Source organism: Eleutherodactylus coqui, chromosome 4 (assembly GCF_035609145.1).
Source record: "Eleutherodactylus coqui strain aEleCoq1 chromosome 4, aEleCoq1.hap1, whole genome shotgun sequence".
Taxonomy (NCBI): domain Eukaryota; kingdom Metazoa; phylum Chordata; class Amphibia; order Anura; family Eleutherodactylidae; genus Eleutherodactylus; species Eleutherodactylus coqui.
In genome coordinates, this window is record NC_089840.1 from 295717122 (window position 1) to 295827646 (window position 110525).

Genomic DNA, 110525 nt, shown 5'->3' on the forward strand with positions numbered 1-110525 from the left:
TCTCTTGTACATATTGTGTATGTGATGTGTGGGAATAAGAATGGATAGAGTAGAGCTGTGTGTAATGTGTGGGAATCGGCATGGATGTAGAAGAGCTGTGTGTGTAATGTGTGGGAATCGGCATGGATGTAGTAGAGCTGTGTGTGTAATGTGTGGGAATCGGCATGGATGTAGTAGAGCTGTGTGTGTGTAATGTGTGGGAATCGGCAAGGATGTAGTAGAGCTGTGTGTAATGTGTGGGAATCGGCATGGATGTAGTAGAGCTGTGTGTAATGTGTGGGAATCGGCATGGATGTAGTAGAGCTGTGTGTAATGTGTGGGAATCGGCATGGATGTAGTAGAGCTGTGTGTAATGTGTGGGAATCGGCATGGATGTAGTAGAGCTGTGTGTAATGTGTGGGAATCGGCATGGATGTAGTAGAGCTGTGTGTGTGTAATGTGTGGGAATCGGCAAGGATGTAGTAGAGCTGTGTGTGTGTAATGTGTGGGAATCGGCAAGGATGTAGTAGAGCTTTGTGTAATGTGTGGGAATCGGGATGTAGTAGAGCTGTGTGTGTGTGTAATGTGTGGGAATCAGCATGGATGTAGTAGAGCTGTGTGTGATTTTGTAAAGATCAGGATGGATGAAGTAGAGCTGTTTGGTAATGTGTGGAAAATTAGGATGCATGTAGGAGAGCGGTTTGTATCATTTGTGGGGATCAGGATGGATGTAGTAGAGCTGTGTGTAATGTGTGAAAATCAGCATAGATGTAGTAGGGCTGTGTGTGAAATGTCTGGTCAAGCAGTAATATAGTAGTTATGTTCTTGTACATAGGGGGTGGTATTATAGTAGTTATATTCTTGTACATAGGGGGCAGTATTATAGTAGTTATATTCTTGTACATAAAGGGGCAGTATTATAGAAGTTATATTCTTGTACATAGGAGCAGTATTATAGTAGTTATATTCTTGTACATAGGAGCAGTATTATAGTAGTTATATTCTTGTACATAGGGAGCAGTATTATAGTAGTTATATTCTTGTACATAGGGGACAGTATTATAGTAGTTATATTCTTGTACATAGGAGCAGTATTATAGAAGTTATATTCTTGTACATAGGAGCAGTATTATAGTAGTTATATTCTTGTACATAGGAGCAGTATTATAGTAGTTATATTCTTGTACATAGGGAGCAGTATTATAGTAGTTATATTCTTGTACATAGGGGACAGTATTATAGTAGTTATATTCTTGTACATAGGAGGCAGTATTATAGTAGTTATATTCTTGTACATAGGGAGCAGTATTATAGTAGTTATATTCTTGTACATTGGGGCAGTATTATAGAAGTTATATTCTTGTACATAGGAGCAGTATTATAGTAGTTATATTCTTGTACATAGGAGCAGTATTATAGTAGTTATATTCTTGTACATAGGGAGCAGTATTATAGTAGTTATATTCTTGTACATAGGGGACAGTATTATAGTAGTTATATTCTTGTACATAGGAGCAGTATTATAGTAGTTATATTCTTGTACATAGGAGCAGTATTATAGTAGTTATATTCTTGTACATAGGGAGCAGTATTATAGTAGTTATATTCTTGTACGTAGGGGGCGGTATTATAGTAGTTATATTCTTGTACATAGGGGGCAGTATTATAGTAGTTATATTCTTGTACGTAGGGGGCGGTATTATAGTAGTTATATTCTTGTACATAGGGGGCAGTATTATAGTAGTTATATTCTTGTACATAACAGGCAGTATTATATTAGTTATATTCTTGTACATAGGGGGCAGTATTATAGAATTTATATTCTTGCATATATGGAGCAGTATTATAGTAGTTATATTCTTGTACATAGGGGGCAGTATTATAGTAGTTATATTCTTGTACGTAGGGGGCGGTATTATAGTAGTTATATTCTTGTACATAGGGGGCAGTATTATAGTAGTTATATTCTTGTACTTAGGGGGCAGTGTTATAGTAGTTATATTCTTGTACATAACGGGCAGTATTATAGTAGTTATATTCTTGTACATAGGGAGCAGCATTATAGCAGTTATATTCTTGTACATAGGGGGCAGTATTATACTAGTTATATTCTTGTACATAGGGGGCAGTATTATAGAAGTTATATTCTTGTATATATGGAGCAGTATTATAGTAGTTATATTCTTGTACATAGGGGGCAGTATTATAGTAGTTATATTCTTGTACATAGGGGGCAGTATTATAGTAGTTATATTCTTGTACTTAGGGGGCAGTGTTATAGTAGTTATATTCTTGTACATAACGGGCAGTATTATAGTAGTTATATTCTTGTACATAGGGAGCAGCATTATAGCAGTTATATTCTTGTACATAGGGGGCAGTATTATACTAGTTATATTCTTGTACATAGGGGGCAGTATTATAGAAGTTATATTCTTGTATATATGGAGCAGTATTATAGTAGTTATATTCTTGTACATAGGGGGCAGTATTATAGTAGTTATATTCTTGTACATAGGGACAGTATTATAGTAGTTATATTCTTGTACACAGGGGGCAGTATTATAGTAGTTATATTCTTGTACATAGGGGCAGTATTATAGTAGTTATATTCTTGTACATAGGAGGCAGTATTATAGTAGTTATATTCTTGTACATAGAGGGCAGTATTATAGTAGTTATATTCTTGTACATAGGGGGCAGTATTATAGTAGTTATATTCTTGTACATAGGAGGCAGTATTATAGTAGTTATATTCTTGTACATAGGGGGCAGTATTATAGTAGTTACATTCTTGTATATAGAGGGCAGTATTATAGTAGTTATATTCTTGTACATAGGGGAGCAGTATTATAGTAGTTATATTCTTGTACATAGGAGGCAGTATTATAGTAGTTATATTCTTGTACATAGGGACAGTATTATAGTAGTTATATTCTTGTACATAGGGGGCAGTATTATAGTAGTTATATTCTTGTACATAGGGAGCAGTATTATAGTAGTTATATTCTTGTATATAGGGGGCAGTATTATAGTAGTTATATTCTTGTACGTGGGGAGCAGTATTATAGTAGTTATATTCTTGTACATAGGAGCAGTATTATAGTAGTTGTATTCTTGTACATAGGGGGCAGTATTATAGTAGTTATATTCTTGTACATAGGGGCAGTATTATAGTAGTTATAGTCTTGTACATAGGAGGCAGTATTATAGTAGTTATATTCTTGCACATACGGAGGCAGTATTATAGTAGTTATATTCTTGCACATAGGAAGCAGTATTATAGTAGTTATATTCTTGTACATAGGGGGCAGTATTATAGTAGTTATATTCTTGTACATAGGGGCAGTATTATAGTAGTTATAGTCTTGTACATAGGAGGCAGTATTATAGTAGTTATATTCTTGCACATAGGGAGCAGTATTATAGTAGTTATATTCTTGTACATAGGGAGCAGTATTATAGTAGTTATATTCTTGTACATAGGGGGGCAGTATTATAGTAGTTATATTCTTGTACATAGGGAGGCAGTATTATAGTAGTTATATTCTTGCACATAGGGAGCAGTATTATAGTAGTTATATTCTTGTACATAGGGAGCAGTATTATAGTAGTTATATTCTTGTACATAGGGGGGCAGTATTATAGTAGTTATATTCTTGTACATAGGGGGCAGTATTATAGTAGTTATAGTCTTGTACATAGGAGCAGTATTAGGCTGGGTTCACACAGGGCAGATTTGCTGCGGTTTTGCCGCGGATTGCCGTTGCGTATCCGCACTGCGGCAAAACCGCTGCGTTTGCAGTCCTTCTGCGGCAAAACCGCAACGGAAAAACCGCGGCAAAACCGCGGCAAATCCGCCCTGTCTGAACCCAGCCTTTTAGTAGTTATAAACCACATTGAATGGCAGTTCACAGATTTGCTGTATTAACTGGACAAATTGGCATGCGGATTGCGCAAGAAAATCCTAATAAGAACTCTAAGGGCTCATGTCCACGGGGAAAAGAAGAATTAAAATCCGCAGCGGATTTTAACTCTTCTCCCGCGCGCGGATCCGCACCCCATAGGGATGCATTGACCACCCGCGGGTAGATAAATACCCGCGGATCGTCAATAAAAGTGATTTTAAAAAAAATGGAGCATGAAAAAATCTGGACCATGCTCCATTTTCATGCGGGTCTCCCGCGGGGACGGCTCCCGCGGGCTTCTATTGAAGCCTATGGAAGCCGTCCGGATCCGCGGGACACAAAAATCACATTTTACTTACCCGCTCCGGTTCTTCTCTTCGGCGCCGCGCTATCCTCTCTCAGCCGCGGCCGCATCATTTTGCTTCGGCCCGGCGCATGCGCGGGACACGTCACCGACGTCATCGTGCACATCCGCCGAGCCGAAGAATGAAGATCCGGCCGCGACGAGAGAAGATGACGTCGCCGCGAAGAGAAGAAACGGAGCGGATGGGAGGTGAGTTTATTGTCATTTATTGTTATTTTCAGCGCTCATGTCCGCGGGGCAGGAGGGACCCGCTGCAGATTCTACATGGAGAATCCGTAGCGGGCCCGATTTTCCCCGTGGACATGAGGCCTAAGGCCTCATGTCCACGGGGAAAATAAGAATTAAAATCCGCAGCGGATTTTAACTCTTCACCCGCGCGCGGATCCGCACCCCATAGGGATGCATTGACCACCCGCGGGTAGATAAATACCCGCGGATCGTCAATAAAAGTGATTTTTAAAAAAATGGAGCATGAAAAAATCTGGACCATGCTCCATTTTCATGCGGGTCTCCCGCGGGCTTCTATTGAAGCCTATGGAAGCCGTCCGGATCCGCGGGACACAAAAATCAGAGTTTACTCACACGCTCCGGTTCTTCTCTTCGCGGCGGCGCCATCTTCTCTCCGTCGCGGCCGGATCATTTTGCTTCGGCCCGGCGCATGCGCGGACACGTCACCGACGTCATCATGCACATCCGCCGAGCCGAAGAAAGAAGATCCGGCCGCGACGAGAGAAGATGACGCCGCAGCGAAGAGAAGAAACGGAGCGGATGGGAGGTGAGTTTATTCTGATTTATTCCTATTTTCAGCGCTCATGTCCGCGGGGCAGGAGGGACCCGCTGCAGATTCTACATGTAGAATCCGTAGCGGGCCCGATTTTCCCCGTGGACATGAGGCCTAAAGCTCAGCCTCTAAGTTTTGCTGTGGATTAAACTGTCCAAACAATGGTGGAAACATGAATGTGACAGTTGAAAACCATTGTGAAAACGCCCTAAGAATGGGCCGCGAGTCATGCGCCCATCAGGCTAAATTTGTCAGCCAGACCCTGCCTGACATCCACCCTGATAGGCTTAATATTGTCTCCATTCGTAAAGGACTCCCACAAGGAAGCCGATGTTGGCATATCTGTCTCCCATGGCAAATCTCTTATCTAAGCTGCTTCCTTTATTCTGTGCCGTCTTCTTCTGCGCTCGTTATACCGAGTAGGACAAGACTGCTTATTGAGGATCCTTCTTCATCTTTGTCTTCTAAGTATCTTTTCGCAGATGACAGAACCGCAGCGTTGGGTAAAATAAGGTCTATGGTGAAGAAATTCCATGAAAGTTAATGGAAAGACCATAAGTGTTCTCCCTGCACAAAGTAACACAAGGACACTGGAGGTTGCAGGTCTGACCTCTTGCCGAAACTCAAAGAAACTCTTCAGCTACATTTTGAGATAATGAACCAATTTACTGGTCAGTAAAAAGAAATGACACTTTCTTCCCTGTGCACCATTACTGTCCGGTAACGCACGCCTGGTAATCCTTAGCAGTGGCAGCCTTAGGTAAAAAGATGGCACCCTATTTGGAATTTCTTTACCCCCCTATTCAACCCCCATAATAAGATAACACATGCCTATTGCACTGATAGGCAGTCTGCAAAAAGCAGCAAGATAGCAGCATACCCACACCAGAAAAAATACAGTACCAGAACCAAAACTAAGTACATACATACAGCATCAGAACCAAGCTCAGTACACAGATATACTACTAGAACCAAGCTCATAACATAAATACAACATGCAAAGCAAGCTCAGCACATAAATATAACCCCAAAACCAAGTTTGGTGCGTAGATATAATACTAGAACCAAATCATAACATAAATACAGCACCAGAACCAAGCTTAGTGCATAGATATAATACTAGAATCAAACTCAGTGTTGCAGCAGTTCTGGGATTGCTGCCGTGCTGATAGTCTAATGCAGGTTTTGTAGGAGGTTCTCCATCTTCTGCCTCTGGTTGGTGTGGTATTAGGCGAGACCTGCTCAGTCGCACCTCTGCGTAATTATCAGGGCTATTTAGCCTGGCCTGATGCTGAGCTAAATTGCTGTTGAATCTTCAGTTTAGGGGCTCTTTCACATGGGCGCTGTGACTTTCGGCCGCTAGCATCACGGCCAAAAATCGCATGAACAAGAGGCAGCTGGGACCAAGTCACAGCTGCGTCTCCCGTTTTCTCACCCATTTACATGGCTGGGCTGTGATGTATATACACTGCAGCCCGGAATACCGTCGGCCGAGGGAGCGAGTTCAGGTCTGCTAAACTATCTCCCCCTTCCCTTCCCCTCTGCCAGCAAAGGAAGGGAGCGGGAGCTTAACGGAGCTAATGCGCTAAACTCCCTCCTCCTCTCCGCCCACCTGAACGGATGCATTGGAGTCCAATGCTTCAGATGGTTGCGATTTTTGGCCAGCATTTTCTCGCGGCAAAACAGCCACATTAAAACGCTTGTGTGAAACTGGCCTAGCTGAGACTGTGATCGCAGTCAGAGCCCAGTCCTGGATCTCTAAGTTACCTGCTGGTTCTGAAAGCTAAGTCTGCAATTGCTTTGATTTCTATATTGTTTCTTATGATATTCCCTGTCCCACGTAGGGTTAACCAGTGACTGAGCTATGAGGTCAGGTGCGTCCTTATCAGGACAAATTGCCTGCATTTAGGCAGGTCCCTCCCTGAGTTTATTTAGATAGAGATAAAGCTCCAATGTCTTGTTTACTATTATTTTGACACAGTTTGTGGGCATTTGTGCGAGATCTGCGGATTACGGATCCAGCACGACCGGGGTGGACATGACAGAAAGATTATCTGACTGGGCAGGCCTAAGGGGGCAATCACCCTCCAAGCTACATCTACCTGATTCCCCATCCTAGCAATCCTAGTGCTTAAACAATCACATCTTCAGGTTCCTTTCAGAGACTTAAAAATGGTGTCAAAAAAGGTCAATAAAATGTAGTTAAAAAATAACCATGTATAAAATAGGCGTTTTTCCTTGCACAACCTCTTTTTAAATGGATAAAATACCACATCCCCCCTCCCCCATTTTAAAAATTAGCACATAATAGGCATCTCCGCGTTTGTGACTATTTAAAGAAGAAAACCTCTTTATCTATCGCATATGGTGAACGCTGTACAAATAATTTAAAAAACTAATGCCAGAATTGCTATTTTTCTTTTGTTCGCCTCCCAAAAAATGTAATAAAAATCAATCTAAAAATCACTGGTAATAATAAAAACTACAACTCTTCCCACAAAAAACAAGCCCTCACAGAGCTCTGCTGCCGGAAAAATAAATCTGTTATGGGTTTCAGGGGGATTTTCCATCTCCAAAAGCTGTAATAAAGGTTATACAACACATTCTATGAACCCCAGAGTGGTGATATTAAGAAAATACAAAAAAACAAGCCTTCATGCGGCAGTCAACACTTTATGGTTCTTGTAATACAACAATGAAAGTTGTTTGAGCCTTACAGCACTAAGGGGTTAAAACAAGTAATCCAGTCTTTATGATCTCTTTCTACGGCCTCCGCTTCCTAACCTCATGATTTTAGGTCTAAAATTTAGTTTTTTCTGTATCTTTAGAGTTTTTGATGCTCCATTATTTCTGATACAAAGTTATATGTGATATTAAATACTCTTGCATTGTATAGTTTTTTAGTTTTCACATTAGGTACGTAGATTTTTCTGGCTAACGCTTATTTTTTTGCTCTGTATTGTGGTAAAAAGCTTAAAAAGCTTGTTACCTGCAGCCATCAGCAGAGGGAACCTAGTATCTTACTATATACACATTGTAATACTAAAACAGTATGCAGTCAGCTCCTGAGCTCCCCCTAGTGGCCATAACTTTCACCCAGAACTGGTCTATCTCACTTTCTCAACCTCCAGCAATGAACCAGAGCTACACTGCCATCTTTCACTGTAAGGTTGAAAGCATTTTACCACCAAAGACCTTTATCCTCTGATTGCTAGGATCCTCTGGCCACTTGGACACATAATGATCCCAAAACTGGCGCCCCCTAATAACCCATGTGCATGACCAATACTCCATTCGGTTCTGTGGGACAAATGAAGATCAATGCAGTCGGCAATCTCCCTCCATCCCATTGAAGTGAATAGAGTGATAGTGAAAGCTGCACCATTCCCATGGGGAGAGGAGGAAAGTTGGGGGGGGGGGGGGGCATGAACCACATGATCTCTACAGATCGCTACAAGTAGCAATGGCATTATATACAGCATTATATTCTAACATACGGCAGCACCATGGGCTTCATGTAATGAATGCTCTAAATATGCCTTTAACCCTTTAAAGGCACAGCCCTATTTTTTCCATTTACGATTTCCCCTCCCACTTTCGAAGCTTGTTTTTTGGGGGTTGTGCTGTATTTTCAGTGGTGCCATTCAATGTCCCGCATCATGTAATGAAAAGCTTTTAAGTGTTTCTAAGTGTAATATCTGCACAAATTCCGCATTATGTGAACGTACCGTTACATTAATTTATTACATCAATTACATTAACCCCTTAGTGACAAACCCTGTTTGCGCCTTAATGGACGGCTAATTCTTACATTTTTTTTCATTGCCACATTCCAGGACCCATAACTTGTTTTTGCGGCTCAGGTTGTATTCTTTTATTGCCATCGTTTTGGGTACATATAATGTGTTGTATTTTTTTTTTTAGGGTAATTGGGTGGAAAAAAAGAAATTCCACGACTTGCCTTTGGATTTCATTTTTCGGTGTGCAGAATAAATAATGTGATAGCGTTACTCTCCGGGTCGGCGAGATTCCGGCAAATCAAAGATTATACTTTATGGAGGGTTTTATGTTCTTGCTGTTCTTGTACAGAAAAAAACATTAAAAAAAAAGATCTGCTTTTGTGTCGCCGCATTGTAAGAGCCGGAACATTTTAGATTTCCATCGCCGGAGCTGTAGGGGGGCTTGGTTTTACAGAATGGACTCTCATCTTCATGTATCCAGCTGCTGGGAACATGTAACATTTTGATTACATTTTACTCCATTTTTTTCTAAAGGCAAGATTAACAAAATCTGCTATTCTGGCTCGTTAAAGGGGTTGTCCCGCGGCAGCAAGTGGGTCTATACACTTCTGTATGGCCATATTAATGCACTTTGTAATGTACATTGTGCATTAATTATGAGCCATACAGAAGTTATAAAAAGTTTTATACTTACCTGCTCCGTTGCTGGCGTCCTCGTCTCCATGGTGCCGACTAATTTTCGGCCTCCGATGGCCAAATTAGCCGCACTTGCGCAGTCCGGGTCTTCTGCTGTCTTCTATGGGGCCGCTCGTGCAGAATGCCGGCTCCGTGTAGCTCCGCCCCGTCACGTGCCGATTCCAGCCAATCAGGAGGCTGGAATCGGCAATGGACCGCACAGAAGAGCTACGGTCCACGGAGGGAGCGGACCCCGGCGGCCATCTTCAGCAGGTGAGTATGAAGACGCCGGACCGCCGGGATTCAGGTAAGCGCTGTGCGGGTTGTTTTTTTAACCCCTGCATCGGGGTTGTCTCGCGCCGAACGGGGGTGGGGGTTAAAAAAAAAAAAAAAAGCCCGTTTCGGCGCGGGACAACCCCTTTAAGTTTATCTTCGGCAGCCTTAACCGTGCGGTATAGAAAATACGCTAAATTAATGCTGCAGCCGGGACGATTATGTCAATACCAAATTTATATCAGATATTTTGTTTGGATTGGGTTTTTGAAACTTTTTCACATTTTTTTTAATTAATTTGTCTTTTTTGTTTATTGCTGCATAAAAAGACCCCTAACATCTTTTTTCAACGGTTCAGTAAAAAGGGTTCTTTTTTTTGCGGGACGAGTTGTACTTTTTAATGCTACCATTGATCAATGCAACATTGTGATCATTTTATATTTTGCTTTTTGTAAGGTAAATTAGGCTAGATTAGCTATTTTCACCATGTTTTGTGTACTCTGCAAGGAAAATAATGGACTGGCTTTTTTCTCTGGATTTTTTTCAAATACAGCGATGCCACATGTGTGATTTTCTTATTTATTTATTTTTTAAGACAAAGGTGGGGTGCTGATGTTTTATTTCTCTTTTTTTATAGTTTTATTTTTTATTATTTTTTTCCCACTGGGGTATTTGAATATCACCATATTTTATCATTTTTCTAATACACTACTCTGTTTTAGTATAGTAGTATTAGAAAGCCTATGAAGTTTTGCCAGAGACTGAGCCGCATAGGCTACCATAGCTGGCAGGCACAGAGGCTATATTAAAGCCTCTAAGTGCCATAGCAACCCATCGGGACCCTGTGATCACATTGCGGCCTCTGACACCCACCGTCACCTCCGTTTGCAGAGATGTTGTGAACAATGAAACTAGACTCAGCGAGGGGAACCGGGTTGTCTTCAGTGATGAGTCCAGGTTAGGTTTGGGGGCTGACAACGGCCATGTTTGTGTCTGGAGACCTCGGGGTGAGCGTAACACTGCCCCCTGCTGGTGTGATGGTCTGGGGGGCATCACATACAACAGTCGGTCCCCCCTAGTAGTGGTACGAAAGACAATGACAGCTCAGCGATATGTTCAGTACATCCTGCAGCCACATGTGTTCCTCTCATGGCGGCTTCCAGCAGGATAATGCTCCGCCGCACACCAGAGGGGTCACAGGAAGCCCCCACAACAATGTCACACATCTATTGCAAGAGATGATACAACAGGATACTAGAACCTCTATGATCCCTGTATTACATCTTACACCCAAGCTAGAGGCGGTACAACAGGGTACTAGGCCGCCATGCCCACCCAAATTACATCTTGTATTCAAGCTAAAGGTGGTTCAACAGGGTACTAGAGCCTCCATGTTACTGTAGTGGCCCGGAGTTAGGGCCCCCACAGCACTCTGTTAGCTACCTCATGTGGTGTGTATGTATATCTGTGTGTACTGTCAATTGTAGTAACTTGTGTGTATTGGCCTTGTGTGGATCAACAGAAGTTCAGTATCTGCTGTCTTCGGTGTCTAACCTGGGTATGACTGAGCACAATTCACTCTAACCCACTCTATGTTTTGTCAGTCATCACTCAGCTCCTACTGCGATTGGTCAGGCAGATTTTCCCTTTCACTCAGATTGGTTAGAGGGGTTGGCATAAAAGATAGCTCGGCGGTGGAATGGAGAAAAAAGAGAGAGAGAGGGAGGAGAAGAGGAGAAGAAGGGAAGAAAAGAGGAGGATAGAATGGAGAAGTGAGAGAGAAGATGGAAAAGTGGAAGAGAAAAAAGAGTTAGGAGTCCAAGCTAGCCCAGCCCATGGGAGTGCCTGGCCTAGACTTGGAGTCCATTTATGGATGGAGCCTAGCCATGGAGTCACTCAGAGGGAAGGATGGCAGGGCAGAGAGGGAGTCATCTATGGTCTTCAGCAACCTCGTCCTGAAGGAACAAAGCCAGGAAAGGTTTGCCTGTCAGAGGGTGTAAGGACTGTGGAAGTGGAACCACTGCATCCACCTAGCGGGTAGGTGAAGATCCGATCCAGCACAGCTGACAGCCAACCCCAGCGTGGGAAGTAAGATACCGGATGAACAGCCCCATATATAGATGGAAACTAGGGAAGGTATTCTGCCCTGAACTGATAACGAGGAGAGGGAGACCCCTGCCTACAAGCGGAGCACTCGTCCCGATGAGGATGACCCCACAAACTTCCGCTAGGCGCTGCCTTACCCTGGCGGGCCAGAACACCTATAGGACAAAGATAGAACAACAACGGGGAGTACAGAAGCAAAGGAGGAACAAGCGGACAAGGTTAAACAAAGAATTGGACAACGGAAATAACAGAGTACATGAACGAAGAACACAGAACACAAGCAGAATGCAAGGTAGCAAGGTAACTGCCGAAGCAGCAGCTTGACATGAAGTGAAGGGAACAAACACTCAACAACACTGCAGCAAGGTCTGAAAGGCCCAGGGCAGCTATATAGGGCGGTGATTGGAAAAGGAGCATCAGCTGAACAGGAGGCCTAAAGCTATAAACCCTAGGAGTGCTGGACGAGAGTGTATATAAGCTCAGGGAACAGAGAGAATGGGACAACACCCATGTTTGCTAGACACAGAAGCAGACGATTGTGTCTGAACAGTGCACCTAACAGCGGGTAGGAAAGCAGCCACCACAAATTGTGAGTTTAATCTGTCCCCATACAGTCACAAGTCAGAGTGTCTACAAGAGAGGTTGTCCTGTTCCCTCCATAACTCCACAAATATTCTCCTTGGACCAGCTGCCAGATAACTTAGCCTGGCCACCTCGTTTTCTGTCTCCCACTGAGAATTTGAAAGTAATTGTTTATGATTACCTGTATTGGATTTTGACCTGTTTTCCAAGGTACAAGTGAACTGTGTGCCTCTGGTTTCACTAAAGCGCTTGGAACCCTTTATTTCATCATCGCACAGCACTTAGAGGCACTGGCGTCACATCAGACATACTCTAACTACCGGCTGCCCTGACGAGGGCCCTTTTGGAACTCGCCGACTGCACAAGCTGCCATTTCTAGGCAGAGTAGCAACCATTGTGACAAGGACTGGATTAGCGTGACCATTAAAGCTACTCTCCATTGACTCCAGATCGTTGCAATACCCATATCACATCTTGTATCCAACAAGCTAGAGGTGGTACAACAGGGTACTAGAGTACTGAATGCGGCAGCCAGGCTCATCTTCCTGTCCAGCTGCTACTCGGACGCCTCTGCCCTGTGCCGGTCACTGCACTGACTGCCCGTCAAATACAGAAAACAATTCACACTCACCACCCTCATCCATAAAGCCCTCCACAGCACCGCGCCAAACTACATTGCCTCCCTCATCTCAGTCCACCATCCAGCCCGCACCTTCCGCTCCGCTGACGAAATCAGACTAACTGCCCCTTTAACCTGAACTTCTCATTTCCGTCTCCAAGACTTCTTCAGAGCAGCACCAGTCCTTTTGAATGCGCTACCCAAAACTGTCTGGGCAATCCCCAACACAGAAAAGTTCAGACGTGCTCTAAAAACGTACCTCTTCAGGGAGGCATACCGCATCCCCTAAACCAAACCCCTCTGTACTCCACCTGATAACATGCTCCCTGACCTACTGACTGCAATCCCTGCTAGCCACCATCACCTGCCCCTGCAGTCATACCATTTCAGCCTCACCATTGTCTATGAGTATAGCACGTCTCACTTTCCACCCCGCCATACCGTAGAAATCTCCACCCCGCCATACCGTGGACATCTCCACCCCACCATACCGGGCACACCTCCACCCCACCATACCGGGCACATCTCCACCCCACCATAATGGGCACACCTCCACCCCACCATACCGGGCACATCTCCACCCCGCCATACCGTGGACATCTCCACCCCGCCATACCGTGCACATCTCCAGCCCCTTTACCTTCTGTATCCCCCCACTATCTGTAGTATGTAAGCTTGTTGGAGCAGCACCCTCACCCCTACTGTCTCCATCCATCAATCACTACATGTACCCGTTGTTTTGTATCTGTTCCCCCGTCTTGTAAGCGCTGCGGAATATGTTGGCGCCATATAAATAACGATTATTATTCTACATGTGAGGTTTGCAGCCAATCAACATGAATTCCATTTATCTGCTGGCTAATAAATTGTTTGTGGACTTAAGTGTACGTTCCCATCCGCCGGGATTATGGGGAGAATCAGAAATGAGGTCCTGCAGACTCTGCGGGCTTTTGGCTGAGCTGCGGCTTTATTCTGACATCGTCACCGCGGCATCTGAACAGAATGCACAAATTCTACATTACAAGCAGATAGAAGGTCAGGACAATTGATATTCTCTGCAGCCTCCGCACTGCACTCAGCAAAGTTCTGTATCACAGCCCTGTCCTTGTGAGCCAAGGATACATCGTATACCGTACACAGCGTCCCAGACTGTTACTTGTATCAAGTCCAATGTAACAAAGTCCTTACATTCACTTCATTGTAAGCCGCCCTTCTATATACATGCCCTCATATATATATGTATGTGTGTTCTCTACTGCTCCCCAGGGGCGTACATGAAAAAGAGGTTAACACCCCCTTGGAGAAATCAAAATAGGGATCCCATCTCCCCACACAGGAGTGTTATACCCATCCAAGAACAAGCCTGTTTATCCCTTAACCCTTTAGTGACGCCGCCTATTTTGGTCCTAAGGACATGATAATTTCGGGGGGATTTTCATCTCCACTCCAATAACCATAACGTTTTTCTCCTTCCATTGACACGGCCCATTTTTTGCAGGGTAAGCAGTAGTTTTTATTGGTACATATAATATATTGTAAAATATTCATTCATTTTTTTGGAGGGCGGGGAGAAAAAAAATCATCAATTCTGCCATTGTTTTTTTTCCCAGGGTTAATCATGCAGCATAAATGACACGATACATTTTTTTCTGCAGGTCGCTACAATAACAAAGATGCCATCGCTGCATTCAAAGCCCCACAACTGGTTTTATTTCCCCATCAATGGAGCTCAGTGAGGACTTGTTTTTTGTGTGATGAGTTGTAATTTTTATTGGTACAATTCTGGGGTACGTACGGCTTTTTTCTATCACTTTTACAGCGTTTTTTTTATCTCCCTGTAGGAGACTTGAACATGCGATGCTGCGATTGTAATAATACATTGCAGTACCTCTGTACTGCAATGCATTATCGCTATTGATAGCGATCACAGGCCATCGTCTCTCTGCGATCAGATAGCGGAGGACCGATGACATTACACAGGGAGCGCCCTCCCTCTGTGAACCTTTTACATGTCGTGATCAACATTGATTGCAGCATGTATGGGGTTAATAGCGGGGAACGGTGTTCTCGCCCATCCGAGCTATTGCAGCAGGAGGCTGGCTGTCAATCACAGCCTTCTCTTAGCTTTGGAGCCCATGCCATCCACAGGGTGTAAATCTTGGCCCATTCACAGGAACTGCTTCCCACCGAGTGCATACATTTACTTCCTAGGCCAAGAAGGGGTTAATGGCCTGGCCAAATTTTGCATATCTGTCATGTGTCACTGTAACAGAAGGCTTTACGGATCCAAGTAATCCTGATATTACTTTTTCATCACATTGTACTTTATTTAGGTGGTAAAAGTAGACAATACACTTTACGAATATTTATTAAAAACGCCAAAATTGAGGAAAAGTTTTAAAATTTGTCGTATTTTTTCAACTTCTGTATGACGAATTTCCATTTGTTTACTTTATTTTGGAAGCACATTTGAAAAATTTGTCACATTCCTGAGCAGTTTAGATTTATTCATTTACCATTATATTTTTCACGTATATTTATGGATATACCTGGTAGCGACGCAATACCTGATGTCATAAATGTTGGGGTGCGTTCGCACAGAGCGGATTCGTGTGGATGTTGCCACAGATTTCATGTGGGTCAGCAACAGACTTCGCCCAACATGTAAAAGGGTGAAACCAGCTAGAGATTCAGATCCTATTTCTGCACCAACGTGGGTGGATTTTGGCACAGATTTGGCGCGGATTCGTGTGAATGTCCCCTTACAAATTTAATTTCTTTCTAAAAGAATTCTCAAACATTAACCCTATATTATACAATAAGCTATGCTAAGTAAATAGTATAGGCGATTGTGTTAGGAGGGGTTAATGTGCGGTGTTTTTGCACTCTTCTTCTTTCTCCTTCTATCTCACACTGACAGGAGAGCAGAGGAGAGAGAACGGGAGAGACACTGATGCAGCGCTGACATGACGGGAAAGTTTGTAGTATACAAACTATCCTGGCCTGCACTATGATTGGCTGTCAGTGATGATGTCATTGGGACCAGAACCAATCAGAGTTGTTTACCTGCTGTTGGAGGGCCACGATCCCCAGCGGTGTACCCAACGGAAATTTACGTTGTAGCTGCACACACCCCAGGCAGCAGTGACATAAATTTACCATTGGTGGTCACAAAGAGGTTAAGAGTTAGCTGCCTCCACTGGCACTACTGTGATACCCCATAACAGTAATGCCCATGGGATCATTTGTGGGTCAGGCTGGGGCAACTAAACCCATAGAGGTTGAATCAGTTACCTCTTTAGTGCCTATGTCTTTGCTGTTCTCTATACCTGACCTTACAAATATCCCCGACTCCGATACCCTGCAAGAAAACCCTGTTATGTGCCAAGTACTCCCCCACAGGTGTTGGCAATGGCCACTATGTACTAGATCATAAGAATGGCTGGCCTTAATATGTGAACCTTAAAGTCGTATGGGACGCCAACCTCCAGCTTCTGTGGGTGGCACCAGGCAGATGTAGGCTGGGGGCGATTACACAGGGCCAGATGAACAGCAGCTTGTGGTGCTACATGAATCATCCTTCTCCTTGCTCTGCCTCCTCCCCTCTGGTGTTCTAAGATGCCGCTATCAGCCCTTTGGCACCCCTACAAGCCAATTGCATTGTTTTCTTACTGTATTTATGTTATAAGGTTGGTTCTGGTGATGAATGTATTTATTGAACTTAGTTCTGGTGCTGTGTTTATATTATGAGGTTGGTTCTGGTACCGTATTTATGTATTGAACTTGGTTCTGGGGCTGTATTTATCTACTGAGCTTGGTTTTGGTGCTGCATCTATGTACCGAGGTTGATTTGTGCTGCATTTATGTACTGAGCTTTGTTCTGGTGCCTTATTTATGTTATTAGCTTGGTTCTGGTACTGTATTTATCTACTGAGGTTGCTTTGTGCTGTATTTACGTTATGAAGTTGCTTCTAATGTTGTATTTATGTACTGGATTTGGTTCTAGTGCTGTATCTATGGATTGAACTTGGCCACCATAGTATCACTGTTCACTTAGTAACCAGAAGAGGGCAGCAGGTGGACACTATAGCACTTGGTGACAGAAAAACTAGGGACAAAATAGTGAACCACAGGGAAGTGTAGAAGTGTCTGCTGGTGCACTAAGACCAACGTGGGTGAAACATTTGTCCATGGGGCCAGCTCAGTCAGAGGGGTGAATGCTTGCTGAATGCACCAATAGAAAGTGAACAAACGGTCAGCAGGACTCGGCAGCCATTATACTGGGGAACACGACAGCTGAAACTATTACACAACTATCTGGTAGGTAGGCACTAGACCACTAGGGATATACATTGTGCCAAACCACCAGACCACCAGGGATATTCATTGTACCAAACCACCAGAAAACCAGGGATTTTACATTATGCCAAGTCACTATCTGGTTGGTAGTCACTAAGCCACCAGCCATATATTGTGCCAAGTCACCAGACCACCAGGGATTATGCATTATACCAAATCACTATCTGGTGGGTAGTGACTAAACCACCAGCAATATACATTGTACCAAGCCACCAGACCACCAGGTACCATACATTGTACCAAGCCACAAGACCACCAGGTACCATACATTGTACCAAGTCACCAGAACAGTCAACAGAACAGTTCCATATTGGGCAGTTGGCAGTACATACTGGACGCATGAACCACCTGGGGCTATAAACACTCTCCCCAGGCCACCATGAATGTATATTGACCTAATGGACCAGCACAAAGTGGACTGTAACACATGGTCAGCAGGGAGTGGATGTAATCCCAATGGACATTTCAAGCCATCTCAGGGGGGCAACTTGGAGCTTATATTCTGTCAAGGGGTCGACAGAAAATAACTTCTACCCCACAATATCTAATTGGGTCATAAGTAACAAAACCGTGTCCCATGGGGTTGGGAACTGAGCTACATGGCAGTTAGGTTTCTCACCAGAAAACCAGGGAGTCGGTATTATAAAGGTTAGGAGTCATCTTTCATCATTGGCATTAGGGGTCGATCTACATATAGATCCAGATCAAAATGATAACATGCAGCTGTCTACAGATCGCCACCTAGTGGTGGCAACAGACTGAAACTTGAGGAGGGGGAAAAAGAAATGGCGGCCCGGAGCTTTATCAAGTGTATTAGGAAACCGCTTCAAGTGTTCCAAAAATCTCATGCCTTAGAAAAAGGCATGAGGGCCCTTTAAGGAGGACTAATGCGCTTCAATCACGCTCTGATAAAACCGTCACTTACGAATGCCCTGTGAGAACGCTCTGAAAATTATGTCTACCATCTTCTAAAGTAGTTCTAACAACTAATGACCATTTTCTCTGCTGGCTCAGACTTTGGCATGACATCGCATTTTGCAGCGTCGTCCCCCTGCTCTTAATGTCCGCGATTATGCGGTCTGATCGCAGGCGCCGCCTGATAGCGGCCATTATATTAATGCACTGCCTAGAAATTCACAATTCAGGAAAATTGCTATCATTTCTGATTTCATTGACCTGACAATGTACGACCAGAGAATCTGTATATAGGGAGGGAAGACGAGCGAGTCGGGTAATACAGCGGCACACGTCTTATGGATATTAAATGGCTGCTTCCAGCAGAGATCCAGCATGCAGGACCGGAGCAGGAACCGAACGGACTGCATTATAGTGAATGGAGTCCGTTCGGCACAGTTTGGTTCCATTATGAGACGGATCCGTTCATCCAGGAGATTCCGTTTTCCTGCTCCCATAACAGAAAATCTGGTAAATCTCCCCTGGGGGTTTTGTGGTACAGTCTGATTTGCAGGCTTATGTTCCCATGTGTGGGTAAAGAGGGAACTTATAAGGTGAAGTTGTCAGCATTGGTCCTGGATGCAAATTTAACCAAGGACAATATCTACGTGGAGTTTAACCTGGACGTCCCCTATATCAGAGCATACCTCCCAACTTTTGAACAACAAAAAGAGGGTGTAACGGTTTGAGGCACTAGATTGGAGCCTCAGGTGTAGTTACTGCAGGTCTGGAGAGTAGTCAGGAGGAAGCCGGAGGTCGTCAACAGGTAGTCACGGTTTGCTGTACAAATGGAGGAGGCGGGTAGCGTAGTCAGAAGGGAAGCAAGAAGTCAGTATCAGGAGGTCTCCATTGACAGTACAGGTGGATGAAGCGGGTAGGGTAGTCAGAGGGGAAGCCAGAAGTCAGTATCAGGCGGTCTTGTAGAAATAGCAGAGGAACAGGCAAGTGGAGCTTGATCAAACGGTGCTGTGGAGCAGAATAATCACGCACTGAGGGAGTGGCCGGGTCAGACTTCGATAGGAAGTGCAATCAAAGGGAGAAGGTAACTGAGATCAGGAAACACAGCTGAAAGTCATGCAAGGGAACTGTCCGCAGGCTGGATAGCTCAGTAGTGAGAGCTACTGACTGAAGCGCAGGAAATCCCGGGTTCAATACCTGACAAAGGGACAAATGCAGAGGAGTGTATAGCGTGACAAGGCAAATTTTTATGACAGGCCATCCCCTTTTTACACAAAGCCACACCCTCTATATCCCACAATAGTGCCCCTTGGTAAGCTCCTCACAGGGGTAACATCGCAACCTCATGCACCATAGGTGCCAGAATATGTCCTGCATCAGGAAGAACTCAATGCATCATAGGGGCAAGACATCATCTCCATTACAGCATTACTGTCCCACGAGCACCATAGTCTGCGTGTATCACTACTGCCAAGTGCCCATCACAGAACTAAACATGGCCTTGCTTCCCTCTACTCAGCTAAACGTGCCATCAGTCTGTCATTACTATAATATTACACATTCCATCACCTAGTAACTCTTATAAACCCGTATCACAATCCCTACATAACTGCAGTCCCTACGAGAAAATACCCCCCCAGCCGCATCCGCCAGTCTCTATAGTGTTCACACACTAATGTCCTCTTGGACCAGTCTTAGGGCGTCTCGGGTTCTTGGCTCTGTCTTCTTCTTCAAGTACTGAGTTCCCTACGGCCACGACATGTATAATACTGGCATACTCTAACAGACAGAGGGGACTCCAGATTCAGCTACAGCCCCTACAACCACAATATTTGTACCCCAACTGGCCAGATTTGCCTTGGACACTCAAAGAGGTCGTCCGCCCCAGAACCAAAGCTAAGTGCATGAAGGATGGGACGTCCCCTGGTGTTCACATTAGTGAATGCGATGAGCTGGAGGGTCGTCTCTTCTTTATAAGTCCCTCCTGAAGCTCCAACTTTTATATCAGGACAGATTTATTTTCCATTATCTTCAATCTTTGTTAATCATCATTTTCGCTCAGTTTAATTGTCCCAATATCTACTGAAGGCGAAGTGCAGCTAAAAATAACAGGAAGCGTCATGACTGCGCCAAAATTGTATAACACCTCACTGTTTTATTCTCAAGTTGTACTCCGATCACATCCAGAGCTGCATTCATAGTTTCACACTTGGATTCCAGCGGTAAAGACTAGAGATGAGCGAACGTACTCGTCCGAGCTTGATACTCGTTCAAGTATTAGGGTGTTCGAGATGCTCGCTACTAGAGGCGAGCACCACGCGATGTTCGAGTTACTTCCACTTTCATCTCTGAGACGTTAGCGCGCTTTTCTGGCCAATAGAAAGACAGGGAAGGCATTACAACTTCCCCCTGCGACGTTCAAGCCCTATACCACCCCCCTGCAGTGAGTGGCTGGCGAGATCAGGTGTCACCCGAGTATATAAATCGGCCCCTCCCGCGGCTCGGCTCAGATGCGTTCTGACATAGAAGAGGGAAAGTGCTGCTGGTGCCGGAGCTGCTATAGGGAGAGTGTTAGGAGTGATTTTAGGCTTCAAGAACCCCAACGGTCCTTCTTAGGGCCACATCTGACCGTGTGCAGTAGTGTGGAGGCTGCTTTTAGCAGTGTTGCACAATTTTTTTTTTTGTATATCGGCGTGCAGAGCATTGCGTCTGCAGTCTGCAGTCATTGTACAGAGTATAGGGCCAGTACTGGTGAGGCAGGGAAAGAGATATTCAGGCTATATACGCAGTGGGCTTTTTCCAAAAAATTGATCGCCGTCATCCCGCCAGAGGGAAACAGTATACATAATATTATACGCTGCCTACAGTATCTGTCTGCTGTGGGTAGTAGTCCTAATTAATATGCAGCTAAGTGTTACAGCAGGCTTGCGCAAAATTGTTTCCTGGATCTGCTGTCTCTGCTACATCACCGCCGTCATCCCTCCAGAGGGAAACAGTATACATAATATTATACGCTGCCTACAGTATCTGTCTGCTGGGGGTAGTAGTCGTAATTAATACGCAGCTAAACGTTACAGCAGGCTTGCGCAAAATTGTTTCCTGGATCTGCTGTCTCTGTTACATCACCGCCGTCATCCCGCCAGAGGGAAACAGTATACATAATATTATACGCTGCCTACAGTATCTGTCTGCTGGGGGTAGTAGTCCTAATTAATATGCAGCTAAGTGTTACAGCAGGCTTGCGCAAAATTGTTTCCTGGATCTGCTGTCTCTGCTACATCACCGCCGTCATCCCGCCAGAGGGAAACAGTATACATAATATTATACGCTGCCTACAGTATCTGTCTGCTGGGGGTAGTAGTCGTAATTAATACGCAGCTAAACGTTACAGCAGGCTTGCGCAAAATTGTTTCCTGGATCTGCTGTCTCTGCTACATCACCGCCGTCATCCCGCCAGAGGGAAACAGTATACATAATATTATACGCTGCCTACAGTATCTGTCTGCTGGGGGTAGTAGTCCTAATTAATATGCAGCTAAGTGTTACAGCAGGCTTGCGCAAAATTGTTTCCTGGATCTGCTGTCTCTGCTACATCACCGCCGTCATCCCGCCAGAGGGAAACAGTATACATAATATTATACGCTGCCTACAGTATCTGTCTGCTGGGGGTAGTAGTCGTAATTAATACGCAGCTAAACGTTACAGCAGGCTTGCGCAAAATTGTTTCCTGGATCTGCTGTCTCTGTTACATGATCGCCGTCATCCCGCCAGAGGGAAACAGTATACATAATATTATACGCTGCCTACAGTATCTGTCTGCTGTATCAGCTCAGCATTTTTTTAAAATAGAAGCAAAATACTTAAGGCCTACTACTGGCCTTTGGCCACTTGACTGCTTCTGCGCTGTGAATTCCACTAGCTCAGTCATACGCACCTACGTCTCTCTACAGGCGTGCGCAAAATTGTTTCCTGGCTCTGCTGTGCGTTCCGTAAGGGTAGTCAGCCTCCAACCACAGGCCAATAAGCGGCACATTTAATTACAGCGTTCTGTTTCTGCACTACTGGTAATACAGCATGCTGAGGGGTAGGGGTAGGCCTAGAGGACGTGGACGCGGGCGAGGACGTGGAGGCCCAAGTCAGGGTGTGGACACAGGCCGAGCTCCTGATCCAGGTGTATTGCAGCCGACTGCTGCGGGATTAGGAGAGAGGCACGTTTCTGGCGTCCCCACATTCATCTCACAATTAATGGGTCCACGCGGTAGACCTTTATTAGAAAATGAGCAGCGTGAGCAGGTCCTGTCGTGGATGGCAGAAAGTGCATCCAGCAATCTATCGACCACCCAGAGTTCTGCGCCGTCCACTGCTGCAACTCTGAATCCTCTGGCTGCTGCTCCTCCTTCCTCCCAGCCTCCTCACTCCATGAAAATGAGACATTCTGAGGAGCAGGCAGACTCCCAGGAACTGTTCCCAGGCCCCTGCCCAGAATGGCCAGCAATGGTTCCTCTCCCACCGGAGGAGTTTGTCGTGACCGATGCCCAACCTTTGGAAAGTTCCCGGGGTCCGGGGGATGAGGCTGGGGACTTCCGGCAACTATCTCAAGAGCTTTCAGTGGGTGAGGAGGACGATGACGATGAGACACAGTTGTCTATCACTCAGGTACTAGTAATTGGAGTAAGTCCGAGGGAGGAGCGCACAGAGGATTCGGAGGAAGAGCAGCAGGACGATGAGGTGACTGACCCCACCTGGTTTGCTACACCTACTGAGGACAGGTCTTCAGAGGGGGAGGCAAGTGCAGCAGCAGGGCAGGTTGGAAGAGGCAGTGCGGTGGCCAGGGGTAGAGGCAGGGCCAGACCGAATAATCCACCAACTGTTTGCCAAAGCGCCCCCTCGCGCCATGCCACCCTGCAGAGGCCGAGGTGCTCAAAGGTCTGGCAGTTTTTCACAGAGTGCAGACAACCAACGAACAGTGGGGTGCAACCTTTGTCGCGCCAAGATCAGCCGGGGAGCCACCACCACCAGCCTCATCACCACCAGCATGCGCAGACATATGATGGCCAAGCACCCCACAAGGTGGGACGAAGGCCGTTCGCTGCCTCCGGTTTGCACCGCTGCCTCTCCCCCTGTGCCCCAACCTGCCACTGAGATCCAACCCCCCTCTCAGGACACAGGCACTACCGTCTCCTGGCCTGCACCCACACCCTCACCTCCGCTGTCCTCGGCCCCATCCACCAATGTCTCTCAGCTCACCGTCCAGCCATCGCAAGCGCAAGTGTTGGAGCGCAAGTACGCCGCCACGCACCCGCACGCTCAAGCGTTAAACGTGTACATAGCCAAATTTATCAGCCTGGAGATGCTGCCGTATAGGCTTGTGGAAACAAAGGCTTTCAAAGCTATGATGGCGGCGGCGGCCCCGCGCTACTCAGCTCCCAGTCGCCACTACTTTTCCCGATGTGCCGGCCCAGCCCTGCACGACCACGTCTCCCGCAACATTGTACGCGCCCTCACCAACGTGCCCACAAAGCTCAGTCATATAATTTTTGTAAACAATTTTTATACGTTTCAATGCTCATTAAAGCGTTGAAACTTTCACCTGAACCAATTTTTATTTTAACTGGGCTGCCTCCAGGCCTAGTTACCAATTAAGCCACATTGACCAAAGCGATTAATGGGTTTCACCTGCCCTTTTGGTTGGGCATGGGCAATTTTTCTGACGTACATTAGTACTGTTGGTACACCAATTTTTTGTGGCCCTCGCCTGCAGTGTAATCAAATTAATTTTTTGCCCACCTGCATTAAAGCTGACGATACATCAGCTGTGCTGGGCAATGCAATGGGATATATTTATGTACTGCCGGTGGGTTCCAGGGAGCCACCCATGCTGTCGGTCCACAGGGAGTTGTAACTGCATGTGTCCACTTCTAAAGAACCCCAGTCTGACTGGGGCATGCAGTGTGGGCCGAAGCCCACCTGCATTTAATCGGACGTTACCTCAGCTGTGATGGGCACTGCAATGGGATACATTTATGTACAGCCGGTGGGTTCCAGGGAGCCACCCATGCTGTGGGTGCACACGGAATTCCCACTGCGGAGTTGTACCTGCCTGTGACTATTTATAAAAAACCGCGGTCTGACTGGGGCATGCAGACACCTTGACAGAATGAATAGTGTGTGGCACATAGGTTCCCCATTGCTATGCCCACGTGTGCAGCTCCTGATGGCGGTGGCACAGGATTGGATTTCTCATTGCTTCTGTATAGCATTGTGGGCTATCGCCCCACCCCTTTTAAAGAGGGTCGCTGCCTAGCCGTGCCAACCCTCTGCAGTGTGTGCCTGCGGTTCCTCCTCATGGCAGACGCACTCATAAATAGACATGAGGGTGGTGTGGCATGAGGGCAGCTGAAGGCTGCGCAGGGACACTTTGCTGTGCGCTGTGGACACTGCGTCGTGCGTGGGGGGGGGGGGGGTTGGCAGCATGTAACCCAGGAGAAGTGGCAGTGGAGTGTCATGCAGGCAGTGATTGTGCTTTGTTGGAGGTAGTGTGGTGCTTAGCTAAGGTATGCCATGCTAATGAGGGCTTTTCAGAAGTAAAAGTTGTTGGGAGGGGGGGGGCACTCTTGCCACTATTGTGGCTTAATAGTGGGACCTGGGAACTTGAGATGCAGCCCAACATGTAGCCCCTCGCCTGCCCTATCCGTTGCTGTGTCGTTCCCATCACTTTCTTGAATTGCCCAGATTTTCACAAATGAAAACCTTAGCGGAGCATAGGTCCCATGCAAAAATGCTCGGGTCGCCCATTGACTTCAATGGGGTTCGTTACTCGAAACGAACCCTCGAGCATCGCGATAATTTCGTCCCGAGTAACGAGCACCCGAGCATTTTGGTGCTCGCTCATCTCTAGTAAAGACACATCTCTATGCACATTGCGGGTAAGCCCCAAATCATGATGCCCCTCCACTATAACCCCAAATCATGATGCCCCTCCATCACAGCCCCAAACCATGATGCCCCTCCACCATAGCCGCAAATCATGATGCCCCTCCACTATAACCCCAAACCATGATGCCCCCTCCATCACAGGCCCAAATCATGATGCCCCTCCACTATAACCCCAAACCATGATGCCCCTCCATCACAGCCCCAAACCATGATGCCTCTCCACCACAGCCTGAAACAATGCTGCCCCCTCCATCACAAGCCCAAACCATGATGCCCCTCCACCATAGCCCCAAATCATGATGCCCCTCCACTATAACCCCAAACCATGATGCCCCCTCCATCAAAGCCCCAAACCATGATGTCTCTCCACCACAGCCTGAAACAATGCTGCCCCCTCCATCACAAGCCCAAACCATGATGCCCCTCCATCACAGCCCCAAACCATGATGCCCCTCCACCACAGCCTGAAACAATGCTGCCCCCTCCATCACAGCCCCAAACCATGATGCCCCTCCACCACAGCCTGAAACAATGCTGCCCCCTCCATCACAGCGCCAAACCATGATGCCCCTCCACCACAGCCTGAAACAATGCTGCCCCCTCCATGACAAGCCCAAACCATGATGCCCCTCCACCGTAGCCGCAAATCATGATGCCCCTCCACTATAACCCCAAACCATGATGCCCCTCCATCACAGCCCCAAACCATGATGCCTCTCCACCACAGCCTGAAACAATGCTGCCCCCTCCATCACAAGCCCAAACCATGATGCCCCTCCACAATAGCCCCAAATCATGATGCCCCTCCACTATAACCCCAAACCATGATGCCCCCTCTATCACAGCCCCAAACCATGATGCCTCTCCACCACAGCCTGAAACAATGCTGCCCCCTCCATCACAAGCCCAAACCATGATGCCCCTCCATCACAGCCCCAAACCATGATGCCCCTCCACCACAGCCTGAAACAATGCTGCCCCCTCCATCACAGCCCCAAACCATGATGCCCCCTCCATCACAGCCCCAAACCATGATGCTCCTCCACCACAGCCTGAAACAATGCTGCCCCCTCCATCACGGCCCCACACCATGACGCCCCTTAACCACAGCCTGAAACAATGCTGCCCTCTCCACCACAGCCCCAAACCATGATGCCCCCTCCATCACAGTCCTCAACCATGATGCTCCTAAACCACAGCCCCAAATCATGAGACCCCTTCCACCATAGTCCTGAATCATGATGCCCTATCCACCATAGCCCCAGACTATGATTTCCTCTCCCCCAGGCTTTAACCCCTTAACTGCATTAAGTACCCCATCCTGGCAGAGGGGTACTTAATGCAGCAGGATGTACACTTACGCCCTGGGGATAGTGCGAGTAGAGATCAGAAGAGATCCCGCGCTATCCAGCAGAGGGAGCAGGCTGTCACCGATAGCCGGCCCTCCCCTGCAACAGCCGGGGTGCATCTGGACAGCGACCCCTGCTGCTAACCCCTTACACACCGCGATCTATGTAAATCGCGGCATGTAAAGGATTCACAGACGGAGGGCGTTCCCTCTATGACGTCATCGGACTCTCGTGATGTAATGGTGGAGAGCCCGACAGGTTGCCATGGCAACAAGACGACAGATACAGGCGTTGTAGGACAGAAGTCCTGCAATGCTTTATCATAGCGATCATAGGTGCTATGATGTAAGTCCCCCAGAGGGACATAAAATGTGTAAAAAAAAAGATCAAAACAGTGTTTAAAAAAAAACTGTGCTTTTTTTCCCTATTAGTATAAAAAAAATGTAAATATAAAATCCTGCATATTTGGTATCATCGTATCCATAGCGACTCGTACAACAAAGTGAACACACTTTTTAACCTACACAGCAAAAAAATGTTTAAAAAAAAACTACAAAAACTGAGGCAAAAATCCTTTTTTGTTTCATTTTGCTTCCCAAAAAAAAAGCAATAAAAGTGATCAGAAGGGCCGTATGTACCCCAAATTGGTACAGCTACAGCTCGTCACACAAAAAATAAGCCCTCACAGAGCTCCGTCCATGGAAAAACTAAAAAAGCTATAGGACTTTGAATGCAGCGATTTAGAAAAACAAATAATTTCCCCAGAAAAGGGGGTTTTATTGCAGAAAAGTGGAAAAACCTAAAAAAAAAAACAGGAATTTTGGTATCGTTGTAATCGTACTGACCCGCAGAAAACATGTATTGTGTCATTTATGCTGCATGATTAACACTGTAACAAAAAACACAAAAAACTATGGCAGAATTGAGGCGTTTTCTCTTCCTGCGATCATAAAAAAAATTAATAAAGTTTTACAATAAAGTCAATGCACCCAAAAAGGGCACCAATAAAAACTACAGTTCACCACGGAAAAAACAAGCCCTTATACGGCCGCGTCGACGGAAAATTTTAAAAGTTATGGCTTTTGAAAAATGGAGATAAAAATCCCCCCAAAATCGTTGTGTACTCAACGCCAAAACATGCCGCGTCCTTAAGGGGTTAAAGTTGGCTGAGGGTTTGGTGTGCAGTGTTGTTGTTCTTCCTCCACAATGTAAACTTATGCTAAAACGTTCCACTTTTGCCCCATCCAGCCGCCGAACATTTCCCCAAAACATTGTGGAACATCCAGGTGGCCTCAGCTAAACGTGAAACCACCCCCAATGTTTCTTCGTCCAGTAGCGTCTTTCTTTGTGGTGTCCTTCCATGATCACCATGCTTGGTCAATGTCTCTCTAATAGGGACACATGAAGAGAGGTCTCTGCAGTCTGTAGGCTCTTCTGTGGTTCCTCTGCTGTTCCTCTTGGGTTCTTTCTCCCATCCGTCTGAATTGCCCGTTGTACTCTTGGAGTGACATAACAGGACACTCCTGGGGAGAGTAGATCAGTCCTGAATGTCCTCCATCTGTAGATAATAACTGTGGATTGATATACACTCAGGTCTTTAGCTTTTGCAGGATTTTCTAGCTTCATGCATCGCTATAACACGTTTTCTGAGAATTTCTTACATCGTGGTGTAGCTCACACTGACCAAGCATTCCTGAGAAGAACAGATGTGTCAGTAACCAGGCTTTGTGTGCCTTTATTTAATAGGTAAAGCACCTGTAACACTCACACTGCCTCCTCATGGAAACACCTTTTATAAATTAGTTCTTGGAGAAGCCATTAACCCCTTAATGATTTGGCCCTTTCTTTTTTTTCCTCATTTTTGCTTTTTCCTCCACACATTCAAAAGTCCATAACTCATAACATTTGTCCATTGATGTCGGGGTTCACTTACTTTTCCTTTCTGCGCTGTGAATGCTGAGCGGTACAGCCTTCTGTCTCTTATTCGTTACATAGGGGGTCACTTACTTTCCTCCTGCATTGTGAATGATGTGTGTCTTTAGTTACATCGTGTTTGTCTATAGTTGTCACTTGGATCAATGCAGAAATCCAGGGAATTCCAAAGGGTTCACTTACTTTTTCCTACAACTGTATCTAGTTTTATAATGGCGGCAGGCTTCGGTTATGGTGGTATAATTGTCATGGAGCGCCCGGCGTGGTATTGAGAGCATCGCCATTTATCGGCTTGTTTGCTGGCGCTCTTATTAAACAAGCTGGCGCAGGTTCACAGCAGCTGGAAGACTGGATGGGATTTGTTAGGAGTCTTAGAGCGCGTCGCCGGAGGGATCCTCAGCGAGATGCGTGCAGAGATCAGGCGTCTGATGGAAGACAGAGGACGCGCTTGTTTGCTCTGCTGGGACTGAGCGCAGGGGCCGCCGCAGTTTGCTCTATAGAAGTGGATCAGGTGCTGCCGAGGGGTGGGGGGGGGGGGTCTGACGGGAAGCTGGACCGATGAGGTGATGTAATTGCATTATGCACATCTTCAGTCGTCTCGGATCCATTAATCAGCACGCAGGATACGATTAGAGCAGGAAGACGGGCTGCTCTTGCTTCGAGCACATGTCCCACCGAGTAAAATGCATTACACATTAAAGTGGAAGCTCTCCCCCCGCCGGAGACCGCCGTGTCTTCTCCAAGCTGCTGCGCCCTCCAAAGTAATTGCTTCTCCAGGTTACACAAGAAAGTGTCCCTTTCTCTTGCCTCGTCGCTGGAGACATCATGAGAAGCGTCTGGGTCCAGGGCCATGGCCAGCCTTAGCTATGTGCAGCCCGTGCAGTCGCACAGGGCGCCGGCTGCCAGCCTGCAGAAGGGGCGTCAGGCAGATGTAGGCCGAGAGTGCTCACCTCCCTTAGGTCCGCCTGGCCATATTATCTTCATCCTCCATGTGATGCAGCATCTTGTGGGGCTACATGAATCATCCTCATCTTGGCTCTGTCTCTTCCGCTTTAAACTTCCAAGACGCTGCCGCCAGCCCATTAATGCCCCACAACAAAATGACTTAGTTCTGCTCCTGTATTTATGTTGTCAGCTTGGTTCTGATATTGTATTTATGTACTGAGTTCATATCTGGTGCTGCATTATGTTATGAGCTTGGTTCTAGTATCTAATCTATGTACTGAGCTTAGTACTGGGGCTGCATTTTTATGAGTTTTGTCCTGTATTTATGTACTGAGCTTGGTTCTGGTGTTGTAGCTATGGACTGAGCTTATAATTACATTATATCAGCCCCAGTAGTAACAGTCACCCCTATATTGATCCCAGCAGTAATAGTGATCCTTATATCAGCCCCAGTAGTAATACTGTCACTGATATTGACCCCAATAGTAATTGTGACCCTCACAATGGCTTCAGTAGTAATACTGTCCCCCACAGTGACCCCAGTAGTAATAGTGTCCCCCACAGTAGCCTCAGTAGTAATAGTGACCCCCACAGGGGCCTCAGTAGTAATAGTGACTCTCAAATGGCCTCAATAGTAATAGTGTCCCCTATATTACGCCAATAGTAATAGTGACCCCCACAGTAGCCTCCTAATCCTATTATTACCGAGGCTGATATATGGGGCAGTATTACTAATAGTGTCCCGTATATCACCCCAGTAGTAACAGTGCCCCCGACAGTAGCTCTTGTACCAATAGTCATCCTGAAACCCACATACTTGCATCCTCCTGGTCTTCAGAGTGCCACTGCTCCTCTTTGCTGCGGGTAGAAATGTGTGTGCGCCTGCAGCAGCGCCTCCACCCTTCTCCTCTCCTCCCGTGAAACCAAAGAGGAGAAGTAAGGGGAGGAGGGGACGAAGATCCCGGATGCACACACGGCCGTCAGTGTGTGCATCCGGCTGCGACGTAGCTGAGTAATTGCCAGCCAGGAAGCTGCGGCACCCCGGCTGGTAATCACTTTACTGGTGATCCATGTCCCGAGAGCTGGACAAATGGCTGTCCTCCTGGGGTCCTGGTACAAAATGGGACACACGGTCCTAAAGTGGGACAGTCCTGCCTAAATTGGGACATCTGTTCACCTTACCTGCTAGTGACCTGCAGGACCTATGCACTGGGGGCAGGATCAGCCCTGCATTAGCTCCTGTAGAGGGGCTGACCTGCTGGTGACCTTTTAGGACCTGTGTGCTGGGGGCGGGGTCATCCCTGCATTATCCCCTATGGAGAGGGTCACCTGCTAGTGACCTGCAGGACCTGTGTGCTGGGGGCGGGGTCAGCCCTTCATTATCTCCTGTGGAGGGGCTGACCTGCTAATGACATTATAGGACCTGTGAGCGGGCTCAGCCCAGCATTATCTCCTAGGAAGGGGCTGACCTGCTAGTGACCTGCAGGACCTGTGGGCTTGTGGCGAGCTCAGCCCTGCATCACCTCCAATGGAGGGACTGACCTGCAGGACCTGTGTGCTGGGGGTGGGGTCAGCCCTGCATTACCTCCTATAGAGGTGCTTACCTGCTAGTGACCTTTTAGGACCTGTGTGCTAGGGGTGGGCTCAGCCCAGCATTATCTCCTATGGAGGGCTTACCTGCTAGTGACCTTTTAGGACCTGTGTGCTAGGGGTGGGCTCAGCCCTGCATTATCTCCTGTGGAGGTGCTGATCTGCTAGTGACCTTATAGGACCTGTGAGCAGGCTCAGCCCTGCATTATTACCTATGCAGAGGGTCACCTGCTAGTGATTTGCAGGACCTGTAAGCTGGAGGCGGGCTCAGCCCTGCATTACCTCCAATAGAGGGGCTGACCTGTTAGTTACCTTGTAGGACCCGTGAGCTGGGGGCAGATTCAGCCCAGCATTATCTCGTATGGAGGGCTGACCTGCTAGTGACCTGCAGGACCTGTGTGCTGGGGGCGGGGTCAGCCCTGCATTACCTCCTATGGAGGGGCTCACCTGCTAGTGACCTGCCGGACCTGTGTGCTGGGGGCGGGGTCAGCCCTGCATTACCTCTGATGGAGGGGCTGACCTGCTAGTGACCTGCAGGACCTGTGTCCTAGGGGCGGGGTCAGCCCTGCATTACCTCCTATGGAGGGGCTCACCTGCTAGTGACCTGCCGGACCTGTGAGCGGATCTTCCTTATCACTATGGAGACAGATCCGCTCTCCTCAGACAGGTTTTCATACTTCGGTAAACATTATTCTGGCTCCCTGACAGCAAGCAGAGATCTTCCAGATTGTGACATTTAATTTGAATGTAAAAAAAAAAAAGCTGCAGAACTTTTTATAATAAATGATTGATCTTCATTTACCTAAAACCAGGAGCCTCTCCTAGAGCCGTCACCGTGAAATTACCGCATCCGACCAGAGGAGAGGACGGTCGTGTAGTGATGAAGTAGTTTTCCGCGATGGCTGTCAGCGCCGTGAATAGAGTTCTATGAAATCTTCATTCTGAATTAGGCCCCATTCACAGCCTTGTCAGAGGCGGTAATGAGGCCTCGTTACGGTAACACGATCGTCACGGCGACGGCTCTTGATTACGGTTTGAGGACGTTTTTATCCATCATTGAAAAGGTCACTTTCTTAATTTCCTTTCCTGCAGCGTGAAAATAATCGTCCGCCTGAGAGGCTTATCAGCGTCATGTGATGGAGGGCCCTCGTACCGGGTCATGGACACCGCGTCCTGCAGACACAGCTGCTGCGGCGCTCATCGGGGGTCTGCTCAGAGCACAAGGGGCGGATCTCTGTAATAAATGATCCTTGTGCTCTGATGTTGTAATCACTTATATCAGCGTTACAATCAGAGAAAGCTTCATCCATCCGACAATGTCTGGAGAAGTAAGTGTGTGCGTGCGTGCGTGCGTGTGCGTGTGTGCGTGCGTGCGTGCGTGGGTGCGTGGGTGCGTGCGTGCGTGGCTTCTAGGGGAGGGATTGGTTTTGAGTATTAGAATATCACAATATTTATCCCATATGGTGAAGGCCAAAAAAAGACCCCAGAATTGCAAAAGGGGATCCCGCGGACGGAAACAACTCATCCCTGAAAGGGGTCGGAGGAGGATGTCAGGAATCGTTCTGACCAACAGGCTGCACAGTCAGCTGAATACAACGCTGGAGCTCCAACTAACGTGTCCGAACGCACAACTCGTCGTTCCTCCACACGGATTGTATAACAGCGGGCGACCAGTTCCAGCGCCATTGAGTCTAAGAGAAACAGGAAGACTCCAGCGGGCAAAAGAGCGCAAAACTTGTATCACTGAGCAGCGGAGAAACATCTCCTGGTCAGATGGGTCCAGATTTCTGTTGCTCTGTGCTGATAATTGGGCGGGGGGCAGAATTTGGCACAAGCAGCGTGAATCACTGACCCCTTCCTGTGAGTCAGAGGAGGAGTAATGGTGGGGAAGATTCTCTTGGCGTATCGGGTCCTCTGCTATCTGTGGATGAACGCCCTGCCAACATTTCTGCGGTTCTGAAGCCCCAGGGAGGTCCAACGGGCTACTAGATGGGGGGTCTCTAATAAAGGAGCCACTCAGTGTGCACAGTGTGGAAAAGGGAGCAGATAGGAGCGCGGACCCCCGGGCCGGAGGAGGTCGCAGCTCTACGCCTCCCTGAGAAGACTTGCTCCATTTTGCATCCAGGTGGATCGGAATTCATTTCCGCGGCTCTGGCAGATTAAAAGCTTTATCGACAGCCCTCCGTATAATTGGATCTGCGGCGCTCCTTCCACATCCGGCTATTAGTGGCCTCAAGGTTAGGAAGCCTTTCCCCGTATCGCTGCCCGTGGAGAGTCAGTCATCCTCCGAGCGGAGCGCTCGCTGCAGACGGATGGCGATGTGTTACCATATAACAGGATTAGGAGCCTCCACTCCATCTAGACTGGATACAATGTAACGAAGGCTCAGCTGTGCCGCAGGGTTATGTCTGAGCAGGAGTTCAGGCTGATAGCAAGCATCGAACCTGAACAAGGGGCCCGAACCCACCCCGCAGGCTAACGGACCCCCGCGGGTAGGATTTACAAAGGCCCACTTACCTGCTTGTGCCGTCAGCTGACGGAGCTGCCAACCGGGGTACTAAGGGTTAAACAGGCATGTGATTATAATTACGTATAAATTACCGCAGATTCCGGCTATAGGAAGGTCTCCGTCTTTTTCTTACTACTTTGGCGCTACAGAACGCGCAGCCCGCAGTATCCTGGTTGCCACCGGCGGCGCTGTGAGGGCTAGTTTACTGCAGAATGAGTTGCTCTTTCCATTTATACCATTTTGGGGACCTGCGGCGTTCTGGGCGCCTGGAAACCAGGATATCCGTTCTACACAGAGATAGTGATTACAGTGCAGTTACCCCCACTGACCACAGGTGACGCCTTCTCTGATTGGCGATGTCTGTTTTTTTTTTACTTCTGGGCCCAGACCGCCATCACCCACTCTGCCCTCTTCAGTAACTCTGTGGCACCTTTGCTTATAGTGGAGGGGGTGGGGGAGGGGCACTAACTTCTCCATCATCCAGTCCCTTGTAAAAAACACACTCTTCCTTCATTTATAAAGGGGTCCCCATTACTACAGGAGCCACTAAAGGGGTCCCCATTACTATAGGAGCCACTAAAGGGGTCCCCATTCCTCAGAGGAGTCTCCCTGGTTAAACGGTATATGTTGGTATCTTATGTACTGGCCTGTAAGATGCGCTTTTTTGGGGGGGTTTTCCCTTTGTCTCGGGGGGGTGGGGGGGGGGGTTCCCTTTCACCTCAGGCAGCATCAAGGCTCGGGGTTCCCCACCAAGCGGTAAGCGTTGGGTCGCAGAAATAAACACACGCGGCTCAGATCCATTCTAAAAACTTTATTTACAGGATGACATTAGACAATGTAGAGGCCGCCGCTCCACGAAGAAGCGATGGCGGATCTTGCATATGTTAGAACAAGGCGCACGGAAATTCAAGTATCACTAAAATCTGCACAGTAAATGGTTAATAATACCACAAGGTCCCAGGAACCGTCAGTACTGGCCACTGCTGTGTGGTCCCCAGAGCTTACAATGTTGTGGGCGGAGCCTCTGGATGATTGACAGCTCCTCCTCCCCCCCGGCGCCTGCAGCCATCAGCAGAGCAGGGTCTATGGGAATGATGCTGATGGCTGTGTGCAGGGAGGAAGCGGAACTGCGGGGTGAAGTAGTCACAGCCGCCCCATGAAGGATCCCCTTAGGATATCAGTAAGGAACAATACTGGTGGCTACAGAAAGTTTAGGAAGCCGGAGGACCCCCCGAAATACATTAATTGTGTCAATTTCACAAGCGCAGGTGATGTCAGAGGTATACGGGGGCGCAGGATGCAAGAGGTGGTGGAGGTATAGGGGGACACATAAGCTGCAGGTGATGTCAGAGGTATACGGGGGGCGCAGGATGCAGGAGGTGGTGGAGGTATAGGGGGACACAGACTGCAGGTGATGTCAGAGGTATACGGGGGGCGCAGGATGCAGGAGGTGGTGGAGGTATAGGGGGACACATAAGCTGCAGGTGATGTCAGAGGTATACGGGGGGCGCAGGATGCAGGAGATGGTGGAGGTATAGGGGGACACATAGGCTGCAGGTGATGTCAGAGGTATACGGGGGGCGCAGGATGCAGGAGGTGGTGGAGGTATAGGGGGACACATAGGCTGCAGGTGATGTCAGAGGTCGACGGGGGGCGCAGGATGCAGGAGGGGGTGGAGGTATAGGGGGACACATAGGCTGCAGGTGATGTCAGGGGTATACGGGGGGCGCAGGATGCAGGAGGGGGTGGAGGTATAGGGGGACACATAGGCTGCAGGTGATGTCAGAGGTATACGGGGGGCGCAGGTGATGTCAGAGGTATACGGGGGGCGCAGGATGCAGGAGGGGGTGGAGGTATAGGGGAACACATAGGCTGCAGGTGATGTCAGAGGTATACGGGGGGCGCAGGAGGGGGTGGAGGTATAGGGGAACACATAGGCTGCAGGTGATGTCAGAGGTATACGGGGGGCGCAGGATGCAGGAGGGGGTGGAGGTATAGGGGGACACATAGGCTGCAGGTGATGTCAGAGGTATACGGGGGGCGCAGGATGCAGGAGGGGGTGGAGGTATAGGGGAACACATAGGCTGCAGGTGATGTCAGAGGTATACGGGGGGCGCAGGAGGGGGTGGAGGTATAGGGGAACACATAGGCTGCAGGTGATGTCAGAGGTATACGGGGGGCGCAGGATGCAGGAGGGGGTGGAGGTATAGGGGGACACATAGGCTGCAGGTCATGGGTGGAGGTCTATGGGGGACGCGCAGGATGCAGGAGGTATACAGGGACGTGTATGAGGCAGGTCATGGCAGAGGTATACAGGGGGTGCAGCCTAGAGGAGGTGGCAGAGGTATACAGGGATGTGTACGACACAGGTCATGGCAGAGGTATATAGAGGGGGTGCAGCATAGAGGAGGTGGCGGTGGTATACAGGGACGTGTACGATGCAGGTCATGGCAGAGGTATATAGAGGGGGTGCAGCCTAGAGGAGGTGGCAGAGGTATACAGGGATGTGTACGACACAGGTCATGGCAGAGGTATATAGAGGGGGTGCAGCATAGAGGAGGTGGCGGTGGTATACAGGGACGTGTACGATGCAGGTCATGGCAGAGGTATATAGAGGGGGTGCAGCATAGAGGAGGTGGCGGTGGTATACGGGGACGCACAGAAGATTTCTCTTCTTCATACAGTGACCCCCCCCCCACTTCTTCCTGGACTGGCATAACCACCCAGCTGCAGCCGCTGCCCAGACCCACCAATCCACATTCGTCACGCTGCATGTAGCGCACAGTACGGTATATACTTATCGCCACCCTGACCCTGCATATATGTCTTATAGAATATCAGTAGCCATCAGGGGGCATTTCTGCGTCACCCCACAGCCCTCGCTGTGCCCCTAGAGGGGTACTGAGGCTCTTTTGCCCCAATGTCTCCTAAAGTTGGCGCTCGGCTATGAAGCGAGCAGAACACGGGAGGTCAGGCGGGTTAGTGTATTGCCAGGTTTGAGTCCGTCCTGGGATGACTCACGAGCACCTAAGAGGAGTTACCTGAAGGTAAGTAGCAGCACTGCTTCATTGTAGTAGAGCAACTAAGTGGTTAAAACGCTACAATTATGTAAATGTGACGCGGTCCGAACACAAAAGGCAGAAATACGATGTATACCGCGAGGTCGGCCCTGCAGAGGGTCACACAAGATATGACAAAAGTCCCCGTTATTACATGAGCCTGTCTTGTTTTATACTCCAGTTACATCCAAAGCTGCACTTCCGATGCTGCTGCTTTCCCATTAATGCTTTGTAAGAGCTCACGGTCAGCCATTACATCACATATCTAAGAGAGGGTGGAGCCTAATAGTTGTCAGTTGTAAAGTAGCAAGCAGAAAGATTTTGAAAGCAGCTTTGGCTGTGAATGGAGAGCGCTACAGAAAAAAAGCAACATTTCTCTTTACGTAAAGTAAATCCGTGCCGCGTTCCTGAATGCGGATTTATACTTGAACTGCCACATATATCCTGCGGTTTGATCTCACACAAGGTTCTTGCCATCGGTAGGAGCCGCCCTCCTCCATAGAGAATCACTGAGGTCGTGCGACCAATCTGCACCGCGGCGTCCCAAACACAGATGATCAGGGGCCAATGAGATGAGGGGCCCCACAAGAGCGCAGCGGGAATCGGTCAGAGGGCCATGCGATAGAACAGAAGGGAAGCTATTGACCAACCTAGGACTCTGAACTACAACTCCCAGCATGACCCCACTGCACAGGAAATCTGATTCAATCAAGAAAAAGTCATGTGACCCTCCTCCATCTGGGCTCATGATGCTCTAGTCAGAGCCAGAGCTGCATTCCCAATTCCATTAACTACTTCCTAGCTTGGACCTCATCCCTATTGTTGCTCCCTGCTGGTTCAGCGTCTGTACATATTAGACCACTGGGTGTTGTGGGAGAGGAAGGCTGCTGTCAGATATATCTACACCTCCCATAATGCAATGCAGCAGATCGCAGTACATTGTCGGCTAAGGTGTACAACGGCTGAACGCAGCTTTGGCTGTGGCTAGAGTATAAATTAGGATGAGAACAAAGTATCTGTAATGTAATCGCTGTTGAGGCTGAATGTCTATTGGATACATGAAATTGTCTAAAGGCTCCTGAGCGCGTTCTCTGCATTTGGGACCCGCAGTCCCCCGAAATATCTGTTTCCATAGTAACACCTGATGCACTTAAGATGCAACAATGTATTTGTGAAATGTTGCTACAACGAGTCCGAAGCAGCCGACTTCAGGAAGAATTCCCATATATTATGGCTCAACGGTCTGAGGGAAACGGCTTCCTCGCTGCAGCATTCAGACGCAAAAAATAATTACGAGACATACGCCAACAGCGCTGCAGTACCCGGAGTTACCACTAGGGCAGCAGCATCATCTTTAAGGTGTTTTCTGTGACCTAGTTTTAAGCTCTAACATAAATCATCCTGCCGGCCGCCCATCCAGCGCTGCAGCGCCGGCGCCCACCGCACGGGACCCAGAAGAAGCGGCGGGCGGTCACGTGCCATTCAGGGTGTGCTCATGGCCACTCAGCCGCTCTCAGGCTTCAGCAGTGATTCTTCTATGAGTGGCTGAGTAATCATGCAGACAATTAACAGCACATGACCTTTGGCGCGGCGGCGGCCGCCGGGGCTGCAGGCGGGATGGAGGAGGATTCCATTTTTATTCATTTTAAGCTTTTAATTTTTTTAAAGTCACGAAACCCCTTTACACTAAAATGACCCTTTACACTCAATGAGCCCCCCAGCCGTTCCCATCAAATGGACTTTAGGGGCGGGGCTTGCACAATTGAAACCCGAAATCGGTCCTTCGGGAGGCTTTTTTTAAAGTCAACACCCTGAATCAGGTATGAGACTCAACATGGTGAAGGTATGTTGAGCGGTGAGGGCCGATAACTCGCGCCCATGTGACCTGGTCGTAACAATGCCAGATTACAGAAACTTCCCCAAATCTGCGGTCCGGGCAGAAAACTGGGAACACTGAAATTAGCAAGAAAAAATAAATTAAAAACAAAAAAATCTTCACATTTGGCGGCGCTGTGATGCGACACCCTGCAGTGGGCAAAGGGTTAAGCTTCTTTATCATAGCCCTTAGATTCCTGCCCCAAATACAAGCAGAGTGAAGATCCGCAGATCCTATGTAAACTAAGGGTAACTATAACGCGCCCCGCCCAAACATTACCGTCGGTACCGCTCATTACGGTCCCCCATATACTGCTCAGCGGTGGCCGCGGCCATTTGGGCACTGACCGAGGACCCCGAGCAGTCAGGAGTCTGTACCACCCTCTTTACATAAATATGGGAGCTTCTTATTCATTACCTCTAATGTAATTCCCCATTTGCCCCACTAGTTTTGGCTGCCCCCAGCCACCACTAGGGGGAGCTGACTGTATACAGCCACCACTAGGGGGAGCTCACTGTATACAGCCACCACTAGGGGGAGCTCACTGTATACAGCCACCACTAGGGGGAGCTGACTGTATACAGCCACCACTAGGGGGAGCTGACTGTATACAGCCACCACTAGGGGGAGCTAACTGTATACAGCCACCACTAGGGGGAGCTGACTGTATACAGCCACCACTAGGGGGAGCTGACTGTATACAGCCACCACTAGGGGGAGCTGACTGTATACAGCCACCACTAGGGGGAGCTAACTGTATACAGCCACCACTAGGGGGAGCTGACTGTATACAGCCACCACTAGGGGGAGCTGACTGTATACAGCCACCACTAGGGGGAGCTGACTGTATACAGCCACCACTAGGGGGAGCTGACTGTATACAGCCACCACTAGGGGGAGCTGACTGTATACAGCCACCACTAGGGGGAGCTGACTGTATACAGCCACCACTAGGGGGAGCTGACTGTATACAGCCACCACTAGGGGGAGCTGACTGTATACAGCCACCACTAGGGGGAGCTGACTGTATACAGCCACCACTAGGGGGAGCTGACTGTATACAGCCACCACTAGGGGGAGCTGACTGTATACAGCCACCACTAGGGGGAGCTGACTGTATACAGCCACCACTAGGGGGAGCTGACTGTATACAGCCACCACTAGGGGGAGCTCATTGTATACCGATATATACAGCCACCACTAGGGGGAGCTCACTGTATACCGATATATACAGCCGCCACTAGGGGGAGCTCTCTGTGCCCAGAAGTATACTATTTGAGGGTGGTAAGAGACCCTTGACCCTTACTGCCTTAGCACATACTCTCCCCCGCTACTCACACATCTAGACATCAGTATTTGCCTATAAAACCCTTTTCCTACCCAAACAAATGTTTAAAAAAAAAAAGAAAAAAACGACCCCTCTCACGTGCGACAATGCAACATGTTAATTGCCTAAAGCTACCAACAAACAGCATGATCGCGCCGATTCGTTAAAATTCAGTTCCACCTGCAGAATACGAATGGCGACCGAACCGCGGCCACATGATGATATTGACCGCGCCAAAGTATCCTGATTGTAAATGAATTTACCAAACTCAAGTTGCGCGAATGAGTTTCTTGCTCTCCAATCACTGCCGGCTGTTTAATCACAGCGGAGCGCAGAATTAAAGACGGGGGCGACTACCTGTATGACCACGGCGAACACTGGAACGTCGCTGTTCGCACCCCCGACGGCGCCCCACGCCAGCGCCCACTTGTGCTTTAGGTTATTCAGAATGATCTACGGCATCAATGATGCAGCGAAAACTAGTCTAAGAACAGAAAGCAGCTTCTGCCGCACGCGACACCGCGAACGGACGACCTACATTACGTCACGCGACCGGATGTAACAATTAATGGAACGTTTCTGTAACGGGATCAGTGGGAGCAGAACTACACGGCCAGCAGAAACCTGAGAAGCAGCGCCCCCAAAGGTATCCGTCATGTCATACGTCCAACCTTTTGTTTTTCCATTCCAGATCCCAATGATCGCTCCGTCCGTCCGTCCGTCCGCCCCTCCCCCGCCTCTCTGCATGCAATTCATATTCATGAAGAAAGAAAAAAGTTCTATTTGACTTACTATAATTTAAAACTTTTGGGAAGTTTTGGGGATTTGCCCGTTGGAGCCGCAGTCAGCAGCACAAGCAGCGGTGTGTAATGGTGAAGCAAGTAGTGGTGCGATTAATAACCAAACCAACTGCAACAACTGCCAACATAAAAATATCTGCCCCCCCAAAAAAGTTGTAAAACGAAAACTTGGATAAAATTTAAAGGGGTTTCTGGTTGTAAAGTATTTATGGCCTGTCCTCAGGATAAGCCATCAATAGTAGATTGGTGAGGGTCCGTTGCCCAGGACCTCCACAGATCAGAGTTTTCCAGGCTGGCATGCTTGAGTAATGAGCCGATTTCTGCACAACAGCTCTGTTCTTACTGTAATGGTCAGGCTTGGTACTGCAGGCAAAGTTCCTGTTCATTTCAATGGCTGTAATACCATGCCTGGCCACTACAGTAAGAATGGAGCTGTCTGCTTCCTGCAGACTTCAGTACAGTACATGAGTGCGATCGGCTGATCAGCAGGGCCCCCAGGCGGTAGACCCCAGCCAAATTTACTATCCTGGGGATAACCATTGATCATTTACAACTGGAAACGTTTTTAAATATTTGTACGTGACCCAAAGAGATGCAACGTAAACCTCACATTCACGAGGCGGATATTGCAGCCTGAAGCGGGCAGAGACTAGAGGTGCGCGTACTACAGCCATTACGGTAATTGTAACATGGAGGCAAAAAAAAAAGACAAAAATATCAAAAATTGGTAATTGTAAGATTTCCTACTGTGTGCGTCAGGCAGCCCAGAAATAGTCATTATGTAAAACGAGGTTCTCGAGTCACAAGTCGGGACATCTGCGATTAAAAAAAAGTGCGCAACTGGTTAGAGGGGCGCTGGAAGATCACGGATTCCATGTTGCAGGCACTTGTCTGTTGACGTGTAATGTGCGGAGCAGAGCGCGCCGCTGTGTGATGTCACCGGCCCTGCGAGGTCTACAACACCATGAAAGCCAGGATGAAGTCCAGCAGCTTGTGGCGGTTACTGTGAGGTAAGAAGGTGCCGCTCAGGTCCAGCAGGTTGGCGCCGCTCTCCTTACGAACCTGAAACACCTGCAAAACAACAAACAGATACAATGTGTCTGCAGATCGGCCACCTGCAATCAGAAGCGGCCCCCAGTTAGTGGCCCCTCCCTCTGAATGTAGCATCTATGGCCACGCTCACTAAACGCTGTGCGGGTGGCCTGGGGGCTCCATGACACGGATGCATGGTCACCACGTATATGCCGTGCGCACGGTGAATAAACCGCAGCTCTCTCTCCACGTTCCGTATGCAGCCCTTGAAGGGCGGCCTCTTCACAACGCCGGCGAAGGCGCAGCGTTTAAAACGCAGAGCGCGAAATTTGTAGAAAACTTGTGTATGTCCGTAATGTCAGAATGCCGGGCATGTGCAGTGCCAATCGCCACCCGTACCCAATCACTGCTGGCAAAGTGAAAGGGGTGGGATGAGTACAATGCTGCGAGACTCACAATGCTGTCCTCATACGCCCGTGTGAATGAGCCTCTTCACTTTTCACTTTGAAGGAACGTAAAACTAATTTCTTCACGGCCCTAAAGCCCCAGAGGTTTAACCATTAAAGGAGCCGTCAGGTTGTAAACTACTGATGGCCTATCCTCTGAATAAGCAATCAGTGATTGATTGGTGGGGGGTCTGGTCCCTCGGACCTCCCACCGATCAGCTGTCTGCCAGACATGTATGCTTCTGCACTGAGACAATTTCTGCAGGAAGAAGGAAGCTCCGTTCTTACTTAAGTGGCCAGGTTTGACATTACAGGCAAAGATCCCATTCATTTTAATGCCTGCAATACCAAAGCTGGCCACTACAGTATGAATGGAGCTGTCTGCTTCCTGCAGAATGAAAGGGAGCAAAAAAAAAAAAAGAAAAGAAAGGAGGGAAGGTAAAAAGAAAAAAAAAAAGGAGGGAATGAAGAAAAAAAAAGGAAGAAAGAAGTAAAGCACATGAATAGATAGAGGGTTTTTTAGCACAGTACAATTTAAACAAACAGCAGCTACAATGTTACACTGCGGCCTCCATTACAGAAAGCTTTTAGTGTAAAAACATCTCAGAGGCATGGGAAAAATACATATAAGTAATAAGATAAAAACGCTGTGTGCACGTGACCGCCGCCTCCCGCTACACGTGACCGCCGCCTCCCTTACTGGTGCCTTCCGCTGCATGTGATGACCGCCGCCTCCCGCTGCTGGTCTGGTGTAAAGGCAGCTGAAGCTCCTAATCTCTCCGTGACTGCAGATTAAGGCCTCTTCCTTTCTGCCCATCAAGCCTCGACTGAGGCAACAACAAAAATCCTTACATACTGCAATACTGAAGTGTTGCAGTATACAGTACAAGTGATCACATGATCACAAGCTCAAGTCTGGTGTAATTGCATATTTTTCTCCATTCCTGTCCATTTACATTTTCATAGGTTTTTCCGCATATTATACGGTACATTAAATGGCGCCATGAAGAGACGCAACTCATCCTGCAAACAACAAGCGGGGCTCAGCGGCGGTCAATGGAGGGCGGGGACGCGGAAATGTAACTTAAACCATGCTAGATCTCTGGTCCTGAAGAACCAATAAAGCCGAACCGTACGAGCGCCACACGAGCGGACCTGCCTGCCATCCCAGCGGGTCACAAGCTGCCTTTGGGGATTTTAATAAATGAGTTTCTTGACCGGCAAATTCTGAAAAGTTCTGCAAAAACGATGATGCCTCAAAAAGTTTTTCTCCACTTAGTCCCTTAGCGGCTCCTCACTATCAGAGCGCTAATGGGAGGAGGAGCCCCCATAATACTGCGGTCTGATAGGGGGGCAGCACTACTCACCCCAAGATCCAGGAAGGTCTTCAGTGCGTTTTTCACGAGGCACAAAGTGGCGCTTTCAGCTGAAGAGAGAAAGAGAAAAATGACACTGAGTGATCGAGTCAACATATCACAGACCTGAGAAAATGGGAGTCATAGCGGCCGTGCGAACAGGGGCCAACGGGGGCCGTAACCGCAGTGCGGGGCCAACATGGAGGGAGCGCTCAGTCACCTCCCCAACAGGGAAGATGGGAAGTGTTCGGTCCCGTGCCTGATTGGGAGAGCTGGAGATAATCTATTTTCCCATCAGCAACACTCGTGGATCCCAGATCTTGGCGCCCGCCGGCCCCAATCGCAGAGTACTCAGGCACGGATTGTCAGAGAGACACTTTTCCGGCAACTTCATAAAATTGCAACAGTTTAACAGATGCTGAATAGTTCCATGCGGTTCTGGAGAGACAACTAGAGATGGAAGAATAGGAGCCCCGGAGAGAAGGTGAGGAGCTTCTTTTAAAACTTCTCTGCGCATCAAGAAACTTACTCCAACACTGCCCCCCAGTGTTCTTTTCCGGTACTGCAGCCAAAAACATTCAGCTACGGAAATTAACGTAATCTCTGCCATAAAGTTGCCTGCGGTGCGCACAAGGTACAACCTACAAGCCGAACCAACCATAGCTGAGGAGGCACACGTCTGACAGCCCTCCAGGCAGAATATAAATATAGATGGGCATTTCTTTCATACCAACTGAAAGTAAAGGGGATCAGAAATCAGAAATGTGGCGCTGTGCCCCCTGCATCGTGGGTCTGACTCAGGATCACGATTCTTTACCTGGCTGTTGGTGGCGTCCATGTAGACTTATGTTTAGGTGGGATATGTGCTTTATGCTTCTCGTCCAGGCTTAGAGCGCCATCTACAGTCCGTTGTACTGCCATGGAGTCACACACACAAATGAACTATTGCGCCTGCTACAAACCTAAACTGATCGTTTCCTACAGTACTAACTCCAAAATAGATCTGTGCAGCCGACAGCTCTCCGTCCGACGGCCAACCGGGAATCTTCATTCTGCATCGCCCCGAAGACGCGGCGACGATAATAAGCGAGTCTACACCCGAGCGCTCTGTAATAAGAACTACCCCACCCGTCATCAGCGCAGAGGACTTACTGTAGACGGCGACTTTCCTCTCGGTCCTGGCTAGCAGGTATTTGTGCAGGTTCTGGGTGAACTCTCGCTCTTTAACGGGTCCGGTGAAGTTATGGATGAAAGATGCCGCCGAGCTGTACGCTTCCAGGATCGGCCCCAACAGCCTCTGCAGGAAGGTGATGAAGCTGCGATGCTCTTCCGCTGGGCTCACCTACATCACACAAGTCACCGGGTACAGTCATGTACAGGAAGGACATACACACAGATCAGTGTAACTATCGGACGGTCCAGTACCAATAATCTTAACTGCAGTAACCAGTGTCAGGCAGCTGCTGCCAAGGCAAATAGGATCATGGGGCATCAGAAGAGGTCTAGGGGCACAGGATGAGAACATTGTTCTTCCTCTTCACAAGTCACTGGTCAGACCACACATGGAATATTGTGGTCAGTTTGGGGCACCGGGACTCAAGGAGGACATATCAGAGCTTGAGCGGGTACAAAGGGGGCAGTTAGGTATTAAGTGAAATAGGCGGACTACAATACCCAGAGAGGCTATCAAAATGGGGGTTATTTAGTTTAGAAAAAAAGACGTCTGAGGGCGACCTAATAAATATGCATAGATATATCAGGGGTCAGTACAGAGATCTCTTCCATCACCTATTATACCCAGGACTGTACGAAGGGGGCGCTCTAATAACTATGTATAATATATCAGGGGTCAGTACAGAGATCTCTCCCATCATCTATTATAACCAGGACTGTAACAAGGGAGCGCTCTAATAACTATGTATAATATATCAGGGGTCAGTACAGAGATCTCTCCATCATCTATTATACCCAGGACTGTAACAAGGGGGCGCTCTAATAACTATGTATAATATATCAGGGGACAATACAGAGATCTCTGCCATCATCTATTATACCCGGGACTGTAACAAGGGGGCGCTCTAATAACTATGTATAATATATCAGGGGTCAGTACAGAGATCTCTCCATCATCTATTATACCCAGGACTGTAACAAGGGGGCGCTCTAATAACTATGTATAATATATCAGGGGACAATACAGAGATCTCATCCATCATCTATTATACCCAGGACTGCAACAAGGGGTGCTCAAATAACTATGAAAAATATATCAGGTGTCAGTACAGAGATCTCTCCCATCATCTATTATATCCAGGACTGTAACAAGGGGGCGCTCTAATAACTATGTTTAATATATCAGGGGACAATACACAGATCTCTCCCATCATCTATTATACCCAGGACCGTAACAAGGGGGCGCTCTAATAACTATGTATAATATATCAGGGGTCAGTACAGAGATCTCTCCATCATCTATTTATACACAGGACTGTAACAAGGGGGCGCTCTAATAACTATGTATAATATATCAGGGGACAATACAGAGATCTCTGCCATCATCTATTATACCCGGGACTGTAACAAGGGGGCGCTCTAATAACTATGTATAATATATCAGGGGTCAGTACAGAGATCTCTCCCATCATCTATTATACCCAGGACTGCAACAAGGGGGCGCTCTAATAACTATGTATAATATATCAGGGGTCAGTACAGAGATCTCATCCATCATCTATTATACCCAGGACTGCAACAAGGGGGGGCTCAAATAACTATGAAAAATATATCAGGTGTCAGTACAGAGATCTCTCCCATCATCTATTATATCCAGGACTGTAACAAGGGGGCGCTCTAATAACTATGTTTAATATATCAGGGGACAATACAGAGATCTCTCCCATCATCTATTATACCCAGGACTGTAACAAGGGGTCGCTCTAATAACTATGTATAGATATATCAGGGGTCAGTACAGAGATCTCTGCCATCATCTATTATACCCAGGACTGTAACAAGGGGGTGCTCTAATAACTATGAAAAATATATCAGGTGTCAGTACAGAGATCTCTCCCATCATCTATTATATCCAGGACTGTAACAAGGGGGCGCTCTAATAACTATGTTTAATATATCAGGGGACAATACAGAGATCTCTCCCATCATCTATTATACCCAGGACTGCAACAAGGGGTGCTCAAATAACTATGTATTGATATATCAGGGGTTAGTACAGAGATCTCTCCCATCATCTATTATACCCAGGACTGTAACAAGGGGGCGCTCTAATAACTATGTATAATATATCAGAGGTCAGTACAGAGATCTCATCCATCATCTATTATACCCAGGACTGTAACAAGAGGGCGCTCTAATAACTATGTATAAATATATCAGAGGACAGTACAGAGATGTCTCCCATCATTTATTATATCCAGGACTGTAACAAGGGGGGGGCTCTAATAACTATGAAAAATATATCAGGGGTCAGTACAGAGGTCTCTCCCATCATCTATTATATCCAGGACTGTAACAAGGAGGTGCTCTAATAACCATGTATAGATATATCAGGGGTCAGTACAGAGATCTCTCCCATCATCTATTATATCCAGGACTGTAACAAGGGGGCGCTCTAATAACTATGTATAATATATCAGGGGTCAGTACAGAGATCTCTCCCATCATCTATTATATCCAGGACTGCAAAAAGGGGGCGCTCTAATAACTATGTATAATATATCAGGGGTCAGTACAGAGATCTCTCCCATCATCTATTATATCCAGGACTGCAACAAGGGGGCGCTCTAATAACTATGAAAAATATATCAGGTGTCAGTACAGAGATCTCTCCCATCATCTATTATATCCAGGACTGTAACAAGGGGGCGCTCTAATAACTATGTTTAATATATCAGGGGACAATACAGAGATCTCTGCCATCATCTATTATACCCAGGACTGTAACAAGGGGGCGCTCTAATAACTATGAAAAATATATCAGGTGTCAGTACAGAGATCTCTCCCATCATCTATTATATCCAGGACTGTAACAAGGGGGCGCTCTAATAACTATGTTTAATATATCAGGGGACAATACAGAGATCTCTCCCATCATCTATTATACCCAGGACTGCAACAAGGGGTGCTCAAATAACTATGTATAATATATCAGAGGTCAGTACACAGATCTCTCCCATCATCTATTATACCCAGGACTGTAACAAGAGGGCGCTCTATAACTATGTATAATATATCAGGGGTCAACACAGAAATCTCTCCCATCATCTATTATACCCAGGACTGTAACAAGGGGGCGCTCTAATAACTATGTATAATATATCAGGGGTCAGTACAGAGATCTCTCCCATCATCTATTATATCCAGGACTGCAACAAGGGGGCGCTCTAATAACTATGTATAATATATCAGGGGTCAGTACAGAGATCTCTCCCATCATCTATTATACCCAGGACTGTAACAAGGGGGCGCTCTAATAACTATGTATAATATATCAGGGGTCAGTACAGAGATCTCTCCCATCATCTATTATATCCAGGACTGCAACAAGGGGGCGCTCTAATAACTATGTATAATATATCAGGGGTCAGTACAGAGATCTCCCCCATCATCTATTATAGCCAGGACTGTAACAAGGGGGGGGGGCTCTAATAACTATGTATAATATATCAGGGGTCAGTACAGAGATCTCTCCCTTCATCTATTATACCCAGGACAGTAACAAGGGGGCGCTCTAATAACTATGTATAGATATATCAGGGGACAATACAGAGATCTCATCCATCATGTATTATACCCAGGACTGCAACAAGGGGTGCTCTAATAACTATGTATAGATATATCAGGGGTCAGTACAGAGATCTCCCCCATCATCTATTATAGCCAGGACTGTAACAAGGGGGCGCTCTAATAACTATGTATAATATATCAGGGGTCAGTACAGAGATCTCTCCCATCATCTATTATATCCAGGACTGCAACAAGGGGGTGCTCTAATAACTATGTATAATATATCAGGGGTCAGTACAGAGATCTCTCCCATCATCTATTATACCCAGGACTGTAACAAGGGGGCGCTCTAATAACTATGTATAGATACATATCAGGGGACAATACACAGATCTCTCCCATCATCTATTATACCCAGGACTGTAACAAGGGGGTGCTCTAATAACTATCTATAATATATCAGGAGTCAGTACAGAGATCTCTCCCATCATCTATTATACCCAGGACTGTAACAAGGGGGCGCTCTAATAACTATGTATAGATATATCAGCGGTCAGAACAGAGATCTCTCCCATCATCTATTATACCCAGGACTGTAACAAGGGGGCGCTCTAATAACTATGTATAGATATATCAGGGGTCAGTACAGAGATCTCTCCATCATCTATTATACCCAGGACTGTAACAAAGGGGGGCTCTAATAACTATGAAAAATATATCAGGGGACAATACACAGATCTCTCCCATCATCTATTATACCCAGGACTGTAACAAGGGGGTGCTCTAATAACTATGTATAATATATCAGGGGTCAATACAGAGATCTCTCCCATCATCTATTATACCCAGGACTGTAACAAGGGGGCGCTCTAATAACTATGTATAGATATATCAGAGGACAGTACAGAGATCTCTCCCATCATTTATTATATCCAGGACTGTAACAAGGGGGGGGCTCTAATAACTATGAAAAATATATCAGGGGTCAGTACAGAGATCTCTCCCATCATCTATTATATCCAGGACTGTAACAAGGGGGCGCTCTAATAACTATGTTTAATATATCAGGGGACAATACACAGATCTCTCCCATCATCTATTATACCCAGGACTGTAACAAGAGGGCGCTCTAATAACTATGTATAAATATATCAGAGGACAGTACAGAGATCTCTCCCATCATTTATTATATCCAGGACTGTAACAAGGGGGGGGCTCTAATAACTATGAAAAATATATCAGGGGTCAGTACAGAGATCTCTCCCATCATCTATTATATCCAGGACTGTAACAAGGGGGCGCTCTAATAACTATGTTTAATATATCAGGGGACAATACACAGATCTCTCCCATCATCTATTATACCCAGGACTGTAACAAGAGGGCGCTCTATAACTATGTATAATATATCAGGGGTCAACACAGAAATCTCTCCCATCATCTATTATACCCAGGACTGTAACAAGGGGGCGCTCTAATAACTATGTATAATATATCAGGGGTCAGTACAGAGATCTCTCCCATCATCTATTATATCCAGGACTGCAACAAGGGGGCGCTCTAATAACTATGTATAATATATCAACATCTCAAGAATCCGCTCCTTTCTCACCATAGACACGCTGAAAACGCTTGTTGTTGCCCTCATCCACTCACGGCTCGACTATTGCAACTCCTTGCTGGTCGGCCTCCCCTGCACCAGACTCTACCCTCTACAATCCATCCTGAATGCGGCAGCCAGGCTCATCTTCCTGTCCAGCCGCTACTCGGATGCCTCTGCCCTGTGCCAGTCACTGCACTGGCTGCCAGTTAAATACAGAATTCAATTTAAACTTATTACCTTCATCCACAAAGCCCTCCACAGTGCAGCGCCCCCCTATATCGCCTCCCTCATCTCAATCCATCACCCAGCCCGGGCTCTCCGCTCGGCAAACGAAACTAGACTGCACACCCCTCTAATTCGAACTTCTCACTCCCGCCTCCAAGACTTCTCCAGAGCAGCACCGGTCCTCTGGAACGCACTACCAAAGAACATCCGGGCAATCCAGGACTCGAAAAACTTCAGGCGTGCTCTAAAGACGCACCTCTTCAGGGATGCATACCGCATTCCCTAAACAAACCCTTCTGTACTCCGCCTGATAACATGTTTCCTGACCTACTGACTGCAATCCCTGCTAGCCATCATAAACTGCTCCTGTAGTCATATTGATCCTGCCGTCGCATAGCTAAATGTCTGACTGTTGTCTGTATATAGCATCCCTCACTCTCCAGCACGCGATACTGTGCACACCTCCAGCCATTTTACCTTCTGTATCACCCCCTTACTTGTAGTATGTAAGCTCGTTGGAGCAGGACCCTCACCCCTATTGTTTCCATCAGCTGATTACGATTGTAACCGTGGTTCTGTAATTTTTTGTACTTTTGTCTCTGTATTTCCCCTGTCTATGTAAGCGCTGCGGAATATGTTGGCGCTATACAAATAAAGATTATTATTATTATTATTATTATTTATCAGGGGTCAGTACAGAGATCTCTCCCATCATCTATTATACCCAGGACTGTAACAAGGGGGCGCTCTAATAACTATGTATAATATATCAGGGGTCAGTACAGAGATCTCTCCCATCATCTATTATATCCAGGACTGCAACAAGGGGGCGCTCTAATAACTATGTATAATATATCAGGGGTCAGTACAGAGATCTCCCCCATCATCTATTATAGCCAGGACTGTAACAAGGGGGGGGGGCTCTAATAACTATGTATAATATATCAGGGGTCAGTACAGAGATCTCTCCCTTCATCTATTATACCCAGGACAGTAACAAGGGGGCGCTCTAATAACTATGTATAGATATATCAGGGGACAATACAGAGATCTCATCCATCATGTATTATACCCAGGACTGCAACAAGGGGTGCTCTAATAACTATGTATAGATATATCAGGGGTCAGTACAGAGATCTCCCCCATCATCTATTATAGCCAGGACTGTAACAAGGGGGCGCTCTAATAACTATGTATAATATATCAGGGGTCAGTACAGAGATCTCTCCCATCATCTATTATATCCAGGACTGCAACAAGGGGGTGCTCTAATAACTATGTATAATATATCAGGGGTCAGTACAGAGATCTCTCCCATCATCTATTATACCCAGGACTGTAACAAGGGGGCGCTCTAATAACTATGTATAGATATATCAGGGGTCAGTACAGAGATCTCTCCATCATCTATTATACCCAGGACTGTAACAAGGGGGCGCTCTAATAACTAAGTATAGATATATCAGGGGTCAGTACAGAGATCTCTCCCATCATCTATTATACCCAGGACTGTAACAAGGGGGTGCTCTAATAACTATCTATAATATATCAGGAGTCAGTACAGAGATCTCTCCCATCATCTATTATACCCAGGACTGTAACAAGGGGGCGCTCTAATAACTATGTATAGATATATCAGCGGTCAGAACAGAGATCTCTCCCATCATCTATTATACCCAGGACTGTAACAAGGGGGCGCTCTAATAACTATGTATAGATATATCAGCGGTCAGAACAGAGATCTCTCCCATCATCTATTATACCCAGGACTGTAACAAGGGGGCGCTCTAATAACTATGTATAGATATATCAGGGGTCAGTACAGAGATCTCTCCATCATCTATTATACCCAGGACTGTAACAAAGGGGGGCTCTAATAACTATGAAAAATATATCAGGGGACAATACACAGATCTCTCCCATCATCTATTATACCCAGGACTGTAACAAGGGGGTGCTCTAATAACTATGTATAATATATCAGGGGTCAATACAGAGATCTCTCCCATCATCTATTATACTCAGGACTGTAACAAGGGGTCGCTCTAATAACTATGTATAGATATATCAGGGGTCAGTACAGAGATCTCTCCCACCATCTATTATACCCAGGACTGTAACAAGGGGGCGCTCTAATAACTATGTATAGATATATCAGGGGTCAGTACAGAGATCTCTTCCATCATCTATTAGACCCAGGACTGTAACAAGAGGGCACTCTAATAACTATGTATAATATATCAGGGGTCAGTACAGAGATCTCTCCCATCATCTATTATACCCAGGACTGTAACAAGGGGGCGCTCTAATAGCTACGTATAATATATCAGGGGTCAGTACAGAGATCTCTTCCATCATCTATTAGACCCGGGACTGTGACTGTAACTTTGATCTTCGTTGTGACTAGATTAGGTAGTGACTGGTAGGGTAGTGGTGGTCAATAGATAAGGTCTGCTGTGATTTGTAGATGTGGTGATGATTAGATAAGGTAGTCTGATGTGACCAGTAAAGTGGAGGGAGTGGAAGTAGTGTGCCATGACTATCAGTGTAATGGTGGTGAGTAGATAATGTACTGAAGATGGGGGTAATTAGATGCAAGAGTCTGCAGTGACTGGCAATGAAGAGGTGGTAACTAGCTAAGGTAGTGAGCTGTAACTAGTTGCTAGAAGGTGATAACTAGATGTTTACCTAATCCCCACTTCCAGGCTACTAGTCACAGCAGGGTCAAACCTCTAGTTACTACCTCCTGACTACTAGTTACAGCAGGCTACCACATCTAGTTACCACCTCCCCACTACTAAACACAGAGGTTTTCTGCCTCTAGTCATCACGTTCTCTACTAGTCACAGCACACTTGTTTACTAGTCACCACTTCCACGCTACTAGTCACAGCATGGTCAAACAAGTGTGCTGTGACTAGTAGAGAAGGTGATGACTAGATACAGAAGCCTGCTGTGCCTAGTAGTGGGGAGGTGGTAACTAGATGTAGTGGCCTTCTTTGACTAGTAGGGTTGAGGTGGTGACTATGAAGTAGTGTGCTGTGACTCGTAGCTGGGAGGTAGTTACTAGATAGTCACTGGGGACATTTACAGTCCTATTAATAAGTAGAGATCCTAGATTCTGTCTCCTTACATTCTGGGGGAGGTGATGACCAGATGGAGGAGCCTGCTGTGACTAGTAGCGTAGCAGTGGTGACTAAATGAGGTAGAGTGCTGTAACTAGTAGTGGGAAAGTAGTAACCAGATGGAGAAGCCTGCTGTGACTAGTAGCCAGGAGATGGTGACTAGATGTAGAAACCTGGTGTGACTAGTAGAGGTGGTGACTAGATACTGCTGTGACTAGCAGCAGGCAGAAGGTAACTAGCTGCAATAGCTTGCTGTGACTAGTAGCCCAGAGGTGATGACTCGATCAACATTGTTCACATTCACGGAACTATTATTGAGTGGAGATCCCAGATTTTGGTTCATTACATTCTGGGGGAGGTGATCAGAAGATGCAGAAGCCTGCTGTGACTAATGGGGGGGATGGTAAGTAGATGTGGGAGCCTGCTTTGACTAGTAGTGGGAAGGTGAAGACTAGATGGCGAGGAGCCTGCTAAGACTAAGGGGAGATAGTGACTAGATCAACACGGTTGACATTCACAGCCCTATTAATAAGTAGACTAGTGACTAGTAGTTGGAAGGTGATGACTAGATGTGGGAGCCCGATATGACTAGTTAATGGGGAGGTGACGACTAGATGTGGGAGCCCGATATGACTAGTTAGTGGGGAGGTGATGAATAAATGGGGAGCCTGCTCTGACTAGAAGACGGTAAGTAGATGTGGGAGTTTAGCATGCGAAGGTAACGACTCCTCTATTAAGAGGGTGATTCACATTTCTGTACCTTCAGATAACGATCTCTTTGCTCCTCCCCAAAATCGCTGTCTTCGTCCTCCTCGTCACTCCTCCATCGTACGTGTTCCGCCATCTTGTTGTCCCAAGTGGACTCTGTGAGGTTCGGGCTGCCGTCCTCCTGATCGTCCTGAGATTTAAGATTAAATAACAAACCCAAAATGTATGTAATAACGCCAGAATTCTGCCACATCCAGAGATATGCCGACTTATTACACTGCAGTCACATCCAAAGCTGCATTCACACCTCTGCTAACCACCAATGGGAATCCATCAACACGATGGACATTGAGCCCAACCAAGACCCCAAACTCACCGCTCTCTACATGGACTGGTTTAAATGCACTACAACAGGCAGCTTGGGATGTGATTGGAGTAGAAGAACATGACGGTAGCTTACTGAAAGCTCACAGAATAAAGCAGCTTATGTAGCACTCACCTCCGCCACCAGGAGGACCCCGATTGTGATCAGCCGCTGGACCGCCTCGTGGCACACCTGGTAGAACATCTGACAAGGCTGAAAGACATAAACACCCGTAAGGACAGGGTACATGCACTACCGGGCAAAAGTAAGACAAACACCTCAAGATTTCCAGCTTTTATTGATATTTACAGTTTAATGGACTTTGAGATGAAAGCAGAGAACAAACAAACAAGTGAAGATAAATAACAGTAACTTTGTTTCGCCCAATCAGATGTCCGCCTCTTCCCGCTCGCCCCTCCGCTGATAGAACAGCTTCACACCATCCAGGCATTCAGATATTCACAAACCTCTTCCCAACGTTGTTGTAGAGGTTCCCACAAATGTGCTGCATTGTAGGTCGCTCTGCTTTCACCCTTCTGTCCAGATCATCCCAGACAAGCTCAAGGGGGTTTAAGTCCGGAGGCGGTGAGGCCGGTCCAATCTCTGCAGCCTGCCGGCTTCTTCTTGTCTTCCTCAGTAGTTCTGACATAACCTAGAAGTGTTTTGGATCATCGTCTTGGAACTCCTGACCAACTAGGCGCACACCAGAGGGTATTGCATGGTGTATCAAAATATTGTGGTTGCCCATTGTCCGGTGTGCCAGTTGCCAACCCTGGATCTAGCCAAAAAAGCCCTCCGAGGCCCCTAATGTCAACATCAGTCATTGTCCGTAATGTTCGTAATGCAGAGCGCTGGCTGAAAGGCACAAGATGGCTTGATGATCATGAACTTAAAGGAGCCCTCTACCTCAAATACCTTCTATGTAAGCATGATCTGTACAGTGGAGACACCCATTCCAAGTAGACTGAACGACAATGGCCTCTGTAGACATGAAAGACTCCATCACTGTAGAAGTTCAGCTCAAACACGGCGAGGATGTTGGTTTGGGGCGATGAAAAAGTTGTTGCTGGGACCGTTGTCAACTCTGGATCCAGGAAAAGAGCCGCAGAGCATCGCGCTTCCTCCTCCATGTCTGACAGTTGGTGTCACGCAGGAACCTTTCACCTACTTGATGGGGTACAAAAGCCCAGCAGGATGCACCAAAAAGGTCAGATTCTGATTCATCCGTCCATAAGACCTTCTTCCACTCGTCCGTGGTCCACCGGAGGGCCGCTTGGTCTTATAAAGTATTCTGCAGTCTTAGCCGGGCCTTTCTTACTGACCCTCCACCGGTCAGACCTGCAGACTGACGTCTTCTCTTCACAGATGGAATGGAAACTGGTTTATTTGTTGCAGGGTGAAGCTCTGCTTGAAGGTTTTGTGCTGTGAGGCGCCGATCACCAAACTGCTGACTCTCAGCGCTCCTTCACACTGGCGTGGGCACTTGCCACCATGTGGGGGCCTTGTGGATGTGAGGGGTTTTCATGTGAAGACCACCTCACATCACTTCAGGGATGAAGGGAATCCCCACCACGGCTGTCACAGCCACGGCAGAGGAATGCAGGGTTCGACCATTGCTTTTAATAGGGGGATTTCGCAGCTAGATCGGACATGCTGCCATGTTTCCCAGTGCCTTTTAATGGTATAGGAAGCTGTACTGACCGCCATCTTGGCTTTCTTGGTAATTTCTCTGTAGGACTGATCTACACCTCTAAGGGTTATAACTGTCTGTCTTTGGTGAATTGGCTTTTTCTTGCCGTTATGATAGCCATGCGCTCCAACCTGAAGACCAAAACTGTCCAAGTCCTGCCCTGAGGGTGTAATACCGTCTCTTCCAACACTGGTTATATAGAATCAGAGGGTTTGAAAGGAATCTGCAAAAGCTGAGACACCTGCAGGAATAGTTTGCATCCAATTCCAAACCATAATTTGATTTCTGAGCTGCAGAGCAGCGGTCCGTGATATGTTCTCTGAAAAAAGCCCTTTGGTTAAAGCATAAATTCAGACTATTGTTGCGTTTCATAATATTTTTGACTTATTTTAAACCCTTTCAACAATTTCACATTATTTGCTGGACTGTTAATATCAAAAACTAACTGGAAGAATTGAGGTGTTCTAAAACCTGTACATCTCACTGCCTCTACCACCTCTGGTCCTGGATCCCTTAGTGAAAACTGCTGTCTTAGTTGACTTTAGTGCCACGGGGCATTTTATTGACCGCTGTAAGACACCATTACATGGGCACCATATGGTGGTATTATTTAACAACTGTATAGGCAATGTGACTTGTACTGTATGGAGGGAATATTTAACCACCATGCGGCAGCGCTGCATGAACACTATGTGATTGTGGTATTCGATTATTGTAACTCATCATTACAAAGGTACCATATGGCAGTTTTATTCGAACCCTGTATGGAGAGGTTACTTGGGTACTCTGTCGCAGTATTACTTGACTATTATACTGTTTAGTGACTGTAAGGCGCTATTACATGCACACCATACAGCGATTTCATTGGACCACACAGCACCACATGTGCACAATATGGAGGTTTTGATTTCTGTATAGCAATCTTATTTGTTGGGTACTGTATGGCAGTATTACCCAACCACCATACAGTGGCACCACATGGGCACCATATGACTGTATTACTTGGCAACTGTAAGGCACCGTTATACATGTACCATATGGTCTTTATTTGACCATTGTATGGGGATGTTACTTGAGTACTGTGTGGCGGTATCATTCGACCGCTATAGGACAGCGCTACACATGCACCATAAGCCAGTATTATATGACCACTGTAAGGCATTATTAAACAATATGGAGGTTTTATTTGATTTTGCTATGGCAACGTTACTTGATTACTGCATGACAGCATTACTCATCCACCATATGGTGGCACTACATGGGCATCATACAGTCAATTTAATTTTCCCCTACATAACAATGTTACCAGGGCACTGTGCGACAGTTTTATTCAAAGTGGACCAATTACAGCACTGTACTACAATCTGAATGAGTTCGTGGGGCCGCGGGAGTACAGGAGGCACATGGAGGATCCGGCTGCAGTGCCCGATGCCATCCATAGCTCTGACTAGTGTGTGGTTACACACATAACCACTAGGGGAGCTGCAGCACCTCTCACCTTACCAGAGCAATCATTCCTTCATTAGCGAGTAGGTAGCACAAGGCGGCGGCGGTGCGGAGCAGCCTCTCCTGGCTGACTGTCCCCTCCGAGGCTCCTGGTGTCACCTCAGTCGTCCTCCTCTTCAGCTCGCAATGCAGAGCGCTGGCTGAAAAGCACAAGATGTCATAATGACCAGAACTTAAGGGGGACCTCTACCCAAAATACCTTCTACGTAAGCGTGATCTGTACAGCGGAGACGCTCCATCAGTCCTCATTCCAAGGAGACTCACCGACAATGGCCTCCGTGATGTAGACATGAAGGACTCCATTACTGTAGAAGTTCAGCTCAAACACGGCCGGGATGCTGGTGTTGGGGGCGATGAAAAACTCGTTGCTGGGACCGTTGTGGGTGATGAGCACAGAGTTCCCCAGGAGGTGGATGGCATGCATGACCACGTCCTCGCAGCTGCCGGAGAAGCCCAGGTCAAAGTCCCGGGCCAGGACCTCCTCCTTCATGGAGAAGAAGTCTTCCACCAGCACGGAGAGGCTCACACCCTACAGAGACAAGTCAGCGGTGGTCAGACGTCCAGGCTCACAGCCGGAAACCAGCATGCAGAGCGGCACTCACCTCCCGATAGCGGTACAAGAGCAGGCAGGCGACGATGTGGGTGGACATGACGGCGCAGCACTGGTCCGCGGCTGCAGAAGAAACGGCAACAATTTTAAGAATTGGGTAAAAACTTCTCCAAGTCAAAAAGTTACATGAAGAGTCAGCTGAAGCCCAGCGAGGATGAAGATCCCCCAAGTGACAACGCCGTGCTGCACCCAGGAGTCTCCCTATACAGACCGATGACTGGCCAATTGCGTCAGAGGTTTCAAAGAGGATTGTGGGATATCGCCAGGACAGCACACAGAATAAAAAACACGGGTCGCTTTCTTCCAAAAACAGCGCCACATGAGTCCACAGGCTGTGTGTGGTATGGCAGCAAAGTCCCATTCGCTTCAATGAGACCAAACATGACCCATGGACAAGAATGGCGCTGTTCTGGACCAAAGTGGCCATGTTTTTCTAACCCTGGATTGGCCTCTTTAACCCCTTCTCCACTGCAGCCTTTTTATGTCTTCACTTTCAAAACATCATAACTTTTATATTTTCCTAGAGTCATTACTATATGAGGGCTGGTCTTGTTTTGCGGGACAAGTTGTATTTTTCAATGGTATCTTTTAACGTTCCAAAGAAATTTTGTTAAAGTTTTTCAATAAATTATAAGTGGGGTGAAATGTAAAAAAAAAAACAAAAAAAAAACACAGCAATACCGTTTTTGGGTGCTTTTTGTTTTTACAGCGCTCAGAAATGCAGTAAAGCCCCCATTTGCTTTATTCTGTGGGTCAGTGCGGTTACGGCAATACCAAATACCCAACACATTAGAAGCATCGAAACTAGAGATGAGCGGGTATACTCGCTAAGGCACAGTACTCGAGCGAGTAGTGCCTTAGCCGAGTATCTCCCCGCTCGTCTCTAAAGATTCGGGGGCCAACAGGGAGATCTCTCTCCTTCTCTCCCCCCCACTCCCCGCCGCAACTCACCTGTCACCCGCGCCGGTCCCCGAGTTTTTAGAGACGAGCGGGGAGATATTCGGCTAAGGCACTACTCGCTCGAGTAATGTGCCTTAGCGAGTATACTCGCTCATCTCTAATTGAAACTTGTCTGAAGTAATAGAGCCTCCAGGACTCCTAGTAGTAATAGTGACCCTGTCAGTGGGCCCAGGGTTAACATTAACCCCCTTACTTGCCCCAGTAGTTGTTATGCTCCCAGCAGTGTCCCCCTCACACTGGCCGCAGTAGTAATAGTGGGTATTAGTGTATCTTGAAGCCACCAGGAAGTCCTGGTGGAGTCAAGATAGGCAGGGGTTGATGCCCCCTGTACGTGATTGGCCAAATAGTTTCCTGGGCTGCAGGTCCTGGCAGCCTAGTAACACACAGCAGTATTAATGTGACGGCTGCGGGTGCACTTGTAGCGGCCCATCTGCTGCTGCAAGTGGCCTGACCGCTGCCTCTGCTGTCGCACAAGCCGGAGCCCCCCTCTGCCTGAACGCGCAGAGCGCGTTCTGCAACAGGGAGGCCACACCAGCCGTGAAGCGCCTTTGCCGGCGGTGCCAGCCGACAAGTGCCTCACCCCCTTCCCCACATGGAACTGACAGCCACCGGCCCCAGATTGCTGCCTCTCACTGCGGGGACACTATGCGCAGAGCGGGTTCTGCAGCAGGGAGGCCACACTGGCCGTGAAGCGGCGGTGCCAGCCGCCAAGTGCCTTACCCCTGTCCCCACATTGAACTGACAGCCGCTGGCCCCAGACTGCAGGCTCTCACTGCAGGGACACTACAGCGCCGCGGGACACTGACGGACATGCCTCTCCCCCCACACAGGTGTAGGACTCCACGGAAGCAAGTGCGGCAGGGGACTGTCAGTGATACAGAAGGGAGGGCGGAGGGCAGTGAGCTGGGGCCAGGAGGGGGGGGGGGGGAGCAGGGTACCTGATGTCACAGCGCTACAGGTAAGCAATGGGCCCTTTACACAGACATGCACTTTAGCTCTTGAGCCAATCGAGAGCTAGTCAAACCCCTAGCTTTCGGTGGCATCAAGATACACTAACACTGTAATAGTGCCCCAATAGTAAGCGTTTCCCATAGTAACCCCAGTAATAATAGTGTCCTCCACCCTTGTCTCAGTGGACATAGTGACCCTTGTCGTAGACCTCCAGCCAAGCAGCAATCTGACCAGCATTTGAATCACCATCTACAGCTCTGGCCCAGCGGCCGCTGCTTCTTTAATCAGTCTGTGACCTCTGACCCCCCCCCCCCCCCCCCCACCCTGCAGTCTGCACTGGTGCACAGCCGTGTCTGCATGCAAGAACGCAGACGCCAGAGGAGATGTCAGGGGCTACAGCAGACTGCAGCTGTAGACAGGGTGAGTGGATTGCTTGTAGGGTTGCTGACCGGACAGCTTGCAGCTGGCATTTATTTTTTACTGGCCTTTAATATGGTCTGTAAAGCATAAATACTAGCCTTAGTTACAGGCTGGGTGGCAACCCTAGTGCCACCCCTCTGAGGTCCTTCAGACTGTTGCCTGAGGCGGTAGACTAAATGTCACCTAATGGTAGGAGCGCCTCTGGATGCGGAAGGAGGGAAAAAGGGGGGGGTTAAAACTTTTTTTTTTCCTTTAATTTCAGCCCCCACAGGGGACTTGAACTTGTGAAGGTTTGATTGGTATCGCATTATACTGTATTTTGACTGGTGTCCTTTATGCAATAAGAATGACCGGTGTTCTATTAAGAGGTGCCGCAGGCATGTCTTAAATAGGCAAATCAGTAATGGCAGCCCTGGGGGCCTTCAGAAGGTGACACCTGGATGGCACACCACAATCTCATTGTGGAGAGCTGCTGAGGATCTCAAATGCTGATTGGGACGTTTAAATTCCGCTGTCAGAATTAACAATGGTATTTAAAGGGTTAACAGCTGTGACTGCAATTCTTTTCGATCACGGATCTCAAAGATATTCGACACCCGCCATGTACTGTATGTATATTAGCTATCTTTATAACATGACGAATGATCTGAACTGGCTGAGTGATCGTACTCAAAGAGGGGTCATAAATGGCTGCACATCCAAGTGGAAGAATGTATCAAGTGGGACCACAAGGCTCTGTCCTAGGCCCAGTGGTGGCCAACATTGTTATAAATGATCTGGAGGAGGGAATTGGGGAAAACTGATAAAATATGCAGAGGACGCAAAGCTAGGAAGGATAGCTAACACTAGGGAAGAGAGAGAGAGGGGATTAAAAAAGATCTAGACAAGTTTGCCCAGTGGGCAGTGACTAGCAGAATGGTATTTAACAAGGAGAAATGCAAAGTCCTTCATCTGGGCAAGAAAAATGAAGAAAGCACATACAGAATGGGAGGAATTGGGCTAAGCAGCAGCACATGTGAAAAAGACTTGGGTATACTAATAGATCATAGACTGAACATGAGTCAACAATGTGATGCAGTAGCCAAAAAGGGAAACACAATTCTGGGATGTATTAAGAGAAGCATAGAGTCTAGATCACATGAGGTCATTATCCCCTCTACTCTTCCTCAGTCAGACCTCATCTGGAATACTGGGTCCAGTTCTGGGCACCCCACCTTAAAAAAGACATAGACAAACTGGAGCAAGTTCAGAGAAGAGTTACCAAGATGGTGAGCGGTCTGCAAATCCTGTCCTATGAGGAACGGTTAAAGTATCTGGGAATGTTTAGCAGAAGAGAAGGCTGAGAGGAGACTTAATAGTTGTCTACAAATATCTGAAGGGCTGTCACAGTGCAGAGGGATCAGCCCTATTCTCATCTGCACAAGGAAAGACTAGAAGCAATGGGATGAAACTGAAAGGGAGGAGACACAGATTAGATATTAGACAGTGAGGGGGATCAATGAGTGGAACAGTTTGCCACGGGAGGTGGGGAGTTCTCCTTCAATGGAAGTCTTCAGAGGCTGGACAGACATCTGTCTGGGATGATTTAGTGAATCCTGCATTGAGCAGGGGGTTGGATCAGATGACCCGGGAGGACTTTCCATCTCTATAATTGTAGGATTCTACCCTGGGCAGCCTTAATCTGGCCCTATCAGTGTGAGGTTCCCGGACAGCAGTTTTTGGTACTTAACTTGGACCAGATGACCCCAGAGGACCTGATGACCCTGGAGGACCTGATGACCATGGAGGTCCGTTTCAACTCTACCATTCTATGATTCTACAACATTGTGGCGTCTGTATGGGATTTGAACACAAGTGAATATTCCAGATTTGCTTGCACTTACTGAACAAAACGTGATTGGCCAGGTTGGTGATGATCTGCCTCCTGGCGGGGCTGTCCATGCGCAGGTCCGGGGTGACACTGACCACGCTCTCTGTCACGGCGTCTGTCGGTCTAAAAGTGAAGGGAAAGTCACAAACATCTCACAACTCAAAGTCACAGATGTCCAGATGCTACTGTAGCAAATGCAAAGCTCCTCTTCTTAACCCCTTAGTGACCACAATATTTTTATTCAGCCTATTAAGCCCCGCCTCCTGCAGTCTAATAGGCTGCTGTCATAGGCTGAGTATAATGCACTACATAAGTAATACGGTGTACTATCCTAGCGATCGGACGATCACATCTTCAAGTCACCTTCAGGGACTGAAGAATACTGTGAAAAAAAAAGTTCAATAAAGCTTATTGAAAGAAAAAAAATCCATCAAGAAAGAAAAAAAAAAAAAGACATTTATCCCCACAAAAATCTGTTTGTAAAATGGATAAAAATACAAAAAGAAAAAAAAAAAAAGAAAAATTCATCCGAGTTCAAATCTAGGAAATGACGCAAAAAGTAGCACAAATCTACACTTGGCTGTTAGACCGAACTGCTCCAAAATTATTAAAAGGCGCCCACTATGTATTGGGGTCGTGGCATGAAAGAAAGTCAATCCCAGAAAGGGGGTTCCCGAAGCCCCCCAATAACCGGAGCGCCGGCTGAGCGCACACAACCGCGCTCCACTCATTGTAATGGGATTGCTGGAGATTGTCGAGCGTTTGAAGTCTTGTGTCTCCAGCCATCCACTGGATGAATGCAGCGGCGCGGAGCCGGTGTGACCGCCACTACCCGCACGCCAGGACTTCTGGGGATCCCAGATGTCAGACTCCCTCCGATCATCAAGACATTCTCCACATTGTGGATTGGGAATAACCTTCTAACACGGCCCAACCCCTTTAAGATGCCGGCACTTTACTCCCATGAACCTCAGTTTAAGACCGTCATGAGATACACGTCTTAGTAAGCCTCCCACTTAGTGTTTCAATTTCTTTATGTCCTCTAAGATCTCTGGTTGCTGTCTGTGAAAAGGAACTTTCTTGTTTACAACCAAAAGCTGAAAACCAGCAAAAAGGCCTAAAACTTCTCACAGCAGCACAAACTTCTCCTGTCCTTATAGCTTGTTACAATGTATCACTGCAAGAACAAAGCCCAGCAGAGGGACGCAGCCGCCGGAAGCGAGCCCAGCAGAGGGACGCAGCCGCCGGAAGCGAGCCCAGCAGAGGGACGCAGCCGCCGGAAGCGAGCCCAGCAGAGGGACGCAGCCGCCGGAAGCGAGCCCAGCAGAGGGACGCAGCCGCCGGAAGCGAGCCCAGCAGAGGGACGCAGCCGCCGGAAGAGAGCCCAGCAGAGGGACGCAGCCGCCGGAAGAGAGCCCAGCAGAGGGACGCAGCCGCCGGAAGAGAGCCCAGCAGAGGGACGCAGCCGCCGGAAGAGAGCCCAGCAGAGGGACGCAGCCGCCGGAAGAGAGCCCAGCAGAGGGACGCAGCCGCCGGAAGAGAGCCCAGCAGAGGGACGCAGCCGCCGGAAGAGAGCCCAGCAGAGGGACGCAGCCGCCGGAAGAGAGCCCAGCAGAGGGACGCAGCCGCCGGAAGAGAGCCCAGCAGAGGGACGCAGCCGCCGGAAGAGAGCCCAGCAGAGGGACGCAGCCGCCGGAAGAGAGCCCAGCAGAGGGACGCAGCCGCCGGAAGAGAGCCCAGCAGAGGGACGCAGCCGCCGGAAGAGAGCCCAGCAGAGGGACGCAGCCGCCGGAAGAGAGCCCAGCAGAGGGACGCAGCCGCCGGAAGAGAGCCCAGCAGAGGGACGCAGCCGCCGGAAGAGAGCCCAGCAGAGGGACGCAGCCGCCGGAAGAGAGCCCAGCAGAGGGACGCAGCCGCCGGAAGAGAGCCCAGCAGAGGGACGCAGCCGCCGGAAGAGAGCCCAGCAGAGGGACGCAGCCGCCGGAAGAGAGCCCAGCAGAGGGACGCAGCCGCCGGAAGAGAGCCCAGCAGAGGGACGCAGCCGCCGGAAGAGAGCCCAGCAGAGGGACGCAGCCGCCGGAAGAGAGCCCAGCAGAGGGACGCAGCCGCCGGAAGAGAGCCCAGCAGAGGGACGCAGCCGCCGGAAGAGAGCCCAGCAGAGGGACGCAGCCGCCGGAAGAGAGCCCAGCAGAGGGACGCAGCCGCCGGAAGAGAGCCCAGCAGAGGGACGCAGCCGCCGGAAGAGAGCCCAGCAGAGGGACGCAGCCGCCGGAAGAGAGCCCAGCAGAGGGACGCAGCCGCCGGAAGAGAGCCCAGCAGAGGGACGCAGCCGCCGGAAGAGAGCCCAGCAGAGGGACGCAGCCGCCGGAAGAGAGCCCAGCAGAGGGACGCAGCCGCCGGAAGAGAGCCCAGCAGAGGGACGCAGCCGCCGGAAGAGAGCCCAGCAGAGGGACGCAGCCGCCGGAAGAGAGCCCAGCAGAGGGACGCAGCCGCCGGAAGAGAGCCCAGCAGAGGGACGCAGCCGCCGGAAGAGAGCCCAGCAGAGGGACGCAGCCGCCGGAAGAGAGCCCAGCAGAGGGACGCAGCGCCGGAAGAGAGCCCAGCAGAGGGACGCAGCGCCGGAAGAGAGCCCAGCAGAGGGACGCAGCCGCCGGAAGAGAGCCCAGCAGAGGGACGCAGCCGCCGGAAGAGAGCCCAGCAGAGGGACGCAGCCGCCGGAAGAGAGCCCAGCAGAGGGACGCAGCCGCCGGAAGAGAGCCCAGCAGAGGGACGCAGCCGCCGGAAGAGAGCCCAGCAGAGGGACGCAGCCGCCGGAAGAGAGCCCAGCAGAGGGACGCAGCCGCCGGAAGAGAGCCCAGCAGAGGGACGCAGCCGCCGGAAGAGAGCCCAGCAGAGGGACGCAGCCGCCGGAAGAGAGCCCAGCAGAGGGACGCAGCCGCCGGAAGAGAGCCCAGCAGAGGGACGCAGCCGCCGGAAGAGAGCCCAGCAGAGGGACGCAGCCGCCGGAAGAGAGCCCAGCAGAGGGACGCAGCCGCCGGAAGAGAGCCCAGCAGAGGGACGCAGCCGCCGGAAGAGAGCCCAGCAGAGGGACGCAGCGCCGGAAGAGAGCCCAGCAGAGGGACGCAGCGCCGGAAGAGAGCCCAGCAGAGGGACGCAGCGCCGGAAGAGAGCCCAGCAGAGGGACGCAGCGCCGGAAGAGAGCCCAGCAGAGGGACGCAGCGCCGGAAGAGAGCCCAGCAGAGGGACGCAGCGCCGGAAGAGAGCCCAGTACAGAGATACAGCCCCCGGAAGAGAGCCCAGTACAGGGATACAGCCCCAGGAAGCGAGCCCAGTACAGGGATACAGCCCCAGGAAGCGAGCCCAGTACAGGGATACAGCCCCCGGAAGCGAGCCCAGTACAGATACAGCACCAAAGCAAATCGTAATACGTAAAGCCCCAGGACCAAGCTCATAAAATAAATACAGTAGCAGGACTGAGAGATTATGTTGTGGAGATGCAGATGGGGTGACAACGGTATCGCACAACATCAGAAGGGAGGAAACAGCCCCAGGAGGAGGAGGATTCATGTAGCTCCACATGGAGCTGCCGCATAGAGGAAAAACCATCATCTAGAGACCCTAAGGGGACGATCGTTCCCAGCCTGCATCTACCTAGTGCCCCCCAACCAATCAACCAGTGGCCAGCACCCCGTACATGGGCTGCATGCAGCAAAGGCCAGCCATGGCTGTAAGAAGCTTTATGCCAGGACACATATTCAGCCTATGGATTTCCTGTTCACAGAAAGCAAGCAGGGGTCTTGATAAAAGCCACACCTATGCTGTGCTCTTCATTGGTATCTCACCTGGAGGAGAGGACTGCAGGCAGCAGCGCCTGTTCCAGACATATGGGCGCAGGGGTCGGCTTCTGTCTCTGACTCTCCAGATATTCCTGTAAAGACATCGCGGACGATTACTGAAGAACAAAAAATGGCGCAAACGAAGAACAACCGTGCTTAATCGGAAAACAGCTAACCTTCAAGGGTTAAAGACTTTACTGAACGCTGACCGACTTATATCCGGTTCTGGGAAAGCCGAGTATCAGCTGCCAGGAAATAAGGACAATGTAACAATACCTCTGCAGCGCCACCTATTGGAAGGCAGTATTCCTGCAAGTCAATGCTAGACTCTTTATACAAGCCTTGTAACAATGACTGGGAATTGAAAACCAAGCCAGAATCCATCCACAGACAGCTTATATGATACCCGTCACAGGCCTCTCACCAGCCAAGCCAGAAGCCTACTGCACACTGATGAGGGGCAAACATCCCGAAACAGCTGTCTGTGGATGGGCTCTGCGAGTCATTGCTATAAGACTTGTAGAACTAACATGGACTTGAAGGAATGCTGCCTTCCAATAGGTGGCGCTGCAGAGGTGTTGTTCCATCTCCCTTATTTACATATTACCCACAGGAGCATGGATGGCCTTATAAGTCTCCTCACTCACCTTGTAGGTGCTCCCCGAGGAGCAACTACCCAGCTTTCCCAGGCTCCTGCTCAGTGACGTCATCTGGGAAAGCGGGGTGTGTGATGTAACGGCTGCTATATTGGTTGTCGCGTGCCAGAATAACAGATATGCAAGAAAACCATCCAGCATCATGTCCAGTCAGGGTTCACTTACTTTAAGGGAAAAGGGCTGCGCAAAGTCAATGCGGACACAGCCGTAGTTCTTCCTCAGCATCCTGAAGACCCCCCTGGCGATGCCCCACAGACTCTCATCTTTCTTGGGCTTCCCCTAAAACATCACAAAAGGCTAGGGGTCATTCTCTTGGATAAGAGCGGACATATCTGTACCGCCCGTGGAGCCGCGGCGCTCACCAGCTGCTCGCCGTTATAATGGCCTTCTATGATGCGGTCGTAGGAGATCCCCACCGGGATGATGAGGACGTCGGGGACGGAGCTGTTGCACAGGGTGTCCACAATGACGGATAGGAGGCCGGCTCTGCCACAAGACGTCTTCCCGCTGCGAGAGCGCGTCCCTTCCAGGAAGATCTCCAGGAACTGCTGCTGACACAGGAGCTGCTCGATGTACTGAAGGGACCGGACAGAGGACACGGGGTTAACGGTGGGAGTGAGAGGAGCCGCCAGGGTGGGCAGTGGGGTCAGAAGGAAAGAAAGGATGCGTGCAATGCGAGAAGCCACCACCAGGGGGCACCAAAGGATCATTACTTACACTCCACTGAGCCAACTATGTGCAATACCTATTGCTGAGCTGTGAATCTAATCCTGCCCTGTGTATCTAATCCTATCCTGTGTGATACTGTCTGCTGAACTGTGTATCTAATCCTATCCTGTGTGATACTGTCTGCTGAACTGTGTATCTAAACCTAGCCTGTGTGATACTGTCTGCTGAACTGTGTATCTAAACCTAGCCTGTGTGATACTGTCTGCTGAGCCGTGTATCTAAACCTAGCCTGTGTGATACTGTCTGCTGAGCCGTGTATCTAAACCTAGCCTGTGTGATACTGTCTGCTGAGCCGTGTATCTAAACCTAGCCTGTGTGATACTGTCTGCAGAGCCGTGTATCTAAACCTAGCCTGTGTGATACTGTCTGCAGAGCCGTGTATCTAAACCTAGCCTGTGTGATACTGTCTGCAGAGCCGTGTATCTAAACCTAGCCTGTGTGATACCGTCTGCTGAGCCGTGTATCTCATCCCTATCCTGTGTGATACCGTCTGCTGAGCCGTCTATCTAATCCTATCCTGTGTGATACTGTCTGCTGATATGTGTATCTAATCCCATCCTGTGTGATACTGACTGCTGAGCCGTGTATCTAAACCTAGCCTGTGTGATACCGACTGCTGAGCCGTGTATCTAAACCTAGCCTGTGTGATACCGTCTGCTGAGCCGTGTATCTCATCCCTATCCTGTGTGATACCGTCTGCTGAGCCGTCTATCTAATCCTATCCTGTGTGATACTGTCTGCTGATATGTGTATCTAATCCCATCCTGTGTGATACTGTCTGCTGAGCCGTCTATCTAATCCTATCCTGTGTGATACTGTCTGCTGATATGTGTATCTAATCCCATCCTGTGTGATACTGTCTGCTGAGCCGTCTATCTAATCCTATCCTGTGTGATACTGTCTGCTGATATGTGTATCTAATCCCATCCTGTGTGATACTGACTGCTGAGCCGTGTATCTAATCCCATCCTGTGTGATACTGACTGCTGAGCCGTGTATCTAAACCTAGCCTGTGTGATACTGTCTGCTGAGCCGTGTATCTAATCATAGTCTGTGTGATACTGTCTGCTGAGCCGTGTATCTAATCATAGTCTGTGTGATACTGTCTGCTGAGCCGTGTATCTAATCATAGTCTGTGTGATACTGTCTGCTGAGCCGTGTATCTAATCATAGTCTGTGTGATACTGTCTGCTGAGCCGTGTATCTAATCATAGTCTGTGTGATACTGTCTGCTGAGCCGTGTATCTAATCATAGTCTGTGTGATACTGTCTGCTGAGCCGTGTATCTAATCATAGTCTGTGTGATACTGTCTGCTGAGCCGTGTATCTAATCATAGTCTGTGTGATACTGTCTGCTGAGCCGTGTATCTAATCATAGTCTGTGTGATACTGTCTGCTGAGCCGTGTATCTAATCATAGTCTGTGTGATACTGTCTGCTGAGCCGTGTATCTAATCATAGTCTGTGTGATACTGTCTGCTGAGCCGTGTATCTAATCATAGTCTGTGTGATACTGTCTGCTGAGCCGTGTATCTAATCATAGTCTGTGTGATACTGTCTGCTGAGCCGTGTATCTAATCATAGTCTGTGTGATACTGTCTGCTGAGCCGTGTATCTAATCATAGTCTGTGTGATACTGTCTGCTGAGCCGTGTATCTAATCATAGTCTGTGTGATACTGTCTGCTGAGCCGTGTATCTAATCATAGTCTGTGTGATACTGTCTGCTGAGCCGTGTATCTAATCATAATCTGTGTGATACTGTCTGCTGAGCCGTGTATCTAATCATAATCTGTGTGATACTGTCTGCTGAGCCGTGTATCTAATCATAGTCTGTGTGATACTGTCTGCTGAGCCGTGTATCTAATCCTATCCTGTGTGATACTGCCTGCTGAGCTGTGTATCTAATCCTATCCTGTGTGATACTGTCTGCTGAGCCGTGTATCTAATCCTGCCCTGTGTGATACTGTCTGCTGAGCCATGTATCTAAACCTAGCCTGTGTGATACTGTCTGCTGATCTGTGTATCTAATCCTATCCTGTGTGATACTGTCCGCTGATCTGTGTATCTAATCCTATCCTGTGTGATACTGTCCGCTGATCTATGTATCTAATCCTATCCTGTGTGATACCATCTGCTGAGCCGTGTATCTAATCCCTTTCCATGCAATCAGTAGGTGACGCTCATTCTCTGCCCCCTGTGTATCCGGCCTATTACTATCTCCGTCTGTGATCACATGACACGTACCCCGTGGAGCAGCGCGCGGTACAGAACGTCCTTCTTGCCATCTGGGGTCTCGTCTAGTTTCCGGCGGATGAAGAATCCTCCCAGTAAGTGGATTAAGGTGCTGCGAAGTAAGAAGGAGACGAGTGGTCAGAGGGAGCGCGGACGCTGGGGGTAGTAGTACCAGGACAGCATTCCCATCATCCGAGGAACGAGGTCACCTGGTACTTCTACAGCGGGCCAGAGGGAGGGCAGCCGCTGAGGGTGGTAGTAGTACCAGGACAATCTTCCCATCATTCGAGGAGGGACGAGGTCACCTGGTACTTCTAGAGCGGGTCAGAGGGAGTGCGGCTACTGGGGTAGTAGTACCAGGACAATCTTCCCATCATTCGAGGAGGGACGAGGTCACCTGGTACTTCTACAGCAGGTCAGAGGGAGCGCGGCTGCTGGGAGTAGTAGTACCAGGACAATCTTCCCATCATTCGAGGGGGGACAAGGTCACCTGGTACTTCTAGAGCAGGTCAGAGGGAGCGCGGCCACTAGGAGTAGTAGTACCCTAACAGCATTCTCATCATCCGAGGAGGAACAAGGTCACCTGGTACTTCTAGAGCAGGTCAGAGGGAGCACGGCCGCTGGGGGTAGTAGTACCAGTACAACATTCATGTGACCTTGTTCCTCCTCGGATGACATGAATGTTGTCCTGGTACTACTACCCCCAGCGGCTGTGATCCCTCTGACCCGCTCTAGAAGTACCAGGTGACCTCGTTTCTCCTTGGATGACTTGGTACTTCTACAGCAGGTCAGAGGGAGCGCGGCTGCTGGGGGTAGTAGTACCAGGACAGCATTCCCATCATCCGAGGAGGGACGAGGTGACCTGGTACTTCTAGAGCGGGACGCTGACCTAGATATCAGGACTCCACGGTCCCAGGATCTATTCCTGGAGCCTCGCAGGTCGCACCACAGCACTGATGCCAATCACCTGTGTGCGCACACTACATGCACTGCAGCGCCCCCTACATGGGAACAACCTGCAGCTTCAGTCAGCCCGAGATCCCTGATGAATAAATAGAATGCCACAACAGCAGAAAGACTGACACACCAAGTGAAGCTGAATGACATCATAGATTTCGCACTGCTGGTCACACAAGGTAGTGTTGCTCGTAGCGGCTGTATAGGCGTAGCGGCTTCTATAGGGGAACGCTCCCATAGCGGATACTAACCTGAATACAGGGATGTTCAGGTTGTTTCCGGCAGCGATGTGCGGAGACTTGATGTTATGGCAGAACAGGACGAAGGTGAGCAGCAGGTAGTCGATGTGAGACTTGTGAACGGGAAGGAAGACGAGGGGCGCCTTCATCTAAGGGAGGAGAAGAGGGGTCAGTCACATGATCAGCGGATACATTACAGCTCTTCATATATGAGTGGCGCCGAGTAACCATGGCATTTAATAGAGTGCCCATTGTAGCGCCCCAATGTGACCCCCCGGAAGGCGACTCCTGCAGGTACCTCGGTGGCGGCTTTCTTTACCATCTCCATCTGACCCTTGTGGATCTGAATATTCCAGAAGAAGCCGTTGAAGAGTTTCAGGAGAACCCAACCGGTCAGCCTGCGGAGAGAAGAAGACAGCAGCGTAAGAGTGTGCGTATGGTCATCCGGGGTGGGGAGAGGAGGGGGACGAAGCTGCAGCCCCAAATACAGCAACTTCAAAAAAAGGAATAAACTGGGGGCGGAGCAGCAGAGAGACACCTGATTGGCTAAGAGTGCATGGCACAGTCTGACATCACACCAGGATGACCGGGAGAGGAAATGAACACTTCCTACTCCATCCACAAGAGGACGCCCCGTACCAGCATACCTGAGCCCCCCCACTAGGTCCAGCAGAGGGGGCTAGTCTATCCTTGCCCAGGAAGAGATGAGCCCCCTCTGGATGGAGCCGCTGGCAGACTGGGCAGCGCCCATGAGAGGATCCCGATCTCTAATCAATGACTGCAGATACAATTACTGCACATTAGGAAACATCTAAAAACTGCAGAAAACACAAATCAATATCCCGGAAACCCAATAAAGCAGCGTGACGTCGCCCTGGGACTCCGTAAAGGAGAGCAGGAGTGAAGAAACGCTGCCAACACTCCGCACCAGTCTATACCCACCGAGAGCTGCCAACGCCACGTCCATACAGAGCATGCTGCACGGCGCTGGGGGAGATGTAGTGCTTATGGGAGACTCCGCATAGTAATAATGGAAAGCAGCGCTTCATCTCCCATAATGCATCACATCAGCTAAGATGTTGTACCCACGTCTACCGATGGATACCACTTGTCAAGCCAGCAGAGCCGCAGCTGCAGCTTTGGATGTGACTGGAGTATAACACACAGTGGGGCTCCGGGCTTAGACAGACGGGCGTTTTAGTCACGTTATGCAGCCGTGAAAATGGTTTCCATCATCGGGATTCTCCTGTGTTAATACTACATGCCAGAAGGACAGGAGCGCTTTTTCGCGCTTTTTTTTTTACCCAGCTCGCGCCATTCCGCCGCAGTTTTTGGGTTTAGTTTTTACAGCGTTCACCATTCAGTAAAAATAATCTAATGACTCATCTGATCGGCGCGATTCCTGCGACACGGCGGTTAGAGGCGGTAATTTACTACTTTTGCACAATAAACACATTTTTGAAGATAAACAACTAATCCTGCTCGCCGCACTCTGAGGGCCGCGATATTGTGCGCAGCTCTGCGGGGCGTTTTTACCGCTGACCGCTGGATCGCTCGTCATTACGGTTCTCAGAGGCGAACAGAAGACAAACAACAATCCTGATGTCGGTTCTTAGAATTCCCTTTACAGCGCTCCCCAGAAGATAAATAAAGTATCTTCACCGTTTGGGTCGTTCTGAACGCGGTGATGAGGATTTGCGCTGCTTTAACAATATTTCGGTATTTTATCCATTCAGCAGGGCTTCTTGGGGAAAAGGGGGGTTTTAAGGATTTAACTTTGCTGAAAGTTTTGATGCCACTTTTTAGCCCCTGAAGGGAACTTGAAGACGTGATCGTTCGATCGCTGGGATACTACACTGCATTACTTACGTACTGCATTCTACTATGTCTGTGATCGCAGCCTATTAGACTCCGCAGGAGGCGGGGCCTAGTAGGCGGAGTTACATGGTAGACGTGGACATCTTTGTCAGGCCTCCAGCTGCCATGGGAAACCATGGGTACCTCTGTGATCACCAATGGGTGACAGAAGGAGCTCCCCGTCATCTGCTTGCATGCTGCAGGTAGTATATTTATTGTGGCATGTGAGGGGTTAAACGGACAGGATCTGAGGTTTCTGGCTGTTAGAGCAGGAGCCGGGCTGTCAGTAGTCAGACAAGCCCGTAGTGAGGTGTACTGCGGTCACTAAGGGGTTACGCTGTGTCCTTAGGTGCAGATTGTGGAAGCTCATGTTAAAGCCCCTCCGCCGCTCCTCGTAAGGACGCGCCGGCGCCCACCTGATCATCGCTGGCGATATGCAGGCAACCATCTCCTGCAGACTTTTCTTGGCTTTCCTCTTGACCTTGCTGACAGACTTGGGGTCGGCCCTTCCGGTCGGACTCTCCTCGGCGGCAACTTCTTCAATGGCTTTTAATATCCTGAAAAATAAATCGCATCAATAAGGAGGAGATGAAAGAAATAACGGCGTCTGATGGGCGCGACGAAGACGACGGAGCAGGAGAACCCCGCGCCCCGCACAGCGACCACCCCAAGCCTTACCCCGGACCAAGGACACATCCTGAAGACCCCGCACGCTGCGGGCTGGACGGTAACTGCAGTCATGTGACATCAGGAGGATTGGAGGCAGTCACATGACCGGCGCCTCAACCGTTCACTTCTGCTGGAGATTGGCGCGCTGCGCTAAATGTGTGATCATTTATGTAAATTACTGTCTCCAATAGACTCTGCATTTCAATTACCCAGCAGTTACACAATCTCTGCTTGTTGTCAGTGAATGGGAACATTCTTGTTTATATTCTCGCAGCTGAGCAACAAAGTATCAGAAGTGCCTGGCGCGGCCTACTGAGGCGGACCTCGCTGCAGACCTGCGCTGTGCGAACGCGCCCTTGGGATGTCACAGAACATTTCGTTGCAATGCAGCTGGACTTTAGCAAATCGGCTTTGGGGCGTCTTCAGGAAACTTGACATTTTCTCGAGGTTCGTTCACACCGTGAAATTCACCCCAAGTTTTCGTCATTAATTCCACCTCAAAGACACGAGTTACAAGCGGCTTCTTTCTGCCGCAGTTTTTGATGCGGATCTGCATGCGGAATGCGTCCGTCAATGAGATGGAGTTTAACATGAAACACGAAATACTGCGCTGGAATGTTCGCATATCGTTCGCAGGATATGATGCGTTTGGCTCACTTGGGCTGCATGTCCACGGGCGATAGACCGCCGGCGGATCAAGCTGTGTGAAGCTTTCCATAGCGTTGCTATAGAAGGCGCAGCGCCGGCGTCCCCGAGTGGCGAAGCATAGCGATTCTCCGCTCACGGGATCTAAATTGCGGCATGCTTCGATTCTCCATCTGTTAGATAGGCTCACAGCTGAGACCTGTCAGCGCTCCCCTCATCCCCCGTGGCCGTGGACAGGGGGCCTTAGGGAATAACAGTCATGTGACAATCACAAGGGCGGCGGATGAGCGTACGATGCGAGTGCGACAGCGGTCCGAGCTTCTTGGACCCTTATTGCAGTCACTTCTTGATGGGAAATGTGATTTTACGCTTCTGAACTCGGCACACAGATTTTGTCCATTGAAGGCCCAATTCTCAGTGTGGATCTGTGCCAAGAAGCGCAGCAGACGTCCGCGGATCGTTACGCTTTTTTTTTTAAAGAAAATCCCGCTGTGAATTCGGCCCCGTGAACGACCCCTTATACAGCTTGCCGATGCTCTGTAATCCCTCCTGGCAGCTATCTGCACAAGCAGTACATGATGGGAGTTGTAGTCTGCTGACCGCTGCAGGAGACCCCAGAGAGTTATTGTATATAAACATCCCTTCTGCGGAGGATGGGCGCCGCAGTGGCCTCGTTAACCGTTAACGCAGCGCCCCGTGTCCTCACCTGCTCTGGTTCAGCACCGTCTCTGCCATGTTGCTGCAGAACATGCTCTTGTTGACATCTCGCTCCTGGACAAAGAGCACATAACAGAGGCGACGAGCCAGCCAGCCGCGGTGCCTGCGAGGGAAAACAGGGTGATGAGCGAGGTCGGAGCCGTGACCCTTACCTGCGCACTGCTCGCCGCGCCCCCGGCTCGGGCTCACTGACTGGTCGGCCAATACACCAGCCCTAAAGGGCACAGAAAGGAACAGTGCAACTGCGCAAAAGACACAAACAAGACAACGAACGTCCATTAATCTGGCATCAAGGTGCAAATCGGGAAGTTCTGCAGGACACATCGCCCCCTTTATTCTGGAGTACACGGGACTTTTTGCTCGCTTTTCACCACATTTTTTCTTGCAGACGGGGTGACCAAAAAAGCGCAATTCTGGTGTTTGTTTTGTTTTCCTGACAACGTTCATCGTGCGGGGTAAAAAATATGTTACTATGACAGATCTGACGTCTACGGACGCAGCGATACCAAATATGTATATATATTATTAGTTAGATCCTTTTATTATGAATAGAGCTTTTTTCTCTTTTTTTTTCATTTTTTTAACCTTTTACGCTTTTTAATAATTAGTGAAACTTTCTTAAACCTATTTTTACTTTCTTTTTTTTTAGTCCCCAGAGGGGACAAGAACTTGCGATGCTTTGATCGCTTCTGCAGTATAATATAATGCTATGGCATTACGTTATACCGCGATCTGATAAGCATTCTATTAAACCACCCATGGGCATGGCTTGATAGGCATTTTGCTATGACAGCCCTGGGGCCTTTCAGAAGTCTCCTGCCTGCCATGACACCCGCACGGCTCCCTGCGATCTCATTGCGGGGGCTGTACGGGACCCCGAAACATCGGTCAGGGGATGTAATGCTGCTGTCAGAACCAACAGTGGAATTTAAAGGGTTAACTGCTCCAATGAGCCATGCGGCTTATCGTAGCTGTTGCAGGTGGGTGGAAGAAACAGCCTACACCCGCCCTGTATGGAGCGAGATCGCCCAGCGTTCTCCCCTCATAGATACCCCAAACCTGCAGGACGTAACTATATGTCCCGTAGCGTTAAGGGGTTGAGAACCCATATAATACTGCCATATAGTTCCCAACTAGTAATACTGGGTGGTTGCACTTCAGCGCTGGTGTTCCTGCCCTCAGGGGCCCCATAGGAAGCTGCGTAGTCTCAATTACAATTGGGCTCATCCAGACCTAAATAAAGGTGCAACTTTGTTATAGATTTTAGGTTTCAGTTCCATTTTCAATATCTCTGCTTGCTGTGAACACAAATATTTTCATTGTTTACACCCCACTCTGATCCAGTGCCGTCCACACGGCTGATGGGTTGTTTCAAGGTTTCAGTCTAGATATTCCTCCTTTCACTTCAGACTGACACAAAGTAACAAACTCATCAGCTGAAAGAATCAAGGTATGGAAATACTGACCAACACTTCCATTCACTGACAGCAAACAGGTGACTTGAAAATGGTAAGAAACTGTAAAGTACCAAGTTGCAACACTTTTCATTATACAGCGATGAAGCTTCATTAACATCAGACCGGACAGCAGATCATGTGACAGCGGCGCCTTTTCCGGGTCACATTGAGAAAATGAAAAACGGGAACTTTAGATGGAAAAAAACAACTAATTGTAATTATTAACCCGAGGAAGAGCGACTTACATCATAGACAGTCAATATTTACAGAGAACGTCACCATCTGAGGAACCAAATAGGAGACAAGATAAGGAGGCGCTGCATTTACACCTCAGAGGGAAAGTATTAAGGTCTGGTGGCTGAAAGAAAAGTCCCTGCATGTGAGGAAGCTTCAATATTCAGATACAGAGTACCAGAACCGCAGCACAGGCAGTTAGAAAATACAATTCTGTCTTCCTGGAGCCACCACTAAGGGGAGCTCAGGAGATTACTGTATACTGGGTTGATTACAGAGTTCCTTGTATAATCAGTAACCTTTGGAGCTCCCCCTAGTGGTGACTGCAGAAAGGCAAATACATGAAGGTTCTGGACTAAAAAGATTTTACTGATGGCGATATCAGTCATGTGAAGAGCAGCGACTGCAGCACAATGGACGTACCGTGTGTGGGTCTCATTGATGTAGATAACGTTGCGGAGGCCCAATGATGGGATGCTGGGATTATAGAAGCTATCCTGCAAGAAAGGAACAGATATTACATAAGATTTATGTACGATCCCTGTGTACATACATTACTCTGCTGGTGGAGTCACTGTGTACATACATTACTTATCCTGTACTGATCCTGAGTTACATCCTGTATTATCCCCCAGAGCTGCACTCACTATTCTGCTGCTGGAGTCACTGTGTACATACATTACTTATCCTGTACTGATCCTGAGTTACATCCTGTATTATACCCCAGAGCTGCACTCACTATTCTGCTGGTGGAGTCACTGTGTACATACATTACTAATCCTGTACTGACCCCGAGTTACAGCCTGTATTATACTCCAGAGCTGCACTCACTATTCTGCTGGTGGAGTCACTGTGTACATACATTACATTCACTGAAAAAGCCAAAAATACCTGAAGGTCTGCAAAGCAGACACGGTCGCCATAGGCACGATCGCCATAAGGCAGGCACAATCGCCACCGGCACAATCGCCGTAGGGCAGGCGCAATGGCCTTAAGCCCTGAGGATATGTAGTCAGCCAGACAATAATGTGTGGAGGAGCAACCCTTCAGGTATTTTTGGCTTTTTCAGTGAATGTTTGTTTTTTTCTTTTTCCTTACCTCTGTGATTTTATGTAATTTATTGTGAGTTAGCGTAGGTACTGACGGAAGCGGTGTGACCTCGACGCGGTCCGTCAGCCTATGCGTTTTGGCCAAAATGCAGTACTAACACCCGCATTTTATCAGTATGCATTAGTACTTTTGTATGTAGTTTGCTAGTTGGTGGGGGAGCCCAAGATGTCAGCCAGTGTGGCCCACCTTAGAGATACAGGGCAACCCGCTGTCATATCAGCCAGGGTTGATATCCTGTATGGTGGGTCACCACCTATCTATGGCTGACATCTTTGGTATCGTTCACATGTGCAGGCTTTTAGTATATGCAGTCACTCCTCCCCATTCTGGGCTGGGTTGAGTGGGTGACTGCATATTAGCTTGCCAGGAACAAGTTGCTCCTCCACACATTATTGTCTGGCTGACTACATATCCTCAGGGCTTAAGGCCATTGCGCCTGCCCTACGGCGATTGTGCCGGTGGCGATTGTGCCTGCCTTATGGCGATCGTGCCTATGGCGACCGTGTCTGCTTTGCAGACCTTCAGGTATTTTTGGCTTTTTCAGTGAATGTTTGTTTTTTTCTTTTTCCTTACCTCTGTGATTTTATGTAATTTATTGTGAGTTAGCGTAGGTACTGACGGAAGCGGTGTGACCTCGACGCGGTCCGTCAGCCTATGCGTTTTGGCCAAAATGCAGTACTAACACCCGCATTTTATCAGTATGCATTAGTACTTTTGTATGTAGTTTGCTAGTTGGTGGGGGAGCCCAAGATGTCAGCCAGTGTGGCCCACCTTAGAGATACAGGGCAACCCGCTGTCATATCAGCCAGGGTTGATATCCTGTATGGTGGGTCACCACCTATCTATGGCTGACATCTTTGGTATCGTTCACATGTGCAGGCTTTTAGTATATGCAGTCACTCCTCCCCATTCTGGGCTGGGTTGAGTGGGTGACTGCATATTAGCTTGCCAGGAACAAGTTGCTCCTCCACACATTATTGTCTGGCTGACTACATATCCTCAGGGCTTAAGGCCATTGCGCCTGCCCTACGGCGATTGTGCCGGTGGCGATTGTGCCTGCCTTATGGCGATCGTGCCTATGGCGACCGTGTCTGCTTTGCAGACCTTCAGGTATTTTTGGCTTTTTCAGTGAATGTTTGTTTTTTTCTTTTTCCTTACCTCTGTGATTTTATGTAATTTATTGTGAGTTAGCGTAGGTACTGACGGAAGCGGTGTGACCTCGACGCGGTCCGTCAGCCTATGCGTTTTGGCCAAAATGCAGTACTAACACCCGCATTTTATCAGTATGCATTAGTACTTTTGTATGTAGTTTGCTAGTTGGTGGGGGAGCCCAAGATGTCAGCCAGTGTGGCCCACCTTAGAGATACAGGGCAACCCGCTGTCATATCAGCCAGGGTTGATATCCTGTATGGTGGGTCACCACCTATCTATGGCTGACATCTTTGGTATCGTTCACATGTGCAGGCTTTTAGTATATGCAGTCACTCCTCCCCATTCTGGGCTGGGTTGAGTGGGTGACTGCATATTAGCTTGCCAGGAACAAGTTGCTCCTCCACACATTATTGTCTGGCTGACTACATATCCTCAGGGCTTAAGGCCATTGCGCCTGCCCTACGGCGATTGTGCCGGTGGCGATTGTGCCTGCCTTATGGCGATCGTGCCTATGGCGACCGTGTCTGCTTTGCAGACCTTCAGGTATTTTTGGCTTTTTCAGTGAATGTTTGTTTTTTTCTTTTTCCTTACCTCTGTGATTTTATGTAATTTATTGTGAGTTAGCGTAGGTACTGACGGAAGCGGTGTGACCTCGACGCGGTCCGTCAGCCTATGCGTTTTGGCCAAAATGCAGTACTAACACCCGCATTTTATCAGTATGCATTAGTACTTTTGTATGTAGTTTGCTAGTTGGTGGGGGAGCCCAAGATGTCAGCCAGTGTGGCCCACCTTAGAGATACAGGGCAACCCGCTGTCATATCAGCCAGGGTTGATATCCTGTATGGTGGGTCACCACCTATCTATGGCTGACATCTTTGGTATCGTTCACATGTGCAGGCTTTTAGTATATGCAGTCACTCCTCCCCATTCTGGGCTGGGTTGAGTGGGTGACTGCATATTAGCTTGCCAGGAACAAGTTGCTCCTCCACACATTATTGTCTGGCTGACTACATATCCTCAGGGCTTAAGGCCATTGCGCCTGCCCTACGGCGATTGTGCCGGTGGCGATTGTGCCTGCCTTATGGCGATCGTGCCTATGGCGACCGTGTCTGCTTTGCAGACCTTCAGGTATTTTTGGCTTTTTCAGTGAATGTTTGTTTTTTTCTTTTTCCTTACCTCTGTGATTTTATGTAATTTATTGTGAGTTAGCGTAGGTACTGACGGAAGCGGTGTGACCTCGACGCGGTCCGTCAGCCTATGCGTTTTGGCCAAAATGCAGTACTAACACCCGCATTTTATCAGTATGCATTAGTACTTTTGTATGTAGTTTGCTAGTTGGTGGGGGAGCCCAAGATGTCAGCCAGTGTGGCCCACCTTAGAGATACAGGGCAACCCGCTGTCATATCAGCCAGGGTTGATATCCTGTATGGTGGGTCACCACCTATCTATGGCTGACATCTTTGGTATCGTTCACATGTGCAGGCTTTTAGTATATGCAGTCACTCCTCCCCATTCTGGGCTGGGTTGAGTGGGTGACTGCATATTAGCTTGCCAGGAACAAGTTGCTCCTCCACACATTATTGTCTGGCTGACTACATATCCTCAGGGCTTAAGGCCATTGCGCCTGCCCTACGGCGATTGTGCCGGTGGCGATTGTGCCTGCCTTATGGCGATCGTGCCTATGGCGACCGTGTCTGCTTTGCAGACCTTCAGGTATTTTTGGCTTTTTCAGTGAATGTTTGTTTTTTTCTTTTTCCTTACCTCTGTGATTTTATGTAATTTATTGTGAGTTAGCGTAGGTACTGACGGAAGCGGTGTGACCTCGACGCGGTCCGTCAGCCTATGCGTTTTGGCCAAAATGCAGTACTAACACCCGCATTTTATCAGTATGCATTAGTACTTTTGTATGTAGTTTGCTAGTTGGTGGGGGAGCCCAAGATGTCAGCCAGTGTGGCCCACCTTAGAGATACAGGGCAACCCGCTGTCATATCAGCCAGGGTTGATATCCTGTATGGTGGGTCACCACCTATCTATGGCGGGTCACCACCTATCTATGGCTGACATCTTTGGTATCGTTCACATGTGCAGGCTTTTAGTATATGCAGTCACTCCTCCCCATTCTGGGCTGGGTTGAGTGGGTGACTGCATATTAGCTTGCCAGGAACAAGTTGCTCCTCCACACATTATTGTCTGGCTGACTACATATCCTCAGGGCTTAAGGCCATTGCGCCTGCCCTACGGCGATTGTGCCGGTGGCGATTGTGCCTGCCTTATGGCGATCGTGCCTATGGCGACCGTGTCTGCTTTGCAGACCTTCAGGTATTTTTGGCTTTTTCAGTGAATGTTTGTTTTTTTCTTTTTCCTTACCTCTGTGATTTTATGTAATTTATTGTGAGTTAGCGTAGGTACTGACGGAAGCGGTGTGACCTCGACGCGGTCCGTCAGCCTATGCGTTTTGGCCAAAATGCAGTACTAACACCCGCATTTTATCAGTATGCATTAGTACTTTTGTATGTAGTTTGCTAGTTGGTGGGGGAGCCCAAGATGTCAGCCAGTGTGGCCCACCTTAGAGATACAGGGCAACCCGCTGTCATATCAGCCAGGGTTGATATCCTGTATGGTGGGTCACCACCTATCTATGGCTGACATCTTTGGTATCGTTCACATGTGCAGGCTTTTAGTATATGCAGTCACTCCTCCCCATTCTGGGCTGGGTTGAGTGGGTGACTGCATATTAGCTTGCCAGGAACAAGTTGCTCCTCCACACATTATTGTCTGGCTGACTACATATCCTCAGGGCTTAAGGCCATTGCGCCTGCCCTACGGCGATTGTGCCGGTGGCGATTGTGCCTGCCTTATGGCGATCGTGCCTATGGCGACCGTGTCTGCTTTGCAGACCTTCAGGTATTTTTGGCTTTTTCAGTGAATGTTTGTTTTTTTCTTTTTCCTTACCTCTGTGATTTTATGTAATTTATTGTGAGTTAGCGTAGGTACTGACGGAAGCGGTGTGACCTCGACGCGGTCCGTCAGCCTATGCGTTTTGGCCAAAATGCAGTACTAACACCCGCATTTTATCAGTATGCATTAGTACTTTTGTATGTAGTTTGCTAGTTGGTGGGGGAGCCCAAGATGTCAGCCAGTGTGGCCCACCTTAGAGATACAGGGCAACCCGCTGTCATATCAGCCAGGGTTGATATCCTGTATGGTGGGTCACCACCTATCTATGGCTGACATCTTTGGTATCGTTCACATGTGCAGGCTTTTAGTATATGCAGTCACTCCTCCCCATTCTGGGCTGGGTTGAGTGGGTGACTGCATATTAGCTTGCCAGGAACAAGTTGCTCCTCCACACATTATTGTCTGGCTGACTACATATCCTCAGGGCTTAAGGCCATTGCGCCTGCCCTACGGCGATTGTGCCGGTGGCGATTGTGCCTGCCTTATGGCGATCGTGCCTATGGCGACCGTGTCTGCTTTGCAGACCTTCAGGTATTTTTGGCTTTTTCAGTGAATGTTTGTTTTTTTCTTTTTCCTTACCTCTGTGATTTTATGTAATTTATTGTGAGTTAGCGTAGGTACTGACGGAAGCGGTGTGACCTCGACGCGGTCCGTCAGCCTATGCGTTTTGGCCAAAATGCAGTACTAACACCCGCATTTTATCAGTATGCATTAGTACTTTTGTATGTAGTTTGCTAGTTGGTGGGGGAGCCCAAGATGTCAGCCAGTGTGGCCCACCTTAGAGATACAGGGCAACCCGCTGTCATATCAGCCAGGGTTGATATCCTGTATGGTGGGTCACCACCTATCTATGGCTGACATCTTTGGTATCGTTCACATGTGCAGGCTTTTAGTATATGCAGTCACTCCTCCCCATTCTGGGCTGGGTTGAGTGGGTGACTGCATATTAGCTTGCCAGGAACAAGTTGCTCCTCCACACATTATTGTCTGGCTGACTACATATCCTCAGGGCTTAAGGCCATTGCGCCTGCCCTACGGCGATTGTGCCGGTGGCGATTGTGCCTGCCTTATGGCGATCGTGCCTATGGCGACCGTGTCTGCTTTGCAGACCTTCAGGTATTTTTGGCTTTTTCAGTGAATGTTTGTTTTTTTCTTTTTCCTTACCTCTGTGATTTTATGTAATTTATTGTGAGTTAGCGTAGGTACTGACGGAAGCGGTGTGACCTCGACGCGGTCCGTCAGCCTATGCGTTTTGGCCAAAATGCAGTACTAACACCCGCATTTTATCAGTATGCATTAGTACTTTTGTATGTAGTTTGCTAGTTGGTGGGGGAGCCCAAGATGTCAGCCAGTGTGGCCCACCTTAGAGATACAGGGCAACCCGCTGTCATATCAGCCAGGGTTGATATCCTGTATGGTGGGTCACCACCTATCTATGGCTGACATCTTTGGTATCGTTCACATGTGCAGGCTTTTAGTATATGCAGTCACTCCTCCCCATTCTGGGCTGGGTTGAGTGGGTGACTGCATATTAGCTTGCCAGGAACAAGTTGCTCCTCCACACATTATTGTCTGGCTGACTACATATCCTCAGGGCTTAAGGCCATTGCGCCTGCCCTACGGCGATTGTGCCGGTGGCGATTGTGCCTGCCTTATGGCGATCGTGCCTATGGCGACCGTGTCTGCTTTGCAGACCTTCAGGTATTTTTGGCTTTTTCAGTGAATGTTTGTTTTTTTCTTTTTCCTTACCTCTGTGATTTTATGTAATTTATTGTGAGTTAGCGTAGGTACTGACGGAAGCGGTGTGACCTCGACGCGGTCCGTCAGCCTATGCGTTTTGGCCAAAATGCAGTACTAACACCCGCATTTTATCAGTATGCATTAGTACTTTTGTATGTAGTTTGCTAGTTGGTGGGGGAGCCCAAGATGTCAGCCAGTGTGGCCCACCTTAGAGATACAGGGCAACCCGCTGTCATATCAGCCAGGGTTGATATCCTGTATGGTGGGTCACCACCTATCTATGGCTGACATCTTTGGTATCGTTCACATGTGCAGGCTTTTAGTATATGCAGTCACTCCTCCCCATTCTGGGCTGGGTTGAGTGGGTGACTGCATATTAGCTTGCCAGGAACAAGTTGCTCCTCCACACATTATTGTCTGGCTGACTACATATCCTCAGGGCTTAAGGCCATTGCGCCTGCCCTACGGCGATTGTGCCGGTGGCGATTGTGCCTGCCTTATGGCGATCGTGCCTATGGCGACCGTGTCTGCTTTGCAGACCTTCAGGTATTTTTGGCTTTTTCAGTGAATGTTTGTTTTTTTCTTTTTCCTTACCTCTGTGATTTTATGTAATTTATTGTGAGTTAGCGTAGGTACTGACGGAAGCGGTGTGACCTCGACGCGGTCCGTCAGCCTATGCGTTTTGGCCAAAATGCAGTACTAACACCCGCATTTTATCAGTATGCATTAGTACTTTTGTATGTAGTTTGCTAGTTGGTGGGGGAGCCCAAGATGTCAGCCAGTGTGGCCCACCTTAGAGATACAGGGCAACCCGCTGTCATATCAGCCAGGGTTGATATCCTGTATGGTGGGTCACCACCTATCTATGGCTGACATCTTTGGTATCGTTCACATGTGCAGGCTTTTAGTATATGCAGTCACTCCTCCCCATTCTGGGCTGGGTTGAGTGGGTGACTGCATATTAGCTTGCCAGGAACAAGTTGCTCCTCCACACATTATTGTCTGGCTGACTACATATCCTCAGGGCTTAAGGCCATTGCGCCTGCCCTACGGCGATTGTGCCGGTGGCGATTGTGCCTGCCTTATGGCGATCGTGCCTATGGCGACCGTGTCTGCTTTGCAGACCTTCAGGTATTTTTGGCTTTTTCAGTGAATGTTTGTTTTTTTCTTTTTCCTTACCTCTGTGATTTTATGTAATTTATTGTGAGTTAGCGTAGGTACTGACGGAAGCGGTGTGACCTCGACGCGGTCCGTCAGCCTATGCGTTTTGGCCAAAATGCAGTACTAACACCCGCATTTTATCAGTATGCATTAGTACTTTTGTATGTAGTTTGCTAGTTGGTGGGGGAGCCCAAGATGTCAGCCAGTGTGGCCCACCTTAGAGATACAGGGCAACCCGCTGTCATATCAGCCAGGGTTGATATCCTGTATGGTGGGTCACCACCTATCTATGGCTGACATCTTTGGTATCGTTCACATGTGCAGGCTTTTAGTATATGCAGTCACTCCTCCCCATTCTGGGCTGGGTTGAGTGGGTGACTGCATATTAGCTTGCCAGGAACAAGTTGCTCCTCCACACATTATTGTCTGGCTGACTACATATCCTCAGGGCTTAAGGCCATTGCGCCTGCCCTACGGCGATTGTGCCGGTGGCGATTGTGCCTGCCTTATGGCGATCGTGCCTATGGCGACCGTGTCTGCTTTGCAGACCTTCAGGTATTTTTGGCTTTTTCAGTGAATGTTTGTTTTTTTCTTTTTCCTTACCTCTGTGATTTTATGTAATTTATTGTGAGTTAGCGTAGGTACTGACGGAAGCGGTGTGACCTCGACGCGGTCCGTCAGCCTATGCGTTTTGGCCAAAATGCAGTACTAACACCCGCATTTTATCAGTATGCATTAGTACTTTTGTATGTAGTTTGCTAGTTGGTGGGGGAGCCCAAGATGTCAGCCAGTGTGGCCCACCTTAGAGATACAGGGCAACCCGCTGTCATATCAGCCAGGGTTGATATCCTGTATGGTGGGTCACCACCTATCTATGGCTGACATCTTTGGTATCGTTCACATGTGCAGGCTTTTAGTATATGCAGTCACTCCTCCCCATTCTGGGCTGGGTTGAGTGGGTGACTGCATATTAGCTTGCCAGGAACAAGTTGCTCCTCCACACATTATTGTCTGGCTGACTACATATCCTCAGGGCTTAAGGCCATTGCGCCTGCCCTACGGCGATTGTGCCGGTGGCGATTGTGCCTGCCTTATGGCGATCGTGCCTATGGCGACCGTGTCTGCTTTGCAGACCTTCAGGTATTTTTGGCTTTTTCAGTGAATGTTTGTTTTTTTTTTTTTTTTTTTTTTTTTTTTTTTTTTTTTTTTTTTTTTCTTTTTCCTTACCTCTGTGATTTTGTGTACATACATTACTAATCCTGTATTGATCCTGAGTTACATCCTGTATTATACTCCAGAGCTGCACTCACTATTCTGCTGCTGGAGTCACTGTGTACATACATTACTTATCCTGTACTGACCCTGAGTTACATCCTGTATTATACCCCAGAGCTGCACTCACTATTCTGCTGGTGGAGTCACTGTGCACATACATTACTTATCCTGTACTGCTCCTGAGTTACATACTGTATTATACTCCAGAGCTGCACTCACTATTCTGCTGGTGGAGTCACTGTGTACATACATTACTTATCCTGTACTGATCCTGAGTTACATCCTGTATTATACTCCAGAGCTGCACTCACTATTCTGCTGCTGGAGTTACTGTGTACATACATTACTTATCCTGTACTGATCCTGAGTTACATCCTGTATTATACTCCAGAGCTGCACTCACTATTCTGCTGCTGGAGTTACTGTGTACATACATTACTTATCCTGTACTGATCCTGAGTTACATCCTGTATTATACTCCAGAGCTGCACTCACTATTCTGCTGGTGGAGTCACTGTGTACATACATTACTTATCCTGTACTGCTCCTGAGTTACATCCTGTATTATACCTCAGAGCTGCACTCACTATTCTGCTGGTGGAGTCACTGTGTACATACATTACTTATCCTGTACTGATCCTGAGTTCCATCCTGTATTATACTCCAGAGCTGCACTCACTATTCTGCTGGTGGAGTCACTGTGTATATACATTACTTATCCTGTACTGCTCCTGAGTTACATCCTGTATTATACCTCAGAGCTGCACTCACTATTCTGCTGGTGGAGTCACTGTGTACATACATTACTTATCCTGTACTGACCCCGAGTTACAGCCTGTATTATACTCCAGAGCTGCACTCACTATTCTGCTGGTGGAGTCACTGTGTACATACATTACTTATCCTGTACTGATCCTGAGTTACATCCTGTATTATACCTCAGAGCTGCACTCACTATTCTGCTGGTGGAGTCACTGTGTATATACATTACTTATCCTGTACTGCTCCTGAGTTACATCCTGTATTATACCTCAGAGCTGCACTCACTATTCTGCTGGTGGAGCTTGTACATCACCTGACTGTACATAATCACCAGACCCTGAACAAGCAGGTCATGCTGGGAGATGTCAGCTCTGATAAGGGTAAACCTTACACTGCAGACAACTCACAGTCTGAGCCGCGTCACACAGTAACAGCCAATCAGATGGAAGCAGATGAGGTCAGCGAGGAAGAACTCCAGACAAAACCCAAGCTGTGCTCCGACGGTCATGTGATGACTGACAGCTGCTATAATTACATGAGACCCGCCGCCTCCTCTGCGGCAGCATTAGCCCCGATCTGCTCCTAACCCTCTTACCCGGCTCTGCGGCGTGCAGACGTAGCAGCATCGGCCCACGAACGGACGCTTTCGGCTCAGCAGAGTCTCCTTCCACTTCAGTGTAGAAGATGTGCAGATGGCCGGACTGCAGAAGCGCTCGCCCTAAAGGGGGGCACATCAGATACATTGTATCACATGACACTGTAGAGCTGTACACATATACATTGTATCACATGACACTGTAGAGCGCTATACATTGTATCACATGACACTGTAGAGCTGTACACATATACATTGTATCACATGACACTGTAGAGCTGTATACATATACATTGTATCACATGACACTGTAGAGCTGTACACATATACATTGTATCACATGACACTGTAGAGCGCTATACATTGTATCACATGACACTGTAGAGCTGTACACATATACATTGTATCACATGACACTGTAGAGCGCTATACATTGTATCACATGACACTAGCGCTGTATGCACATACATTGTATCACATGACACTAGCGCTGTATGCACATACATTGTATCACATGACACTGTAGAGCGCTATACATTGTATCACATGACACTAGCACTGTATGCACATACATTGTATCACATTACTACGGTCACATGACATTGCATAGATTACACTCTCAGACCTTTCCGTAGGTCACAGAGCGGAAGAGACTTTCCAGCCATTTGTAGGGTCCCAATAATGTAGGAGTGGATGGACACACTCATTAACCCCTACATGACCGCTAGACATCTTCTTATTGACCTAAAAGGGCTGTATATGCAGGTTTACATTTTTTTAAGGCCCCCGCAGACGGCCGAGTCGGATCCCTCTGTGAGAATTCTCGCAGTGGGATCCGCCCCGTGCCCCTGCAGCGACCACTGCGGCTCACCTGCTCCATGCGCAGAGCGGAGCCTGCGTGTCACTGAAGACCTTTCTGCGTGGGCCTCTGCACAGAAATAGAACATGCCGCAATCTGTTTTCACGCGGACAAATCGCGGCCGAGTGCGTAGGACGGCATTATGTAATGCAACCCTATGGCAGCGGGCACGGGCGGGAATTCTACGGGAAAATCCTGCCCATCTCCAGGACGCCTGAGACAGTGGCTTGTTTGATTACTGACAGCCCGGCTCCTGCTACAACTGCCAGGAAGGGAGAAACCTCAGGTCCGGGCAGTTTAACCCCTTACATGCCACAATCAATAGTAACTGCGGCATGTAAGCAGAAGACAGGGGAGGGGGCTTCCCCGTTGGCCCACCGCAGCGTGACCACAAGGTACCAATGGGCTTCCATTGCAGCCAGAAGCCTGACAAAGGCCTCCATTTCTGCCCTATACCTCAGCCTATTAGGCCCCACCAATGTGTCCTAGGTTAGTAGAACGCAGTACATAAGTAATGCAGTGTACTATGCAAGCGATTCAACTTCACCTCTTCCAGGTCCCGTTCAGGTACTAAAAAACTGTGTCAAAAAAGTTCAACAAAAATTTTAACTATTAAAAAAACTAACAAAAAAAAAAAAAAAAAAAACACTTTTTCCCCACAAAAGAACCCATTTTAAATGGATAAAATACCAGAAACGACATGTTTTCGGAGCCGCATATAAGTGTAAGGCGCCTGCAGGGACCCAAACAACCAAGAGACTTGATTTATTTTGCCGTTGAAAATTATTTTATAAACTACCAGAATTGTTATTTTTCTTTTGTTCGCATCCTAAAAGCCCTGATAAAGACCGACCCCCAAGCCCCGCCCCCGACCGCTACCAATAACGGCAGCTCCTCCCACGAAGACATCAGCCCCCACAGAGCGCCGCATTCTGGGTCTCAGGGCTCGTGCCCAGGAGCGCCGCAGGATACGCCCGCGGATATACCGCCATATTAAACAAAGAAGACAAACAACCACACATTATATGGACAGCTCCTCCCACAGGTAGCGAGCCGTCATACGGCTGTCAGCGGGGTATGGCTCCTGCAATGTGACACAAATCACTTGGTCCTTACAGGCCGGTCAGGAAGGGGTTAAGAAAACCTTGTCATTTGCAGCAGCGGCTCCCCGCATCCCAAGCGGAAGTCTTGGCAGTCAGGGGTAGCGCTCCCATGCCAACGCACTGTAGAAAGCCGTCTCCTCTGTAGTCTGGGCTTTGTCCACCCGCAGGGGCACAGAGGATGGCACGCTATGAACTATTATACTAGCTCTGTATGGCGGTATTATTTGGGCACTATATTGTAACAGTACTGTGGCCTAGTATCAAGGTCTTACTTGGACACTACATGAACTACTACTCTAGAACTGTATGGCGGTATTAATGTGGCTTAGTATGTAGGCATTACTTGGGTAAATGGGACTCATCTTGGAGGTCTAACTGACACTATATGAACTGTTATACTAGCACTGGGTGGCAGTATATTTACAGCTTAGTATGGAAGCGATATTTGGGCACTGTATGGTGGTATTATTGTGACTACAGTACGGGTGGCGGTATTATTTGGGCCCCATGGTCCGGTTCCCGGCTTGGACAGGACACTTCTGTTTGCAGTTAACAGGACTGATCTGATAAATACAATGTGTTTCTATTTATATCTCGCTGCTCTCATAACGGCATTATTAAAGGGCCGGTAGCTCTAAATGGTATCATGGGGCCCGGCTAAGGAGCGGCTGCATCCGTCACACCCACGCTTCACGGCACTGGAGGTATGTGACATGTCTGGGCTGCCTGTCAATCATCTCATTGAAGAACACTACTGTGCTTATCTGCCTGGAATGGCTGATAACAGGGAACAATAGATTGTATTCAACTACACAAGACAGGGACAGCATACATACAGGGGCTCCCTGATTAGCGGCGGCTCCTTCTGTGATGATTTTGCTCAGGATTCACCCAAATTAACTCATTTAAGTGATAATTGTTCCGTGTAAACGCTCCCCAGCCCTTCCTATAGAGGGGGCCGCGCTGAGCGAGAACCCAGCGATACAGCGGGACGTCTCCCAACCTAAACGCTCTGCGCGAGCGCCGGTGACCTCAGCGATGACATCAGCGACTGTCGGCCGTGTAGAAGGGCGCTCCACGGAGACCAGAAACCTTCAGCCCTTCTTTAATTTTTGTTTCTCCGTCCCGCCACCCGAGAGCCCCAGCTTTATATGGTCGCACGGACAGCGGCACGCGGGTGGTTTGTGGGCGAGGTCTGCTTTTTACGGCACAGAAAAAATTATAGAAATGTTAAAGTGGGGAGAAAAAATAAACAAACAAGGAAAAAAAAACTCAATTCCCTGATTTTGGTGGTTTCGTTCTTCCAGCATTCGCAGTTGTCCTGCGGGCCGCCGCCATTACTCCGATACCAAAGCTCTCTAGTCTCATGTGTGTCTAACTTTATAAAGCAGGGCATGATGGGTAATGGGTGCTGGCGCACTATGTGCTCTCGGTACCATAGGCGGTACCCGCACAGCCTTCAGTAGGCTCCCGCCTGCCAGGTGGACCCATCGCCCCTCTGACTGCGCTGCGGGGGTCCCGCTGACTGTTTAGACACGCAGGCAGCTTTATATGTGGCACCTAAGCAGTTAATTGCCACGCTTAGAGCCGCCGGTACGGCGTGAACGCGACTCCCACTCAACACTTCTGGGCGGTTTGTTTCTAGTTGTTGGGTGGTCCTGAAGCCGCTACCCTGTTAAGGACCACCCACCATAAATATACGGCAGGAGGTCACAGGTGGTAAATGGAGCGGTCTCCGAAGACAAACCCGCCCCGTACCCGGCAGGTAGCCAACATCCGCCTGCAGCGATCAGCGCCAGCTCCGATCGCTGCAATGAACGGTTTAGATGCTGCTTGCAGGGCATCCAGAGGCAGCGGGCCCCTGCAATACGTCCCCCCCCCCCCCAATCACGGGGTGCCGATGGGTTCACATGGCAGCCCAGAGCCCAGGGAAGACTTCCAGGTCTGCCACGTGTTGCAGTCCATTAGGGTGCTCTTACCTGGGATGACTATGGTGTACAGGAGCGTCCGACAGTCATCCCAAGACCTATGGCCCAGCGCTTCCACGCAGGAGCACCGTCCGCCGACTGCGGTGAGATCTCTTCCGGCGAGAGGTCTGCCTGTTTGTACTGAGTGACAGGTCGCTGACTAGTCGCTTCAATCTAGTGAGCTGAAACAAAGTAACCAGCGGCTAATGAGCGTTCTCACTCCGCACCCCTCCGGCTCCTGGAGTCACTGGGGACACCGTCACGGAAAACCACTCGTTTGCGCCATTTAATGCCCAATCACTGGTTCGTGGGAAGACACCCTTCGCTCACACAGACGCTTGGAAAAACGTTGCATTTACTGCGAGTAACTAAGCAGAACCTTGCGATGGGGACATTTATGGTCAGGACGGGCCGGGCGGCCCCCAACCGGCGGGATGGGACGGGCGGCCCCCAACGGGCGGGACGGGACGGGCGGCCCCCAACGGGCGGGACGGGACGGGCGGCCCCCAACGGGCAGGACAGGTACTCTGGGCTCACAGCACGGCCACTGGGTCAGACTCCACCTTCGGAATTTGACCCGGTCGTGTGCATTCGGCCTAACACACGGAGTCCGCTCCATATCCGGAGCTGACCTCCCATCTAAACAATCAGTGGAAGGAGGAGGGCCACTTCCTGCACCCCACTGGCATCCCCTGAAACACCACTGGAGGGTGGCAATGGGCTAGTATGGCAGCCCTGAGACTACTGAAGGCCCCCAGGGCTGCATGCATAGATGCCTAGCAAGTCCTGCCGGGGCAACATAAAAAACAAAAATCACTATATACTGCAATACTGAATAACTACAGTATATAGGGCAAGTGGTCACAGGATTACAAGCCCCCTGAGGGGAGGAAATGAAAGTCTAAGGCCTCATGTCCGCAGCGGATTTTAACTCTTCTCCTGCCCGCGGATCCGCACCCCATAGGGATGCATTGACCACCCGCGGGGTAGATAAATACCCGCGGATGGTCAATAAAAGGGATTTTTTTAAAAATGGAGCATGAAAAAATCTGCACCATACACCATTTTTGTGCGGGTATTTACTCATCTGCTCTGGATCTTTCCTTCGCCGCGGCTTCATCTTCTCTCCGTCGTGGCCGGATCTTTTTTCTTCGGGCCGGCGCATGCGCGGGGCACGCAATCGACGTGCCGTGCACATCCGCCGGGCCGAAGAAAGAAGATCCGGCCGCGACGGAGAGAAGATGAAGCCGCGGCGAAGGGAAGATCCGGAGCGTGCGAGAGGTGAGTTAATTCTTATTTTTATGCCCCATGTCCGCGGGGCAGGAGGGACCCGCTGCAGATTCTCCATGGAGAATCCGGAGCGGGCCTGATTTTCCCCGTGGACATGAGGCCTAAAACAAAGAGTTTTCATTAAAGTTTTTTTTTTTAAAGAAACTAAAGGACGTCCCGCAAGAAGGAGCCGTCACACGGCGAGGGCGCCGGGAAATAAAGGGACGGCAGCAGAAAAAGAACAGCAAAAAGACCTCCATGACTTTGGCGTTGTGTTCGCACCGCAGGATGCAGTTGTGGCATTTTGGTGGAATTGTATCCATTTCCCGTAACATTCCCACACATTACATAGACCCCCCCCCCCCCCAACACCACGACTCGTCCCACGGAGCACTACGAGCCCCCGACAGGAACCGCAGAGGGAGAAAAGGGTCACCATCTCGTGAAAGTGAAGAGGAAGGGAAAATAAACAAAGCGGCCGTGTCCTGAAGGGGTTAACGGATTACAATAAGCAGGTAAATCTCACTGCACTGGTAATCCATAAACACAGCAGAACACGTGGCCACAGTAACACAACACCCGTCACCCCATGCCACGAGCCGGGCACTGAGGTCACGTGACAGCTTAGGTGTACGTCCACCAATCCCGTAGCAGGATGACACTCCGGCACTGACGTCACTCACCCATTCTTCTCCGCAGTTCTTTAGCCTCCCACGTGTATAGTCCACGGAGCCGGGCGGGCAGGACAGGTCAGCCATGCCCAGGGGATAACCGGCCTCCTCCATCACACTGGCAGAGCCGAAGCTGACTCCCCACCGGTCACTGCAGAGGATACACAGGAGTTACAAAAACACGGGCCATTGTGTAGGGGGGACACACACAGACGTCACCCGGCAGTCGTGTAGGGGGGGGGACACGCAGGCGTCACCCGGCAGTCGTGTAGGGGGGGGACACGCAGGCGTCACCCGGCAGTCGTGTAGGGGGGGGGACACGCAGGCGTCACCCGGCAGTCGTGTAGGGGGGGGGACACGCAGGCGTCACCCGGCAGTCGTGTAGGGGGGGGGACACGCAGGCGTCACCCGGCAGTCGTGTAGGGGGGGGGACACGCAGGCGTCACCCGGCAGTCGTGTAGGGGGGGGGACACGCAGGCGTCACCCGGCAGTCGTGTAGGGGGGGGGACACGCAGGCGTCACCCGGCAGTCGTGTAGGGGGGGACACGCAGGCGTCACCCGGCAGTCGTGTAGGGGGGGACACGCAGGCGTCACCCGGCAGTCGTGTAGGGGGGGGCCACGCAGGCGTCACCCGGCAGTCGTAGGGCCACGCAGGCGCCACCCGGCAGTCATAGGGCCACGCAGGCGCCACCCGGCAGTCATAGGGCCACGCAGGCGCCACCCGGCAGTCATAGGGCCACGCAGGCGCCACCCGGCAGTCATAGGGCCACGCAGGCGCCACCCGGCAGTCATAGGGCCACGCAGGCGTCACCCGGCAGTCGTGTAGGGGGGGGCCACGCAGGCGTCACCCGGCAGTCATAGGGCCACGCAGGCGCCACCCATAGGGCCACGCAGGCGCCACCCGGCAGTCATAGGGCCACGCAGGCGCCACCCGGCAGTCATAGGGCCACGCAGGCGCCACCCGGCAGTCATAGGGCCACGCAGGCGCCACCCGGCAGTCATAGGGCCACGCAGGCGCCACCCGGCAGTCATAGGGGCACGCAGGCGCCACCCGGCAGTCATAGGGGCACGCAGGCGCCACCCGGCAGTCATAGGGGCACGCAGGCGCCACCCGGCAGTCATAGGGGCACACAGGCGCCACCCGGCAGTCATAGGGGCACACAGGCGCCACCCGGCAGTCATAGGGGCACACAGGCGCCACCCGGCAGTCATAGGGGCACACAGGCGCCACCCGGCAGTCATAGGGGCACACAGGCGTCACCCGGCAGTCATAGGGGCACACAGGCGTCACCCGGCAGTCATAGGGGCACACAGGCGTCACCCGGCAGTCATAGGGGCACACAGGCGTCACCCGGCAGTCATAGGGGCACACAGGCGTCACCCGGCAGTCATAGGGGCACACAGGCGTCACCCGGCAGTCATAGGGGCACACAGGCGTCACCCGGCAGTCATAGGGGCACACAGGCGTCACCCGGCAGTCATAGGGGCACACAGGCGCCACCCGGCAGTCGTGTAGGGGGGGACACGCAGGCGTCACCCGGCAGTCGTGTAGGGGGGGCCACGCAGGCGCCACCCGGCAGTCATAGGGGCACGCAGGCGCCACCCGGCAGTCATAGGGGCACGCAGGCGCCACCCGGCAGTCATAGGGGCACGCAGGCGCCACCCGGCAGTCATAGGGGCACGCAGGCGCCACCCGGCAGTCATAGGGGCACGCAGGCGCCACCCGGCAGTCATAGGGGCACGCAGGCGCCACCCGGCAGTCATAGGGGCACGCAGGCGCCACCCGGCAGTCATAGGGGCACACAGGCGCCACCCGGCAGTCATAGGGGCACACAGGCGCCACCCGGCAGTCATAGGGGCACACAGGCGCCACCCGGCAGTCATAGGGGCACACAGGCGCCACCCGGCAGTCATAGGGGCACACAGGCGCCACCCGGCAGTCATAGGGGCACACAGGCGTCACCCGGCAGTCATAGGGGCACACAGGCGTCACCCGGCAGTCATAGGGGCACACAGGCGTCACCCGGCAGTCATAGGGGCACACAGGCGTCACCCGGCAGTCATAGGGGCACACAGGCGTCACCCGGCAGTCATAGGGGCACACAGGCGTCACCCGGCAGTCATAGGGGCACACAGGCGTCACCCGGCAGTCATAGGGGCACACAGGCGTCACCCGGCAGTCATAGGGGCACACAGGCGTCACCCGGCAGTCATAGGGGCACACAGGCGTCACCCGGCAGTCATAGGGGCACACAGGCGTCACCCGGCAGTCATAGGGGCACACAGGCGCCACCCGGCAGTCGTGTAGGGGGGGACACGCAGGCGTCACCCGGCAGTCGTGTAGGGGGGGCCACGCAGGCGCCACCCGGCAGTCATAGGGCCACGCAGGCGCCACCCGGCAGTCATAGGGCCACGCAGGCGCCACCCGGCAGTCATAGGGCCACGCAGGCGCCACCCGGCAGTCATAGGGCCACGCAGGCGCCACCCGGCAGTCATAGGGCCACGCAGGCGCCACCCGGCAGTCATAGGGCCACGCAGGCGCCACCCGGCAGTCATAGGGCCACGCAGGCGCCACCCGGCAGTCATAGGGCCACGCAGGCGCCACCCGGCAGTCATAGGGCCACGCAGGCGCCACCCGGCAGTCATAGGGCCACGCAGGCGCCACCCGGCAGTCATAGGGCCACGCAGGCGTCACCCGGCAGTCATAGGGCCACGCAGGCGTCACCCGGCAGTCATAGGGCCACGCAGGCGTCACCCGGCAGTCATAGGGCCACGCAGGCGTCACCCGGCAGTCATAGGGCCACGCAGGCGTCACCCGGCAGTCATAGGGGCACGCAGGCGTCACCCGGCAGTCATAGGGGCACGCAGGCGTCACCCGGCAGTCATAGGGGCACGCAGGCGTCACCCGGCAGTCATAGGGGCACGCAGGCGTCACCCGGCAGTCATAGGGGCACGCAGGCGTCACCCGGCAGTCATAGGGGCACGCAGGCGTCACCCGGCAGTCATAGGGGCACGCAGACGTCACCCGGCAGTCATAGGGGCACGCAGACGTCACCCGGCAGTCATAGGGGCACGCAGGCGTCACCCGACAGTCATAGGGGCACGCAGGCGTCACCCGGCAGTCATAGGGGCACACAGGCGTCCCCCGGCAGTCATAGGGGCACACAGACGTCACCCGGCAGTCATAGGGGCACACAGACGTCACCCGGCAGTCATAGGGGCACACAGACGTCACCCGGCAGTCATAGGGGCACACAGACGTCACCCGGCAGTCATAGGGGCACGCAGACGTCACCCGGCAGTCATAGGGACACGCAGGCGTCACCCGGCAGTCATAGGGACACGCAGGCGTCACCCGGCAGTCATAGGGCCACGCAGGCGTCACCCGGCAGTCATAGGGGCACACAGACGTCGGGGTCTTCTCTGCAGCCTCCTTTTAGTAAACGCACAATGACAATTACTGGGGGTGAAGGATACGGGAGCCGATGACCAGCGCCACCCGGAGGGGACGGAGACGGGACGGTCACTGCAAGGTCACAGATGAGGAAGGGGCTATAAATACACTGATACAAGGGTATGCGGGCTGATGTAACTGGGGCTGGCACACTGTATATAGCCCCAGTCCGGCGGGCACACTGTATATAGCCCCAGTCCGGCGGGCACACTGTATATAGCCTCAGTCCGGCGGGCACGCTGTATATAGCCCCAGTCCGGCGGGCACACTGTATATAGCCCCAGTCCGGCGGGCACACTGTATATAGCCCCAGTCCGGCGGGCACACTGTATATAGCCCCAGTCCGGCGGGCACACTGTATATAGCCCCAGTCCGGCAGGCACACTGTATATAGCCTCAGTCCGGCGGGCACGCTGTATATAGCCTCAGGCAGGTGCAGCTTATATGTTCTCAGTCATGTGGGCACACTGCATATGTATCCTCAGCTGGTGGGCACAGAATACCACCAGTCCAGCAGCCACACAGTACATAGCATCAGACGGGCACACTGCATATATCCTCAGTCATGTGGGCACAGAATACCACCATTCCAGCAGCCACACAACATGTAGCATCAGACGGGCACCCAGCAGATCAGTCCGGTGGGCACAGTATATCCTCAGTCATGCGGGCACACTGCATATATATCCTCAGTCTGGGGGGCACAGAACACCACCACTCCAGCAGCCACACAGCATGTAGCATCACTCAGGCGGGCACCCAGCAGATCATCAGCCCGGCGGGCACAGCATATGTCCTCAGCCCGGCGGGCACATGTACGGGCACAGCCGGGATACAATGCGGTCAGCCTCCACAGATCCCCCGCCGGCACATATCACTGTCCGTGCGGCTACAGTCTGCGTGACATCACCGCCGGCACAGGATACTCGGTGACCCTCACAGCCCGCACTCACCTCTCCCGGCTCCAGCAGCCAGCACTGCGCTCAGCGCGCTTCTCCTGCAGCCTCCAGCCGGCGCTCGGCTGACGTCACCGGCGCGACACTACCTAGAGCCGCCATGATGAGTGAGGGCAAGCTGTCCTGAGTGCTGGACAACCCTTCTTGCTGTGAGAGAGGAGGAGGGGCAGCTGTCCTTAGAGCTGGACCCTGACCCTGCTGTGGGAGAGGAGGATGTTAAACATGGGCACCGTGTAGAGATGTTACTGGCTGCACTCTGGGGGACATATAATGTGTTGGAGATGTTACTGGCTGCACTCTGGGGGACATATAATGTGTTGGAGAAGGTACTGGCCGCACTCTGGGGGACATATAATGTGTTAGAGATGTTACTGGCCGCACTCTGGGGGACATATAATATGTTGGAGATATTACTGGCCGCACTCTGGGGGACATATAATGTGTTGTAGATGTTACTGGCTGCACTCTGGGGGTTATATAATGTGTTATAGATGTTACTGGCTGCACTCTGGGGACATATAATGTGTTGGAGATGTTACGGGCTGCACTCTGGGGACATATAATGTGTTGCAGATGTTACTGGCTGCACTCTAGGGGACATATAATGTGTTGGAGATGTTACTGGCTGCACTCTGGGGGACATATAATGTGTTAGAGATGTTACTGGCTGCACTCTAGGGGACATATAATGTGTTGGACATGTTACTGGCTGCACTGTGGGGAACATATAATGTGTTGGGGATGTCACTGGCTGCACTCTGGGGGACATATAATGTGTTGGGGATGTCACTGGCCGCACTCTGGGGGACATATAATGTGTTGGAGAAGGTACTGGCCGCACTCTGGGGGACATATAATGTGTTGCAGATGTTACTGGCTGCACTCTAGGGGACATATAATGTGCTGGAGATGTTACTGGCTGCACTCTGGGGGACATATAATGTGTTGGAGATGTTACTGGCTGCACTCTGGGGGACATATAATATGTTGTAGATGTTACTGGCTGCACTCTGGAGGACATATAATGTGTTGGAGATGTTACTGGCTGCACTCTGGAGGACATATAATGTGTTGGAGATGTTACTGGCCGCACTCTGGGGGACATATAATGTGTTGGAGATGTTACTGGCTGCACTCTAGGGGACATATAATGTGTTGTAGATGTTACTGGCCGCACTCTGGGGGACATATAATGTGTTGGAGATGTTACTGGCTGCACTCAGGAGGACATATAATGTGTTGGAGATGTTACTGGCTGCACTCTGGAGGACATATAATATGTTGGAGATGTTACTGGCCGCACTCAGGGGGACATATAATGTATTGGAGATGTTACTGGCCGCACACTGGGGACATATAATGTGTTGAAGATGTTACTGGCCGCACTCTGGGGGACATATAATGTGTTGGAGATGTTACTGGCTGCACTCTGGAGGACATATAATGTGTTGGAGATGTTACTGGCTGCACTCTGGAGGACATATAATATGTTGGAGATGTTACTGGCCGCACTCAGGGGGACATATAATGTATTGGAGATGTTACTGGCCGCACACTGGGGACATATAATGTGTTGAAGATGTTACTGGCCGCACTCTGGGGGACATATAATGTGTTGGAGATGTTACTGGCCGCACTCTGGGGGACATATAATGTGTTGGAGATGTTACTGGCCGCACTCTGGGGACATATAATGTGTTGGAGATGTTACTGGCCGCACTCTGGGGGACATATAATGTGTTGTAGATGTTACTGGCTGCACTCTGGGGGACATATAATGTGTTATAGATGTTACTGGCCACACTCTGGGGGACATATAATGTGTTGTAGATGTTACTGGCCGCACTCTGGGGGACATATAATGTGTTGGAGATGTTACTGGCCGCACTCTGGGGACATATAATGTGTTGTAGATGTTACTGGTCGCACTCTGGGGGACATATAATGTGTTGGAGATGGTACTGGCCGCACTCTGGGGGACATATAATGTGTTGGAGATGTTACTGGCCGCACTCTGGGGGACATATAATGTGTTTGAGATGTTACTGGCTGCACTCTGGGGGACATATAATGTGTTGGAGATGTTACTGGCCGCACTCTGGGGGACATATAATGGGTTGGAGATGTTACTGGCTGCACTCTGGGGGACATATATTGTGTTGGAGATGTTACTGGCCGCACTCTGGGGGACATATAATGTGTTGGAGATGTTACTGGCTGCACTTTGGGGGACATATAATGTGTTGGAGATGTTACTGGCCGCACTCTGGGGGACATATATTGTGTTGGAGATGTTACTGGCCGCACTCTGGGGGACATATAGTGGGTTGGAGATGTTACTGGCTGCACTCTGGGGGACATATAATGTGTTGGAGATGTTACTGGCCGCACTCTGGGGGACATATAATGTGTTGTAGATGTTACTGGCTGCACTCTGGGGGACATATAATGTGTTGGAGATGTTACTGGCCGCACTCTGGGGGACATATAATGTGTTGGAGATGTTACTGGCTGCACTCTGGGGGACATATAATGTGTTGGAGATGTTACTGGCTGCACTCTGGGGGACATATATTGTGTTGGAGATGTTACTGGCCAGTACTGCTGGATATATAAGCTCTTCTCCCTGTTTCGGTCGTTACCGGCGCTGTAATACTTATGTGCTACTTTTAAAAATAGTTTTATTTTGCCATTTCATCCATTTAGGGCCCGATGTCCACAGGCTAAATAGAATTAATAATACTGCGCGGGTCTCCCGCTCGTGCGTTCCGCGCCCGTCGGCAATCATTGGGCATCTGCAGGTAATTTAATACCTGCGGATGTTATTTTTCCCCGGTGTGCGGATCGCAGTGTGTGAGCGCACCCGCAGCATGCTCCGTTTCATGCGGCTCCTGCGGCGCCCCCGCAGCTGTTTTTGTGCTGCGCCGTGGGAAAGCAGGCGCACATCCGCCGGGTCAAGGAAAGAAGATCCGGCGGCCACAGAGGGCAGACCCGCAGCGTCCGGACAGGTGAGTATATTCTATTTTCTTGGCCTCATATCTGCGGGCCGGGAGGGATCCGCTGCGGGATTCTGCGCAGAGACCCATGCGGGCCCCAATCTCCCCGCGGACATGAGGAATGAAAACAAGTTTTTTTCTGAGAGAAATTCATATTTTTTTTAAAGAGGTTTTTTGTCTTTCAATAAAAACTCTGTTTTTAGTCCTGAAGGAGACGTGAAGATATGATGGTTCGATCGCTAGGATAGTACACTGCATTACTTATGTACTGCATTATACTGCGGGAGGCGGGGCCTAATGGGCTAACTTAGGGCTCTTATAAGCAACGATTAAACTCTGCAACGCATTTTTTAAAAATTTTTATAACAGAAAATAATTGATATTTCTGTAAAATTATAAGCTGCTGATCCCCCGGGTCACACGGAATGCGAGCCGCACGGCTCAGCTTCAAGTTACTTAACCCCTTACTGACTAAGCATTTTTTTTGTTTTAATCGTAGCTCCATCGCCGTCGCTGTACGAGGGCTCGTTGTTGTTGTTTGCGGGACGAGTTGTATTTTTCAGTGGTTCTATTTAATCTGCCATAAATTGTCCTGGAAAACTTTTAAAAAGTTCTAAGTGGAGTAAAAAGGAAAAAAAAACAAAATTCCGCCATCTTTCGGTTCGTCTTGTTTCTACGGCGCACAAACTGCAACAAAAATGACCTGACCAGTTTGCTCTACGGCTCGGGACGATCACCAAGATACAAACTGATGTAGTTTTTTTTGCTGTACTACTTTTATTTTTTTTCAAAAAACATTACATTTTTTAAACTATTTTCTGCCGCCATCTTCTGCGCACAATAACTGTTGTATTTTTCCGTCCACGTAGTTGTGGGGGGGGGGCTTCTTTCTTGCGGGACGTCCTGTAGCTTCCATTTGTACCTTTTTCGGATACATATGACCTTTTGATCACTTTTTATTGCATCTTTCTTTGAAACAGAATGACCACAAAAGCGCATTTCTGGATGTTTTTTCGGACGGCGTTCCCCATGCGGGGTAAGTAATGCGCTACTTTTATAGATCACACTTTTACCGATGCAGCAATGCCAAACGTGTTTTTGTTTTCTGATTTTGATTCTTCTATCTCGTCTAACCAACGACCTGTAAACCGCACTCATTAATGACATCTTACTGGTGGAGGATCCGCAGCGTGGAGACATGCCCTATATGTTACATACACCTACCCTTATAGTGCCCAGTCAGCGCGCAACGTGTAGCAGGGATGTGAGATAGTTGTACAATCACTCTTGTTATTAAGCAGGTTAGCGGCGAGCCGCCTGCAGTAATTGTATCGGCAGATTACCAAAAACTACAACGGCAAGTGGATGCCATGATTCCGCAGAACTGGAAAACCGTACGTGGCAGAAAAAATGGATGTCATATCCGAACTCAGCGCACGAAAGTGACTATACGCCGCCGGTCTGCTGATCTGTGACAAAAATTGTGTTGCGCAGTGTAATTCTTGAAATAACCGAAGGCGAACAATAATGGTTTGGTGTAAGTACGGCCGGCGGCCGATCGATACGTTGTTCACTTCTCGTTTGTCCTTCATTGTAGGCGGACATGAAGGTCGTCGCTGGCTCGCTCGTGGATCGTGCGGTTCAAGCAGCTCATTCAGCTGTTCTCAGCCATGTGAGTACTGAGCGCTGCGGCGACGGGTCTGCTGGTATGAACGCTCTTCCTGAGCGACGCTGGCATTGTTCGTTCATTTAAATGATAAATGGGCTCATATATGATAAACATGGAGGCCATTGGCATCCGGCTGCCATGGGAACCTGTTGGTACCTTGCGATGGAGTGGTGCCAATGGGTGACAGGAGGAGCCCCCTCCTCGTCATCTGCTTACCTCCTGCACTTGCTGTCGATTCTGGCATGTGAGGGGTTAAACAGGAACGTATCTGCAGGTTTAAAGCCCATAAGGGAGGTCATGAAAAGGCGTATTGCGATCAGGAAGGGGTTAAAGGACAACTCCTGCGTATGATGTTATTATTTGAAAGGCTCGGAGCCACAACGCCGCCGGCAGCTCGGCGGGGGATCTGGGTGACTCCGGGATTGCTGGTTGAGCAGTTTTCTGGGAGCTGCACATTAGGAGCAGCTGCAGCCATGCGGCATCAGGTGACACTCGCCGCTGCGCTCGTCGGGTGCGCCACGCCTGCCATTTGTATGTCGCTTTAGTAACGGCATGCAAATGTCCGAGGTTTTGCATTGTGCGCTCCATGTAAGGTTCAGGCGCCCTGCCGGCCGGCGGTCAGGCTTCGTGCCAGAAGTCAGTAAACATGAAGAAAAGCAAATTCATGTAAAAGGCCATAAATTGTACCGGAAACACTTCCCTAGTATTCGGGGAGGCAGACCCCCCCCCCCCCATCATCTGTGTACTAGTTACTGTATCACTACATCTCCCTCCTCCCCCTCATCTCTGTGTACTAGTTAGGCCTCATGTCCACGGGGAAAATCAGGCCACAGCGGAGGCACTTACCACTGGGGACATTATGGGGATCACTATCACTACTGGGGCCACTATTAGGGGTCATTATTACTACTGGGGGCCACTATAAGAGTCACTATTAATACTGGGGCCACTATAGGAGTCACTATTAATACTGGGGGCACTATTACTACTGAAACAACTATGGGAGTCACTGTTACTATTGGGGTCACTGTTTCTACTGGGGTCACTATTGTTACTAGGGCCATTAAGGGGGCCACTATTACTGTGAGGGGGTCACTATTACTACTGAGACAACTATGGGAGTCACTGTTACTATTGGGGTCACTATTACTGTGAGGGGTCACTGAAGGGCACTATTATAGGATGCAGAGGGTGTGGCTTTGCATTAAAGGGATGTGACCTGCCATAAAAATTTGCCGTGTGCCACTACTTTTCCTGTTTTTGTTGTACCAAGGGTCCGGGGGTGCCAGCGCTCCATTCACTGCTATGGAACACAGCACTCCCTTCATTCCATGGAAGTGAATGAAGTGGTGGTCACACATGGGGCATTCAGAATGGGCGGCTCCCTGGCTCACAGGGGGGTCCCACGGTCGGACCCCCAGCAATCAGACAATCATCCACTCTCCTGTGGACAACGGATACAGGTCTTTAACCCCTTTAAACTGCATCTACATACAACTGGCCGCCCCTCCGCCAGGATGTCCTATAGGGCCGGTTACCTTCCTACGCTGCGGCTCATCCCTCTTATACGGTGACCGGCGTCTTTGCACCATATGGCCATGTAAAGCCGAGTAGAAGAGCTCTGATTATGTCTCTGAGCCGCTTTCCTGAACTTAACGTGTTTTCTTCCTGCCGTATCCGGCAGCGGGGACGTAACTGCTGATGAGTCACCTGAGGAGGCAGCTGGTATATAACGCCCCCCCCCCCCCCCTATATATAATGATCCCCGGGTTACTCTCTGGACATGCTGAGCTCAGGTCTCCACCGCCATCTATAATAAATCACCGGCGCCAGCTGTTCTGCGCAACGGTTACAAGAACCGAACGCGCGGACGAACCCAACGTGCGACCAGAGAATGGCGGTGCTATAATGTAGCGCACTGTAATAACAGAAGAGACATTAACCCCCTCAGGACCAGAGACTTAGCCTTTTTTCTTCATCCCCGCCCTCCTTGTGTTTGTGTTTTGCGGGACAAGTTGTATTTTTAATGGTACCGTTTAATGTACGGAAAAACGGGAAAAAAATTTGTTGGTGGTTTAGTTTTTGGAGCTTTCACAGTGCAGAAGGGGCGACCTATGGACCCTGTTTTGTGGGTCGTTACGATTACGGGGATACCAAATTTTATATCGTTTTTTAAAATGTTTTTTTGGTTTTAAAAGCAAATAAATTTTTTTCTCAAACACAATTCCTTTCCGTATTCTGATATCTTTACGGCGATTGCGGAGTGAGCTGTAGTTTTTCTTAGCTTTTTGGTGATACTAAATATGCGGGGGAGGGGGGGGGGTTAATTCGTTGTTTTTTTATGTGAAATTTTTTTTTACTTTTTAATTTTATTTTTTCAACTGTTAAAAAAACTTTTAAATCTTTTTGTCCACTTTTCTTTAGTTCTCACAGGGACCTGGAACTTGTGATTATTTCATCGCTTGTACTACCGTATATAATGTAATACTTCAGTAGGCCCCCATCGGGACCCTCCGATCGTGCTGCGGGGGGTGGGGTTGGGGTAAAGGAAGGATTCCCCCTTCCTGCTGACTGTTTAGATTTTGACTGCGGCACTTAAACCGTTAACTGCCACTAACTCTGACTGCGGCAGTTACCAGGAGCTGTCAGCTATGAGAAAACTGCGGGTATGGAGCAGACTTGGCTCCACAGCCCGCCCCATACATACCTCAGAACCGCAGGATGTTTATAGTCGTGTGCCGGTCCTGAAGTGGTTAATTCTTTAATTTTTTTAATGGGAAAAAGTTTTTTTTTACTTTTTAATTTATTTTATTTTTGATTTACCCGTTTACCACAATTTGTCACGGCTATAGCCACGGATATCAAAGGACCCAGGGTGCACCAAGAAAACCAACACCATCACTGCACCTCCACCAGCTGACACGAAGGGGTCAGCGATTCATGCTGCTTGCGTCAAATTCTGACCACCTATCAGTAACAGTAATCTGGGTCCATCTGACCAGGAGATGCATTTCCACTGCTCAGTGATACAAGTTTTGCGCTCTTTTGCCCGCTGAAGTCTCGCCTTTCTTTTTCTCTTAGACACAATGGCGCTGGAACTGGTCATCTGCTGTTAGACCATCCGTGGCGAGGAACGGCGAGTTGTGTGTTCGGACATGTTAGTTGGAGCTCCAGTATTATGTTCAGCTGACAATTCCTGGCATCCTTCTTTGACCCCTTTTGATGACAAGTTGTTTCCATCCGCGGGATGTTAGGCTGGCTACCCGGGTCAGCTGCCCTGTTACTATTCCGGGCAAATGTGGGCGTCACTTTGCTCCTCCTGTCTGAATAGTCTTTATCCGCTTACTTTCCATCAGCACTGCAGGAATGAATCCTCTCCAGTGCTCTCAGCCCAGCTGCAGGGTACTTGGCTATTTCCCTCCTATTTAGCTGCGATGGGGATCCCCCTCTTTGCCAGAGTATTGGTGTGTTTGTCTGTCACCCAGCTAAGTCCTCCTGCTCCTGACTTCAACATCTGCCCTGATTCCTAGTCTCTTACCTGGTTTCTGTTTGCAGTCCGCCTGTCCCGACACCAGACTAGATCCTGTTCATAGCTCAGACTGTTCACGGTGCTTTGCATCGGTGTCTCTGCCTCCCGTGGGTCAGCTGCTGTCCACAACGAGACTAATCCAAAAGGTAGCAGCCTGCTCGGTTCCCTGCAGCGAAGTCCAGATCCCTGTAGGGGGGGTTAAAGGGTGAATACCTGGAATCAGTCAGGACAACACCCTTAGGTTTAGCCCAAATCCAAACAGTTTGGTTGGCACAGTGGGTCCATACTCGCTGTCAATAACACGGGATCCCTTTTCGCTGGATGGTTTCCTCAATCGCGCCATTCTCTGTATACTCTTCACACCATTACATGAGAAACCCCCCGCGGTTGGCAGTGAGACCCCGGCTAGTCTAGCACCGATGACCGGCCTCGTTGGAAGTCGCTCCGATCGCTGGATTTTCCCATCTAATGTGGATTCACACTGAAACTGATCCACGGAAAACTTGTCATGTGATTTTATGCCGCACTCCGGGGTCACGGGGAGAATTACCGTACAGGGAAGCGCCAATCATGAGAGGTAGGGGGCTCCAATGAAGATGCCACTAAGTGTACATAAAATAATATACGAACTATAAAGTCTTGAAATATCCCTTTAACCAAAAGGAGAGGGAACAACTAGGCCGCCACTGTCCGGGAAGAAGGCGGAGAGAGGGAACCAAGTCCTAATGCAATGTACATTAATAAGGTGGTCATTTTTATAGTTGACATTCAGTAGGCCTGTTTTCTGGTCCTAATTTACAGCCCGCACTATGTTCCAGAGCGGCATTCATAGCTCTGCAGGCTTCAGAGCTGAAATCTCTGTGTTCCCATTTGTATTCTGTAGTGTCATCTGTAGGCCGGTCTCACGTGACTACATTTGTAAAACGCTGCATGAGTCACGCAATATTTTACCGCTATGGATCTGGCGGTCACCCGGCCTATGGCCGTGTATCGCAGCTATTAGGTACTGCACGTGGCAGCGTCTCTAACGCACGCCGTCATGTGCCGTCTTGCTGGTTTCCTTTTTCGGTTAAATTCCCCACTCTAATATAATTGCGTATGGACAGAGGTGATTACGCTTCCATAGAGAACAATGTGCTCTTCTGTGCGTAATACGTGGCAAAATGGAACATGCTGCGTTTTTTGTGCACTCGTGTAATATGCAATACATACATATCAGTGAAACAGCATAAGGCGATGTATTAGATTGCCCGCGAATTACTGCGTATCATGTGAGCACATCTCATATAGGTGCATAATTACCTGTTTACACGGACCAATCGTCCTTAGATTTGTATGCCTAATTCTCCTTCGTCGTTTGGATCGTGTCGGCATTTACGCTGAATGATAATCATTCAGTGTAAAGGGCCCTAAGTATTTGGCCCCTGAATCACAAGGTGCCCCTCCCACCCCCCTGCAGAAAGGCCAGTTAGCCTTAATGAACCCGATCTGGAAAACAATGCTCAGTTCTGGAAGGTGAATGCCTTGCCTCCTTCTTCCCCTTACAGATGTAACAATGTAGCTAATTACTGTAACGAGCAATCAGAGCGATAGCGGATCTTGTTAAGTGGAATAAACGTCAGATAATCGCCCGCCATTTTGGACGCTGTACAGAATTTCACTAATCAGCACTCATCCTAATCCTTCTGAAATTCTTCACATTTGGAACATCGAAGTTTTAAAATAACTTTTTTTTTCTTTAAAGGGAAGGTTGGCCTTATTCATTATCTGACACGTCTCAAGCAAAACCTACCAACAGCAGCAGTGCAGGTGAGATTAGTGCACAGGTAATTACTACAGCTCAAGAGCATCCCATTCCTTGCCTCAATTCATCTTCCTCATACTTCCTTCTTTCTGTTACAAGGGGTCCAGAAGTAACAATCACACCTGGCTCTAGTGCCCAGGCAGCCCAAAAGCCCCTCTGCCACATAAGAGCGCAGTCTTATAAATGACATCTGGCAGGTAGAGACCCTGTTACAAGCTTTGCATTGGGATTCAGGAGCTTCCAGTTAAGCCTCTGCTCTCCTTCCTCCTCCTCTTTTCCTCTCGCTTCTTCCCGCTTATCTGTCATTATCTCCCTTTCATCCTCCCTCCTATATGTCCCTCCAGTTCTAATTCCTCCTCTCCTTTTCTCTCCTCTTCCCTCTTATATTTCCTTCTGCCCCTTTCACCCTCCCTCTCTTCCTCCTTTCCCTCTCCATTCATTCTTCCCTGTTCCTTCCCTCTTCTCTCTTTTTACCTCTTCTCTGTCATCTCTCATTCACCTCTCTATTTCTTCTTCCTCCCCTCCTTCTCTCTCTTCTTCCATCTGTCCCTCCTTTACTTCTTCCCCCTTCCTCTCCTTTTACCCCCTCTCTTCCCTCTCTTTTCCCTCTCCAGTTCCTCCTCCTTTCCTTCTCTCTCTCCTTCCCTGTCTCCATCCATTCCATATTCCCCCTTCCTCTTCTCTTTCTCCCCTTGTTCTTTCTCTCTTCTTCCTTCTCTCCCTCCTTTCCTTCTTCCCCCTTCCTCTCTTCTTCCTCCCCTAGTTCTCTCTTCTATCCCCTCTACCTCCTTTCCCTCTCCAGTTCTTCCTCCTCTCGTTCTTCTTCTAGCTCTTTTTCCCTGTCTCCCTCCATTCGTTCTTCCCCCTTTTAGTTCTTCTTCCTCCTATCCTCTTTCTTCTTCCCTCTCTACCTCTATTCCTTCTTTCTCCTTTCTTTCCTCTTTCTCGCTCTTCTTCCCTCCCTCCATTCCTTCCCCTTCCTCTCCACTTTCTCCCCTCCTCTCTCTTCTTCCCTGCCCCCCTCCATTCCTACCTTCCTTCAGTTCTTCTTCCTCCTCTCCTTCTCTCGTTCCCTCTCTCTCCATTCCTTTCGCCTTCCTCTCCTCTTCCTCCACTTCTTCTCTCTCCCTCCATTTCTTCTTCCTTCTTGAGTTCCTCTTCCTCCCCTCCTTCTCGCTCTTCTTCCCTCTCTCCTTCCCTCATTCTTTCCTTCACCTTCCTCTCCTCCTTCTCTCTCTCTCCCTCCCTCCCTTCTTTCCTCTTCTTCCCCTCCTTCTCTCTCTTCTTCCCTCTCTCCTTCCATTCCTTGTTTCCCATTCAGTTCTTCTTCCTCCCCTTCTTCTTTCTCTTCTTCCCTCATTCCTTCCTCTCTCTCTCTCCCTCCATTCCTCATTTCCTCTTCTTCCCCTCCTTCTCTCTCTTCTTCCCTCCCTCTATTCCTTCTTTCCCCTTCCTCCCCTCCTTCTCTCCTTTCCTCTCTCCCTCCGTTTCTTCTTTCCCCTTCCTCCCCTCATTCTCTCTTTCCTCTTTCCCTTCGTTCCTTCTTTACTTTTCCTCACCTCCTTCTCTCTCTTCTTCACTCTCTTCCACCATTCCTTCTTCCCCCCTCCTTCTCTCTCTTCTTCCCTCTCTTCCACCATTCCTTCCCCCCCCCTTTAGTTCTTCTTCCTCCTCTCCTTCTCGCTCTCTTCTTCCCTCTATTCCTCCATTCATTCTTCTCCCCTTCAGTTGTTCTTCCTCCCCTCCTTCTCTCTCTTCTTTCCTCTCTTCCTCCGTTCCTTTTTTCCCCTTCCTTCCCTCCTTCTCTCTTCTTTCCTCTCTCCCTCCGTTCCTTCTTTCTTTTTCCTCGCCTCCTTCTCTCTCTTCTTCCTTCTCTTCCTCCAATCCTTTTTCCCACCTTAAAGTTCTTATTCCCCTTATTCTCTCTCTTCTTCCTTCTCTTCCTCCATTCCTTCTTTTCCCTTCAGTTCTTCTTCCTCCCCTTCTTCTCTCTCTTCCTCCTTCCCCTTCCTTTCCCTTTCATCCGCTCCTTCTCTCTTCTTCCCTCTCCTTCCCTCCATTCCTTTTTTCCCTTTCTTCTCCTCTTCTTCCACTCCTTCTCTCTCTTCTTCCCTCTCTTCCTCCATTCTTTCTTCCCCCCTTCAGTTCTTCCTTCTTCCCCTCCTTATCTCTCTTCTTCCCTCTCTCCCTTCATTCCTCCTCTCCCCTTCCTCCCTTTCTGAATGGCAGAGTCGCCTCTATGCACAGCAATGCCTTGTTGGCCCCTACATGCCTGGCATTTCCTAGTACAGGTGGCTGACAACCTCTGTGCTGTCATTTGCTACAGAAGGTCTCAGAGTTGTCACCCAGCTTCGTCAGTAACAGCCCGGCCCTCCAGACTGGCGGGGACCTTCTGAACCTCACGTTCTGCCTCTTGTCAGAGGAGGGTTTTTTTACGCTGCATGGGAAGGGTTAATAAAGAGTAGTGATGAGAGAAGCGGAATAACAGGTTGGATGAGATGTCTGAGTCTTGTGGGACTTGTAGTCCCCCAGCCAGATGGTCAGTCTGTGTGCCGGTCGCTCTACATTCCCCTAGCTCTGCCGGGCCTCTAATCCGCACTAATCCATTCTTCTTCATATTTAGGCCGCACTTTAAATTGCCTCTTTGTTGGCCGTTCTCGCCCGCTGGTGTGAATGAGGTTACCGGGGAAACATCCGATTTTCCGTCCTCCTCGCCGCGGTCCCCCTCGCTGGCGCTCATGGCTTTCTATACAGGAACAAAGGAAACAAAAGCCGATTGTCCCAAATGGGCCAAAAGATTCAGGAGAAAACAACTAACCCCCTCAGAGCCAACGCACACCTAAAAGAAGCGGTGTATCTAATCCCATCCTGTGTGATACTGTCTGCTGAGCTGTGTATCTAATCCTATCCTGTGTGATACTGTCTGCTGAGCTGTGTATCTAATCCTACCCTGTAATACTGTCTGCTGAGCTGTGTATCTAATCCTATCCTGTGTGATACTGCCTGCTGAGCTGTGTATCTAATCCTATCCTGGGTGAT

The 110525-nt window shown here is 49.3% G+C and overlaps 1 protein-coding gene across 1 annotated transcript; it reads right to left on the reverse strand.

Moving 5' to 3' along the window:
- Positions 1–34355: 34355 nt before the first annotated feature.
- On the reverse strand, positions 34356–97553 carry GPAM (glycerol-3-phosphate acyltransferase, mitochondrial). Its single transcript, XM_066601418.1, has 21 exons — positions 97486–97553; positions 93091–93229; positions 87210–87332; positions 76880–76953; positions 74755–74868; positions 73151–73291; positions 71176–71275; positions 70890–71026; positions 69694–69793; positions 67083–67295; positions 66886–66999; positions 66071–66156; positions 62242–62351; positions 58020–58090; positions 57682–57946; positions 57415–57557; positions 54357–54434; positions 53910–54047; positions 44607–44796; positions 43467–43525; positions 34356–41692 (listed from the first exon to the last, which is right to left on the reverse strand). Exons 2-21 carry the CDS (start codon positions 93190–93192, stop codon positions 41576–41578), a joined length of 2475 nt encoding a protein of 824 aa, XP_066457515.1. The 5' UTR covers positions 93193–93229; positions 97486–97553; the 3' UTR covers positions 34356–41575.
- Positions 97554–110525: the final 12972 nt, after the last annotated feature.

Coding starts and splice junctions, on each gene's coding strand:
- GPAM (XM_066601418.1), bottom strand. CDS start 93,192: ATGGAGGAGGCCGGTTATCCCCTGGGCATGGCTGACCTGTCCTGCCCG. Junction 69,794..70,889: donor CTGAACATCCCTGTATTCAG/GTTAGTATCCGC, acceptor CTTACTTCGCAG/CACCTTAATCCACTTACTGG. Junction 44,797..53,909: donor AAAGAGATCGTTATCTGAAG/GTACAGAAATGT, acceptor TGTGTGATGTAG/GTGAGCCCAGCGGAAGAGCA.